This window comes from Balaenoptera physalus (assembly GCF_965194825.1).
Source record: "Balaenoptera physalus genome assembly, chromosome: 2".
NCBI classification, from domain to species: domain Eukaryota; kingdom Metazoa; phylum Chordata; class Mammalia; order Artiodactyla; family Balaenopteridae; genus Balaenoptera; species Balaenoptera physalus.
In genome coordinates this window covers 175,492,715-175,636,893 of record NC_138883.1, presented here as the reverse complement: position 1 = coordinate 175,636,893, position 144,179 = coordinate 175,492,715, and the positions used below count along the sequence as shown (strand labels likewise).

Below are 144,179 nucleotides of genomic sequence, written 5' to 3'. Positions count from 1 at the left end.
GTTGCTCATTAAAATTTACAACTAAATGCTGAGTGATAATAGATCATGATTGTATTTTACACACCTTTAAAGGAAGGTTAAAGGACAAGTTAGGGGAATCTCTTAGGATATCAAGTTAAATTCGAATAAAGACATTTTCGTTTGCCCCTTCCCAACTTCATACATTCCCAAACCAGTCATCCAGTCTGAAATCTGCATATGCATCGAGTCAGAATCCTATCATTTGGGGGAAAATTCCATTATGGGAGTTGATATACAACTGCTCCTTTCTACATAAAACCTTTGTTTTTATTACTCTGTAATTTCTAAAGCTATTATATTTTGCTAAGCCCACCCCCAAAATACAGCCTGGGTACCCCTGATGATTAAAGCAAGAGAGACATGGAGACCAGCATCTTCTGAAATATTTGGAGATCAGGTCACTAGGCAAAGCACCCCCAGTCTTTTCTGCAATGATGGCCCTTTATCTACTGGTTCTCCCAATCTGCTCAGAAAGGGAGCTTTGAACTCTTGCCTTGGGCACACTTCCCAGGAGTTCCAAATATCTTCCCCGGCCATGGGCCAACAAACGACAGCTCAAGGATGAGGTCGGGCTGTGTTTGTTTGAAGTGTTCTGTGAATTCTGGCTCCGCATTCTGGGTTGTCCACCATGAGTTGAGCTCTCTTTCCAGCCAATTAGAGGTCTTTTTCCTGAGAACAGTTTTGGCCAACGAATCAGAGCTCAGGTTCCAAGGCTGTCTTTACCTTCCTTCATATTCAATAGTTACTGAAAGTTCCAGAGAAAGTAACAGCTGGGTTTCCACATTGAATTAAGTGCCTGTGATAAGTTGTCAGGCTCCGTGGTGAAACATTTCCTTTAAAAACAGAACGTATCCTTCAGGCCATGATCAGCAAATGCTACACTTTGAAACTAACAAACAGTCTCAGCCAAAAACAAGGTGGGACTAGGGCCCCCCACTAACAGTATTGGCTTGACAAGAACTGACATGTGAAAAAATATAAAAATGTTTTTAAAAAGGATAAACAACAAGGTCCCACTGTGTAGCACAGGGAACTCTATTCAATATCCTGTGATAAATCGTCATGGAAAAGAATATGAAAAAGAATTTATCTATCTGTATAACTGAGTCACTTTGCTGTACAGCAGAAATTAAACACTACATTGTAAATCAACTATACCTCAATAAAATTAAAAAGATATATAAATGTGCAATGTGAAACTGAATAATATTATTTGAGACATATTGCTATTCAAATCTTAGTCTATCAATGACTTGCCTTCTATGGCATTTTTAAAAACAGTTACTCACTCGTCACGGTTTGACCAACTTGCAAAAGTAAGGCATCTACTTCCTGCCGCTATTTTGTCCCAAAGGAGGTCAAGCTGCCCACGAGATTCTCCCGAGTGAAAAATAGGTTCCCTAGACCCTCTACCACCTCCATATTTGTTTGGCTCAACAAGCTCACCTTTCAAGCTGCAAACAACCTGTGGGGAGAATAAACATAGCAGACGTTTTTGCATGTAGCGTCCACAGAGCTAACACGCTCAGCGAATTCGGTTGCCCTGAGGAAAAGGAGGTGATGATGGGAGGGACTCTTGACACAGAACATCTGGGAGGGGGCTGCCCCCTGAGGCTCTGACTAGTGCAAAGGAATCAGCACACTTCCTCACAAGGAGCTTCTGGGATGGAGAGAGAAAGGCATAAGGAGGCGGAAGGGGGAGGTGGAGCCCTTTCAGGGCAAAGCCTGTCTTCCTTGACGTCTCCCTAGGTCCCTGCTGGCTGCCATCTTTCCCCCTTAACAGCCCCAGGAAGACAGCCTCCCGATTGTTTTCTATAAGCAGAGAAGTTATTCTTTAAGTTTCAGTGGCTGATACAGAGCTTCCCAAAGTTCACCGAGAAGGTAACTCTCAAGCAAAGTAGAGTGAAGGATGTGCCACGTGGCTGCCTGGGGAATGAGCTTTCCAGGCAAGTTGGGTTTTACTAAAGCAACTCAGTGTTCATCTCCAACCAAACACTGCTTTGTGTCTGGTCATAGCGGAAATAGGGTAAACTTGGACTCAGAAGTTGATCTGCCCAAACATTTATCATCCCTGGAGGGAACAAGTGTTCAGACAGGTATGAAGAATGCAGAGGTCGGGTTCGAGAAGGAAGGTCGGACCTTGAAGAGCCCAGGATATGACAGTCAGGGTGTGGGTGTCTACTCCGAGTGAGATGGGAAGTCTTGGAAGGTTTTGAGCAGAGGAGGAGTCTTGCTCTGACATGGACTTCAAGAAGTTCCTCCTGCTGTGTTGATGATAGTCTTTCAGTAAGAACTTGGGAGGAATTGCTTTTACTCTATTAAAACCCAAATCAGCTCACAGTATCCATGCAAGATGTTATTCTTTAGCTACTCCAAGAGCGTGTATCTCAAAAGCACCCAAACTAAGTACAAATCAATGTTATATACTGTGAATATTTGAATATCTACGTTTCTATCAATTGACTAAGTAAGGTATTGGGAATATTAAACCTAGTTTGTCATTATGTAAACCTGGATAATAATCTGGTCTCAGTTTCCTTATTCATCAATGGAGGCATTTGAACTAGTGTATTCATTCTTTCATTTTATCACATGTTTATAGATAAATATAGTGGAAAAAGAACTATGGTGGGAAAAGATCACACTTCTCTTCAAGGAGATCATATTCTACTAGTGAGAGACCAGAACGAGTCCAAAGAAGGAAGGTATGTGCTTTGTTTGGTTTTGATGCATAGAACTGAGGGTTTTTAAAATTCTGTTGGAAAGGAACTATAACATAGGAAGACATGGGAGATTCAGGCGAGAAAGAAGAAAATCTGTAGATTGTACTCGATGAAAAGGAGGGGGCTTGGTCCCCCTGAGGCCAGAGAGAAAGAGGCATTCCTTTGTGATAAAAGGTTTAATAAAAATACATGAAGATCATAGGTTTTCAGGTTGGAAGGTAAGATAATGGTCATTAAAAAAAGCTTCAATTTTCCCTCAGAAGAAGGTAAAGTCACTGGTTAAGAGGGAGGAGGATTCTGTGGGGTAGAAAGATTGAGGAAAACAGGGAAGTCTTGAAATAGCCACTGTGGAGAAAGGACAATGAGAGCCTGGGGGTTAATGCCTAGTTGTGCCAATCTGTACTTTGTGATGTTTTTTTCAGAGGGTAGGAGTGAGTGGAGAACACAAACAATCTAGTTGATTCAAAGTTGAGGAAACTGCTGCCGAGCATGATATGAAGACCGTGGAAGCAGGGGCTGGAGAAAATTGGGAAAGAGTATTTGACATGAAGAAGCATTTGTTCTTGTCTGAATAGGGAGGTAAGAGAGGACCTGAGGAGGTGAAGGTAGCAGTGGCAGTTGGGGTCAGGGAGGTGAAGGAACCAGGTACCTTGACGAGACAGGGGCAGGTGTAGCGGGATCAGGGTGAGGGATCGGGGATGGGGGCCAGGTATAGAGAACACAAAGTTTGATGTTCAGGTTTTATAAAGGAGGCAGATGGAGTGACATGTGATCTGGCGTGTGATGGGGTGGAATGTGACAGAAGGAGGAGGGTACTGGAATTCAGGTGGTACAAGAACCGAGAGCTTAGGGTGTGGGATGTATGGATGCTGATGTGGGGATTGAAGGTCACTGGGATTTCGGCAGGGTTGGGTGAAGAGGTCCTTGTAGCCCTAACATCATATGATTTGGATTTAGTATAAGAGGAAACAACAATTAAGTCAGTGGTGTCTTTTAGTGAAGTTCAGTGAATAATACTGGATAACAATTGGTTAAGAATGTCTTTATTTTATTAAAGCAACTCAATGTTCATCTTCAATCAGATATTGTTGTGTGTCATGTCATAGTGGGAATAGGGTAAACTTTGATTCAGAAATCGATCCGACCAACCATTTATCAGCTGTGTGGCTTAACGTCTCCAAGAATCTTTCCTTATTTGTAAAGTCGGAGTAGTAATATTGTCCGCCTAAGATCGTTGAGATTTTCACATACTGGGACATAGATGAAATGGATGCCTAAGATGACTTGCCTGGTAGAGCCTCGTTCCTCCCCACCCCTGCCTGTCCTGCCCTGGGTCCACGTGGGAGCTACTGCATTGAGACAAAATGCCCCTTTCCCTGGTCCCAGTTGATTAGTTTCAGGTGAAACCAACACGTACCCGCCAACACTTTGTACTCAAACCAGAATGAGTGTGGTCTGTCTTCCTCCCATGGCTGAAATCCTGGGGTGAAAAATACAAAAGGTGTAAGTTTTTGGAGCGAAACGGAGCTGATCTTCAGAGAGGTGCCAGGGAATCTCCTCTTTTGCCTCAATGGCAGAGGTGGATTTTTTTTTGAAAGTGCCAGCAGATACGCTGTGTGGACATCCATGGCGGAGTACCTGACAGAGTTTGCAGGTTCCATAACTGCTTTGATTTTGTTTCAAGGTGCTTTGTGGGATAGAGGTTAGGAGTCAAAAGTAATCTACGTGATTTATGAGACACTGCTCTGGAGTATGTGCATGGGTGCATGAGAGAGAGACAGAGACAGAGACAGAGACAGAAGGGGAGGAATTGGGAGGCTGGCAGAGGAGAGAGGGGAGGATATGAGACATAACCTCTGAGAAGAGTCCCAGCTAAAGAACCAACTTATCTTTAGTCAATAACACCCCCCAAACAACCAGCACCTGCTTCCTGTCTCCACGCTGTACTTCAAGCCCAAGTTGGAAATACTCCTGGGAAGAGGCAACGACAACATCAGATTATCTTAAAACCAGAAGGAAATGAGTGAAGAAACAGCGATCCGGAGGTGGAGCTCAGCCCCAAGGAACCAGAAAGCGGAGGAGGGTGACGGTTCTGCTGCAAAGTGGACTTCTGATCCAAAGAGCTTAGTCACCAGGCTGAGGACAGATAACGAGAGTGGGAGGAAGGACTGGGGAGTGTGGGGAAACATCTCAGAAAGCTCTGCAGTCCTGAGGCGTTGAGCGCAGAGCTCTCGACAAACTCGCAGTCTTCTGGAAGCCTCAGAAAACCAACTCAGGGGATAAAGCAAACAGGCCCATGGGGGATTGCACAGTGTAAAGCTAACTAACACCCATCGGACAGAGGCTCTGAACAGTGGAGATGGTTCAGAAAGCATCTTCTACCACTGGCCATGATTATATTCGATCCTCGAATAATCTGTAAAACGTGGCTCCATTTTGACAATCACCATTTCATGCCTAAATGGCCTGGTTAAAAAATCGGCTCCAACATGGGAAGGGGAAGGGTGAGCTGGGACGAAGTAAGAGAGTGGCGTGGACATATATACACTACCAAATGTCAAATAGATAGCTAGTGGGAAGCAGCCGCATAGCATAGGGAGATCAGCTCGGTGTTTTGTGGCCACCTAGAGGGGTGGGATAGCGAGGGTGGGAGGGAGACACAAGAGGGAGGAGATATGGGGATATATGTATATGTATAGCTGATTCACTTTGTTATACAGCAGAAACTAACACGCCATTGTAAAGCAATTATACTCCAATAAAGATGTTAAAAAAAAAAAAATCAGCTCCACTCTTTCACTCAGTCTAAGGTCCCTTAGAGCTCTAACCACAAGCTTAAGAAAAACGACATTCATTTTTTTAAACGGCTCTGCAGGGGACGAGTAAACACAGAAACTGATGTGGGCGCTCAAACCACCTGTTAACACTAGGTTATAAGCACTCAGGTGAGTCAATTCTTATTTTAACGTTATACCTTATCATCAAAATGAAGATCCAAACTTTTTCAAATGTTTATCGAGAAATGAATAGATCCCTGAGAAGGTGTCACCAAGCCCCTCCAGATCTGTGGACCCCAGTGTTCGGTAGGCGGAGCCATATCAGGCAAGGTGATCTGACCATTGCTTCCTGGCTCTGTGGAGGGTGAACTCGGTGGGTGAGGGGGAGACCGGAGACCACGTCTTCAGTAGCCATGGAAATAGTTGAGGCAGAAGGTGAAAGGACTGAAAGACGGGAAGGGGAGGAAAGAAAAGGAGGGGACAACCTTGAGGGAAGGAAGGGAGGAAGGCTAAATGGATCCTTGTGGTTACTAGAGGGAGAAAACAGAGAGAAGAAGTCCATAGTGTCTCTAACTAGAAAACGCATCCATACTTAGGTTTCAAGTATCCCAATCAGGACTCTCTTCTGTGGAGACAAGCTTCTGCGCACAAGTGATTCAACAAAACTCTACAGAAGGAACACTTAGTCCCATGTCAAGCGGGATTCGCGATTAGAAGCCTTGGGTCCTCTTTTCAACTCTGCTAAGTGTGGAAACTGCAGGGCATGATCCCACAGGCAGCTGTTTCCTGGTCTGCAAAATGGTGGGCGGGTGGGTGAGTGGACAAAATGCTCAAAGAAAATCCCAGAGCAGCCTGACAGAAAGACCCAGAAAAAAAAAAAAAAGGTACCAGACAAAAATTAAGTCTGGAAATCCGTTTGTAAATGGTCTGAGCTCAAACGAACCTAGCCTTGAGCAGAGCAAAAGATGCAGCCACAGATAAGGTTTTGGAAAGTGATTTCCAATAATCGCTCTGTTCTCTGCTGAGGGGAGTAGGCAGCTTGGCTTTGAGAAGAAATGGCCATGTAACCGCCTAACAGGGCCACCTGCACAGGCACCCCAATTGCCCACATACACTCGGGTCTGTTCAAAGACACAGAAAGAATTTTCATACAAAAGAATCTTCTGGCATTAGCAGCAGTTGAGTCAGACTGTGATGGAAGATCAACACATTTATATTACTGCCACACCGAGCTTTGATTTTTCTACTGGCACAAAGTATTCTGAAAACGAATGGAAAATTACCCCTGTTTACTTCAAAGAGCACTGCTGATTTCCTCGAAAGCTGTAGCCCTTCGGTGTTACTCAGGGCAACCGGTTTAATTCGAAGAGAGCCTGCCTGTGATTGACAGCTTAAGAAAAGTCAAGTTTATTTGCAAGAGATTTGAGATCGGATTATAATAGGGGTGTAGAAAGATTTCAAGCAGTTAGGAAAACAAGAGCAGATTTTAGATATGTTTAGCAAGTTACGAAAAGTCTATTACATAAAGCCTGAGTTCTTGTGAGAATTTGCTTGCAAGCTATTGGATGACTTCTAAGAAAAATATTAACCGGAGGCATAGAAATAACTAAACAAATCTGGTGAATGAATTTTCACACAAGGAGCAGATGTCACGCCATAAAATCCAATCCAAAACATTTGATCAAAAGGCTCCTTCTCGGGCTTCCCTGGTGGCGCAGTGGTTGAGAATCTGCCTGCCAATGCAGGGGACACGGGTTCGAGCCCTGGTCTGGGAAGATCCCACATGCCACGGAGCAACTGGGCCCGTGAGCCACAATTACTGAGCCTGCGCGTCTGGAGCCTGTGCTCCGCAACAAGAGAGGCCGCGATGGTGAGAGGCCCACGCACCGCGATGAAGAGTGGTCCCCACTTGCCGCAACTGGAGAAAGCCCTCGCATAGAAACGAAGACTCAACACAGTCATAAATAAATAAATAAATAAATAAAAGAACGTGAATTTCTTTAAAAAAAAAAAAAAAAAAAAGGCTCCTTCTCAGACAAGGTTAGAAGTAAGTCAGACACAGGTGTTTAGAATACATATCCGTTGGTGCAACAGACAGTTGAAGCAGACTTTGGAAATTCCACTGAATCCCTCAAATCCCTAATTTTATATATACTTTTTTACAGTGATATATTACTGGGTATGAGTATAGTCACTATCATTTTGTTGGTTTACTTTCCTTTTGAAGAAAATAAGCAACTGGTAAAACTTTCAAAGACATGCATTTTCAACCCAAGTAACATCTCAAAATGAATTGTTTATTGAACAGAGCTTCCTTCTGGTGAGTTCTCGTTGGCTACATCTGCTGTTTGACAAGAGTCATTACTGAGTCACAGACTGACTCTGATTTCAGATTGTCCTCTGACCTTGTCAGAAGCCATGTATTGTGTTACATGTGTTGCTAGGACAAATTAGATAATTTATCCTCTGGGATTCCTTTTGTATCGTGTACTTATATTATAGTACCTATGGCGTTGTATTTCACTGAATTTTCTTCTATATTTGTCTCCCACTTGCTTGAAAGCCTTCAAGAGCAAAGAGTATGCCTCATCCCTCTATTTTTAGCTCCTGGACAAGTGCCTGGCATACCAGTAGCCCTCAATAAAAATTTATTGAATGAATGAATAAAGGAATGAATCAGAGCTTTCTTCAATTTTTGCTGATCTTTACACATCGAAACCTAATACAGTTTTAGAAAGCCATTGAAGGGAATCAGAATATGCCCTCCCCAAATATGCCACTTTGGCATAAAGATTATTTTGAGCTGGAGACAATTCATAATCAACGGATGCAAGAAGAATTCCCTGACCTTCCCTTCTCTGCCAAAAAGGAGGGCATTAATTTCCATGTGGGAAGGTGTCCCCCTCTCTCTCCCCTACCTTTCTCTGTAGCGTAAAGAGAAGATCAACTCATATCACTGGAGACAGGGGAGTCAACATTCCCCTAAAATAACCCTTACCTTCCATTAGTTCTTCCATATGTTTTTCCTAGTTTCTTCCCCGTGATTTGCCATCCCTTGAAGCCCAGCTCCCTGCCCTTTCTGTTAAAAGGGTATATAAGCCCCTGAGTCTAACCACTTCTTTGAATTTCACTTCTTTTCTATGAACTTTTGTGCACATAAATATTAATGAAAATTGTGTGCCTTTTCTCCTGCTAATCTGCCTTTTGTTAGCTTAATTTGCAGGCCCCCAGGAACTCACTGTAAGAGGATAAAGATTTTCCTACCTGACCTTATTATATTTATTCATATTTCTCTTTATATCTGTCAAAGAAATACTTCTCCTGGCTATATTCACTTTATTTCTTATCTTTTCTCTCCTCTGTTAACATTTCAAAGTATAGTATAAAAGCAAGAAACTTCTACCTTGACCACATGGGACTCTTTTTAAAGGCTTTTCATTCCTGTTAATGTCTCAGCCCCAAAAATAAACTCCAGAGGTTTCCACTTTTCAGCCCCTGCCTTTATTAATTACTCCATTTTCTATACTCAAGGACTGCAAGCACATTTTCATCCTTATATTATTTTTGTCTGTTATTCTGTCAATTTTCACTGTCTTAGAGTATTTTTGATTATAGATTTGGCAAAGTAATTTTCTTCTTTCCAAAGGTTACCCCAAACTCTCATCTTTGTTCAGGGTAACAGAACTCTATCCTTGACCAAACTTTGGTCGGGTTGCTTCGAACACTCTTTTCAAGAAGGACTCAACTCTTGGACTCCTGTGTCTATCTTGGCCTTGCCCAATTTTACCAAAGGCCCTGCTAAGCCAGGTAAGAGAATTCTCCCACCCTCCATATCTGATCACTTTGATATCTGATTAAATTCCTCACCCACCACCATTCCCCAGGTGATGTCTGATCACCCCGGCCTGCCTTCAGCAAGAATGTCAGGTTGGTTTAACCAGAATCCCCTTCATCCTGGATGTTTTCGCTTTGTAATGTTCCATCCGCAGACCCCCACCCTGCTCCTTGTCTATAAATATCCACTTGTTCTTGCTGTCTTCAGAATTGAGCCCAGTTCTAGGCTGTGGTCTCTCGTCCTCTCGTGCAATAGCCCCTGAATAAAATCTGTTCTTACCACTTCACTGGCAGACTCTGATTTTTCTTTCACAAGTTGTATAGGGACCAGTATCTCAAAAAGGACCTCTTGCAAAGGAGCCTCCTTTTATTTGTCACTCGCTTTGCCCTGCCGGAGTGTAATTTAAGAAAAACTAAAAACATGACTCTCAATCCTCTCCATCACCCATCTGGTTAGAATCACTAGAAAGACGATAAAACCAAATCCCTCACTGCTGCAACCAAGTGGAAATGACTTAGAGGCCTTGCATGAACTAGAATCAAAACCAAACATATACACACTAAAAAAATCCCCAAACAGTAGCGAGCATGAAAGAACCTACAGAAGTCGAGAGTCAGCAAAGTTAAAGCTCTACTGCTTTTTGTTATTCACACTGGGAGCCAAGAAAAGACAAGCCTGGGCTTATGTAGCCTATGAGCTTCACGTCTCAAGCAATGCACTGTACCGGGCTTCCAGGTGAGTCCCCAGAAGTGTTGCATGGCAGCCTCCAAAATTTCTAAAGTATAGCTTTTTAATGTTAAAAATATGCATCTCATGCATAAGTCAAAAATGAGCATGTGTCCAAGATTTTAACCAACTTGGTAATTAATGAAGGAACCAGTAAGATACTAAGACTAGTTCAAAAGACACTTTGGATGGATGGATGGATGGATAGATAGATAGATAGATAGATAGATGTAAACAGTTGGTTAAGAATGGTAAAATTTGTTAATAGATGCAAAACAGGTTAATATCTTATGGGGCAATTAAATGTAATCTTTGAGATTATCTTTTATATCTTTATTGTAGAAATAATTATTTCTCTAGTGAAACAAAATTTATTTGCCTTGTTGTGGGCAAGAATCAACTGCATTGCTATCAGTTTTTGCACGATAACTTCTTCTCTTATATCGCTTAGATATAAAATTACCTAGATATAAAAGTCAACCAGAGGTGCACAGCCCTATAGAATTAGATAATCTCCAAAGGGGTTTCCAGCCCTTTGCTGAAAGGACACTCTGTAATCGTTTTCCCCAATTCCAAATCTTGGACAATTTCTCCTGACTTCCTTTGGAATTTTATTTATCTTCCCTCCCTTTCTCTCTCCCTTCATTATTTCTTTCCTTCTTTCCTCTTCAGATATTTATTGATCATTTATTGTATTCTAGATCAGCACTGACCAATAGAACTTTTTTTTTTTCTGATGTGGACCATTTTTAAAGTCTTTATTGAATTTGTTACAATATTGCTTCTGCTTTACGCTTTGGTTTTTTGGCTGCGAGGCATGTGGGATCATAGCTCCCTGACCAGGGATCAAACCCGCACCACCTGCATTGGAAGGCGAAGTCTTAACCACTGGACCGCCAGGGAAGTCCCAGAACTTTCAATGATGACAGAAAGTTCTATGTCCCTGCTTTCCAGTACGGTAGCCACTAACTACGCGTGGCAATTGAATAGTTGAAATTTGGCCAGGAGGACTAAAGAGTTTTTAATTGATTTAATTGACTAGTTAAAATCTAAATAGCCACATGTGACACTGGGGACCATCATGGAAGGCACAGTTCTGACGCTGTGTGTGATTCATCAATACATAAGGTTCCGTGTCCCTCACCTGCCATCCCTCCTGCCCCCTAAGGTTTATGTGCTCACAGAGAGTTTAAGGCAGGTATGAATGCACTGTTCTAGAAGGCATTTGATGCTCTGTGGTCTCGGAGAGGAGACTACATCTCGCTGGGCTGGTCTGTAAAGGCTTTAGACAACAGTGGATGAAACTTCGACTTGCCAAGTTGTCAGAGAAAGACCTTCCAGGAGGAGGGGACAGGATGCCCAAAGTCAGGAGGCAGGTAGATGTTTAGGGACCGAGGAGTCGTCCTGGCAGGCCGCCTCCCGAAGCTCAAGTAGGCAAGCTGGGAAATCTCAAGCTTTCTAGAAAGGAAAGGGGCTTGGAAACAGCCTGTAAAGTCCTCTGAAATCACTGATGATCTCAGGACCTTCTCCTATAAAAGTTCTGGGAAATCACTAAACGCCTGGGGGTGGGGGTGGGCATGGACAGGACCAGATCTTTATTATTAAAAAGCTCCATAAAGACAGCATGGAAGATGGATTGGAAGGCAGGAGCCACCGACGTGCAGGAAACGGGTTGGAAGGCTGTTAAAAATCGACGTGTCATACAGAGTGAAGTAAGTCAGAAAGAGAAAAACAAATACCGTATGCTAACACATACACATGGACTCTAAAAAAAAAAAATGGTTCTAATGAACCTAGGGGCAGGACAGGAATAAAGACGCAGATGTAGACAATGGACTTGAGGATACGGGGAGGGGGAAGGGTAAGCTGGGACGACGTGAGAGAGTGGCATGGACATATATACACTACCAAATGTAAAACAGATAGCTAGTGGGAAGCAGCCGCATAGCACAGGGAGATCAGCTTGGTGCTTTGTGACCACCTAGAGGGGTGGGATAGGGCGGGGGGGAGGGAGACGCAAGAGGGAGGAGATATGGGGATATATGTATACGTATAGCTGATTCACTTTGTTATACAGCAGAAAATAACACACCATTGTAAAGCAGTTATACCCCAATAAAGATGTTAAAAAAAAAATCATCGACGTGAGAGGTAATAGGGTCTGCATCAGAAGGGTGGTAACCAATGAGGTGGGATACATCCATCTGACGTTGCTATAGCCCAGGAAGGGGTTTATTTTTTATAAATATAAATTATATTTATATAAGTATATGTATGTCTCTGTGTGTATATATATATACACACATATATATTTATATATATTTGTATAATATAATATATAGTTACATATAAATATATTTATATATTTGTGTGTATTTATATATTCATGTATATTTATATTTGTATATTTATGTATATAATACATATATTTATATTATAATATATTTATGTATAAATAATATATATTTATGTATACTGATAGACATATAAAGAATGTATTATATATATATATTTGGAATAACACATTTCTTCAAGTGCTTTTTGAACAGAATGACTATTGGGGGTGTACTTAGACATGACAACCCTGGCTCTGATCATAAACAAGTGAGAGGAAGAATTACTTTAGGTTCTAAAGCCAGCTTTGTGAATCTCTCTGAGATTCTCAGAACAGGCTTTTGATGACATATACAGGGTCAACCCTGGACAAAATTGTTACATATTAAACCTTTTAGAGTATTCGGCATTCCTTTTCCCTATCTACCCTGCATAACTAACACGGATTTAATTTATTAACTCATTATGTACCTGGCACTTCTTTAGGGTCTTTAAATATTTTATTAGTTTTCTGTTAGTTTGTGTTCGTTTTCTAGAGCTGGTGTAACAAATTACCACCAGTTCAAAGGCTTTAAAACAACACAAATGTATTATCTTACAGTTATGAAGGTTAGAAATCTGACACAGTTCTCATGGGGCTAAAATCAAGGTATCAGCAGGGCTGTGTCTCTTTCTGGAAGCTCTGCGGGGGATCCATTTCCTTGCCTTTTCCAGCTTCTCGAGGCTGCCGGTATTCCTTGTCTCTTTGCCCCTTCCTTCATTGTAAAGAGAGCAATGGTAGGTCAAGTTCTTCTCCCAATACTTCACATCACTTTGACCTTCTCTTCCGCCTCCTTCTTTCACTTCTAAGGATCCTTCTGAGTACAGTGGACCCACACAGATAATCCCGGATCATCTCCCTATTTCAATAATCTCCCTGATTTGCAACCTTAATTCCATCTGCAACCTAATTCTCCTTTGCCATCTCCCCACCTCAAGGTCCTTAAAGGTAATCAACTGCAAAGTCCCTTTCAACACATAAGGTGACACATTCACAGATTCCTGGGATTAGGATGTGGGCATCTTTGGGGGACATTATTCTGCTTCCTACAAATGTATTTTTCCCTTTGATTCTCCCCACACTGTTAGTAGGATTATCCCCATTCTACAGAATCTCATTGCACTAGTACAGTGATTCTTCTGTGCTATGCATAATGAACCCAATGCGTAGGGAAGTTGAAGGCAGCGACCTGTAGCACACACAGCTTGTACAGTGGCAGTGCTAGGATTGGAACCCATGTCTGTCTCTCATGTTTAACCTCTTCACCACTAAACCACAGTAATTCTCACAAATGTCACTTTCTCCTGATTACTCCTTTTCTCCCTCAGAGTTTTATTCTCTCTAACCTACCCCAGAAAAGCATTACACCCGGAAGGTATGTCAAACTTGTTGCATTTTTAAAGCATCATGCTTCAAATGATACCTTTCTAGGGGTACTTGCTTTTGCCAACATGAAGGTCTAGGAACAAAGGTCAGAAATTGGTGGAGAAACTAGCAAATTCAGAAGGGATACTTTGAGCTTGGGGCTTTCTCAGCACTTCTGGGCTATAGATGATTGTCTGCTTTGCTTCCTGAAAGGAGAACCTGGATCCCATGCAAAGGTTGCTTGAGAAGAAGGGGTGACGAGATTTCAAGAGTGATTTAGAGTAAATTCAGAGGGCGCCTTGCTGCCCTTCTCCTCCTGGGAGCCATCCACTTACAGTATCAAAAGTCAAACTGGCCACATATATTCAACATTAGTTCCCTTTTTTAAAAAAAAATTAAGTTTATTTTTAAAAAAGAGAGAAAAGCTAAAATGCTAGGATGAATCGCATTATCAGACATCTGCACAGAGATTAGATGAGCTCATTATGGAAATTCAAGAGTATCAGGCACATTTGGAAGCTCATTTCTGAAAGGGTATAGTCCTGTTACTAAGGTAAAAATGTATCGTGCTATGGTCCATTTGTTTGTTCTTTTGCCTTGACCTCCTTCATCAGCTAAAAGTACAACCAATCCAGATGGGTTCTGCTGGGCAGCATTTGGTCTTTTGACGTGAAAGCTGGTTGGGCAGGTGTGTTGAACTTGGGAGATTTAATTGAGCTGTACACTTATGATCTGTGTGCTTTCTGTGTGTTGTATGCTAATCAATAAAAAAGACACTAATGACAGAGTGAGAACGAGGGAACAATCTCAATAAAGGAAGCAGGACTGCTGGGGAGCAGAGTCTGATTTATCCTGAAGTTATGAGGCTTAGTTCCTGGGCCCCTCACCACCCCTCTGGGTTCCAATCAATGTCATGGGTAGCTGGGAGCAGTTGAGTTTTCTAGGTGGGAGGGGAAGCCAGATCGCTATTGGAAATTCCTTAAAGAAAGAGATAAGGAATTCATTTTTAAGAATCCAGTGATTTCTTTCTTTATTTAAACACATATTCACTTTTTGATTTTAAAAAGCTAACCAACAGGACTTCCCTGGTGGCGCAGTGGTTAAGAATCTGCCTGCCAATGCAGGGGACACATGTTCGAGCCCTGGTCCAGGAAGATCCCACATGCCACGGAGCAACTAAGCCTGTGCGCCACAACTACTGAGCCTGAGCTCTAGAGCCCGTGAGCCACAACTACTGAGCCTGCATGCCACAACTACTGAAGCCCGTGCGCCTAGAGCCCGTGCTCCGCAACAAGAGAAGCCACCACAATGAGAAGCCCGCGCACCGCAACGAAGAGCAGCCCCCGCTCGCCACAACTAGAGAAAGCCCGCACGCAGCAACAAAGAGCAGCCTCCGCTCGCCACAACTAGAGAAAGCCTGCACGTAGCAACGAAGACCCAAAGCAGCCAAAAATAAATAAATAAATAAATAAATTTATCTATACATTTAAAAAAAGCAAACCAACAAAAACAAATGAACTCACCACTTGCCCTTGTAGAAATCACAATGCTGTGACAGAAGCAGCCCTGCATGGAGGAGGAGGAGGAGGAGAGACTACATTGAAATCCCCGTGAAGCAGGAAAGACAAATAATTTGAACCACTGCTGCACTGATTTCCAAACAGAAAAGTGCCAAAGGTCCTGGGAGGGTCTTGTGGATCGTAATGTCTTTTGAAATCCCTACCCTCATGGAATTTACTTTCTAAAGTCGGGGTGGAGAAAGACTGGCGAAACCAAAAATAAGCACAAATATCTAGCACTTAAAAGGGAACAAGTGCTATGGAGAAAAATAAACCAGGGAACTAGGAAAGGGAGGGCGGTGGTAGTGGTACTAGAAGTGTGGTGTGATTTTTTAAATGAGGTGAACAGGTAAGTCTTCACTGAAAGATGAAATTTAAGCAAACCCCTGAAAAATTAGAGTCCTGTGGTCATCTGTGGGGATGCATCAAGGTAAGGGGAATAGCAGGTGCAAAGGCCCAGAGGCAGGAGTCCAGAGCAGCCAGTAGCTAGAGCAGAGTTGAGGAGGGGTGAGTGGAAGGAAAAGTGTTCACGGAGTGAGCAGATCTTGTAGGTTTCCTAAGCCATTGCGAGGACTTTGGCTTTTACTCTGAGTGGTTTGGGGAGAATTTGATCAGAGGAGTGGTATAATCCAATTGTAACTCATTTAAAAATGGACAAAGGATTTGAATAGACACTGCTCTGAAGAAGATACACAAATGGCCAACAAACACATAGAAAGATGCTCAACATAAATCAGCCATTAAGGAAATGGAAATGAAACCCACTGAATCTTTCTGGTATTGTACATATTGAGAAGAGACAGTCTGAGGGTAGGTGTGGAAGCAGGGAAAAGAGTTAGGAGCCTAAGCAATAAGCCAGGTAAAAGATGATAGTGCTGTTGGTGAGAATGTAAAATGGTGCAGCTATTTTGGAAAACAGCTTGGGATTTTCTCAAAATTTAAGCATGGAGTTACCATATGACCCAGCAATTTGATTCCTAGGTATATAACCGAGAGCACTGAAAACTGTTCATACAGAAACATGTACGTGAATGTTCATGGCAGCATCGTTCAAGATAGTAAAAAGTGGAAACAACGCAAATAGCTATCAACTGACGGATGATAAACAAAATATGGCATATCCATACAAATGGAATATTATTTGGCAACAAAAATACTACATAATATGGTACATACACCAACATGGATGAACCTTGAAAATGTTACGCTAAGTGAGAGAAGCCAGTCATGAAAGATCGCATATTGTATGATTCTATTTAAGTGAAATGTTCAGAATAGGTAAATCCATAGAGACAGAAAGTAGATTAGTAGTTTCCAGGGGTTTGGGGAAGGGGGAAAGGGAGAGTAACTACTAATAAGTACAAAGTTTCTCTTTGGGGGGAATAAAAAGTTTCTGATCAGAGAGCGGTGATGGCTGCAAATATACTAAAAACCACTGAATTATACATTTTAAAAGGGTATGTTTAATGGTATGTGTGAATTGTATCTTAATTTTAAAAAGAAAAAGAAAAAAAAAGAATGAAGGTTCTCAAAAGCTAAGTTATTCTTAAAAGAAGATCTATAAGGGGGACATGTATCAATTATTAAGACTTACCATATAGTCACAGTAATAACAGTATGGCAGCAAAGTAGACCAACAGAACAGAAAAAAGAGGTCAGAGGCAGATTCATGTACAGAGGGGAACTTAATGTATAGTAAAATGGCATCACTAATCAATGGAGAAAGGATCCATTATCTAGCAGCTAGTATTAGGAAGAAAAACAAACCTGAATTAATATCTAGCACTGGATAGGTGGACGCCAAATGGATTAAAGACCTAAAGTTATTAGAAAACACAGAGGAATATTTTTTGTGACTTGAAAGGGGGAAAATTCTTAAAATCTCAGAAGTGTAAAAAATAAAGCTAAAACTTGATGTGTTTGATCACATCAAAATTATGAATTTCTGTTCAGCAAAGAACGTCATGGACAAAACTAATAGACTGACAGAATGGAAAAGTTATCTGTAATGCCTGACACTGACAAAGGATTAATATTCCTGAATACAAGAGACACTTTCATATGAACCAAGAAAAAGATAACAACTCTAATAGAAAAAGTCAACAAAGGGTACAAAGAGGCAGTTTATAGCAGAGGAAAGTCACATGACTATAAGCATATGAAACAAGGTTGAAACGCAGTAGACAGAAAAGCACAAATTAAAACAACAAGGAGGCACTGCCTAATAAATTGATTGGAAAAGTTAGAAAGTTGGAAAATGATAAATGTTAACAGGAATGTAAGGATACCTGAATCCGCATGCACTGCTGGAAAAAAATGTAGACTGATACCATCATTCTGGGGAGTGACCAGGCGCTTATATTCCCTGACCTAGGAATCGCATTCCAGATATATATTCAAAGAAATCCTCATATGAGCCCATAAGGAGAAGTATTTGAGCATATTTATTGCAGGTTTTTTGGGGGGGTATCAGGAAGGTATAGGCAATCTTGCTCTATCTCACTGGGAGAGTAGATAAGTAAAATGTACTCTTTCTAAGATTCACGTGCACCCATGTGCGTACACGCACTTACATACAAGTGTTAAGTGCTCCATAGCCTGAAGAATAAATCTTTCTTTCTGTAAATCTGATTTGTCTAAGCCTATTCCGAATTCTAATCACAGACAATCTCATGTTTTTCTTAGGTCACAGCTCACCTACCCCACATATCACTTATCACACCAGGTACCACATAACCATATAACATGGTTTCTAAAACCTACACTCTCCTAAAACACACAGGTCATAAGAGCTATGCTTTTGCATCTTTCCACATTCTGAATTTGTAACGCAGGAACAAGCTGGTTCCTCTGTTATCCTGAGAGCCCTGAAGTCACACTTGATTCTTACCAGTTTTCCTTCCAAGAGACTAGACCTCCTTTCAAAATCAGAGCCTAAGCAGGAGCTCTTGTTCTATTGACAGACTTCCTGTGATGGCTGCCCACCTAAACTTCAGAGCGTCAGTTTTCTGGATCTTACTTCCTTTCCTTCCAAGTTGAGCCCCTTGTAATTCAGCTCACATACTCACCAGCTCTTGACTTTGATCAGGACAGGAGCCTGCCAAGTTCCCCTAGACCTTGAACTTTGCCTACTGAGATGAAGCCTAACTGGCACCTAGGCACGTTCTTTATTCAGTACCTCGATCTAGATGGCTCACCTGTTGTCAGGTCCCGGCCACCTCTATCCCCGTTTCATTCTTACTTAAAGAGTGGGCCACAGTGCCCAGTGAAGTAGGCTAAAGAATGGCCCCCACGTTAGGTCCTTGACCTATTCCTGGGACCTGGGAATGTTACCTTATATGGCAAAAGGGACTTTGCAGATGTGACTAACTTGGAGATCTTTAGACGAGGGGTGTTGTCTTGGATTATACAATGGGCCCAGTGTAATCACAATGGTCCCCAAAAGAGGGATGAAGGAGAAGTCCGAGGAGGAGGAGATATAATGATGCAGGCAGAGACTGCAGTGAATGCTGTCTGAAGATCAGCGAGGGGCCACAAGCCAAGGGATATAGGCAGCCACTCAAAGATGAAACACCCAGGGAAACAGCAGAGCCCCGGGAGGAACCAGGTCTGTCAACACATTGACTTTAGCCCAGTGACACTGACTGTGGAGTTCTGACCTTCAGAACAGTGAGAGAATTAATTTAAGCCAGTAAGTCTGTGGTAATTTGTTACAGCAGCAATGGGAAACTAATACACCAATAATCACTCTCAGAGTGTTATACTGGAGACTTCCTAATCATAAAACTGAAGGATCTTTTCCTTTTCTCCTTCCTTCCTAACGTCTCTTGGGATTTTAAGGGGAAACACTCAGATCTGGTTCTAATTAGTGTTTCCATGCAAGAATTCTTTCTTGGCATTCCTCAGAAAATTTATGTTTTCCTAAATCCTGAGAAAAATCAGTTGAGAAATTGGGGAAAGGGGGAAAGTATTATCATCCTCTAGCAAGAATTAAAGCTTAACGGTCAACGTCGGAGAGGAGAATTTACGATCTAATCAGTCTTGCTTGTAGCAGTTACCATATTATAAGTGTTTGCTTCTGGCCCTGTCTGCTGATAACAGTGAGTCATTCTGGCACATAAAATAAATATTAATAAGCTTATACATATTGTATGCTTTATTTAAATCCTATGAAGAATGATTCAAGAAATAGCAAGTTTTAGAAGCAAATAAATCCTTAAATTGACAGTTTCTACACAAGATTCTTTGACGTTCTATTAATCTTGCTAAGAGATCCAAACATTACATTATTTGAATATAAGCCAATACCGTTTGCTGGCATTTCCAGTGTTTGAACATTCACTGTATAAATTCTACTAAATTTAATATTTGTTTATTAAACAAAAATTTTTAGATATCCATAATAATGAGTTAAGTATATAAAGAATTTGGAAGTATTTTAAGAATAAGTTATGATTTGGGGGAATTCTTGAGAAATTCTGTAAATTATGGTATCTCATTCCTGAACCCCCCAAATTTGTATCTATCAGGACTTTGGAAGCACTAGTTCAAATCCTTCCTCTATCATTTTACTAGTTGCACAGTCTTGGGCAAATTACATTTTTGAGCTTAAATGTCCTCATCAATCAAAAGGGGACAATATTGCCATATAGGTTTGCTGCAAGAATTAAATAACATTATATATGGAAAGTGCCTGAGACATAAATCTTCAAAAAAAAGTTCAAGAAACCATAGGGGTACATTTTCATAATCTTGGACTTGGCAACAGATTTTTAGATACAGCACCAAAACACAAGCAACTAAAGATAAACTAGATAAACTGAACTTCAGCAAAATTAAAAACTTTGTGCATCAAAAAACATTGCCAAGAAAGTGAAAATACAACTGACAGACTGGGAGAAAATACTTGCAAATTGTATCTCTGGTATACCTGACCATATTTCCAGAATATATAACGAGATTCTAATTTTCAACAATGAAACAACAAACCACCAAACTTTTAAAAGGCAAAAGACTTGAATAGATATTTCTACAAAGAAGATATACAAATGACCAATAAGCACATGAAAAGATGCTCTCAGTGTCCTTCATCATTAGGGAAATGCAAATCAAACCACAATGAGATACCATTTTACACCCACTAGGATGGAAATAATAATAATAATTTTTAAAATGGAGAATAATGTGTTGGTGAGGATGTGGAGAAATTAGAACCCTTCTACACTGCTGGTGGGAACATAAAATGGAGCAACTCTTGTTGAAAACATTTTGTCAATTCCTCAAAAAGCTAAACGTAGTATCACCATATGACCTAGCAATTCCCCTCCTGGGTATATACCCAAAAGAATTGAAAGCAGGGAGCCGAACAGACACTTATATGACAATATTCACTGCATCACTATTCACAAGTGCCAAAATGTGGAAGCAACCCAGGTGTCCATTGATGGGTGAATAGAAAAACAAAATATGGTATATCCAAACAATTGAATTTTATTCAGTCATAGAAAGGAGTGAAGTTCTGATACATGCTACAACTTGGATGAATCTTGAAAGTGTTAAGCTGAGTGAAATAAGCCAGACACAAAAGGACAAATCCTGTATCATTACATTTATATGAAATCTCTAGAATAGACGAATTCAGAGCCAGAGAGTAGATTAGAGTTTAGCCAGGCTGCCAGGACATGGGGAGTTATTGCTCTAGGGTTTCTGTTGGGGTGATGAAAGAAGTTTGAAGTTTAAGTGATGATGGTAGCACAATATTGTAAGTAATGCCACTGAATTATACACTTAGAAATGGTTAAAATGGCAAATTTTATGTTAAATATATTTTATAATAACAACAACAAAAAAGAATTTGGGAAAAAAACCCATAAAACGAAACCCCCTACATGGTTCAACAGGCTAATGAATTTGAAATGTAGTTTAAAACCTTTTTCTCATCCTTGCTCTAGGGCAGAGACACAAGTCCCATGGGTCTTAGCCCAGCTTTCTGAGGAAAAGCAGACCTTGAGACAAGGCATTTCTCAAAGGTATTTATTTTGGGAAGGTATCCCAGGAAATAGGAGGGGAATAGTGCAGAGAATGAAACAGAAAATAAGGGCAGCAGTTCCATAAGTACATTCTGGGCTCAGTCGTGCTGGACACTCCTAGGAGCTGTGGAGACTGCTACCCAGAGGGTAGCATTTATCGTCCACATCCTTCCCCATGGGGGACAGGTTACCGCGCGGGTGAATGTTCTTGCACGTCCAGGCTGGCAGGATGGGGTATCTGCGAGGGGCCTTCCCTCCCATCCTGCTGCAGCGTCAGAGAAGTGCCAGGCCAGAAAATGCAAAAGATAGCTGAAGCCGAAGCAAGTGCCACCAGGTGACATCTGGGGTAACAGTGGGCCATAGAGGGGCCCCAAAGAAGCATGGTGCACCCAGATGTGGGATTATAATCCTTCCCATGCTGCAAAGCCCTTGTCAGGAAAGCTTGAACATATTTAGATCAGAAATCTATAGTAACTCCATCCTATCTGTCAAGTGAAGTTTAAAACTATTAAATGAGATTTCTGAAGCCTCCACAATTTTACCTCAGTTTATCCATCCACAATTCTTTGATGACTCACCTCTATGTATGTCTGTGTTTCAGCCCCACTACTCAGCATTTCCCAAACACGGGACAATTTCCTTCATTTGCACGTTTGCTTGGCTCACTCCTACCATTTAGAAATCCCTTCTATCTTTTAAATACCATCTGCTCTTAGAGGAATAGATCAAATCTCTCCTCTACCAAAAAGTCCTTTCTGAGAACAGGACAGAGGTGAATCAGGGCGTGGCTAACGACTTGGGGCGTGGCTAACAACTTGGGGCGTGGCTAATAAGGGCGTGGCTAATGTATAGGGCATGGCTGGCCAGGCGGGTTTCCTGGAGCTCTGGACAGAGTAGTACAGGATGAATCCTACTGTATATACAGTGTATGGAGTCAGGAGGTCAAGATGTCACCAGGGCAGGCATGAGAAAAACGGTTCAAAGAAAAATAGCTAAGAAGTTTAAATGGAGAGGCAGGAAAGCACAGCATTAAATAAGGTGGAAAACCTAGAGGATGTGATAAGCAAGGAACGAGAGCCGAAAGAATGGGGCTCCAGCCAGTGGACAGATTGATTTAAAGGGGCGGAGCTGGAACTGAGTCTCTGGCCGGAAGTTCCCTCTTCCTACTTTTTAGCCCATCGCAATCCACATCCGTCCTATGTCTCTCGACACACCTTGCATCAAGATGATAGCTATTTGCACATTTGCTTTATCTCCCCTTACAGATGGTAAGTTCCTTGAGAACTAGTATCATGCTTTTTCTACGCTACACAGTAAAAGGCACAGTGTCTTTCCAAGTGGAAGTTCAATAGATATATATTGGACTGGATTAACATTACACACCAAAATAATTCTGGCAAAACAAAATGTAGAGTTAGATTTATAATCCCTTTCCAAATTTCAATTAGTCAGATAGGAAATACTATAAATTATAGCTGTCTGGGGTATTCAGAAGGAAGCAGGGCAGAACTGATATTTTAAGTATTGCCTATATGTCAAACTCTGTGCTACGTGTGTTTATATATCTTATTTAATTTAATCCTAGTGGTTGTACTATTTTACAGATGGGGAAACTGATGGTCTAGACGCTATCCAGAGTTATCCAGGTAGAAAGTGGCTATCTGATCCCAAAGACTCTGATCTCATTAGCACCAAAGATGTTCATGATAAGATGTCAGTGAAAAAATGCATAAACGAATGTCTTCCATCTTTGAGATAATCACGTAGCTGAGATAACTCTGAAACAGAAAAACCAAAAATAATGGCTGCAACGTCAGGGTCATGTGATTGTAGGTGACTTTTGTAAAATAAAAGTTCCAAACAGTCTGCAATCATGTTGCATTTCCGGTAAAATTTAATGCAAAAGAAGAGGCCGAGGGCAATCTTCCTCATCGATAGTAAAATATCTTACTCATGACGTTTTGTTCTATTTTATGAGCCAAGCAGCACCAAGGACAGCAAAATGAGGGACCTTTGAACTTCATTCCTCAAAATTCTGCTTTGCTCTGCTGGTGCTCTGATCAGCTCCACCCCAAGCCCATTTTAAGAGGTATATGGGGCGGTACCCTCAAAGGAGGTTAGAATTAACAGGCATCTTGGCAATCAGCAAACTCAGCCTCCTTGTTTTATAGATGAGGACTCCGGGAACACGTGACCCTCAGTGAGGCAGGAGCCAGGATAAATGACGGCCTGAGGCCAGGGATAATGGCCTCTGATATTCCAGAGACATCAGCCTTGTGAAAGGCTGGGGGGAGGGGCTGTGACATCCCCCACCTTATCTGTGTCCATAGCCTTAGACTCCGGTTCCCTCTCCCAGTTCTTGCAAATCACTGAGACATCAGAGTCCCTAGGACACACAACTGCTTGGTTTTTTTTAATGAAAAGGTAAAAAGAAAAATAAACCAAGTATAGAGGAGGAGAAAATAAGCCACAGAAGACCCCAAAGTGGGAAAAAGACAGGACATGCCTGCAGTTGGCTGATCTGCAATATATGGGGTGGTTGGGTGTTATGGATTGAATGTTTGTGTCCCCCCAAAATTCATATGTTGACATCCTAACCCCTAAGGTGATGGTATTAGGAGATAGGGCTTTGGGGGAGGTAAGTGGGTCATGAGGGTGGAGCCCTCATGAATGAGATTAGTTCCCTTACTAAAGAGACCCCAGGGAGCTCCATCGCCCCTTCTGCCACGTGAGGACACAGCAAGGAGGCTGTGTATTGTCTGCAACTGGGAAGAGAGCCCTCGTCAGAAGCCAGTTGTACTGCTGCCCTGATCTTGGACATCCAGCCTCCAAAGCCGTGAGGAGGAAATTTCTGTTGGTTGTAAACTACCCAGTCCACGGAACGTTGGACCAAGACACTGGGGATGCGAGGAGACCCCAGGTAGAATCTCTTCTCTGGCTGATCCAAAATAACATGGGAGATGAGAGGAGAGGAAGAAAAATAACAGATGGACTTCCAGCTATGACTCTTCTGGACCAACCCCCAACACTCCTCTGCAAACTGAGTCAAGCAGGAGGTGCTGTGTGCCAAAGCACATTGATCACCACACACTGTTCTCACCTGAACGCTCATCGGCAGAGGAGAGAACAGGCCCCCAGGTATGAAATGATTTGCTCGGTACCATTCAAGCTATGGCAGAACTGGAACCGGAACCCGAGGCTGCGTGCTCCCTTTATATCCAGATGCTTCCCTAGCTCTGCTCCTCAAAGCCTCAGGTGTTTCCCAGGGGTGCCATTCATAAGTGTTCCACTCAACACCCTCCTTGAGCCAGAAAACTCCCTGTTAAGGTGGGGCTTCCTCATGAGATTTTGCTTGAAGAAAGGGGTCCGAGCCTGGGACACTCGGAAGCCACTTTCCTACTCGGTCCTGTCCCTGGAGTATTAAGTACCCCCTGGCTCAACAAAGACATATTTTTTCCTGCACCCAGTGAGGTTTCTTTTATTGTTTAATGTTTCTCAGAAGCAAAGAAGACCTGCAAATAGAACATACAGAAAATTTCCACCACTCAGCCCCACAAGCGTCAGGAGCTATCACTCCAGCTGCAGAAGGGAATCAGAGAGCCCTACGCTGCCTGCCCCCCGGTCCCCTGCAAGCCCTGGGTCCTAAATTAAGGCAGGAGGAAGGGGCAGGCTAGACGGCTGAACAGTGTGTGAGATAGGAAGAGTATTCTCAGTCATATTTGAAGGGCAGCCGTTAAGTCTGGCAAAGTGGGAGAATGCTAGAAGAAGATGTAGCCACTCTCTTGGTTTTTCCCTTCCTATTCAGAAGTTCTTCAGGACACCCTGGTTAGGGGAAGGGGGGGGGAAGAAGGGGAGTGGGCTTGAGTTGGCCGTGACAAGGCAAAGGTGTGGGTCCCAGGCCCTGCACCGCACCCCCAGCTGGTTGACCTTCCCCTTAGATGTTCCTCACAAGGGGTTCATTGTCACGGGAGAGCCGGAGCCAGGGGATCTGTCACCATAAAGCACTAACACGAGGCAGGGCCCGCTGCAGAGTTAACCTTATCTGAAAGGCATTATGTGATCAAGGGAGACTTGGCAATCCTCGTGAGGCCTGCTCAGCAGAAAGGGCCCGAGTGCCGGCTGGCTCTGCCCCAGCGCGGTTCGACTCCGCGAAATGAAAGCCTGGCAAACATCCTGTCGGTGTGATGACTGAAGGGACACAGACCAGACCCAGGCTTGCTAAGTTAAGTCCATTCAAAGGAGAAATATTTATATTTTACATTTTAAATAGTCCCCGAGGGATGCACAATATGTTTTTCATCTCGCCTGGGTTTAAGAACTAAGCGTCCTTGAGAAGCAAAGCAGGCCCCGCGAGCGGCGGTTTCAAGTGAGAGTGGTGTTCTTATCGTGGAGATCAAGATCACAGCCTTCCAAGACGCACGAGGCTTTCCGCGCAGACACACGCCACAGCGGTTACGCAGAAGAAAAGGTAAACGATGGCCTAACGAGGGGCGCGCGGCCCATCACACCCCGGGCTGTCTGGAAACAAGCAGCTAAAATGTCACCTGTGTCCCCATGCTTCTTCTGTATGATCATGTAGCACTAATGCCCATTTCCAGGAATGCGTTTCTTGAGACTGTGGGGGAATGATTCACAGATTTGTGCAGAGGGAGGAACATTCTAGGAAAACCCACAAAGAGAGGGCGGAAAGGCAGGTAAACTTCTGATCCGGGTTGACCTGCTACGTACAGCGTGGAAGGAAATTGGGCTGCTTTATACAGGAAGGTTCTTGAGAGAGAAGGGTGACTAGGTCCCTATGGGATCAGAGAGAGACTGGTGTAGCCCAGTTGCTCTGCGGAGAGAGAAAGGACCACCCAAGCGGATGAACAGAGCGAGACCTGGATGTTCCGGCATTGGAAGAAGTCGGTATCTAAAGAAATGAGGGAAAGAGCCAACATGCAGGATGTCTCAGGGGGTGAATCACTCTCCTCCTCTCCATCACGGGTACAGCCTTCAGCTCTGTGAGAAATACCAGGACCGTCTGCCACAAGCTTCACGCGAGGCCTGCAGGAGCCCTGCCAGGGTGTGGGTCCCAGCTTCCTCGCCCTCCAGCTGTGTGACCTTGGCCAAGTCATTTTATCTCTGGGAGTCAGCGTCCCTATCTGAGAAATGGGGGAAAGGACAGTATTTATCTTTTTAAATTTAAATAAGCATGTATATAGCACTTACTAGGTGCCAGAAACTATTCCAGCTACTTATATTTACGCATTGATTCATTACATTTAAATAGGTAGCAAAGGTTGTTGTGAGGGCTAAATGAAATAATAGAGGTAATTATTGATAAAACAGCACCCAAAATATAGAAAGTGCTTGGCAAATGTTGCTAATGTTGTTTTTGAATGGACTCAGTTTAAGCTGGTAACTGGTCTGATAAAAAAATCTTATTAACGGAAGTGACATAATAATAGCTCTCATTTATGGACTGCTCATTACATGCCAGGAACTAAGGTGCGTTGCTTACACAGATCATTGACCTGGCGAGGCAGAAAGCGCTACATCCACGATGAGGATTGAGGCTCAGAGAAGTTAAGGAACTGGTTCAAGTAAACACAGCAAGTAAGTGTCAGAGGCAGGCCTCAAAGCCCAGGCTCTTTCAATACTCCAGGCTATGGAAGGCAGGATAAACACATTTTGTTATTGGTGAACAGACTGCATGAAGAAGTAGACTCGTTTGAACTGCTGAATGATCCCTAGATGTGGGTATGTGTGTTCTGTAATCAGTGTACCCACGTCAGAGTAACTACCCCCAAGTAATGGATACCCTCACAGGGCCTGACGTAGTGCCTGGTATACAGTCGGTGCCTGACAAATGCAGGCGGTGCTCATAATGCTGGCACTGGGTTGGGGGTTCCCTATTTCCATTACGTGATAGATTGCAGACGTGGAACGCTCCCCAACCTCTCATTCTCCCAATTATAGAGTTACACAAGTCATACTGTTAATCCTTTTGCAAGAAAAGTTTTTGCTGAAGAAAGAGACAAATGAGATCCAGGAAAGAAGACCATAGCCAAAGGTAGACTCGACACATCCAGGCAGCGTGGAGGCCGGAGGAGGGGTCGGGAGAGCTGGATTCTGGGCTCAGCTCTGCCAATCACCAATGGCAGCATCTCGGCTGGGCCCATCCTACTGCCTCAGATTCCGATTCCTGCATTCCCAAGTCCTTTGATGAGCCAATAGTACAGTCAGACTTGGGAGTAGCGTTGGAATTCAGACACACTGGTCTAAGCCTGAGATGCAGTGACCCAGCCATCCTCCTGGTCAGAGCCTGGACCCCCAGCCCACCCGACTCTGCTGTCTGGATTCCTTGATGCCATATGGAGGGAAGGCTTCAGGAATTAGGGTTGAGGCTGTGACACTCTTTCCAATATTGTGTCTGGACAGCTTCTTCTCTCTCTCTCAACTCCTTTTCCCCAAAGCAAAGTCAGTTTCTCCAAACCCCTTTCCATAGCTTTCTCTCCTCTGTTACTAACCCTTTGTCATCCAGAACTTGCTTCTGATCTGATCATACATTAAGCCAGCCTCCTGTTGTTTTGAGTTCCACCTTTGGAAAGTAAAGAAATTGAGCTTGAATCCATCAAAGTTTCCTACCAGACCTAGCATCCTATGATTCTGTACATGAAGGTATATATACTCACATCTAATGTCTATTTCGGAGAAGAATTCTGTTTGACAGTTAAGGCTCTGAGTTACCAAGTCAACAATAGTCTTTTTTTCTTTTTAGATTTTTTTTTTGATGTGGACCATTATTAAAGTCTTTATTGAATTTGTTACAATATTGCTCCTGTTTTATGTTTTGGTGTTTTGGCCCTGAGGCATGTGGGATCTTAGCTCCCTGACCAGGGATCAAACCCACACCCCCTGCATTGGAAGGTGAAGTCTTAACCACTGGACCACCGGGGAAGTCCCAACAATAATCTTGATATAGGACATAATTGGATAATCAGACAAACATTATTACATATGCTCAAATTTGAGTGTCTCCTCTTGAAATAAGTTGTCAGGAATAAAACCACCTATTTGTATAGAGATTTACTGTTTGAAAACACTCTCAAATGCATTTTCTCATCCTCCTTATACTAACCCTAAAAGAGGGATGGAATTATCCCTCATCAATATCTTACAAACATCAGTGTACTTATGTAAGAATAGCCACCTCAAACTTGCATTGAGGGTTAAAGGAGAGATACTTATAATGCCAGGAATAGTGTCTGGTACACAGCTGGTGCTTAACAAATGAAGATGCAGTCCTAGTGCCAGCAGTGTTTTGGGGGATAGTTATTCTCATTATGTCATATAATGTAGTGTGGAATGCTCCTCCAAACCTCACTTCTAATATAAAATTACTATCTTCTAAAAAAGACAACTAAACAGAGATCGTATCATATTTTTTACCTATTTTTTCATGTTAGTCATAAAGGAAACACCTGAACAGTGATAAGTCAACAGTTGAGTTCTGGAGCAAGCAGTATACTCTGAATTTGACTAAAGAATTGGTCATTCACTACCAAAAAAGAAAATTACAGGCCAATGTCTTTGATGAATACAGATGCAAAAAAATTCTCAATAAAATACTAGCAAACCAAATCCAACAACATATAAAAAAGAACATACACCATGACCAATTTGGATTCATCCCAGGGTCACAAGGATGGTCCAACATAGGCAAATCAGTCAACGTGATAAACTACATCAACAAAAGAAACTACAAAAACCACATAATCATCTCAGTAGATGTAGAAAAAGCATTTAATAAAAGTCAACATCCATTCATGATAAAAACTCTTACCGAAGTGGGTACAGAGGGAACATATCTCAACATAATAAGTTATTTATGACAAACCCACAGCTAATATAATACTCAACAGTGAAAAACTGAAAGCCTTCCCACTAAAATCTAGAAGAAGACAAGGATGCCCACTCTCACCATTCTTATTTAACATAGTATTGGAAGTCCTAGCCACAGTAATCAGACAAGAAAAAGAAATAAAAAGAAGGGAAAAGGTAAAATCCTCATTATATGCAGCTAACATGATACTATATATAGAAAACACTAAAGACTGCACAAAAACTGCTAGAACTGATAAACGAACTCAGCAAGGTAGCAGGATACAAGACTAACATACAGAAATTGGTTGCATTTCTTTACACTAACAATGAAATATCAGAAAGGGAATGTAAAAAGACAATGCCTTTTACAATCATATAAAAAAAATACTTAGGAATAAACCTGACCAACAAGGTGAAAGACTTATATGATAAGAACTATAAAACATTAATGAAGGAAATTGAGATGATTCAAAGAAATGGAAAGATATCCCATGCTCTTGGACTGGAAGAATTAATGTTGTTAAAATGTCCATACTACCCAAAGCAATCTACAGATTTAATGATCTCTATCAAATTACCCATAACATTTCTTCACAGAACTAGAACAAATATTCCTAAAATTTATATGTCAAAGCAATTCTGAGGAAAAAGAACAAAGCAGGAGGCCTAACTCCCCCAGGCTTCAGACAATATGACAAAGCTACAGTAATCAAAACAGCATGGTATTAACACAAAAACAGACATATGGATCAATGGAACAGAACAGAGAGCCCAGAAATAAACCCAGACACCTATGGTCAATTAATCTTTGACAAAGGAGGTAAGAATATACAACAGAGAAAAGACAGTCTCTTGAGCAAGTGATGTTGGGAAAGTTGGACAGCCACATGTAAATAAATCAATGAAGTTAGAACACACCTTCACACCATACACAAAAATAAACTCAAAATAGCTTAAAGACTTAAATATAAGACATGACACCATAAAACTCTTAGAAGAGAACATAGGCAAAACATTCTCCGACATAAATCGTACCAATGTTTTCTTTGTTCAGTCTCCCAAGGTGATAGAAATAAAAACAAAAATAAACAAATGGGACCTAATCAAACTTACAAGCTTTTGCACAGCAAAGGAAACAATCAACAAAACGAAAAGACAACCTACGGAATGGGAGAAAATATTTGCAAATGATGTGACTGACAAGGGCTTAATTTCCAGAATATACAAACAGCTCATACAACTCAACAACAACAACAACAACAAAAAAAAAACCAATTGAAAAATGGGCATAAGATCTAAATAGACATTTCTCCAAAGAAAACATACAGATGACCAATAGGCTCGTGAAAAGATGCTCAACATTGTTAATTATTAGAGAAATGTAAATCAAAACTATAATGAGGTACCATCTCACACTGGTCAGAATGGCCATTGTTAAAATGTCTACAAATAACAAACGCTGGAGAGGGTGTGGAGAAAAGGGAACCCTCCTACACTGTTGGTAGGAATGTAAATTGGTGCAGGAACTATGGAAAACAGTATGGAGGTTCCTCAAAAACTAAAAATAGAGTTGCCATATGATCCTGCGACCCCACTCCTGGGCATATATCGGACAAAACTATAATTTAAAAAGATGCATGCTCCCCAATGTTCATTGCAGCACTATTTACAATAGCTAAGATATGGAAGTAACCTAAATGTCCATCGACAGATGAATGGATAAAGAAGATGTGGTATATATATATTATATATATATATATTATGTATATATATATAATGGAGATCTACTCAGCTACCAAAAAGAATGAAATAATGTCATGTGCAGCAACATGGATGGACCTAGAGATTATCATATTAAATGAAGTAAGTCAGAAAGAGAAAGACAAATACCATATGATACCATTTATAAGTGGAATCTAAAGTGTGACACAAATGAACCTATCTATGAAACAGAAACAGACCCACAGACATAGAGCACAGACTTGTGGTTGCCAAGGAGGAGGGGGAGGGATGGATTGGGAGTTTGGGATTAGCAGATGCAAACTACTATATATAGAATGGATAAACAACAAGGTCCTACTGTATAGCACAGGGAAATATATTCAATATCATGTGATAAACCATAATGGAAAAGAATATGAAAAACAATATATATGTTTATATATATATATATATGACTGAATTCCTTTAGAAATCCCAATAGAAATTAACACAACATTGTAAATCAACTATATTTCATTAAAATAAATAAATAAATGAAAAGAATCGGTCATTGACTTATCATCACAGCCTTTTTTGAAAAAGCTGTCTTAGTCTGTTAGTGATGTTGTAGCAAAATACCATAAACTGGGTGGCTTATAAACAACACAAATTGATTTCTCACTGTTCTGGAGGTTGGGAAGTCCAAGCCCAAGATGCCGGCAGATTTGGTGTTTGGTGAGGGACCACTTCCTGGTTTGTAGATGGCGCCTTCTCGCTGTGTCCTCACATGGTGGGAGGGGCAAGGGAGCTCTCTGGGGTCTCTTTTATAAGGGCACTAACCCCATTCATGAGGGTTCCACTCTCATGACCTAATCACCTCCCTACCTCCAAATATTATCACTTTGAGGATTGGGATTTCAACATATGAATTTGGAGGGGGGACGCAAACAACATTCAGTCTGTAGCACAAGTCTAATAATCTTTATCCACCTTGTGACATTGTTAGAATATTAACAAAAAGAATTTTTAAATAATTCACAAAAAAAGAGACTCATGCTTGTACACCTATGGGTAAATACTTCAGATGTCTTATTTGTTATCCCATCCGAAAAGTTAGTCTGGCATTTCATTAGATTGGCCTCTTATTTTTTACTCAACAAGGTTTCAGATATGGAGGGAGATTTACAATTTTTGATTGATTCAGTTGCTCATCAAATAGTAGCTCAATGCCTTTTGTAGATCAGGTAAAGATCAAGCTTCTGGAAATATCCAGATGCATGAGAAAATGCAGAGATAGCTCTCTGGTGGGAAATAGGGTGATCTTTACTGTAATAAACCACAGAGCTCCAGGAGCCATGATAGAGGTTTGATGGGAACATAAAAGATGGTGACATCATCCCCCTGGGCTTGGTGAGACCTAGGAGAATGAGGGAAGAACTTGTAGAAGAACTCGTGCCTGAGGCAAGCCAGGCAGAGGGAACTTCCTTGCAGATACACGGAGGTGAGGAAGAGCAAGAGGACGAGGAAAATATGCAAGCAGTCTGATTTGGTTGGTGCCTAAAACACAAAGAAGGAGGAGACAAAAATGCAACAGGAGAAGTAGAAAGAGGACAAATCACAGTCTTTACTCCATGTTAAGTAACTTAGACATTTTCATGGAGGCAATAGGGAGAAACAAAATATTTTTTTCAATTTATTTATTTATTTTTGGCTGTGTTGGGTCTTCGTTGCTGCGCGTGGGGTTCTCTCTAGTTGCGGCGAACGGGGGCCACTCTTTGCTGTGGTGTGTGGGCTTCTCACTGCAGTGGCTTTTCTTGTTGCGGAGCACGGACTGTAGGCGCACGGGCTTCAGTAGTTGTGGCACACGGGCTCAGTAGTTGTGGCTCACAGGCTCTAGAGCGCAGGGTCAGTAGTTGTGGTGCACAGGCCTAGTTGCTCCAAGGCATGTGGGATCTTCCTGGACCAGGGATCGAACCCTCGTTCCCTGCATTGGCAGGCGGATTCTTAACCACTGCGCCACCAGGGAAGTCCCACAGACAAAATATTTTGAATAGAGGAATGACTTGATTTGGCGTTTAGACAGTTCATTTTGACAAATTTTTATTTAGCAGCCTTGGGGCAGTAGGCTAAGTTAGAAGAGTACAAAAGTTAATAAGAGCTAGCATTTTACCCTGAAAGAACGAAAGTTGAGGGGAAAAGATAGACAAGGAAAGACGTCACTTCAAAACACTTGCTGAGGGCTTCCCTGGTGGCGCAGTGGTTGAGAATCTGCCTGCCAATGCAGGGGACACGGGTTCGAGCCCTGGTCTGGGAAGATCCCACATGCCGCGGAGCAACTAGGCCCGTGAGCCACAACTACTGAGACTGCGCGTCTGGAGCCTGTGCTCCGCAACAAGAGAGGCCGCGATAGTGAGAGGCCCGCGCACCGCGATGAGGAGTGGCCCCCACTTGCCACAACTAGAGAAGGCCCTCGCACAGAAACGAAGACCCAACACAGCCATAAATTAATTAATTAATTAATTAATTAAAAAAACAAAAAAACACTTGCTGAATACTCTGATGACCTGGATATTTGCAAAAAGAACACCCTGATACAGTTGGCGAACCCAAAACACCTCCAAAAATAGATGGGAAAATGCTCCTCTTTCCTGAGTTGTACATAGTATGTTTGAGTCTTTGCAACACGAGTACATTGTCTTTCTTTATTCCTTGCAACAAAATGCCCCTGCACAGGCATCAGCTCCCAGACTTGGTGGGGGGCCTTAGCAGTCATCTAGTTTCATATCTCTTTAATAACAGACTTCCTCAGCTGTTATTAAACCACTCAAGTCAGTTTGTTCCACTGTTGGAAGTAGATATGTCAAAAAGGTGATTCCTGCATAATATTTCAGAGTTTCCTCTTCCAGTAATGTCTTTCCTGTTCTTTTAACTCTCGTTTGAGGCAGCGTGTGTAACGAGAAAGACCCCAGACCAGAGAATCACAGTGGCTCTGCCACTTACTAGCTGTGTGGTCTTGGGTAAGTTACTTAAACTTTCTGACTCAAGTTTCTCATCTCTAAAATGGTTTAATATGGGACTTACATGATAAGAGAAATATAGGTAAAGCAATAAGCAAGTCCCTTGTATAATAAAGTTCAGTAAATAACAGCTGTTACTATGATGATTAAAACATCATTTCTGGATATGCCTGTGCCCTCACTTCTTTAAAAAAAAAACAAAAATGAAAAAAAAAGCAAAACTTCCATGAACTCTCTCCAAATGTTGGTCCCAGTATTGAACTCATTACCTGGGTTCATCACAGGTAATACGGTCACAGAATACTGTCTCTCTTGGGCAGAAAAATATATATATTAGGCAATTTCAGACATTTATTTCCAACTATTCTCTACTGTAGAGAGCTGAGCTGGATGACTTAGTCCCTAGAAGAGCTTCATCTCTTCCAGTTTGGCCTGATGACCAGGTAGTTCTCTGTGCATTTTTTTAAGGGTGATGCATTTAAAACTCCAAATGAGACCCATTCCTTACCCATAATAATCACAGTAGGTGACCTTGTGTACCTAACATTTCACAGTTGCTTCCTGGATTGGTCAGAAACTCAAGATGAATAAATAGTTTCTGATTCAAGGTGGTGACGTAGCAGGATCCTGAACTCACCTCCTCCCACAGACACACTGACTCTACAGCTACATAAGGAACGATTTCCTCATGAAAACAAACCCAAAACTAGCTGAGTGACTCCTACACTTTGGACGAACGAGAAGAAAACCCACATGGAAGCGGGTAGGAGGGGCTGAGGCACAATCTCACCATAAACCCCACCAGCCACACGGTGACCACCTACAATCTGGAGGAAACTCAGAAGCCCTAACTTCTCCCCAAGGAGCAAAGCATTTGACCCCCGTATCAGGCACCCAACTCTTCAGACCTGCACCTGAGAGATGAGCCCCCCCAAACATCTAGCTTAGAAGGCCAACAGGGCTTGTTGCATGAGACTCGTAGATGACTGCAAACTGAGAAACAACTCTTAAGGGGCTCACATGCTGGGACTCTCCCCCCAGGGACCAGGCAGAGGCAGAAACTGAGAGGAGCCCAGACTTTCTACAACAGAGGCTTATTGCTTATTCGTTTATCTTAAAGCATCATCCCAATGGGGCAGGTATCCAATTTAACAGACATTTACAGTTGGCTGAAATACTCTCCAGACAGAGGCCAGTGGCTGCCATCTCCGCGCTCTCCCTCTTCCTCACTCCAGGTGGCTGGTGTCACCCCAAAAGGAGCCTCTCACTCGTGTGGCACCCTGAATTGTGCAACTGCTGCCCGGGAGACTCATCTGCATCTCCTGGCTCTGGTGCCCAGCGGCACTTACACTAGTGGGTCCCATAGGATGACAACCAATGGAGAAAGAATTCTTAACCAGCTGGCACTCCAGGGACACAGCAGAAAGGCAGCAGGCTGGTGTACCCAGTGTCTCTGTGAAAGAGGCCTGTGAGCTTCTCTTCAGCGCTGCAGCTGGAGGGTCAGGCTTCTACTCAACACGCCTCTGAGGGCGGATTTTAATCCTCTCCAGAGACCTTGGAGGGTGGATTCTATCTCTGCACTTTCCTTCTGTTGTGCTCCGGAGGGCCAGTCTCTCCCAGAGGGGAGCTTGGACACACAGCTGGTGCCCAGGTTTTCTGGCTACTTCCCAGGGGATTCTCCTTGATCACGTGGTTCTGCCGACCAGCAGGGTTTGCACTCATGGGACTGGAACAGATACAAAGACAGTTCTTGGCCTCCCCCCACCCCAGGGCACAATGCAGACAGCAGACTGAAACACGCCCCCGGTCTTTCAGTGAAGGAAGCCCGTTTACCTGTCTGGGGCCAGGCTTTGGGTCTGGCACACTTACAGGGGCCCGCGAAGGTGCTTTCCAGGGATGGAGGCTGGGCGCCAGCTTTGCACTCTCCCTCTGCCCCACTCCAACTTGCTGGTGTCTCCCATAAAGGAGCTTCTACACTGGTCTGGTGTCCCAATCCTTGCTGCTAATGCCCAGGGGGCACATCTTGATCTCCTGGCTCTGGTGACCAATGGGGCTTACGTTCGTGGGTCCCACAGGACAGTAACAAATACAGAAAGAGTTCTTAACCAGCTCCCACCCCCAGCGCAGGACAAGAGGTAACAGTGAGGCCCCCAGTCTCTCTGTATAAGAATCTTGTTAGCATATATTCATTCCGTGGCCTGACGGGCAGGCTTCTAACTAAACAAGCATCTAGGGCTGACCGCACTCGTCTCCAGAGACCCTGGAGGGTGGGTGCTTTCTTCCACTCTCCCTCTGCTGCACCTCTAGCTCCCAGAGGAAAGTTTGTACGTGATCCTGGTGCCCTGGGTTATGTCTGGTGCCCCAGTTTTTGTGGCTGTTGCCCAGGGATGCCCCTGATCACCTGGCCCTGGTGGCCCACGGGGCTTGTGTTCATGGGTCCCCTTAGACTACGACAAATGCAGAGGCTGTTCTCCGCTGGCTACCGCTGCATCCCAGGATACAGCATGGAGACAGCAGACTGAAACATACCCCCAGTTTTTCTGTGAAAAGGCCTATTTGCTTCTTCTGGAGCTTTGGCCTGAGGGCCAGGTTTCTAATTAAACAGAGGCCTAAGGGCTGACTGCAGTCCTCTGCAGAGACCCTGGAGGGTGGGTGTTTCTGTGCTCTCCCTCTGCTGCACTGGTATCTCCCACAGGGGAGCTTATACATGCTTCTACGGCCCCGGTTTATGTCTGGTGCCCCAGTGTATGTGGCTGCTGCCCAGGGATGCCCCTTGATCTGGTGGCCAGTGGGGCTTGTGTGTGTGGGTCTCCTTGGACGGTAACAAATGGAGAGACAGTTCTTGGCTGGCTACCACCCCAGGGCACAGTGCAGAGAGAGCAGACTGAAACACACCCCCAGTCTTTCTGTGAAAGAGGCCTATTTGCTTGTCTTGGAGCTTTGGCCTGAGTGGAAGGCTTCTGGTTTGGTGCACATCTAGGGGTCTACTGAGGTGCACTCCAGGGATGGAGTCTGGTGGGTACCACCTCTGTGCCCTCCCTCTGCCTCCTTGTCCCTCTGGGTTGCTAGAATCTGTGGAAGAGGACTATTAGTGTATCTTCATTGCTGTGGGCTGAGGGGCAGGGCTCTAATTAAACACAAATCAAGGGGCCAACTACAATCCTCATTAGGGACCAGGGAGGCCAGCAAGTTCCATCCTTGCACCCTCCCTCTGGGCTGCCCCAGATCATTGGTTCTGTGAAAAAGAAGCTCTGTACACATATGGTGCCCTGGCTTTTGTGTCTACTGCCCAGGTGGACACATCCACTGAAAGCCTGGCTCTGGTGACCAGTAGGGCTTGTGTTCATGGGTTCAATAGGACAGTAGCAAAGAGAAAAAGACAGTTCTTAATTGGCTCTCACACCAGTTTTCAGCACACAGGGAGCAGACAGAAACACTCATCTCCCAGTCCTCCTCTGAAAGAGGAATATTTGCATATCTGAAAAGCTGTTGCATGAAGGTCTGGCATCCAATCAGCCTGAATCTAGGTGCTGACTGAGATCTTCCTCTCTGGTACAATGACAGGTCTCAGCACACCCTCAACAACTGGGAGCCCCTAAAAGTAAAGTAGTCTGCTTAGACAATCACAAAGGTTTGAGACACAACCAAGATCTAGGGCAACGTTGAACAATAAGTTTCATTTCCTACATGAGGCCACTCCTTAAGCCTGAGAGAAGTGACTGTTTTATCTAATGCATCTAATGCAAAGCGTTAAAGAAAAAAAATGATGATATGGAGGAATATGTTCCAAATGAAAGAACAAGATACAACCTCAGAAAAAGACCTCAGTGAAATGGAGATATGTGATTTACCTGATCAAAAGTTCACAATAATTGTCACAAAGATACTCACTGAGCTTGGGAGAAGAATGGATGAACAAAGTGAGAATTTCAACAAAGAGACAGAAAATATAAGAAAGTACCAAATAGAAGTCACAGAATTGAAGAACATAATAACTCAACAGAAAAATATAATAGAAGGGTTCAACAACAGACCAGATGAAGCAAAGAAAGGATCAATGAACTCGAAAGCAGGGCATTGGAATTCACCCAGTTAGAACAGCAAAAAGAAGAAGGAATGAAAAAGAGTGAAGACAGCTTACGGGATGTATGGGGCACTATCAAGCAGACCAACATTCACATTATGGGAGTCCCAGGAGAAGAGAGAGAGAAAGTGGCAGAAAAATTATTTGAAGAAATAACGGCTCAAAATGTTTCTAACCTGGGAAAGGAAACAGACATCCAGATCCAGGAAGCCCAGAGAGTTCCAAAACAGATGAACTCAAAGAGACCCACACCATGACACATTATAATTAAGTGTCCAAAGTTAAAGACAAAGAGAGAATCTTAAAAGCAGCAAGAGAAAAACAGCTTGTTATAAACAAGGGAACCCCCATAAGACTATCAGCAGATTTTTGCAGCAGACATCTTGCAGGCCAGAAGGAAGTGGCATGATATATTTAAAGAGCTAAAACAAAACAAAACAAAACAAAACACTGTCAAACAAGACTACTCTACCTGACAAAGTTGTTGTTCAGTGTTGAAGGCAAGATAAAATTTTGCAGCCAAGCAAAAGCTAAAGGAATGCATCACCACTAGACCAGCCTTACAAGAATTGTTAAAGGCACTTCTTTAAGCTGAGCAAAAGGGCACCAATTAGGAACAGGAAAACATATGGAGGTACAAATCTCACTGGTAAAGGTAAATATATAGTAAAATTCAAAATAATCTAACGTAAAGGTGGTGTGTTGATGACTTAAAAACTATATGAAGTTTAAAAGACAAAAGTAGTGAAAAAACATAATTACAATAATTTGTTAATGGATACACAGATGTACACTGTGACATCAAAAACATAAAACATGGGTGGGGGAAGTAAAAATGTAGAGCTTTAGAATGCATTCCAACTTAAGCTGTTATCAACTTAATATGTATTGTTACAAATATAAGTTGTTTTAGGTAAGCCTCATGGTAACCATAAAGCAAAAACCAATTGTAGATACACAAAAGCTCAAAAGAAAGATACCTAAACTTATCACTACAGAAAACCATCAAATCACAAAGGAAAAGGGCAAGGGAAGAAGAAAGAAACAGAGGAATTAAAAACAATCAGAAAAGAATTAACAAAATGTCAATAAGTACAGTTGACCCTTGAACAACGTGGAGATTAGGGGCACTGACCCTCCACGCAGTCAAAACTCTGCATAAAACTTAGAGTCAGCCATCCGTATTTGTGGTTCCTCCACATCCACAGTTCCTCTGTGTCCACAGTTCCACATCCAAGGATTCAACCAACCACAGATCGTGTAGTAGTATAGCTTTTACTACTGAAAAAATTCCACATATAAGTGGACCCATACAGTTGAAACCCACATTTTTCAAGGGTCGAATGTACATACCTGTCAATTACTTTACCTGTAAATGGACTAAAATTCTCTAATCAAAAGACATAGAGTGGCTGAATGGATAAAACAACAAGACCCATCTATATGCAGCCTACAGGAGATTCACTTCAGATGTAAGGACACACACAGACTGAAAGTGAAGGGGTGGAAAAAGATATTTCATGCAAATGGAAAACAAAGGAACGCTCAGGCACCTATACAAATATCAGACAAAATACACTTTAAGACAAAGACAGTAAGAAGAGACAAAGAAGGTCATTATATAATGATAAAGGGGTCAATTCAACAAGAAGATATAACATTTGTAAATATTTACACACTGACTTAGGAGCACATAAATATATAAAGCAAATACTAACAGACCTAAAGGGAGAAACAGACAGCAATACAATAATAGTAGAGGACTTCAACACCCTACTTTCATCAAATGGATAGATCATTCACACAGAAAATCAGGAAGAAATTATCAGCCTTAAATGACACGTTAGACAACATGAATTTATCAAACACATACAGAACATTTCATTGAAAAGCAACAAAATATACATTCTTCTCCAGCATAGATGAAATATTCTCCAGGTTAGACCATGTGTTAGGCCCAAGTCTTAATAAATTTAAGAATAATGAAATCATATCAAGCATTTTTTCCAATTACAATGGTATGAAACTAGAAATCAATTACAAGAAGAAACCTGAAAAATTTACAAATACGTGAAGGTTAAACAACATGCTACTGAACAACAAATAGGTCAAAGAAGAAATCAAAGAAAATTCAAAAAAATACCTTGAAACAAATTAGAATGGAAATACCACATACCAAAACTTATGGGATGCAGAAAAAGCAGTTCTAAGAGGGAAGTTCCTAGTGCCTACATCAAGAAACTAGAAAAACATCAGTTAAACAACCTAACCTCATACCTCAAGGAACTAGAAAAAGAAAGACAAATAAATAAATAAATTCCAAAGTTAGTAGAAGGAAAGAAATAACAAGATCAGAGTGGAAATTTCATAGTAAAACAGACACTAAAAAGACAACAGAAAATATCAGTGAAACTGTAACAGAGAGAAACAAACCTGACTCCATATTGAAGCTACTCCCTTAGCTCTAACTTTTGTGCTCTGTTGCCTGTGCTTAGTCATGCTGGTTCTGTACCTTTCAGAAAAGAATGTTGCTTATAACCTGAAATATACAGTCTAGCTTTCAGCTTCTCAAAGCTCTGACCTTTAAAGGTATAACACTTTTCCATTCATATAGAGATAAAAAGTTGCAGAACAAAGAATAACATTTGTCTTGTTGGAGGTTTATAGAAACATTGTGACCAGACTTACTTGGACAGCTGCAAGAATAAAGGATTCTGGTACCAAGAAGTTTGCAACAAACAGCCACACTCCCTCCCCTTTTAGTATAAAACAAGACTGAATTCTAACTTGGGTAAGATAGCTCTTTGGGACACTAGTCTACCGTCTTTTCGACCTGCTGGCTTTCTGAATAAAGTCACTATTCGTTGCCCCAACAATTCATTTCTTGATTTACTGGCCTGTCGTGGGGTGACAGTAGGAGCTTGGACTCAGTAATAAAACTAAGTGCTGGTTCTTTCAAAAGATAAACACAACTGACAAATCTTTAGCTTGACTCACCAAGAAAAAATGAGAGAAAAATCATATAAATAAAATCAGAAATAAAGAAGATATTACAAGTGTTACCACAGAAAACCAAAGGATCATAAGAGACTACTATGAACAATTATTGGACAACATTGAAGAAGTGGATAAATTGCTAGAAACATATAACATATCAAGACTGAATCATGAAGAACAGAATATCTGAACAGACTGATTCCTAGTAAGGAGATTCAATTAGTAATCAAAAACCTTCCAACAAACAAAAGTCCTGGACCAGATGGTTTCAGTGATGATTCTACCAAACATTTAAAGATGAATTAATACCACTCCTCAAACTCTTCCATAAAATAGAAGAGGAGGGAACAAACTTTTTTCTCAAGACGAGCATTACTCTGATATGAAAGCCAGACAAGGATACCACAAGAAAAGAAAATTACAGGCCAATATCCCTGATGAACATGTACAAGAATCTTCAACAAAATATTAGCAAGCCAAATTCCACAATACATTAAAAGATCATACACCAGCATCAAGTGGGATTAATTCCAGGGATGCAAGGATGGTTAAACAACCACAGATCAATCAATGTGATACATCACATTAACAAAACAAAGAATAAAAACCACACGATCATCCCAACAAATTCAGAAAAAGCACTTGACAAAATTTAACAACCATGTTTTAAAATAAAATCTCTCAACAAAGTGGGTGTAGAGGAAACATACCTAAACATAATTCAGGCCATATATGACAAGCCCAAAACTAACATTATACTCAATGGTGAAAAAGCTAAAAGCTTTTCCTCTAATATTAGGAACAAGACAAGGATGCCTACACTTATCACTTTATTCAACATAATATTGGAGTCCTAGCCAGAGAAATTAGGCAAAAAAAAAAGGAAAGGAATAAAGACAGGAAGGAAGGGAGGAAGGGAGGGAGGGAGGAAGGAAGAAAATGTATCCAAATCAGAAAGGAAGAATTTAAACTGCCACTATTTGCAGACGACATGAGACTACAAAGAGAACACCCTGAAGACTGTTAGAACTAAAAAGTGGATTAAGTACAGTTGCAGGACACAAAATCAACATACAAAAATCAGTTGCATTTCTATACACTAACAACAAGCTATCAGAAAGAGAAATTAAGAAAGCAATCCCATTTACAATAGCATTAAAAATATTTAGGGATAAATATAACCAAGGAGGTGAAAGACTTGTACACTGATAACTATAAAACATTGATGAAAGAAATTGAAGACATAAATAAATGGAAAGATACTCCACGGTCATGGATTAGAAGAATTAATATTGTTACAATGTCCATACTACCCAAAACAATCTACAGATCCAATGCAATCTCTATCAAATCCAATGGCATTTTTCCCCAGAAATAGAAGAAACAGTCCTAAAATTTGTATAGATCCACAAAAGACCCTGGATAGCTAAAGCAATTGTGAGAAAGAATAAAGCTAGAGGCATCACACTTCCTGATTCCAAACTACTTTACAAAGCTGTAGTAATCAAAACAGTATGGTATTGGCATAAAAACAGACACATAGATAAAAGGAACAGAATAGAGAGCCCAGAAATAAACCCATGCATATAGGGTCAATTAATTTATGACAAAGAAGCCAAGAATATACAATGGGGAAAGGACAGTCTCTTGAATAAACAGTCTGGGAAAACTGGACCACCACATGCAAAAGAATGAAACTGGACCACTATCTTACAAAATACACAAAAATTAACTCAAAATGGATTAAAAACTTGAATGTAAGCCCTGAAACCATAAAACTCCTAGAAGAAAATGTAGGCAATAAGCTCTTTGACATCAGTCTTAGTGATGATTTTTTGGATTTGACACAAAAAGCAAAGGCAACAAAAGCAAAAATAAACAAGTGGAACTACATCAAATTAAAAAGCTTCTGCACAGCAAAGGAAACTATCAACAAAATGAAAGTGAACCTACCAAATGAGAGAAAATATTTGCAAATCATATATCTAATAAAGGATATGATTAGACATTTTCCCAAAGAAGACATATAGATGGTCAACAGGTACATGAAAAGGTGCTCAATATCACTATTTATCAGGGAAATGCAAATCAAAACCATAATGAGATATCACCTTACATCTGTTAGAATGGCTATTATTTTTAAAAAATGACAAGTGTTGGTGAGAATGTGGAGAAAAGGGAATCATTGTGCACTGTGGCTGGAAGGTCAATTGGTACAGTCACTGTGGAAAACAGTATGGAGATTCTTCAAATATCACTACCATATGATCCAAGATTCCACTTCTGGTATTTATCTGAAGGCAACAAAAACACTAACTTAAAAAGATGTCTAGGGACTTCCCTGGTGACACAGTGGTTAAGAATCCGCCTGCCAATGCAGGGGACACATGTTCAAGCCCTGGTCCGGGAAGATCCCACATGCTGTGGAGCAACTAAGCCCGTGCACCACAACTGCTGAGCCTGAGCTCTAGAGCCCGTGCTCTGCAACGAGAGAAGCCACTGCAATGAGAAGCCCATGCACTGCAACAAAGAGTAGCCCCCTCTGATGCAACTAGAGAAAGCCTGCGTGCAGCAACGAAGACCCAACGCAGCCAAAATAAATAAATTTATTTTTAGAAAAAGATATCTCTACACTCATGTTCACTGCAGCCCTGTTTACAATAACAAAGATATGGAGGCAACCTAAGTGTCCCTGATGGACGAATGGATAAAGAAGATGTGATATATATGTATATACCTATGTACAATGAAATATATTCAGCCATAAAAAAGAATGAAATATTGCCATTTACAATAAAATGGACTGACCTTGAGGGCAGTACACTAAATGAAAGAGGTCAGACAGAGAAATATAAGTACCATATGATCTCATTTATATGTGAAATCTAAAAACAAAAACAATGAGCTCATAGATACAGAGAACAGATTAGTGGTTGCCAGAGGCGGGGGGTAAGGGGTGGGCAAAATAGGCAAAGGGTGTCAAACTTTTAGTTATAAAATAAATAAGTTATGGGACGTAGTACAGCATGGTGACTATAGTTAATAATACTGTATTGTGTACTTGAAACTTGCTAAGAGAGTAGATCCTACAAGTTCTCATCACAAGAAATTAAGAAGTTGTAACTACTATGGTGATGGGTGCTAACTAGACTTGCTGTGGTGGATTGTTTAGCGATACGCACGAACGTTGAATCATTACGTTGTACACCAGAAACTAATAATGTAATATATCAATTATATTTTAACAAAAAAATCCTTAAGCCTAGAAACCTTTTGGAATTTTAGAACTTAAAGAATTCATTTGTTACATGATGTTAAGTTGTATGAAAATCATAACTTCCATTAACAAAAAAAAACATGCTGCATAGACTGTAGATCCTCATGGGAAGAAATGAACATGAACAAGAATAGGCAAAGCCACCTTAAATGACTGAGACCTTAGAGAGGAGAAGGGTTGACTGGGACCAGAGAGGATGGTAAAAATTGTTAAGATTGCTGGACCAGAAGTCTGAGATCTCGAGCTGAGTCCTTGGTCAACTCCTTTACAGAGATAAGAGCTTGGGCTCTTAACATTTAGACTCTCCAAACCTCAATTTTTTCTCTATAGAGGCTGTGTGTTGCAGGGATTGAGGTCACAGATTCTGGAGCCAGCCTGCCTTAGCTCTGTAACCTTGGGCAAGTTAACTGACCCCTCTGGGCCTCAGTTTCTTCATCTGTAAAAGGGGGATGAAAAGAGTGTTTCACCTATACTTCCAGGGTTCTTAAGAGAATTAAATGAGTCTTATAAAGCACCTTTAATAGTATCTGGCACCTAGTAAGCACTATAAAAATATTTGCTATTACATCACCATTATAAAATCAAAGAGTTGAATTAAATCTCTGAGGTTGGTTCTTGCACCAGCATGATGGGATGTTGTGGGCTTAGTCTAGGGGCACTCTGCATAGCTATTTAAGGGAATTGCTGAGATCGTGAAACAAAACTAATCCATAAACCAGAAATCCTGGATACTTTCCAAACTTTTGTGTAAAGTCAAGGGTAGGGATGGAAATTGGTGAGAGCCTAGGTGGGTCCCAGCTGGCAGCACCTGTCTCTGTGGGCAGGGGAAGAGGAAGATCTTTCTCTTTTTATATTGTTCAATATGACTAGGGAGATGGAGGGATTTATCATACAAAGGAAGAAAGCCTCTGAGAAGCAAGAGGCTTTGCAAAGCGGGTTAAGCAGCGGTGGCGGGATGGGCTGGGAGGTGGGGGGAAGGTCCGTATGGTAAAGTCTGTCTCTGAGACATGAACATTGTGGTAGGGAGAGGGCAGGTGTGCAAGTACATTTCACAGGCCCTTCACATGGGGTAAGATCACTTTGGATTTGGGAAACTCTCTTTGGCTTCTCAAACTTCCTACGATTTCCGGTGGGTTTTGAGATGTGCCTATGGAGGTAAAAGCTTGACCACGGGGGGCTCGTTGCCCCACACACATGGGTGCTAGGGCAGGTAGGAACATCCGCTGGGTGAGTTGGCGCCGCTGTCCATGGTGCCCTCGTTGCCCAGGGCGGCTGTGTGTACCTCCAGCTGGAGGGCATCTGCCCTGTTTGAACAAGCCAGCACTCCCGAGGGTGATGCCCTAGGGACCCCGGGCTCTTTTCAGAGCTGGTCACATTCCTTGAGCAGCAGGTGCAACAGGTACATTGGCAACAGGGGCTGTGGGTTGAACTCCTTTGGGCTCTGAATTGAAATCAAGTTGTGACATAGCCATGGTCTCAGACAGCTTCCTCTCCATCAGCTTCCCTTATTCAACCTCCAGATCCTCAGAAGTGTGATCAGAGTGGAACATAATAGGTTTTGCTTATAGTTAGGGAGTTTGGGATTGACATATACATACTACTATACATAAGGTAGAAAACCAACAAGGACCTGCTGCATAGCACAGGGAACTACTCTGCTCAATGTTATGTAACAACCTAAATGGGAAAAAAATTTGAAAAAGAATGGATACATGTATATGCATAACTGAATCACTTTGCTGTACACCTGAAACTAACACAACTGTGTTAATCGACTAGCTCCATATAAAATAAAAAGTTTAAAACAAAATAAAGGGAGTGCCTCTGGGCAACAGGAATAAATAAATAAATAAGATAAAGAATAAGAGAGAGGGGCTCACGCTGGGTGTAAGCATTATGACACTTGGAGGGAGGCTTCCCAGAGGAGATGGCAGACTGGGGTCAACCAGAGGGCCCCCCCCCCCCACCATCTCTCTGGCTCTGGAAGTGAGTCAAGGTGAAAAAACAGTAAGGAAATATTTGAGTGACTGGTTTGGAGGCTTGAGTAGAAGATTGTAAAGACATACAAAGGTTTGGTCTCCATTCCCTACCAAGAAAAGACATTTGCATGAGCTGAGGTACAGCCCTGAGAGGTAAACTGTGAAAATGTGATAAAAGAAGGGGATCCTGATGATGATGATGGTGGTGATGATGTTGATTTAATATTTATGGAGCCTTCAGTATTCTCCAGGCACTGTGCTTCAGGAACAGTAAGCATCTCATACTGACCCCACCACAATCTCATGAGGTAGGGTCTATTTTTAGCCCTATTTTACAGAAATAAAAATTGCTCAAAGAAGTTGTAAGTTTATTAAGTGGCATTTCTGGGATTTGAACCAAGATTCCAGTTTAGCGCCTGAATTCTTAATGCACACAAGAGCCCCAACCTGACTGGTCCAGTCTACCCTAGCAACCAGCATCGTCACAATCCAACCCTTCCCCTCCAGCTTCGAAGAGGAAAGGAAGTTGTCAAAGTGCAGTATCGTGAGAGGTGCGTCTTACAGAGAGAGGCACAGTCACACCTCCAAAGTCTGGCTTCTGGAAGGGGTGGCGGAGGGGTGGTCACGGCTGTAATTTATGGGCATATTTATATCACACCCTGGTCCTGGTCAGCACACGGCAGTGGAACCACCTTCCCAGGCCCTGAATTCTGCCTCACAGTAACATGATACCAATTCTCCTTTCCCTAAAGAGGGCTCTGTCAGTGGGTGATGGATGCTCAAATAAGAATTCTGTATGCTTGCTCCTTGGTTTTTATGACTCCGGGAGCATTTCTAGTTCAGTGACTAAAAAACAAATCAATCACCGAGTAGAAATACAGTGGAATCCTAAATTTAGGCCTACCAAACAGAAATACTCTAACGTTATTGTGAAATCTGGTTTCAAGGAAAACACCATTACCCCAAAGCTCAGTAAGTAACACATAACTTAGATGACTGAAAGGGATGACCATGGTCGGCCACCCCAAATTTAGACTCTGTCCATATTTAGAAGGCAAAAAGTCGTCATAATATTTTTATCATTACCACTCAATTTTGAGGAAAAGAGAATTTCTATCAATTTTTAAGATTGCTCGAGGCTGGAGGTCCAGCTCAGGCTGTTGGGTTGCTGATAGGGATTAACAAAGAGCCAGGTGTGAGGTAGCATGGGAGGAGGGATGGCCAACCTAGAAAGGTACCCTCAGGAGCCACTACATCCTATTCTTAGGATGACCCTTGCAGATGACCTCTGATGGCCAGGTCTTTGCTTACAACCAGAGCACACTGGTGCTGGGTTGCAAAATACTCACTGAAAACGTCCCTCCAAATCCTTCCAACAGCTGAGTCCTTTTAGTCCCTCTACACCACCTCATCCAACGGTCAAATTAAACCCGCTCTAGATTAGCAGATGCAAACTAGTATATATAGGATGGGTAAACAACAAGGTCCTACTGTACAGCACAGGGAACTATAGTCAATACCCTGTGATAAACCATAATGGAAAAGAATATGAAAAAGAATATATATATGTATAACTGAGTCACTTTGCTGTGCAGCAGAAATGAACACAACATTGTAAATCAACTAGACTTCAATAATATTTAAAAAGAAATTAAACCCACTCTAGATTAGCAGATGCAAACTAGTACATATAGGATGGGTAAACAACAAGGTCCTACTGTCTAGCACAGGGAACTATACTCAATACCCTGTGATAAACCATCATGGGAAAGAATATGAAAAAGAATATATATATATGTATAACTGGGTCACTTTGCTGTGCAGCAGAAATGAACACAACATTGTAAATCAACTAGACTTCAATAAAATTTAAAAAGAAATTAAACCCACTCTAACTTGAAGGTTACAGAGTAGCTCACATCAAGATGTTTAATTTAGCCAAGCCCCAAACCACTCTAAACTTGAACTGGGAACAAATTCATCCATCAGAGCTGTGTTAACTAAACTGCCTTAAGTTAAGGCTTCACGCCAAGATCAGAACGTGCTCGTAGAAACCCAAACACGGTTGGTGCCAGGTGCTTCTTTTGCGTAACCTCCACACCACGTCGACCGGTACAAAGGGGGTTTTGTTCAGCTACATATTATTCTCCAATAAAAGGACGACAAAGCTCTGCGTGTCAGGGCCGCTTACCTTTCAAGGCAAAGATGAATCAAAGTGCTACCTGCGGACTCTTCATCCGGTAACTCCCGCGACTGCACCGACGCTCACAAGCAAGGCGGAAAGAGCAGGGGCTTTCGACCTAGGAACTCGGGTCGAGCGTGAGGCTTGCCGGGCGTTCATCAGCTTAATGGGGCAAGAGCCGTGCGCCTGCGCTCTCCTGACGCCAGGTGTGTCTGATCTCCATCACGCCCGTGAAGCTCGGGCTGGGGGGGGGGGGGGGGGCGGGGCATCCAACCAGCAGCATCAACGTCAGTATCACCTGGAGGCAGTTCCAAATCAAGCCCCGCCGCAGACTTACAGCCTCAGAAACTCTAGCGATGAAGCCCATCGGTCTACCCTGTGATAATCCTCCATCGGTCCTAATGTCTGCCCAAGTCAGAGCACTATTGCATTATGTCGTGATGCTCCCTTAAACGAAGCTCTGAAGACAACTGAAGGAGAAACCCCCTTCGTTCTGAAATCAAAGAAAGGCTGAAGAAGATTGTGTCTGGCTGCACGTGGCAAGGACTATCTACTGGTAAGCGAGTAAGTAGGAGAGACGTATTTGACGCAGTGCCATGAGTCATTTTTGGCAGTAAAATGGGCTTTTTTCCCTTGTCAAGATATCTCATTAAAAAATAAGAAAAATGGTAGGCATCTGTTTTCCAAGAAAAATGACTAAAGCCAGAGTTATTTTCTATTTTAATGATTTTGCTAGGTTATCAGGAATGTTGCTTGTACATTTCATGAACTTACCTACTTAAACAATGTTTAGGGTTCTATATTTCCTCAGAAAGAGCATAAAAATATGCTTCACTTAGTAATATTATTCTCATAAACACACTCTGTTAAATCTGTGACACTTTACGCATTAAATCTACTGCCCGACTCAAGTTTTATGTTAAAATTTTTTGAATTTCATCTTTTGTTTCCAGTTTTCTCTGCTGAGAACAGATTTCCTTTGGTGCTTATAGAGAAGAGTGCTGACACAGTAGCCTTTAAAATTCCCAAGTTTGCTTATTTATGAGCATTTCTGAGCCAGTGGGTCACACTTTCAGGTGAACTATGCTATATTGGTTTTTTTTTTTTTTCAGTGTTGATTTCAGAATCTGACATCCAGTAACAGAAGGTAATACAAACCATCACATTAAAACAAGACTTTATTACATTTGTTTGTAATTTAGTTTGCTTATGGTTTATAATCTCACATACACACAAAAAATATATTATTGACATCAAAGAAGTTACAGCAGATTTTAACCCAACAGACGTCTGTCCACTTCAAATACTACAAACAAACATCCTTTACTAGGGAAAAAATATTTTTTGAAAGTTTACTAGAATTTAGAGCGTATGAGTTACTAAAAAGGTGTGAGTTCCATCACAGTGTTGGAAACTAACAACAAAAATTCAATTAAGTACAACCTGACATTTATACACTATAGAAACAAAATTGCATTATAAAATCAGTAAGTTAATGAACTAAAAGACACACACTTCACCTAAGATAAAAATATTTAATTTATAAATCACTATAGAATACAACAAAAGAAACAAAATGACACCATAGAAATTGATTTTTGAAGGATTTTGAGACTCAACTTATATTTTAATATTTTGTTCATATATAGCCAAGAGTAAGAGGGAAAGCCAACCTAGGGTCAGTCCAAAGTTCTGCAGGAGAAACATGAACCACGGTCGCTGTGTTTGAACATGAGTCATTTCAGGAAGCTAAAAAAAGAATAAAAAACCAGAATAAGATCCAGATATATTCACTGCTGGGAAAAGTTTGGTGGGAAAACATGAGAGACTCTGTTATTCAGAACTTAATAACCTTTCAAATTCCCCAAACAGTTACAAAATGTTTAATACCTACTCTTACCAAAATTCTAAAACATTAGATAAATTAAGCCATTTGATCGTGTTTAGAAGGATCTTAGTGATACCAGAAATCTTAAAATGACAGAGCTATCCACTGAAAGCAAACCCAACTCTTCTTATTTTTATTTTTGGAAAATGCTTAAGTGTGCAATAGATAATAAATGAAAGGTATCACTTTTGATCGTTCTGTTAGGTTTATGAAGTTGCTAAATTCACTGGCTATTACAAAGCATATACTTGTTTCTTTTCAAAATGATGACCAAGGTCTTCCTGACCTTTGCAACAATAAAGGCATCATCTCCTAAGGCTATGTTTTATTCTCAGAGAGAGAAATGGCAACCGCTTTATGTTTGTGAAATGCCGTAACGCCATTTAGAGGGAAACGTTCACTCAAGCATCTGTGTGAAGTGCCTCAATGTATTTGTCTCACATTCTTTCGAATCCCTCACCCTGAGAAGGTCAGAGTGACTATATCTCTCTCGTGACAGTCATTTCTATTGGAGCACAGGCTCAGGTCAACATGGATTGGAGACTGAACTCCGCCTTGGCACTGCTGACATTTGGGGCTGGATAATTCTTCGTTGTGGGAGTTCTCCTGTGTATTGAAGGATGTTTAGCCGCATCATTGATTTCTATCCACTAGATGTCAGTTGTAAGTCTGCCCCTAGTCATGACAGCCAAGAATGTCTCCAGACATTGTCAAATGTCCCCTGGGGGCTAAAAATCACCTCTGATTGAGAACTGCTGGATTCTTTTACCTAGCAAGAGAAAGGTCAAACATATAAAATATGCAAGGGCTTTAGATTTATGGCAGCGGAAAACAGGCTGACATATTTTTTCATGCCTGTATGGGAGCATCCGGTATATACATACCTTTTCAGATTCTTTTCCCTTATAGGTTATTACAAAATATTGAGTAGAGTTCCCTGTGCTATGCAGTAGGCCCTGTTGGTTATCTATTTTATATATAGTAGTGTGTACATGTTAATCCCAAACTCCTCATTTATCCCTCCCGCCACCTCCCTTTCCTGGTTGGTAACCATAAGTTTGTTTTCTATGTCTGTGAGTCTCTTTCTGTTTTGTAAATAAGTTCCTTTGTATCATTTTTTTTAGATTCCACATATAAGTGATATCATATGGTATTTGTCTTTCTCTGTCTGGCTTACTTCACTTCGTATGATAATCTCTAGGTCCATCCATATTGCTGCAAATGGTATCCCTTGCTTTTTTTTTAAATCAAAATAATTGGCTGTGTGATAACTTGCCATCCATTCGGGGGTACCTTCTAGCAGCTCATCTTTCCCTCGAGGTCTTTCAGGATGCTCTGGCAGAAGGTCTTATGTAACATTTACTTTCATTTACATCCATTTTATCATGCCCTTTCTTATATCTTTCCCCCTCTCCTGTTTACTCCTCATAACTCTGTAAGAGGTAAAATTATTAACTCCTTTCAGTTATGAGGAAACACTGGCTCAACGAGGATGATGACTTATCCAAAGGCACACAGACGTGATGTCAGAACCAAGACAAGGAGCCAGGTCATCTCATTATTGTAGAGGATACACAAACACCTACAAAGACCAGCTTTCTATCTGAAATTCACCTCTGTCTACTATGGCCAATACATTTCTAACTAATTAGAAAAAAATAGAAAATGCAAACACTAAAAATGTCCAATTAGGCATAAACTAGCCATTGCATGTGATAAAAATATGTAGTAGAATATACAGATATCACACTGCCTTTGTCATAAAAGACATCACATTACTGATTCTGTTTTTAAGGCAGACAATATGCACTGGAAAAAAAGCTATAACAGGCTAACTTTGTACACCTATAGAAACAGACAAACAATGCAAATCAACATTTCAAAACACTTTAAGGAGATTCTCATCCTGATATGGAAGCTTTGATCTTAATTTGGGTGGCCTGTCTGAACTTCCCATGTCCACGTGGTTTGGTAAGAAAACCCAGCTAAGTTTGCTTTTGAGACAATACTTGGCCCTCTTTTGGATGACTATGGATGATATATGAACCATAATATCTCTTGGGTACACACCAAAATACCAGAGAGTTCTGCAGAAAGTCTTTCCAAAAGATACAAACATAAAATGCCAAAGCTCAGACCACATCTGATCACAGTATTTCACTTGCTCCGAATCTACCCACATTTTAAAAAATGTTTTTATTTATATTTTATTTATTTATTGTTGGCTGCGTTGGGTCTTCGTTGCTGCATGCGGGCTTTCTCTAGTTGCGGCGAGCGGGGACTACTTTTCATTGTGTGTGTGCTTCTCGTTGTGGTGGCTTCTCTTGTTGCGGAGCACAGTCTCTAGGCACGCGGGCTTCAGTAGTTGTGGCGCACGGGCTCAATAGTTGTGGCTCGCAGGCTCTAGAGCTCAGGCTCAGTAGTTGTGGTGCACGGGCTTCATTGCTCCACAACATGTGGGATCTTCCCGGACCAGGGCTTGAACCCGTGTCCCCTGCATTGGCAGGTGGATTCTTAACCACTGCGCCACCAGGGAAGTCCTACTCACATTTTTAAAATAATTTCAGTCAGCAAATTTTGAAGGAAAATAAAGGTCCATGTGAATTAATCTTCAAGAGCATTTATTGTTCTTTTCCTCTTTTTAAAATGCCCAAAAAGAGGTTAAATGCCACCATTTTTCCCGGCTTTCAAATGAGAAAAGTCCCCTTTTCCTCCAGGGCAATTAAATTCTGTTATTGAACAGTTTTACAGATGTTGATTTATACCCTAAGACCAGAGGGGGTGAAATGATGGATAGAGTGTGTTAACACTGAGGTGAAAGGTGGAAAAAAAAGACAAGAAAGGTTAGTAAAACAGCCTTGCCCAGAGATAGCACTAGGAGAAATGTTCGTTAGATTTCTTCCAGATATTCAGAAACCTTGAAGTAGAAAGTCCTTCCTTTTTAACCTCCATGCTTGGCAAGTTCCCCAAGTCAGATCAGTGAATGTCAAGACATGATAGTCAAGGTGTTGTAATCTTCTGGAAAATAATCTTTAACTAAGATGCGACTCTTTAACATATCACTAAGTTCTTTTTTTAAATTTTCAATCAAGCACAGGAAAGAAATTCCCTGAGATGCACAAAGTCCACATATTGACGGTGATTTTTCTACAGATAATGGTCCTTGCAAGTTCTGTTAACTAATTCAGATGTAGTTATGATGGTCAACTGCCGACTAGGATTTCAGAACATTTTAGAAAGTGATAGTAAATAAATGTTTTACACTTGAGTCCATCCCGATAATTGTATCCTTAGTCAAACTGAAGCTTTAAAATGAATGTTCACAGAGAAGTTAGAACACATCAGGAAGGAAAGTGGATAAATACTAATATCATGTACCATGTAGTAATTATATACTAGGGAGGACTTGTCACAAAAAAAGGGTGGTCTGTAAAATATCCTCTGAAACTAAGATTCTGTCTCTCCTTCTTGTACATCTAAGGTTCACACTCCCAGGCCATACAAGGACTTCTCTGTCCATTTCCGTTGGTATTCTGAAAATGGTTTCTTATTGGTGTCATTAAAGATCAATTACTGGATATTGCAACATTTACCTTCATTATGGTTCATAAATGTACATACTAAAAAAGAAATCTCAGTGTCCAATATTTCTATTGATATAATACACTAAAAATTTCAAAGGCCTTTCATTATTAACAATGTACAATTCAAACATAGAAATTCAACATTCATTTGTTGAAGACACTTGGTGATATCTCTTATGAAGGTAAAATTGTAATGCAAATATTTTTCCCCTCTCAGGAATTCATAGCTTTTGGCGTCACCAACTTTCAAGAGAAATGATGTGTTTCTCCATTCATGAAGCACAATTAACAACTGGTTTATGCCATCTTCTTTTCAGAGGGACCTTAAAACCCATCGTGCACACTGAGTCAGGTATATATTTGCCTTTGCTAAGAAGAACCATGCTTATTCCTAACAAATATGATGAGGAAAAAACCCTCAGAAGCCTTTTTGTAGGGTGTCCTAATAATGTTTAAACTCTTTAGGGGCACATATGCAATGGGTTGGTCTAACTGTCACATTTGTAAATGGCCTAATTTTGTCCTTGCAGAAGATTCACATCTAAAAACAAAATGGAAACTTGTTAATGGAAGTCATCATTTGGTTGGCAAATCTGCAATGATCTGTTTGCATGTGCAACTGTATACTTAATAGTTGTGCCACTTACAAATTGGCACTTGCCATCTACCTCTAAGGATTAAATTATGAGCCGCTGCAGCTGCTGACCTTCAACACCTCCTGAAAGGAGTTCAGGGTGGAGATCAGAAATGAGGCACGCTCTGTGCTCTGGAAAAAACTGGCAGAACAGGTCTTCAGATAATTAGATATTTTCAGGAGATGATTTTATGAGCCCAATTCTTGCATCTCCTCATATCTAGAAAAACACTAAAATCCTTCATGCTGACATCTGCTCCTCATGACTAGCTAATCATGAGATTAGCAGAAACCTTCTGCAAAAAATATGTGCTTGATGGAATGTACTCCTCCTTCACTAAAACCACATATATACTGACCTTCCCCCCACATCTTTGAAGCAGTTTCTCAGAGCTATCTGAAATGCTGTCTCCTGGGCTATAGTCCTCATTTTGCCCCAATAAAACTTAATTCACAACTCTCACGTTGTGCATTTTTTTCCCGTTGACAGTTGAACATCGAAGACTTCTGGATTCTGGTATGGCATGTAAGGAGATTACAAGTCACCAATTCAGCCTAACAAGTGAAAAACTGAACAATTCATCCTAACAAGTGAAAAACTGAACAAACTCAAAGATCAACAAGCATTCTTAGATATGTCAGAGAAGTGAGGTCGCAGGGCAAACTGCTGGTCTACATATTGAAAGACAAGAAGACACAGAGAATCACAATTTACTGGAGCAGAAACCACAGGCAGGAACTTTTGTAGGAACCAGTGCCAGGATAGGGAAACTGGAGCTGTAACTGATGGCTCGTTAGAGGCTGAGTGTAGACAAGCCTAAGCATTAAAAGCTTCAGGGGGAACCAGTCTTAGGGAGGCCTCCCACCCACACACTTCTGTGAATTTTACTGTGAGGAGCTCTACCAGATTCTCACAGTGAATATTGGAGAAAAATGCCGTCAAGCTTCCAGCAAGAGGAGGATTAAAAGAGCCATTTTTAAAATATGCCAGAGCTTTTTGTTATTTTTAACAAAGCCTGCCCTCAGGAGAAACTACTTTACCAGAGCCTAACCTACCTGGAGAAGGGAATTACCCAACTTTAGCCCCCTTTTAGCCATTCTGTCCCACCTAAGCAGGGAGAAATCCATGGTCCATGGGCACAGGCTCACCAACAGATGGAGACCTAATCACAGGCCTATAGAACTCTCTCCCTCCCCCCATGCCTCACACTGCATTACTAAAGCCCTATTTACCACCATTCCTTTCCCCAGTACACTATGCCATCCTTTCAACAAAAATAATACGGAATACTATACAGCAAAAAACAGTTTTCTGAAGAGACTGAACAAGCATCAGGCCTAGAGTCAGGTATGGTAAGAAGGTTGGCTTTATCAGTGTAGAAATTTTTAAAAACTATAACTAAAATGCTAAGGGCTTTCTGAAAAGAAGGCAACATATGCAATAGCAGATGGGTAAAATAATCAGAGAGATGAAAATTCCAAGAAAGAATGAAAAAGAAATGTTAGAGATCAAAAACACTCTAACAGAAATGAAGAATGTGTTGGATGGGCTCATTAGTAGACTGCATATGGCTGAGGAAAAACTCTCTGAACTTGAGAATATGACAATAGAAACTTCTGAAACTGAAAAGCAACGTGAAAAAAGACTGGGAAAAGAAACAGAACACAATATCCAAGAACCATGGGGCGACTACAAAAGATGTAACTTATGTGTAACGGGAATACCAGAAAAAGAAAGAGAGAAAGGAACAGAAGTAATATTTGAAGAATAATGACTGAGAATTTCCTCCAAATTAATGTCAGACATCAAACCACAGATCCAGGAAGCTCAGAGAAAATGCCCCCAGGATGACATATAGGCATATCATCTTCAGAAAATTAAAGATAAAAAAAAATCCTGAAAGAATTCAGAGGGAAAAAATATCTTATCTATAGAGGAGCAAGGATAAGAATTACATCTAAATCTTTCTCAGAAACTACGCAAGCAAAAAGAGACTGAAATGAAATGTTTAAACTGTTGAGAGAGAAAAACCACCAATCTAGAATTCTGTACCCCCAAAATTATCCTTTGAAAGTAAAGGGGAAAATAAGGCTTTCACAGACAAACAAAAATTGAGGAAATTTGTTGCCAGTAGATCTGCCTTGCAAGAAGTGTTAAAAGAAGTTCTTCAGAGAGAGGAAAATAATATAGATCGGAAACTGGAATCTACATAAGGAAAGGAAGAGTGTTCAAAAAATTGAGTAAGTAAAGGTAAAATAAAAGCTTTATTTTTTCTTATTCTTAATTGATCTAACAGATAAAAATTTGTTCAAAATAATAATAGCAACAATGTATTTGATTATGCATTCTTGTGTGTGTGTGTCTGTATGTGTGCATGTGCATATGTGTGCTTATGTAATAGTGAAAGGAATGACAGCGTTGACACAAGGGATGGGACAGATGGCTTAGAAATATTTTGTTATTATAAGGTACTTACATTACCCAATAAGCAGTACAGTGTTATCTCAAAGTGGATCTGGATTAGTTATAAACATATATTGAAAATTTTAGGGCAACTGCTTAAAAAACTAAAAAAAGAAGTATAATTAATATGCTAAGAAATGAGTGAAAGTGGAATCAAATAAATTGCTCAAAACCACAAAAGGTAGAAAAGTGTAGAAAACAGAAATAACAACAAAAAATAAGGGTAACAATTAGAAAATGGTAACAAATATGGTAGATATTAATCTAGCTATATCAATAATCACTGTAAATATCGACAGTTAAATATACCCACTAAAAGACAGAGATTATCAGACTGGATCAAAAACCAAGACTCAGCTATATGCTGTCTACAAGAAACCCACTGTAAATACAAAGATACATGTGGATTAAAAACAAAGGGATGGGGGAAGATATACCATGCTAACACTAATCAAAAGAAAGCAAGAGTAGCTATATAAATTTCAAACAGAGCAGACTTCAGAGCAAGGAAAGTAATCAGGGGAAAAGGTGGGCATTAGATAAGGAAAAAAGAGTCAGTGCTCCAAGAAGACATAACAGTCCTTAATGTGTATGCACCTAACAACAGCATGTCAAAATACATGAGGCAAAAACTGATAAAATTGAAAGAAGAACTAGATGGATCCACTATTATAGTTGGAGACTTTAGCACGCCTCTTTCAGAAATGGACAGATCCAGGAGGCAAAATATCAGTAAGATCAAAGTGGAACAAAAGGGCACCATCAATCAGTTGGATAAAATTGATATCTACAGACTGCTCCATCCAATCACAGCAGAACACACATTCTTCTCAAGCTCACATGGAACAGTCACCAAGATAGACCACATTCTGGGCCATAAAGCTTAATAAACTTAAAAGAATAGGAATCATACAATGCCTGATCTCAGATCACAATGGAATTAAACTAGAAATTAATGACAGAAAAATAGCTGGAAAATCCCAAAATACTGAAGATTAAACAACACAGTTCTAAATAACATGAGTCAAGAAGAAATCTCAGGAGAAATTAATATTTTGAACTAGATGAAAATGAAAATCAACTTATCAAAATTAGTGGGATTCAGTGAACAGAGTGAATAGAGGGAAATTTATGACTGAATGTATATGTTAGAAAAAAAGAAAGATCTAAAATCAATAATCTAAGCTTCCAATTTAGGAAACTAGAAGAAGAATAGCAAATTAAATCCAAAGAAAGAAGAAGAAAAGAAATAATAAAAATTAGAGCAGAAATCAATGAAATTGAAAACAGGAAATCAATAGAGAAAAATCGACAAAACCAAAAGTTGATTCCATGAAAAGAGCAATAAAACGGATTAGCCTCTTCCAGGCTAACTAAGAAATAAAGACAGAAGACACAAATTACCAATATCAGAAATGAAAGAGGGGACATCACTAAAAAATCCATGGGCAATAAAAGGATAATAAAGGAATATTATGAATAACTCTATGCCTGCAAATTTGATAACCTAGATGAAATATACAAATTCCTTGAAAGACACAATCTGCTAAAACTAACACAAAAAGAAATAGACCATCTGAATAGGCCTATTTCTATTAAATAAGTTGAATCAATAATTAACAACCTTCCAAAGCACCAGACCCAGATGTATTCACTGGTGAATTCTATCAAATATTTAATGAAGAAGTTGTGTCAATTCTCTACAATCTCTTCCCAAAGAAAGAACCTGAGGAAATACTTTCTAATTCATTCTAAGAGGCCAGCGTTGTCTTAACACCAAAACCAGACACAGATATTACAAGAAAAGAAAAATATAGAGCAATATTTCTCATGAACAGAGTTGTAAAAATCCTCAACAAAATATTAGCAACTCAAATCCAACAATGTATAAGAAGAATTATATACCACAAAAAAGTGGGATTTACCCCAGTCATATACAAGCCTGGTTTAACATTCAAAAATCAATTAATGTAATCTACATTCCAATATCAACAGGCTAAAGAAAAATCACATGATCCTATCTATAGATGCATAAAAAGCATTGACAAAATTCAACACCCATTTATGATAAAAACTCCCAGTAAACTAGGAATAGAGGGAAACTTCCTTAAATTCACTATGAGCATCTGAAAAGCTTGCAGCTAACATCTCACTCAATGGTGAGAAACTCAAAGCTTTCCCATAAGATCAGACACAAAGCAAGGATGTCCCCTCCCACCACTGCTTTTCAACATCGTATTGGAAGTCCTAGCGAATGCAGTAAGAGAAGAAAAGGAAATAAAAGGTACACAGATTGGGAAAGTGAAAATAAGACTGTGTTTATTTGCACTTGACATGACCATCTATGTAGAAAATCCAAAAGAACCAACAGCAAAGCTCCTGGAACTAATACAAGGTTAATATACAAAAGTCAATTGCTTTTCTGTTTACCAGGAATGAACAAGTGGAGTTTGAATTAAAAACATATTGCCATTTATATTAGTACTCAAAATGAAATACTCAGGTATAAATCTAACCAAATATGTGCAAGATCTATATGAGGAAAACTATAAAGCTCAAACAAAAGATGTCAAGGAAAAACTGAATAAATGGAGAGATATTGCATGTTGGTGAATAGGAAGACTCAATATTGTCAAGATGTCAGATCTTCACAACTCGATCTACAGATTCAATGCAATCCAAATCAAAATAAAAATCCCAGGGCTTCCCTGGTGGCGCAGTGGTTGGGAATCTGCCTGCCAGTGCAGGGGACACGGGTTCGAGCCCTGGTCTGGGAAGATCCCACATGCCGCAGAGCAACTAAGCCCGTGAGCCACAAATACTGAGCCTGCGCGTCTGGAGCCTGTGCTCCGCAACAAGAGAGGCCACGACAGTGAGAGGCCCGCGCACTGCGATGAAGAGTGGCCCCCGCTCTCCACAACGGGAGAAAGCCCTCGCACAGAAACGAAGACCCAACACAGCCAAAAATAAATAAATAAATAAATTTAAAAAAAAAAATAAATAAAAAAATAAAAATAAAAATCCCAGCAAGTTATTTTGTGGATATTGACAAACTGATCCTAAAGTTTATATGGAGAGGCAGAAGACACAGAATAGCCTACACAATATTGAAGGAGAAGAATAAAGTTGGAGAAGAACTTCAAGACTTACTATAAAGCTACAGTAATTAAGACAGTGTGGTACTGGCAAAAGAATAGACAAACAGATCAATGGAACAGAGCAGAGAGCTCAGAAATAGACCCACATAAATATAGTCAACTGATCTTTGACAGAAGAGCAAAAGTAATAAAATGGAACAAAGTCTTTTAAACAAATGGTGTTGGAACTATTGGATATGCACATGCAAAAAAAAATTAATCTATACACAGAACTTTCATAAAAATTAAGTCAAGATGAATCACAGATTTAAATGAAAAACACAAAATTATAAAACTACTGGAAGATAATATAGGTGAAACCTAGATGACCTTGGGTTTGGTAATGCCTTTTTAGATACAACGTCAAAAACATGATCCATGCATATATACACTACCAAATGTAAAATAGATAGCTAGTGGGAAGCAGCCGCATAGCACAGGGAGATCAGCTCGGTGTTTTGTGACCACCTAGAGGGGTGGGATAGGGAGGGTGGGAGGGAGGGAGATGCAAGAGGGAAGAGATATGGGAACATATGTATATGTATAACTGATTCACTTTGTTATAAAGCAGAAACTAACACACCATTGTAAAGCAATTATACTCCAATAAAGATGTTTAAAAAAAAAAACATGATCAATGAATGAACTCATTGACAAGCTGAACTTCATTTAAATTAAAAACTTCTCTTGGTAACATCAAGAGAATGAAAAGATAAGCCAGAGACTGGGAGAAAATATTTGTAAAAGACCCATCTAATAAAAGACTGTTTAAAATATACAAAGAACTCTTAAAATTCAACAATAAGAAAACAAACAACCCAATATTTAAAATGGTCAAAAGAGCTGAAAAGACACCTCCCCAAAGGAGGTAGAAGGTATATAGATGGCAAATAATCATATGAAAAGATGTTAAACATCATACGACTTCAGGGAATTTCAGATTAAAATGGCAATGAGATACTACTGCACACCTATTAGAATGGCCCAGATCCAAAAAACTGACAACACCAAATACTGGCAAGGATCTGAAGCAACAGGAACTCTCATTCATTGCTGGTGGAAATGCAAAATGGTACAACCACTTTGGAAGACATTTGGCATATTTTTTGCAGAACTAAATGTTCTCTTATCGTTAAGATCCAGAAGTTGCATTCCTCAGTATTTACCCAAATATTTTGGAAACTTATGTTAACAGAAGAACTTGCACATGGATGTTTACAGCAGTTTTATTCATAATTTCCAAAACTTGGAAGTAACCAAGGCATCCTTCAGTAGGTAGATGGATAGGTAAATGGTGGTATATCCAGACAATTGAATATTATTCAAAGCTAAAAAAAAAAAAAAAAGCTATCAAGACATGGGGAAAATGTAAATGTATATTACTAAGTGAAAGAACAGGCAAAACTATGGAAACAGTAAAAAGATTAGTGGTTGCCAGGAGTTAACGGAAAGGGAGGCATGAATAGGGGATCACAGAGGATTTTTTAGGGCAGGGAAACTATTCTGTCTGATACTACAGTGGTGGAATACATGTCATTTGTCAGAACCCAGAGAATGTACAACACCAAGCACGAATCCTCATGTAAATATTGACTTTGGATGCTAATGATGTATCAGTGTAGTTTCATCAATTGTCACAAACATGTTATTACTGTGTTGTGGGATGTTCATAGTGGCGGAAGGTGTGTGTGTGGGAGTCAGATGTCATGTGGGAATTTTCTGTAGTTTCTACTCAATACTACCATGAATCTAAAACTGCTCTAAACAATAAAGTTTATTAATTTAAAAAAATCCATTTCCTAGTTACACTAACCACATTTCAAGCACTCAGCATAGTCACATGTGGGTGTGGCCACCATCATAGACGATGCAGACAAAAAAAATTTTTTTTTATTAGCTAAGCCCAGTGTAAATTGAAGAAACACTCAGCATGGCCTATAGGCTTACTGGGAGAAACATTATAACGGTTATGGATCACCTGGTATTGATTATGAATCTAATGATATTTCTTCTGTTCCACCTATACATTCCTATTTTCTAAGAGTAAAAATAGAGGAAAAAGAGAAGGAAAAACTAAAGAATATTTTGAGTTACTGGATTGTTTGGTGGCTACGGCCAAACTAGAGAGTGCCATTTCAAAGTCTTTTATTTGTACTCAGGACAGGAAGATTTTTTTCCAAGTATTTTCCATAGTCTCATAACACTAATACACTTAGATTTTTTTTAATCATCACTGCTATGAAGAGCCACTGGAATAGCTCTATGTTGTCTAGCACATGAGAGAAAATTAACTTTTTGAATATTCACCCATTCACATATTTATACCAATGTTAATTTTTCAGTTTTTCTCTTGACTTTTGAAGGGTCATTTGATGATTGGTCATTGGTAACATGTTGTCTAAAAAATGATTACAAAGAGACATGTAGGAGTTCTGTTAAATAGGTAGATAGATTACCGTTTTTAATGACACCCCAAAAGTTTATCCAGTGTTTGCAAAACCTAATAACTCTGTCTGTATAATCTTTTGTCTATGCACTGTCTCCAAGAAAATTTTCTGAAGATGTCATCCATGAGATCACAACTTGCTGAAAAACTGGTAAAGCAGAAAGACTATTTGGCCTTTATGAATCCAAGAAATAGATGTACTGCTTTTGTCTGTCTGTCTTCTCCCATGTGTTGGCTGAACAACTTACTTGTGTTAGTAAGTATTCCGCCATAGACACAATCACATTACCTTTTTGCTTTTCTTTCAGATTGTTGACAACATACATAGGCTGGCTCTTCATAGCAGTGATCATCTCATACATCCAATAAACTTTAGATGAATTGTAACAACCTATGTTACTCCTGATGAGCAAACAAGATTGTATTTGGCATTCACTGTCATAAACTTTATAAAAACACCAGGGAAGTTGCTCTAGTGAATGAAAAAAAATCACACGAGGATCAAATTTGTCATTCAGTCCTCAGCAAGAATTTAGGAATATATCATCATTTCTAACTTTGAAAAGCAATAGAGATTTCTTTTATTTACTTATTGTCATCAACATAGGTTTATCTATTCATACAACTTAAAATTGAGGAAGAAGAGAAAACAGTGGATAGAATTGTAGCAGATTTCTGTTTCAGTGAGCTTAAAAACAAAAGAAGAGAAATGGGCTTATGTGATTAATGATGGAATCCTTTTGACTTGTAAATGTCTTTAACTTACACAATTTTATTCACCATAGAATTACATTAAAAAATTACTGCTTATGAAACATGTCTTTCCATAAGCAAAAATTTGTTACCCAGTACTAATATATATTTTTTTACTCTCAAGATTTTAAAATACAATTGAAAAATTCAGCAAAGTTGTAACACACAAAACCAACACACAAAAATCCATTGTGCTTCTATATCCAAACAATGAACAATCTGAAGAGGAGGGATATTAAGGCAACAACTCCATTTGCAACAGTATTGAAAAGAATAAAATACTTAGAAATAAACATAACCAAGAAGGCACAAATAAAGGGAATGACATCCTATGTTCATGGATTGGAAGACTTAATATTGTTAAGGTATCACTACTAGGTAAAGTAATCTACAGATTTAATGCAATTCCTATGAAAATACTAATGAATTTTTTTTTTTTTTTTTTTTTTTGCAGAAACAGAAAAATCCATCCTAAAATTCATATAAATCTCTAGGGACACCAAATAGTAAAAACAATCTTGAAAAAGAACAAATTTAGAGGTCTTGCACTGCCTGATTTCAAAACTTACTACAAACCTACAATAATCAAAAGAGTGTTGTCTTGGCATGAAGACAGACATATAGGTGAATAAAATACAATAGAGAGCCCAGAAATATATTCTTGCATACACAGCCAATTGATTTTCAACAAGAGTGCCAAGACAGCTTGATGGGGCAAGAACAGTCCTTTCAACGAATGGGGAAAACTGGATATCCACACACAAAAGAATGAAGCCAGACTCCTACCTTACACCATCTACAAAAATTAACCCAAAATGAATCAAAGACCTAAATGTAAGAACTAAAACTATAAAACTCTTAGAAGAAAACATAGGGGGACATCTTTGTAACATTGGATTTGGCAGTGATTTATTGGATATGTCACTAAAAGCTTAGGCAACGCAAGAAAAACATAAGTAAGTTTGACTTCATCAAAATTTAAAACTTTTATGCAACAAAGGACATTACAGAGTGAAAAGGCAATCCATGGAATGGAGAAAATATTTGCAAATCATATATCTGATAAAGGGTTAATATCCAGAACATATAAAGAACTCCTATAACTCACAACCAAAAAACAAACAACCCAATTACAAAATGAGCAAGTGACTTGAATAGACATTTTTCCAAAGAGAAGATATACAAATGGCCAATAAGCACATGAAAAGATGCTTAACATCACTAACCATTAGGGAAATGCAAATGAAAACCACAATGAGATACCACTTCACATCCATTAGGATCACTACTATCAAAATAACAGAAAATAACAAGTGTTGGTGAGGATGTGGAGAAACTGGAACGCTGACTACCGTTGGTAGAAATGTAAAATGGTGCAGATACTATGGAAAACAGTATGGCAGTTTCTAAAATAATTAAAAATAGAATTATCATATGATTTAGCAACTCCATTTCTGGATATATACACAAAAGAATTGAAGCAAGGGCTCAAACAGATATTTATACACCCGTGTTCATAGCAGCATTATCCACTAGAGTCAAAAGGTGAAAGCAAGCCAAGTATCCATTGATAGATAAATGGATAAACAAAATGTGATATACATACAATGGAATATTATTCAACATTAAAAAGGAAGGAAGCTCTGACACATGCTATGACACAGATGAGCCTTGAAGATATTATGTGAGGTGAACTCAGCCAATCACAAAAGGACAAATACTGCTGCATGATTCCACTAATGTGAGGTACCTACAGTAAGTGGTCAAATTCATAGAGAAGAAAGCAGAATGGTGGTTACCAGGGGCTGGGTGTAGGGGGGTATTATTGTTTAATGAGTATGGAGTTTCAGTATGAAAAGATTTTTTTTAAGTTCTGGAGATGGATGGTGATGAAGGTTGCACAGCAATGTGAATGTACTTAATGCCACTGAACTGTACACCTAAAATGGTTAGAATGGCAAATTTTATGTTATGAATATTTTACCACAATGAACACACACATGTTCACTCACTCCAAGGTTTCAAAAACTTTGCTTTGATTAATTCTTTAGCTCTTTAGCTTACTGTAATATTACAATAAGTAGCATCTACATTACATCTAAGAAAATATATGGTAGGAAGAGGTATCATTTACTAAGGATTTATTGCATTCACTTTGTACTGAGAAACATGAAGTTCTGGGTTATGTTTAGATCTCCAAGTCCCAGAGTATAAAATGTCATGTTATGAATGTTTTTGTCCCCTCTCAAAATTCATATGTTGAAACCCTACCGCCAAATGTGATGGTATTAGGAGGTGGGGCCTTTGGGACATAATTAGGATTCGATGAGGTCATGAGAACAGAGCCCACATGAATAGAATTAGTGTCCTCAACACAAATTACTCTGTTGACCCAACAATATCCTGAAATTGGGAGATTTGTTCCCACTGACACAAGTCCTATTTCGAACTTAGGTCTTTTAAAATTAGTAGCTATGTTTGTAAAACAACTTAATACAGTAGTTTTAACTTTCCTTACCAAGCAAGAAAGCAAGGGCCACAGCTCTCAGTGTGTCTGAGATCACCAAACTGGAGGCTTATAAGGTTCTTTTTAAAAATTCAGCATTAGATATTTTATTTGTTAAATATTCAAATACAAGATATTATAGGTTTCTACCTTCTCAATGGTATCCCAAGGGAATTCATGAAGCCATTTGCAACAGAAGATAAATGAAAATTTCTCTTTTGAAAACTGAGTTGTAAGACAAAGACCACATCATTGTCACATATAATTCAGAGAGACAAAGATGTTACCTGTTTTTAACTTGTAGTTAACAATTCACTTCTCCATTTTTTTCCTTAGGGGAAGCAATTAAGTTAGACAAACTCTTAATTGTATAGCTCAGCAAAGAGAGTCATCAGCCAGCTGTAATATTTTCCTAAGAAATGGATTGCTTTGGAAGATGTGTGTGTGTGTGTATGTGTGTACGCATGCACATATGGTTTGAGAAACTAGTTAGAAGAAAAGAAACATGAAGAGCAAAAAATACAAACATTTCTGGTGGCCAATTTTTAAAAATTACAGAGCTCAGCGTTCATCAGAGTTGGGCCTATTGATCATTTTCTCAGTAGAAAATATCTAAGTGTAGGGTTTGACTGATTTTTAGAGAAATCTCTTTTTTTACAGATAGAGAATGGAAATCTTTCAAAATTGTTGGTAAGAATGATTTTCATACTTCTTGCTTTTGTGAAGAAATAATTGTGAATGTTAAATTATATTCATTGTGCTGCCTGAAATGGTTTTTAAATGCTTCTCATTTTTTCACAGCAAGAGAGTGTTTAAACGATGTCAGTTACACACATTGATTTCGAGTACAGTATTTGTTGAAAGCAAATATTCATATCAAGATGATTTTATGTCTTTTCTAACAAAATATCCCTTTTCTATAGATGAATATTGTTTAAAGGTCATTACACCTAGATATTGCCAAACTTCAAAGAAAGGATAGCTTACTAGTTTTTTTGGATAAAGGATTCATTTACCAGAGCCAACTTGGGATTATAGATTATTGATTGAATTGCACTGGAGTTATTTAAAGTTCTCTGAGAAAGAAAGACTCAATCAAATGCAATAAATTGGAAGATAAAGAAAGCATGATGGGAACAGGAAATAGGACCAATATCCTAAACGTGTAGGAATAGCTTAATATTACAGTCACCTGCTTTTCAAAAGATGAGAAACCTAGCTAGGAGGGTGGCCCTTTTGTCAGTCAATTTATGTTCTTTTTACCCAATTCACAATCTTAAAGCTGTTATATTTACTGAACTAAAATAATTGTAGAGAGGCCAATGAATGCCCTTCATCTGGACTGTTGATAATCCTATTTACTGAGTGGGTTTCATAGATAGATCTTATTTTTCTGTGTTTGGGTATATTTTCAAAGCAGAGGATCTAAGTTCAAAAATTCAAAATATTCTTTACCTTGCCTTTCATACAAAGAAAATTATCTGGAAATTGGAAAATGCTCCAGGCAAAAGGGTGGCTGTGATATTACTTGGAGGATATTATTTCCAGAAGAAGGTAGATAAGCAAATTGCTCTAAGTGATTCCTCTTCAATCTTACTGTTTCCTCTCCATTATTATGTCAGTGAAAAGAAGTTTTAAAAGAGCATCAAAACAAAAAAACCAAACACGAACAAACAAAAAACCCAAGTGCAGAGCAGAAGAGGAAGCAACCCAGAGATTTATGTAGTGAGAAAGACTGGTGGAGGGAGAGGGCTGGAAATAAGGTATATTCTCAATTAATTCACTGTGATGTACACGGAGGGGGCATGGGAATTTCTTTTGCTTTGGCATGAATTGGTAGGCACTTCCTTCTTCTGTACCCAATTCTCTGAGTTACAGCTCCTCCACTATCAGCTTGGATGCTATTAACATACTAGATCCTAGGCAGCTGTGCGCTTATCCCCATTCTAGAGACATCTCCAGTCACATCCATCATGATAGCCCCTTGAGATTTCTATGGGCTTGTTGCTATGGAAACAGTTTTGCAGGATTTAAAACCTCAGGAAAAGTGCCTAAAGGTTTGAATCTTGTTTCAGATCCAAAATAAACCTTTCCTTGGCATAACCTACATAATGCTCTTCAAAATGAATTAACTTATTCTTTAAATAATAAATCATATTGTTAAAAATAAAGTCTCTCTTATCCAAACTGCTGAAAAAAACAGTACTTCCAGGACTGGTCTTTTCCTTCTATTTGAGAGATTTTTGTAAACTTTAGAGATGGTGGCTATGAGAAATCTTCCTGATTTTTTTAGTTCTGGGAATTTTCTTAGAAGGAATTTTCAGTTCTCAGACAGAATGAGAAGCTCCTACATAGCTGCCTCTGTTCCCGAGCACATCTAAACCAAGGTTAGTAGCACAGAGACATATTAGTTTTCTATGGCTGCTGTTAACAAATCACTACTAACCTGGTGGTTTAAAACAACACAAATTTATCTTACAGTTCTGTAGGTCAGAAATTTGACTTGGGTCTCACCAGGCTAAAATCAATGTGTTTGGAACCGAGCAGAACCCTGTGGGCCCCCTCCCCCCAAGTAAAAAGGCCCCTCCATGTCCTCTGCCTCTTGTTTGTAGAAAAGCTGACATCTCCCAGGCCTTCCTGGGTCACAGAAGAGCAGGTTCAAGCAGTTAATGATTAGGATAATAGGGTCACAGACAGTGTCTGATGCCCATTCCTGAGTTGTTTTGCAGATACTGTAATTGCCACAAGAGGGAAGAGCTAACTGCATGATGCCCAGACTGCAGTCATGACATAAGCTGCTCCATCTTGAGCAGAACTGAATCTATGGCTCGCACAATTCCAAGCACTGGCCTTAAGAGAACGGGATTAACACTGTTGCTCATAATAATCTGTATCTTTGTAGGCATCAAAATAATTGTAGCTTTTTCTGCTCCTATATGTAAACGGGCCACTGAAGCTGTCAGCCAAGAGATACTTCAAACCCATGTCAATAACTTCAAACCCATGTCAATATCTTCCACACTAAGACCTCGAGGCCCTTTCACAGCATGAAGCAGCTACAGAGGACTGGCCTTCATCCCTAATCCCATAGAAATGGAATGATATCTGAGGGGGGGCGGGATTTGTAAACAGCTCTTTGCAGGAAACGGCCCACAGCAGGAAACCCCCTTTCTTGTCAACTCAGCAAAGCTACACTGTAACTAACTTTTCAATCAGGCACCCCCATGCTCTACTCATCTCCAGCCCTAGCACACCTATCAGATCTTGTGCTCACACAATACCTTGCCTGACTTGTTGGTTCTTTCTGTAGATCAAAGAAGTAGAAATGAAGAATAAGTAATTAACAGGTGACCAGATCTCTTCCCTTGCTTCCCCTTCAGTAAACTCGTGAACAAACAGTGTGGACAAACTGTGTGAACAAGACAGCATCTAAAGAAAGATCACAAGAAGTCAACAAGCCTGCATGCAGCGGGGAATGGTGACGACTCTGACCCCCATCTCAATGATTAACTGAGATTACCTCCGTTTTTCCCTTTAAAAACTTTCATGGCCAAGCAGATGGTTTTTGGGGCACACTGAGTCAATCATCTCCCCAGATCACCAGCATTCTGATTAAAAGCAATTTTCCTTTCTACCAACAACTGCCTCTCGGGTATTGATTTTCCGGCGGTGAGCAGCCAGACTTGAATTTGGTAACATATTTTTCCATTTTGGATTCTTTAGGGGAGAATCTGTTTCTTTGCCTTTTCCAGCTTCCAGAGGCTGCCTGCAATCCTTGGCTCCTCGTCCGCTTCCTCCAATTTCAAATTCAGCAACGTCAAATCTCTCTGACCTTTCTGTCATCACATATCTTTGTCTGACCACAGCTGGGGAAGGTTTTCCACTTTTAAGAACTGGTGATTAGTTTGGGACCACCCAGATAATCCAGGGTAATCTTCCCATTTCTGGGTTCTAAACCTTAATCACACCTACATAGTCTCTTTTCATATGTGAGATAACATATTAACAAGCTTCCAAGACTAGGACATGTATATCTTTCAGGGGCTATTATATCTATAAAGAACAAATCTCATGAAATCTTTGTAGCAAACATGGGAGTATGAAAAAGATCACAAACCAATAGATTTGTTATAAATAAGATTTAGGGAAATAAGATAAACAAGATACATGGATATTAACATATTAATCACACTGCTGATTGTATCAGACATTTCTCCTGTTACGTCACTTCAAATACTCTTTCAAAGCCCTACCACCTACTTTCCATATTCTGTGCAAATAGTAAGCAGGAAAGCAGGTGTGACTATATTAACATCAGGCAAAGGAGACTTAGGACAAGGACTTTTACCAGAGATAAAGAGGAATCGTTCATGGTGATAAAAGTATCAATTCAATTAATAAGACGTAGCAGCCCTATATATGCATGCATCTAATATCAGAGTGTCAAATGCATGAAGCAAAATTGATAGAACTAAGAAAGAAATAGGGAAACCCACAAAGTTAGGTCTGTATTCTAACTCCCTCAATCATTCCCTCAATAATTAACAGAACTAGTGGAGAAAAAAATCATTATGGAACTTGAAAATATGAATAACACTATCAACCAGCCTGACTTAATTGACATTCACAGAACCCCTCACCCAACAGCAGTCGCACTCATGTACTTTTCAAGTGCACATGGGGCCATTCACCAGCATAGACCATATTCTGGGCCATAAAAAAAGTCTCAGAATATTTCAAAGGGCTAAAATAATACAAAGTATGTTCTCTGACTATGCAAGAGTTAAAATAAATAACTAAAAGATATTTTTTAAAGCTATAAATATTGAGAAATTAGGCCACATACTTCCATATAGTACATGGGTCAAATAAGAAAAAATCATGAGGTGTTGTGAATGTTTAAAAACATTTCAAAATGATCATTACTGGAAACAGAACATATTAAAATACATGAGATTCAGCAAAGCAGTGCTTAGAGGGAAATTTACAGCTTTAAATGCTTATACTAGGAAAGGAGAAAACATTTAAAATCAAAGATACATCGTTCCATCTCATGAAGCCAGAAAATGATCAGAAAATTAAATGCAAAGTGAGTAGAAGGAAGAAATAATAGAAATAAGAGCAGAAACAATAAGCAAAATCATGAAGCAATGGTATATAATCATTGCCAGTTTTTCTGCTTTTAGAATTTGTGCTTCCTGTTCCTGCAAACTTTAGCACCATCAGATCACACAGATCCTTGTTCTTGAGGAGAATACACCAGGGAATGTTTCCACTGAACTTGAAGTTATGTCTACCACCTGGTCACTTGAGCATCTCATGCCAATAGATCAACCAATAGAGAAAAAAGTTATTATGCTGATGGGAACAATTGTCAGTGGTTACCATGAGGAGTAGGGTGATTGCTACACAATGGAGTAAGCAAGGACTGTATCTGGAAACCTGAGAATTCCTTGGAGCCTTTCTTGGTGCTTCCGTGCCTGGTGACAATGGTGAACAGGCAACCACAGGAACTATGGCCTGACAAGGACAAAGCGGATCCCTCAGGGAAGATCTGGGTGTCCCTACCAGGAATGAAATCGAGGTCAGCCAAAGTGCTGCCTGAAGGTGGGGAGAATCAAGATTGTCTGCTGGAAGGACATAGATCGTGAATATCAAATAAGACCAGTAGGGTTTAGAGATTGTCTCCACTAACTACGTTGTATTAAGTCTTTGTGGAGTTTTTTGCTGTCTACCGCTCTGCAGGGGCTTTGGCATAGATGGAATTCCAAAGTGCAGACCAGGAGCATATTTGAGTGGTGGAAGGGGCCAACTGTTAATGGCCAGCACGTGTGTGCTATTTCATATTCTTTCAGCCCATCTCTCACCCCAGCTACTGCTGCAGAGACCATCTCCAAGAGGGCGTTAACTAGTCCTGCATGAAGCCTTGTTTCAGGTCTCTACTACATTCCTCTTTCTCTTGCCCTGGGCTCCTCAGTGTGATGGCATGGGACTGCCAGGGAACTCCCTTGGCACTCAGGCATGTATCACCTGAAATGTGGGAGGTGATGCTTATGGGACCAACGAACAATGGGAACAGAAGCCCCCTCAGTAGGTCCCGTGTGGTGGACGCCCCATGGTGGTATTGAACTTAATAAAAACCCATTGTTTTATTGACTTTTTTTGCCTTCTCTGTTTCACTCCACCTGCCCTTCAGTCCTGTTCCCTGGGATCACCTCCCAAGCTGACTGACTTCACACATGCCTTTGTCTGAGACTCTGCTTTGGGGAAACCCAGTCCAGCACATGGGTCTTTATTATAGAGAATGAATTTCCTCTGGCCACCCAGAGCTGCAGTCATTCTTAACTTACTTTAGAAACTATTCAGTGGAACTGAGACGTGGTGTGCTTGGATAAGGCAATGCCACTTTGGAGAATTTCAGGCTGGCAGACTTCCCTAGTGAAGACTTTCTGCTTTGCTGGCATCATTATTAATGGCCCCATTTTTGCCCCCAGTTCTTTTCCTTTTAGGAGTTTGAAATAACACACCCAATTTCTTTGAAACAAATAAGCAAAGCAAAAATCTAGCTAATCTTTTCACATTAACCCTGCTCAGAAGATGCCTGGTAGATTTCCAGAATTTGGTAAATAGCCAGTGAATGAAAGTATTCCCCCTTACCCTTTAGTTGCTGTCATTTATTTTCTTTGCTGTTGTACAGAGTCTTGAAACCTTGTTTTCTTCCCTTGAAATGACAAGAAAAGTATTTTCTTTGGCATGGCCCCAGAGTACAACAGTTAAACTTGCCACTATGTGAAAGAGCTGTATTTGTTTAGAAGTTACTCAAAAGGCCGTGAGAGCAGGTGACCTGGATTATAGCAAGTCGCCCCAGGAAACTCAGAGTATTTTCTTTCCTGTCTTTTTGCCAGGATGCCGATTTTTCTTTGGCCAATAGTAATTTGCAATAAGGTCAGGGTTTCTTCTAGTTAGAATTTCATAGGATGTCAGCCACATTGTTTTCTTACAAGCAATTCTTTATCCTTACAAGACCGGGAGAAGAAACAGTGAGGGGAAAATGATGTCCTTAGCTTAGGGCTCAAATGGTTCTTGATCATCTTTTCAGGTCAATTTTAGGAGACAAAGAGAAAGGACTAACTACGTACATACACATCCGTCATACTTCAAGAGAGACTACACTGTGTTAAAACACAAAAGCAACTTCAAAAGAATATAGCAACTGCCCCCAACGAACTCCTAAAGAAAAAAGGAATAGAAATGCAAAGCTGTTGTGACCACCTAGAGGGGTGGGATAGGGAGGGAGGGTGGGAGGGAGGGAGATGCAAGAGAGAAGAGATATGGGGACATATGTATATGTATAACGGATTCACTTTGTTATAAAGCAGAAACTAACCCACCATTGTAAAGCAATTATACTCCAATAAAGATGTTTAAAAAAAAAAAAAGAAACACAAAGCTGAAAATCAGGAGGCTCCAGAGTGAACTTAAGGACGGATCTACAGACATTTTAAATAAAAGGTAGCTCACGACATTCAGTGATGAGTGGCCGTGTGCTTTCTAAGTCACACAAGGCGAGAAATCCAGATTTCTCAAACTGGAAGGATGGTGGGGTTCTCTAACACTGATTGCGGGTTGGGGACCGGGGTTCAGAGAAGATGGGTAGAATCAGCTGCACCTTTGACTATATTCACTATCAAGATTAGGGAATTCCCCGAGTATCACAGACAATATGTAAGAACATTTCCAAATATGAAAGTACATTTTGGTGTTTACCTCATATACTTGAATCTCATGAGAATTAAGAAAGACCACCAAAAAGTCAGAAGCATTTACAGTGGGTTTTTTTTTTTTTTTTTTTGGCTGTGCCCCGACAGGCATGGGGGATCTTAGTTCCCTGACCAGGAATTGAACCCGTGCCTCCCCACCCAAGCCCCAGCAGTAGAAGCGTGGACTCCTCACCACTGGACTGCCAGGGAAGTCCCTACAGCGCAGTTTAAGATGGTGGTTTTACTTGAAGAGTCCCCTTCTTGAATTCTGCTTATAGAATGCACTGTTCTGGTTGTATAAGCCCAGGTTCCTGCCTTCCAGATTGTTTCCCTTATGAAACAGTCTCTTTACTTACTTCCAGGACAATCGCTGGTTTCTGCCAAATCACTAGTCAACCCCAATGGTCCTGTTCCACATATGACCTTCAAGATTGTGTATTTTACATTTCTGCTCCAGGATGCATGTAATCACATGTTTTATTTCTGATCAGATTGGCTTTCTATTGATTTTAAGTCTTAAATATTTCTTTTGTTGGGACTTCCCTGGCGGTCCAGTGGTTAAGACTTCGCCTTCCAACGCAGGGGGCGTGGGTTCGTTCCCTGGTTGGGGAGCTAAGATCCCACATGCCTCGTGGCCAAAAAACCAAACCATAAAACAGAAGCAATACTGTAACAAATTCAATAAAGACTTCTTTTTAAAAATGGGTGATTTTAAAAATATATATTTCTTTTGTTAATTTATGCCATTTTAATTTGCCTTATTCCCTCCCATGAGACAGGAAAATCATTATGACTTTTATTTTAAGACATGTAAGTTGTAGGGGATTCCCTGGTGGTCCAGTGGTTAGGACTTGGCACTTTCACAGCCGGAGCCCAGGTTCAATCCCTGGTCGGGAACTAAAATCTCCAAGCCCCATGGCGCAGCCAAAAAAAAAAAAAAAAGACATGTAAGTTGTAAACAATCTAATAGAAGGTGACCTTAAAAAACTGGTTTATCTTGCAAAGAACAGAACTTAAGAGGCAAAAAAAAAAGTGAAATTTCCCAGGTTCAATTCAGATTCTAGGGGATGAAACATGATGATTGAATTAACCATTAATGCCAGCAAGGACCTCTTCAGGAAAAATATACTGCAATTTTAGAGACTCAATACTATAATAATCTTTCTCATTTCACCAGCATGATAGCGCTTTGGCAACTTAAAGATGGGTTGGTTCATTAAGCCAAAGAGCTCTTTAATTTAATGACAAATTCAGTTGAAATATTTTCTAACGTATAAACAAAACGACCGGCTGTTTAACAGAACTTTTCATTTTTCAGCTGGAAGTATAGGCATCTTTTATAGATGCAAAGCTGGAGCAGAATGAAATGACAATCACTTTTCGACAATTATAAAGGTTTCAATCATTCCACTTAATTTCAGTTAACAGAATGTCAATATTCTCTGAATCTCAAATTACGTTTCTTCTGCCTACCGCTTACTTTCTTGGATTGCACAGAATACTTCCCTACTCTTTTATACTTTTGTCTATATTCTTCTTCTCTTCTCCCCATCGATCCTTCCGTTCTGCCGCTTTTTCTCTGTTTTGCATTTTTAGTGTTTGGAAAAACAAAATAGAAAAACCACAAAGCTTACCATTTCCACCAAGGACAAATATAAGAACATCCCAGCAGTAATTGTTAAGATCCAGTTCTGAATACATGGATCCGTGGATACCGAGAGGCCAATATACAGTCCTATGAAGGCAGTTAAAGCACTTATAAAATTCATCAGGATGGCAATCTTAATAGGAAGTCCAGAGCTTAAGAGCACAGCAAAGTCTCCTGAAATTTAAGGGAAAAGAAAATAGAATTATCATTTAACTGATGATGGCTTTATTCAACTCGTGTGCTATTCGTTTGTTTCAAATTTCAGCAACTGGGGCCAATTTTATAAGTAAAATTGAATGATCAGTTAGTAAAACACTTTCCTATATTTCTCTAGGATTTAGAGCCTAACTCATTATACTTTAGGAAGTTACATTTCAAGAGTTCTGTTCCTTTTACTGCTCTGGAAGATAGTATATACAGAGAGAACTGTGACATACTCTTTACTTCCTAATGTCCTGTGACATATTCAACTTAGACAAATGCAAAATAAAGTACTTGCTGCCCTGGGATTTCTAAAGCTTTTTACCTGGAAACTTGCCAGGCAAAATCCCAAGGTAGTAAACATTATATGTGCTTTTCTTTTTTTACTTAGGCAGGAACTGCTATGGAGAAAGAGAAAATGACTTAAGGAGATTTTTAAGTCATGGCAAAAGTTGGTTAGGAAAACAGATTTTTCCTGTAGAAAATGTTTTACTGCCTTAATGATGATAGAAAAATGACCTTATTCCCTCTACACTTTTCCTCCAAAAGAAGAATGATCTTGTAATCTGAGGGGCTCTATTTCTTAGTTTTGGGATTGAGAAGAGGCTGAAGTTCAATAAAGAGACATAATGGAAAAGAATATAAAAAAGAATGTCTATATGTGTATAACTGAGTCAGTTTGCTATGCAGCAGAAATTGACACAACATTGTAAATCAACTATACTTCAATAAAAAATTTTAAAAAAGAGACAGCCTGGGGACTCAGTTTCCTAGTTCTCTTGCGTAATTAATACTATGAACAGGTCTTCAGACATTTTTGCTGGCCTGTCGCAGACTGTCACCCACCTCTGTTGGGTTTTATTATAGTAGCTAAAATAGGACCATACAATATGGCCCCCAGACCAGGTATGTCTTAACGGATTCAGGAAGGACCTTGGATAAACTCCTCAGAGAGGAATGGGTCAGTGATGATGAGTGACAGGACTTTGGGCAACAGACACAGAACCCAAGAGGTCAGGGGTGGCCCAAGTGGGCAATGTAAATGTGAAAGTGAGATAAGAAAGAGTGACTGCCAAGAGTCCGCTCTCTAGGGCACGCGTGTGCCTGGGACCAGCCTCTCCTCTTTCTGGACCTGTTTCAGAAATGTCTATTCCGTCTCCTCTTGGTTCCTGGGAGGCAGGATTTGAATTACATGGGTGATTAAGATTATCCAGAAAAAGTGTCTTATATGAATCTGATACCATACGCCTGTCATTTCAATGTTACACTTGGCTTTAGACATTTTGTATAAATCAGGTTGATGAAACCATGGTTTGGCTTTAATTTAAATGTTATTTTATCTCATTGGCCTGTTTGCTGACATAATGGATCAAAAGTTCTCCTATTAATGTTTTGCCCACATTTAATATGCAGATTTTTAAGTTTTTGCTGAAGTTCTTTTTAAAAAAATTTAAAGTATTTTTTATTATGCCAGTATTTTTATTTTTATTTATTTTTAAATTTAATTTTTATTTTGTATTGGGGTATAGTTGATTTACAATGCTGTGTTAGTCTCAGTTGTACAGCAAAGTGGTTCACTTATACATATACACACATCCATTGTTTTTTAGATTCTTTTCCCATATAGGTTATTACAGAGTATTGAGCAGAATTCCCTGTGCTATACAGTAGGTCCTTGTAGATTATCTATTTTATATATAGTAGTGTGTATATCTTAATCCCAACCTCCTAATTTATCCCTTCCCTCCACCTTTAATGACTGCCTCCCATATAGAATTCTCCAGAATCCAAAAAGAGTCACTTCTGGATCCAGGAAATATAATAAAGGGGTCTAATTGAATTCTATCTTGAGGTACAGGAATTTTTTTCTAGTTCTTTGCTTTTGATGGTTTAAATAAATTATGAACAGAAAGTATTCACCTTTCAATCATGTGTTGGAAAAAGAAGCCTAGTAAACCATGGCTAGAAATATATTATGATTTTCTCAGCAAGCAGGAAGAGTGATTCTACCGTCAGACTTACCCATTTCGTGGGGAATTTCATGACACAAGATAGCAATTGTTGTGGTCACTCCTGACTCGGATGAAGATGAGAAGGCCGCTCCTATGACTAGACCATCTGCAAAATTATGCAGGCTGTCCCCAACCAGGATCATTATTGCTAACAAGCTAATGGTTTTGCCTAAAGAACCAAAAACAAGGTGTAAGAAGCATGAACAGAGCACTACATAGTTCATGGAATCCTTCAGTTACAACCAACTTTCCCCTCCAGCCTCGACATCCTTAAATTGCACCAGATTAAGTAACTCCACTTTGTCTCAGCTTTCAAAATAGGTCAGGACCGGAGATGCGAATACGGCAACCGATATGGCACACTTGGATTTATGGTCACCATTTTTCTAATGGGTCTGACTAATTATGAGATAAGTTAGGGCATTCGCTCTTCTGTGCTCCTGTTCAGCTGTGCCAAAAGAAGATAAAAATAACACTGTTAATAACTTTCCAAAATACATTCGATGACCTTTCCACATAATGTCTTTTGTGAAGCATTTTTAAATAATTTAAGACCCTCGGGGCAGAATGCCATTAAAATGGAGTCTATTTTCTGAAACTGTCCCCTGAGTCAGACTGCCCCTCGTGTCGGTCTCCTGGAGTCACCTGTCAACCTCCTGTCACTTTGTGATCGTTCCACTTTCTGGTTGGTGCTAACCACCCTCCCGCACTGCCTCCTTCACTCCCCAAATGTGACCACGGCAGAACCTCTTCCATCCTTTCCGATCTCAAAGTTAGCTTTGGAACATTTACTGAATGTTCTGTCTTTCTGACTAGACCAACTAGATGTTGAATGAAATAAAGAGAAGCTGTCTTCATGTGATTCTATTACATTATATACATTATCTGAGTAGTAGACAGCCAATGAAATAAACTGGACCATAATGGGTTTAATTAATGAAATAATTAGATCACAGATGGGTTCAAGTTTTTGACGGACAGAATTTCTGTTTTCAAAAATCTAAAACTGTGTATTAGTATTATGGGTTGGAACCGTTAACAAATACAAAAAGTATTCCAGGGGTAACACATATTCTGACAGTGAACTACCTAGGTATACCATTTGATAAGAACAGCCAGTAAAATCAATTGCTGTAGTCTAATTACTCAGTTGATGTATGCTGTGTGACAGGTGTTAGGAGTTGCTATTGTTACTATTAGAACTGCCCACAGTATTGTAATAACTGGACACTCAAAAATAGGAAGAGGTTACCTTCTGGCTTCTGTTACCTGGTCTAAGACTGTGGAGGGACTGTATTGTAATATGGTTTACTGGGGAGATATGATTTGACTTATTTCATAGCCCACACTGTGAAATAAGGAACTTCAGTAAACAACAGATCTAGCCCTGACTATCAGCCAGGAGATAAATGTATTGCCTGTGTTGGAAAGACATCCCATGCATTTTACTTCTCAAAATCATGCTTTATTTAGAACCATCACGGTGAGACTCAGTTCTATCGTTCTGGTGGTTTCCTAATTCATTTCATTCTTTAACAAAAATGAGAAGGTTTTAGGCAACAGTCATAAAAATACAGAATAAATATCAAAGTATTGAATTCAGAGAGTTCTTATTGGCATTGCCTGGAAGCTCTCTGAGCCTAAAAATGCAAACAGGTCACTCAGCTGTTCCTGCCGATTTTCAGAAGTAAAGCTCTTCTTTGTGGAAATAAAATCAAATAATTTAAAGTAATCCATGTGACAACATTGCAGCATACAAATAAACTGTGATTTCCAATCCATGCCTGTGTGTATGCCTACGTACAGTTTTGATATTAACAGCATATATTTGGATGGAAAACATTTACCCAATTTATACTTTGCCAAGAAACACTGCAGCCTATTTTTGTTGCCTATTATTTTGTTATCTCTGATGATGGGCTTCTAAATGTCAGATCATGACCATGTAACAAGCCACAAGCCACAAGGCAAATATACATATTTGCATATAAACAACAAGGAGCACATTGTGCACGTTGTTTAAGACAATTGAAACATTACTCAGTGGAAGGTAAGACAAGCGTTCACTGGCAAATCAATGTACTCATTACAGAACTATCAATAATATTTTACCTTTCCTTCGGTACATGGAAGTCATTTTGAGCTCCACATTTTTGACTTATCAGAGGTTTTCCATGGTAATACCCAGGCTGGATCTTGTATCATGTTGCTTTTTGTTTATTTAAATCAGACAATCAAATATTTGAAGCTAATTCAATATGTCCCTGGCAAAAAGGGCAGTTGCGTAATCAAATTTGGATTTGTTCACTAATCATTCTGTATGCCAAGATTGATATCTGAAGTAGAAAGATATGAGGTCTACAAAATATTTGAATAAGACCATCATTATTACTTCCACTTCCATTATGACGACCACTCTCTGCTCCTAATTTGACTAGGTGTAGCCTTCTTTCCACTTCCTTTCTTCTAAAAACAAATACAAAGAAATGTCTCTGATATACCTTCTAGGTGCCAGGCATTCTAAAACTTCTCCTGGAACTAAAGATTTAGAAGGAAAAATATCAGTACGAATGTCCTGAAAAAAGAATTGGACAGACTACGTAATTACATATTTTGAATCATATAAATAAATTACAGGCGTGAAAACATCAAACACATTCAGAACAGTGATTGTTACTACCTTGTTTGTTCTTATTAGCATTTATATCCTCAACCACATTGCAAACTAGGGATAAAGACTATTCCTAATTTTATTCCCCAGTGCAATCACAGCACCTAAAACATGCTCAAACATTTTTTTAAAATTCATTTATTTTATTTATTTATTATTTTTGGCTGCGTTGGGTCTTCGTTGCTGTGTGTGAGCTTTCTCTAGTTGTGGCGAGCGGGCTACTCTTTGTTGTGGTGCACGGGCTTCTCATTGAGGTGGCTTCTCTTGTTGCAGAGCACCGGCTCTAGGTGCGTGGGCTTCAGTAGTTGTGGCTCGCGGGTTCTAGAGCGCAGGCTCAGTAATTGTGGCTCACGGGCCTAGTTGCTCCGTGGCATGTGGGATCTTCCCGGACCAGGGCTCGAACCCGTGCCCCCTGCATTGGCAGGCGGGTTCTTAACCACTGCGCCACCCAAGAAGCCCAAACATTTCTTGAATGAATGAAAGAATGTGAAAAAATACAGGGATGCATGCCTGAATGAATGATCACAAGGAAATTGTTGCTGCATTAGCATTTCTTAGTTCCTCAATGCTAGAGTTTAGTAGCTATGTAGTCCTGGGCAGTGACTTACCCTCTCTAATGACTGGTCTCTTCATTTGTGTAATTTGGATATTGATTATTCTTACTTCAGTAAAGTGTAAGAGGATTAAATGAGATAATCCATGTCATGTGTTTAGCATTGTGCCTGGCATATAATAAGTATTCAATAAATACCTCTTTTTCTCCTAAGGTAACTAACCTATTCTGATAGAATGGGCATAACTAATCATGACTGCTTTACATTAAACTATTGAGAAGTGTGTTTACGAAAGAGTAATACCAGTGAGAAAAATGGGGCAAGGATTCAGGAGCAACTGATGAAAACCAACACAGGCCTTTAAAAAAAAAAAAAGTTCTAATAATTATTCAGAAGCATGAGCAAAAGGGAATAAAGTCCTAACCAAAATTGGTTAATCAAATTCAGAAATAGGGGGGCTTTCCTGGTGGCGCAGTGGTTGAGAATCTGCCTGCCAATGCAGGGCATACGGGTTCGAGCCCTGGTCTGGGAAGATCCCACATGCTGCAGAGCAACTAGGCCCGTGAGCCACAGCTACTGAACCTGCACGTCTGGAGCCTGTGCTCCGCAACAAGAGGGGCTGTGACAGTGAGAGGCACGCGCACCGCGATGGAGAGTGTCCCCCGCTCACCACAGCTAGAGAAAGCCCTCGCGCAGAAACGAAGACCCAACACAGCCAAAAATAAAAATAAATAAATTAATTAATTAATTAATTTAAAAAAATCACACACACAAAAAAATTCAGAAATAGGGAAAATCATAGAAAGAAGAAGACTGGATGCAAATTATACAAACAAATGAGTTATAGCATAAGATGTGAATAATGAGATAGCACTGATTTGAACTCCACCATGTTAACGACAATATCATAAAGGAGATAGACATTTGTGATGAATTATCAGTAGACTGTGATAGAAGACAAAAAAACAGTACTGTCTCCAGACTTCATGGGAAGTAAAAGGCTCAAATCATCATGTAAGCAGGATTTTAAACGAGCCTTGATAACCACGTAAGTATTTACACTAATCGAAGTTTCCAGAGGATAAGTTTTAAGCCATTGGGGAAAACATTTTTAAAGAATGAAGTAACACTGATATTAATGTGTAGTAGGTTTCAAAGACTGATAGGAATGAGCTCTTATTAAAAATTTCATTGCAAAAGTTTTAATAATGAAATACATACCCAATATGAAATTTACATGGTTTTCACATATTTATTTCAAAACAGATATAACCTCTTTCTATGACACTTTCTATATTTAATGTTTGGATTTTTAAAATTGGTACTCACATTTTCTGTTGGGGGTGTTCAGACTGCCTATAGGATTTTCAGCTGCCTGTGCATCTTCTGGGCCTTTCTATTTTAAATTAAAAAATAAAATATGAATGATAAGCAATAGTCATCATTTTATCGAAAAATGAAACATGAAGAGCTATGTTGATTATCAAAAGACATTTTGATCCTCCGGAGTATATTAGAACTTTTCAATTTCATAGACAAACACAGAAGGTAGAGCCAAGAGTCTGCAAGCATGTTTTTCCCACTATCTACATGTAGGTGGAAATAGCACTCTTATGTAGCTCAGAGTCTTCCATAGAGAGCTAGAGGCTACTTAGATAGTCTGTAATTCATTATTAAATTATGGAAGCCTTTATGAAACCCAAAAGCCGTAGGAAAAAAAAATGATTCTTGATCCTTGACCTCAGTTGGCCCTGCTCCTGTACAGTAGACTGTGGATCTAGAATTCTCTTCTGATCTTTAAGTAGATTGTGGAGAAGAAACCATTGCAAACCCAACACTTCATTTCATTCATCGTAGCATAAGATGCTGTTTCTGTTGCGTTTCCAGTTAGGAAAAAAACAAAAACAAAAAAAACCTTGCTGACTAAGAAAGGAGATCAACAAACTTACAAAAGAATACAATTTTAAAAGATTTTTCATCCTTTCACATGACAGGAAGGTGAGATTTTGGAATTGACTTCTACAAGTTGAGATGATATGATTTTATTTCAGAGACTGACTCATGGTTCAATTTCAGAAAAGACACTTTCCCTCCCTAGGCCTAAGATTCTTGTTCTATTGTGTGAAAAGAATACTTCTTATCTGTCTATGGAACATGTCATTTTAGAAGCATATTCCTATCACCCAAAATTGTGGAAACTTTGAGACAAATTTAATGTGAGACATAAGCATCTTTTTTTTAATGTAAACAGAGAAAGTAAACTTAACATTCACATGTTAGAATAACAGCAGTTATTCAAAAGATGTAACGATAGGCTATTTTTGGAGAAGGATGGCTGAGAAGGTAGGATCTGAAGGATACAGGATTAGAAGAGGTAGACAGGCCTCTTGCCTGAAATTGGTGGATCTAGAAACAAAAGAAAAATGTGGGGTTTTTAAAAATTACGTTATATCAAAAGCCTGATTAAGATCAAAAGACTATTAAAAGACAGGAGTTCAGATATTTATTCCAGGATTTTTTTTTTCCCAAAAAGCTATATATTGTCACAGTATGTAAAGGAATTTAGAGGCAAATATCTAAAACTCCTTTGATGACTGGAAAGATTTGTGAGTTCCTCTTCCTTAAAAAATTTCCTTAAAAAACAGGGAATTCAAAATGTATATCTCAGAAATAACAAAAAAAAAAACAAAAACAAAAACAAAACAGGAAATTGGACCCATCAAACAATCCTAAAAGTTCATATTATTTCTATTTCTCTTTAGGTTGATCTTGCAGCTTAAATAACAAAAGAAATGGTGAGTATATTATTAGTGAGCTAGAGAAGTCAAATCGTTCTAAACTCATTGAATTAGCATCCGAGATGTGTTTACATCTTGGGGCTCTGGACCCTTCATTCACACAGAAGAAATGAGGTCAGCATTAAAGTGATTTAAAAACTAATCTCAGCCTGGAGTTATCTTCTTTCAAACCACATGTGATGTATCTAAACAATAAACACAATAAGGTTTTTGTAAAGGAATATTTTTTGTTCACATCCCTGAGTTAGCTCTAGCTCTGCAATCTACTGCCAGACTTGTATTTTGCCAGGTTAATGTGTCAGGAATAGCTTACTTCTCTCTACTCAGGAATCTACTCTTGAACTGTAACCCCCTCCCCCAAGGCCATGGTTATAGGAGGCACGTTTTCTAACTATGTTATATATTTTCATATTTTTCCGGTCCCTTTATTTATGACTTTAAGAATTAAAATGGGAATATTGTTTTGAACCTGATTGGAGGTTGTGTTTTGAGAATTCACACAGAAGATTTTTGTTGTGGAAAACTCAGTGTAACAGAAGGCACTTACTATGAGACATCTCCTTGGACAGAATCACTCTCTCCTACATTACGAAATGAACCCTCCACTCTTAGGTCCTCTAACTAATTCCTTGCTCAACATTTATTTGGCCTCACCTAGTCATGACTAAGGATTTCTCAGACTGGAGAAACCTCAAGGTCGGCTGGTTTATGAAAACTTGTAAACAGAGTGATTAAGGATATGTTTATTATGTCAATCTGATCCACATGTGTTTCAAAGAGGTGCAGAGAGCAGTGACTTGAATCTGTGGAAAATGCATTTTACCCTTGAAAACAGCCTTCAGGTGTTTGGCAAAGTTTTCCAAATAGGATTTATCATGATCAAGAACAGGCAAATCAGGAGTGGATTCTATTAATACTTATCTAGCCTACTGATTCTCATCTATTTATCAAGGAATAAAGGAAAGAAGGTAATCAAATCAGTAGAATACTTCAGGTCAGTAACCTACCAACTGGATAGTTGAAGCAGATTTGCCTCTGCCTGACTGGTCACTTGATTCAGTGTTGAATGCAAGATGACGGGAATGTCCCATATGCCCATTAACCAGTGACATGCCCTGCTGGATGAGGATGGTTTAAAATTAGTGCTGAAGCCAGAAGAACACAGGTGTAGCCTTTGTCAGTACCACAGTTCTATTTAACATTTTGCTTATTGGCCAAAGGGGTGGATGAGGGTACTGGGAGAATTTCATCAGGATAAATACTTGCTAAAATGAATGTTTTAGGGCATAGGACTGCCCTAAAACATCATGCATAGTCTAAATGCTTTAAGAATGCAACCTCAAATTTGGGGTTAGCAGATGCAAACTAATATATATAGTGTGCATAAACAACAAGGTCCTACTGTATAGCACAGGGAACTATATTCAATATCCTGGGATAAACCATAACGGGAAAGAATATGAAAAAGAATACATGTATGTATAACTGAGTCACTTTGCTGTACAGCAGAAATTAATACAACATTGTAAATCAATTATTCTTCAATAAAAAAAAAGAATGCAACCTCAAAAATTCTAGTCATGATTTACAAAGGCATGAACGGTGGTAATTTTATATTGTCTATTAAATTGTGAGTTCTTTCTGATGGAGATACCAAAAGGATGATCATCAAAACTGTATTGTACCCTATAACTACTAAATGAATATCTCCAGAAAGATATTCACCAATTAAAGTACTTGTAGCTTCTAAAGTATTCACATTCCTTTTCTTTTACACAATATCATGAATCTTAAAATTATGTTCTTAAAACTCATTTTAAGTTCCCTGACAAGTCCAAGGACCATCTGAAAAAAATATAATTTTTGAATGTTCAGAATTTATTTCACTCATTTCCATCTGGTTACATTTCTAATTATTATGCATAAGTTGATATGTTGGCTTTCTGAATTAGTTTTTCCAGTCCATGAATGCTAGTCTATTGTGTATAAATGGGGATCTTATTATTGTCTTTAATGCTTAGTTAGATTAGAACTCCTTTTGTGGAGGTTAAGTTCCTAAATTTTTAGAGAAAGTGGGATTCCTAAGTTTTTAAGAAAGCGTTGGGATTGAAACTGGCATTCCTAATTCCTGAATTACTATAGTACCCTAGCTTGGGCCCCAGGCCAAAGGACAGCCCTGATTCATTAAAACAGAAAAAATGTCTACAGATTTTTGTTTAAAATCTATCTACTGTGAAAAGTTTCAAATATACAAAAAAGCTAAACGAACTGTGATGTCAACACTCAGATATTCACTCCCTAGATCCTACCATTGACATTTTATTCCACCTAGTTTATCACCCATCTATCTACCATCCTTCTATCCATCCATAAACCACCTTATTTTTGATGCATGAAATAGAATTTTTGAATAAATTTAGGGAGGATAATAAACAACAAGTGCTGATATTTTAAAAGATAGTAGTCTTTTAAAAGACTTTTAAAAGATAGTATACCAAAAAGTTCATTGCAGCTCTATTTACAATAGCCAGGACATGGAAGCAACCTAAATGCCCATCGACAGATGAATGGATAAAGATGTGGTACATATATAAAATGGAATATTACTCAGCCATAAAAAGAAACGAAATTGAGTTATTTGTAGTGAGGTGGATGGACCTAGAGTCTGTCATACAGAGTGAAGTAAGTCAGAAAGAGAAACACAAATACCATATGCTAACACATATAAATGGAATCTAAAAAAAAAAATGGTCATGAAGAACCTAGGGGCAAGACAGGAATAAAGACACAGACCTACTACAGAATGGACTTGAGGACACAGGGAGGGGGAAGGGTAAGGTGGGACAAAGTGAGAGAGTGGCATGGACATATATACACTACCAAATGTAAAATAGATAGCTAGTGGGAAGCAGCCGCATAGCACAGGGAGATGAGCTCGGTGCTTTGTGACCACCACCTAGAGGGGTGGGATAGGGAAGGTGGGAGGGAGGGAGACGCAAGAGGGAGGGGATATGGGGATATAGGTATATGTATAGCTGATTCACTTTGTTATAAAGCAGAAACTAACACACCATTGTAAAGCAATTATACTCCAATAAAGATGTTTAAAAAAATATATCAATAGCATCAGTTACTCAAGGAAAATGACTATAACATATATTGCTTCTGCTTATACCTACAATACCTAATTAATAGAAATTAATAAAGACTTGTTTTCTGACTAAAAAAAAAAAAAAAACAGATAGTAGTGTTTGCCCTGAGTACAAGCATTTTATAGTATGTGAATGGGAAGAAAGTCAGGGAATAAGTAGAAAACCATGAAGACTGCAGAATCCCAGGACTTTGTAGGGAAAGTTTACTTTAGTCTCCTGGAGTTTTGTTTTGTTTTGTTTTGTTTTACAAGCATTTATGTTTTTAACTATCCCACAAAACTGTTCATCTATTTTCTTATAGGGTAATATATAAGAGCAAAAAGAAACAAAATCTAAAAATAAGCCACACTGCCTTTTACATTTCATCATGTATGTAGAAATTGATCAAATGCAGGCACAATGAAAGCAATTATTCAAGCTGAAAAAAAGATGTGCTGGAATTCCCACTCCTGAGCTTCTTGTTTGTATAATTTTAAATGTCCTTAAGATAGAAAACGATGCATAATTTTTGGAATTTTCAAAGTTTTTGTTTGCTTGGTAATTTGTTGTGGGTTAAGAAAGATACCCAAAACACAGATTGGTAGCTAAGCCTTTAAATCCCTTCATTCTCAGACATGAAATATTCGCCTGTTTCTAAACTAGCCAGGGAGGTCAAATAGGAGGTTGTAATAAGTATAGTAATGGTCCAGCAACAGATGTTCGAAAAATTAATAATCATGCTTATAGGGAAGCGCTCAGTCAGAATAATCTGTGTGTCCTAGAAATAAGAGTCCCATCCCTTAAATAGACAACCTCATGAAGATGTTCATTACTTTTGAACAAGTATTTCTGAAATAAAAGACAAATATCATGAAGCCCTAACATAAAAGATAAACAAAATTTAAAAATACCTCGGCACTTGGTGATACAAGAAGAATAAAACATTTTTCTATTAAGAAGAATCCATGGATGCCTCCAATTAATCCCAACAGTTTCCAAATATGGCCCTTGTTTTCATGGAAATGTCCAAACTCTGAGGCTTCCTGCTTATGTAAACCAAGAACCTAAAAAGAAAAGAGATGGAAAGAAATAACTTTTGATGACTTAAATATTATTTAGTAGGTGCACTGTTGAAAATATATTCAATTTCCATTCTGGGGAACCCCATGACAACACCTGAATTCATTCAAAGCCCAGCTTGCTTTTAGATGTATGAATACTTCCACTATATGATTTAATCAGGGCCAAATAAGATGTGAAAAAAGAAAGGAGAACTTTGAAAAGCTTCTGCTAATGAGTAGACTAAAGCCTAAGCTTATTTCAGCAAGTGGCCTAAATTTTCATACATTCTCAGTCCTTTAGCTGAATTTTTTTCCAGTTCAATCCATCCCAATTTGCACAGCAATGCTTTACAACGAATCAATGTTTTTTATATCCAGAGCAAATATAAAGATACATTTCATCCAGGGTTTATTCTCCCCATGCCCCATAGCAATTAAAGAAAACTTTTAATAAATGTTCAAATAAGTAAGAAATCCACCTGAAGGACTTTTTCCATCGAGTGCATCCTGTATGCCCAGCAATACTGTCAGCTCTCTGGGACACAAAACGATTCTAGAAAAGCATTAGGAATTTTCCTCTAGTTGACTCATCCCACTGGTTGTCTCATCCATTTGTTGACCTCATGATTTCTTGTGAGCTAGTAAATCATAATGTACCACATTCCCTCCCCAGGAGAAGACAGTTTGAGAAATAGCTCCGTGGTTTCCATATTTAGGATATTACTAACCATTACATTTAGAAAAGAAAAAAATTATATGTGTATATGCTCATATAAACAGTGTATAGATATTTACGTACGTATGCATATACATATTGATACATATGTATACACGTGTGAGTATATGTATAGATCCCCATATACACATTGAGTGTATGGACATAACTAAAGACATGTACACATTAGTCCACTTCTTCTTTTGGTAAAGACTTAAAAGGACAGCCAGCTAATATTTGGAATTACCATTACGTCACAAAACAGAGGATGTTGTCGTGTCAGAAAAGAAAACAGAGGAAAACCTCACGATTTCAGAATAAAATGTAGATCTTCAAGTTGAATCAATGTAGCTAGTTAAAAGAGGAAATCGTGACAGTGGGATTTTTCTCATTTCCGTGCAGACCTTTAAACACTTGCCTTGGATCACGTTCAGGAACCACTGATTTTTCTAGCATTCCACCCCACCTGTACGGCATCTATCTTCCTCTTCCCATAACTTATGTCCTCCTCTCTTTCCTCAAGTAAAGCAACTGCCTTCTAAGTGAAACCCAGCTAAGTTCCCCTCTGTAATATGTCTCTGTAGGGCCGGTGGACAGTCCCACTCCCCCCAACGTCCACCCCTGCTGCCTTGGGCTGTGTACTCTCCCGCTCGGGGAGACCCAGGCAGCCTTAAGATCCTGTTGCTATTTCCCAGGATCCTGGGCAATGAACAGCTCTGCAGCCACTGCAGTGACCTAGAAACAGGCTTCGGTCACCGCCTCAAGCCAGTAAGCCCTGAAATATTTCCAGAAAATTAGATTATAAGGGAAATTAAAACTAATAATGGTTTGTTTCATTTCTCCAATGCTCACTTTGCAATTTTCAGAACATGTAATAATTTTTGAGCCTCTAAGCAACAAGAGGGACCCTGCAGGAAATTGCCAGAGGCTTGTGGAAAATTTTAGCATCTCAGACTTTGTGAGAGGTGGGGGAAATCATTTGCTCATCATTATCTACCATAAGAGATTTCAAGAAGGGATACATAACCTCATCTGAAGACCCGCCTCCCTGAACTCTTTTGCATCTCTGGTCCTAATCCTTTCATCTCTGACAAATAAAGAGCCTCCGAAGACTTCAGCAAAGAGCCAGCTTCCTGGAGATTGCATGTTTCTTAAAGGAAATCTAGATGCTAATAGTTGGGCAAGAAAGAGAAATTCATTTTGATGGTTCAAACGAAGAGAGGTTAATGGTGGTGCTATGACAGAGGTGTGGGCAGCTGTCAAGGGTATGAACGAGGGATAATGAGACACCCGGAAACTGGCAACCCCAGGGAACCATTATCACTCTTAGGGCTGAAAGGGCAAAGGGCAAAGGTTGGAAATAACTGAAGCTCAATTACTGAAGCTCAGTGGGAGATGAAGTTAGGGAGGAGGTCTCCTGCAGAAGGTGTATTACTGAGGGTAATCAGCTGCTTCTAGAGCCAGTGCTGGAGGGAGGGAGTGGGGAAGAGATACCCCTGTCACTCTCTCCTCCTGCCCTGGCTTTTCTGTTGTGCACCCACTGGGGGAACTCAAACAACAGTCCAGCCTGCAAGGGAGCTGAGGAGGTGCCATCTTCAGGGGCAGAAAAGACAGCAGAGAAGAGCAGAGCATGGATCTGATGAGGGCTGGGGGCCACCGGAGAAAAACCAGTACATCTTATAGCCCATTCGTTTTTATTTATAGATACGTACACTTCCTGAATTTTTGTTAATAGGAATCCATATCTGATCACATAGTTTTAAATTTCAAAAATAAGAATAACCTGGTGGATCTAATGATTAATCATCTCTTTTCTCCTACCAGGGCTTTGGAGAAATAATACTGATTACCAAGGAAAACACTGGCCACTGTATCTATGCACCCACGCCACTGTGAAATTCTGCATAAACACCTCCAGTGGCGCAAAGTAAAGAGAAATTAGCAACACTCCATCTGAAACGGAAAATAGCCGCTTACCTGAGGAATCAAATGCAGAAGAGCATCCCCAGAAAGTGTCCCAACAGCCAGACCCACAAACAGCTGTAAAATGAGCCTGTAGTTCTCCTCGCAGCAGTGGAAAAGGATCAGGGTCGTCCCAAGCATGGAGCCCAGCGTGAGCAGCGTTACTGCCATGGTGCTGTAGCCGTATTCTGAGCCCAAAAGGAGATTGCAAAACAGTCAGAGCCCCTGTGAGGGCCTCTGCCAGCGAACATGCTAGAAGAACCCAGCCTATACTATAACCGATAGGGATACAAAATCGTTTTGTGAGTGCTATATTGGGTAAAAGGTTTCAAGGCTTTAATTTGCAAGGAAAAGAAAGAAAAGACTTTCTCCAAATTACTCGGTTGCTTTGAAGTTATCCTGACTACCCCTTATGAAAAAAATCTCCATAGCAAGCACTATCCCAATTTGGGATAGGATTACCTCCTACTCCCAAAGAAAATAATTTCTCTCACTTTAAACTACAACCTCCATTGACAGACACTGGTAATATTTGTCATTTCATTTCATTGAAACATTTCGAAGGCAAGGAAGCAATGTTACAGAAGGAGCATATAGTTTGGGCCATTGTAGATCAATATTTGTGGACAAAATGAGTACTTTCTTACAAAAATTCTCAAAATTATTTGTAATGTCAGAAGTGTTTATTATTCTCAGTGACTAAAACGAGCAATTGTATTGGTAAAAACTGATCAATCAATGTGTAATGGATGACAATATAAATTTGGACAGCCTACCTTTTGGATTATTGCAGTAAGTTTTTATAACCCCTAAAATTTATTCTGTATTTCTAAGCTTCTAGATTTTTTAAATGTTCAGAAAGTGCAATTTTTTTACAATTATTCAAACAGAAACAAATATGTAGGAGGGGAGAAGAAATAAAAGGGTAAAGGAAGAAAGGAAAGAGAAAGATTAAGAGAAAGAAATGGCTTTCAGAGTCAAGTATATATGATTTGGGGATAAAGAGTATTCACACACCATTTTCCTTTGGTTGCAGATATTCAGAGCGAATACTCTTTCAACTTAGAAGTTACTAATGTCAGGCCAAATGGTTTGTAAACAATGAAGGTAGGTAATTACAAAATTAAAGTATCATTTCCTTTCGTGACCACAGATCGATAAAAAATCAAACAATTTCAGCTATCATACTATTGCACTTAAAGCCCATTGTGGATTTTAAGAAATTACCATCTTAAAATGTGTTATAATTGAAGATGTTGCATTCTCATCATTCTTATACTTTTCTGGGACATTCGTTCTCCACAGTAGGTCATGTGAATGACACTAGCTGGTAAGATGACAATAGGCTTGTGATGTGAAGAGGACCCTTATCGAATTATAAGCTCTAAATTATACAGAGATCGAACATTAAAATAAAGTTGATAGTGTACTCAGAGGAGGCAAAAAACTTTCACACTTTGATTTTTCCCACTCTCACCGCTACTCCTTTGCTGCTAGGGAAATCTATAAAACGGCTGTTGTTCAACAGATACAGAGTTTCAGTTTTGCAAGATGAGACATTTCTAGTGGAATGATCATACACCTGCCTAGAGGTTTTATTTTGCTCTAATTTAATACCTATGTTGTTAAAAAATCCCTAGAGATATTTAACCAAGTTTCACATCCCATTCTTCCACAAATAGACTCTCAGTGGGAAAGTGATTCTTCTTGACTAACAGATAAATTAAAGACATTTGAAGTTTAACATGAGCACCTGGGTGCCTAATAAAGTTCAAAGTTGCCACATTTTTATGGTGGCTACAAAAGATCAGGAAATGTCAGGAACTCAACAAGGACAAATTAGGGGCTGACATTTCCCAGGCAAAAGGCAAAGTTTCAAGTTCTTCAATTCTTCTACTTTCTCCATTGTCCTGAGGACAGCTACAGTGTGGTTTTGGAAGAGAAAGGATGTCATTCCTTGGGAGCTTGTAAATCTTCCTAGGTCTCCTGTGAGTCAGTTTTACCCGCTCTTGTGTGGCAAGAACAGTCTGAAAACCACAAAATCTCTGACTTTCGTGGCCACCAGACTCGGCTGACTTACTCTAGTTCCCTACAGAGTGTCAGGGCATCTTGATTGGAGTCAGATTTGATATAAATCTTTCCCATCCTTACAACAGAACTGGACCTACCAACTAAATTCTTAACCAATCCTGAGCAGCTCCTTTGAACAGGTCTGAAACGATTTCTACACGGCCATGGCATTCTTTCCTGGAAATTCAGTTGAAGGTGGTGCTTAGGGGTTGAGTTTCAGCGTACCGAACACTGTGTTCTTAATAACGTCTCCCTGTGTCTTCCCCCTCTTTAACATTTTACATTCCTTTAATTTCAAAAGGCCAACAACACAAACCTTTCTGCTTAGTTATATGATGCAACATTTTAAATTGAGGACGGTGGTGTTTTTCTAGGTTCTTTAGTGAGTATGACTTGTTTGGATTTTTCTCAGGAAGACTATTTCCTAGAAGGGTCTAGAAGTTCATTAAAAAGGGAATTAAGCCTTTTTTCATGGATCTTCAGTCCAAAACCCTGTTCCCAATTGGCCTGTATAACCAGACCCCGTGCCAGGGAGGTATCTGGTTATACAGATCCATTTGTGAGCCATCACTGACCACAAGGTATTGAATTATTTAGCTGCTCACTTTGAATGAAGCTTTTTTTCCTCTCAGTGAACGTGGAGTCTTAGATATATAGGCCTGGCATGTTTTTGTTCACAATCTTCAAATGAATCACTCGATGTAGAATCCATTATGAGTTAGAAATAAGTAACTGAACAATTCTGCTATGATGGGCATTGCAGACTACCTCAAAGAGAAAGAAAAGCAGTTCTGAAAACTATGTAAGGCCCTCAGATCAATGGCAATATTTTAAATATAGTTAAATGTCATATTTTTACTATCCATCATAGATGTTCTTAGGCCACCACTTTTTTTCTCTTTTTCTTTTTGCCTTTTAAATGGCAGGTGCTTTGAATTTACAGAATGCATTTTTGTATGCATTAGCCCATTGGAACTTCACTGGCATACTGTGAAGTCTTAACAGCAGTGCTCACCTACTGCAGTGATGTTATGGGTCACAGGTGAGTGTAAATACTGATCCTTTCACTTCCTGACACTGCCAACCACAACCCGGAGGCTGGTACCTCCTTGCACTGGTCACCTCCATCCCAGAACAGACTCTTTGGTTTACCCCAATGTGCCTCCATTTTTACTGTGTGCCATAATGTGGAAATGGATAGGAAGCCCTGTAATATCACTGCTTCCCACTGTGCAGAGAAAGAGACGGGCTTGGGATATAAAGAGATTGCTGAAGATATATGATATATGCCAACAGAGTTGGCTGGGGAAAGAAGGCATGACTCAGCTCTGCCTTTCTGACCCCAACACTGATGTTCTTTCTCATATAACATGCCACATCTCAACTATGGACTTCGAAGCTGGTCCATGCTTGAGTCAAATACAGGGGACAAACTTGATTTATATAAGTTATACACAAAATATAAAATATTCGTTGAAAGGCAGTATAGCATAGGTGGTTAAAAACAGCCTGTCTGGGTTTGAATCCCAGCTCTATCACTTACCAGCTGTGTGTCCGCGGGCAAGTCACTTAACTTCTATGTGCTTCAGTTTCCTCATCTCTAAAGTGAGGATAATAATAATAATTTCTAGCTGGTAGCACCGTGTGAGGACTCAATGAGCTGATCAATGTAAAATGCTTAGAGCGGTGCCCGGTATATGGTACGTATCCTTCACTCACCGTCATCATTGCATACACTGTGTGCATTAGCTTTCCGAGTGAAGAACCAGCACTTACTCTCCGGAGTGGGGGGTGGCAGCTTTGCTTGCTGGTCCCGGGGCAGCTGGCAAGAGCAGCTCAGTAATTGCTGGATGATTCCCGGACTCATTTGCTTAAAGTCCTTCTTAGAGATGGCTGAAAGCTTGTTCTGTAGAAATATCTCCACCAATTGTCCAGCAGAGAAGCAAGTCTGTAGGAGGAAGAACATACACTGCTACCGTCCTCAGCACTGAACCAAATTCCCCATCGACTACCATTCTTGAGGAGTCAGAACCAAGTGGAAGGGTTCAAGTCAACCCTTCCACCCGAAGCCATTACTATGTGTGTCTCCCTGAAGCCTTTTGTCCATAAATGATTCCCCAGGATTATCTTTCATCTCTGATTAAAGCAGCTGTATCTCACTTTCAATCTGAGTATTCTATAGTAGGAGTTTTGCACACTTTTTTCTTTCCTGAAGAGATGCACCGTGTTTTACAATGTGTTGGATAGTGTTCTAACCAGCAGCCTGAGGAAACCTTGAGGGCGGATGGCTTTGTGTTAGTAACAGAGCTAAAACTTCACAGGATAAACAGGAGCTCTGAGGTATGAGGTCATCGTCTTTAAAATTCTCTGATGTAGTAAGCCTTTGTAGGCAACATGCATTTTCAAAAGCAATAAAAGTAAAGGTAATATTTTAAAAAGGGAATGCTGTATCAACTCGCTGGTGTGTAAACACTGAGCGATATGGCTACCCCTGTCCCTTGACAGCCTTCCACCACAAAAACAACCGAAATCACTGCTATTGCCTACTGACTTCACTAATTTTTATCTAGATCTTTGTGATTTTTTTCATATTGTGTAGGGATATTTATGAGATAAGAAGTAGAAGCAAGCAACAAATGAAACGGGTCTCTAAAAATTGCCTCAAAGCATCTGTCCATTTCAGAAGTGTTAAGGGCTGACATTTTGTGCATCAAAAATTACACTGAAAAGTTTTCATATGTGGATGAGAAGGGTGTATAGTTTCACTAGCACAAATGGGTGTCTTCTATTGAAATAAGACCTCAATGCAAGATCAGTGCGCTCTTTAGTTACAGTAAGGTATCTTTAAAAAAGTCAGTGATGTATACAAGGACTGTCTGATCTGACATGCTGTAGAAAGTAGGGATTTTAAACAAAGGCACATGGCTAATGAGAAAATAATGATGACACATTTGCTGGTTTCTCCCACACAAGAAATCCTTTGGGATGATTCCAAGGGTTAAAGAGCTTTATCTTGATTGGGAGATGTTTGGCTGCATGGAAAAGAACCTACTCAAACAAACAGACAGCAAGAGGAGGATGCAAGAAGCTTACAGAGGATGTCTGAGATGGGAAGGACAGACACATTTCAAGAGGAACTGAACCGGAAGCTGGAAAATTAGAACCAATGACTTTTCTCTGTCTTTTTGGGGCTTAGTATTTTCTTATTTCTGTTTCCCTCTGCAGACATCTACTTCCTTCCGAAGTCTGGTCTTCTCTCTTTAATAAACACATGGCCATATAAGCCCTGACCCTAAAGTGACCTTTCCATCCAAGAACCCAAGACTGGATTGAGTCTGCAAATCCTGACAGATCTGATTGGTTCAGCAAAGCTATAGATGGGTTTTCTTGGTCAAATACCCATTTGATTCCTTCAATTTTGCCCCCGAGATAGGAGGTGGGACCATGCTCTTCAAACATGGCTGCTGGACCCAGCACTGTGGGTGAGAAAGCCATTTCTCAGAAGGGGATTGGGCAAGAACTCCAAAAGTTTTCTACTACAAGAAGCAGCAGCAGAAAGCTAAACTTGTGATCTTTTTCCCTTTATCAAAATAATTTACACCAAAGACAATAGTCTCTTTTGCTTCATTTATTAATCATGGAATAGAATTACTTCATCATTAAAAATACTGGCAACAATAAAGGGAAACTAACAACAAACTTCTGATAATGAATCCTTCCTAATAGACATTCTCATTGAAAAATGCCTGCCTGGGAAGTAAGAGAGTGGAAAATAAACATGAAAAGAATGCCATGCATCTTCCTGCAGTTCATTGTCAAGGAATTGAATAGTTTCTAGTTTTAGAATACCTTCTCATAGAGTAAGGTTATTCTATTATAAGCTTCTATGCCCTTGATATTTACTTGCTGTTCCTGTATTATTTAGGTTATTGTTGCATTAAATTTCTTCTGAAATCACTAACACAAATGTCCTTAAAGGGGATTCATTACATCCTATAAAATTTTGGTAGACAAAATGTTCTTAATGAAGAAGAAAATAGAATGGAAATTTAGATTATCCAGTCCCTAACCTTTGAAATAGCTTTATTCCTTCACATAAAACTTCAACATACTTGTACACTTGTGTTGAAATCATCAGATTTCTGTGGAAACTTTACAAACACATTCTGAAGTGTTGCTTCTTGAACTTTAGTTTTGAGAATCCCTTGGAGGGCTTGTTAAAAGACTGGGCGATGAGCTCCACAAATGTAGGGTATAATTCAGTAGATTCTGGGGTGGGACCTGAGAATTTCCATTTCCAACAAGGTCCCAGGTGCAGCCGACACTGCTGGTCCGGGGACAACGCTTTGAGAATCACTGGTCTAAATAATACAGGCAGGATCTCCAGATCTAGCCTCTTACCTTAGGGTCCCCTCAAAAGTCACAAAGAAAGTGACATGTTGGAACAGAGAAGAAGTGAGAAAGAGGTTGTTTTCTTTATCTTGCAGAGTCAGCATAGAAAATGATGATTACTGTTCTTAGAAGATGCACGCCTTAAGTAGGTAACCCCTAAATTTTGAGAAATAACCTTCATTCTTTATGCAAATAGGGTCTCTGTCAGACAAATGGGTTCCCTTCTAAGAGCTGGCCCTGAAGAAATATTTAAAGAGACTTCACAAACAAGGATTAATACAGGCATCAACTCTTGTTACCTTCAGTTGAATACACTAAGTGTGAGTTTGAAAGAATCAGCTTTAATTGATGCCTTTGATATGTGGCCTAATTAATAGAAATTCACTTTTTAAAATATATCGTAGCAAAAATATGTGATAATGCCCAATCATTCATAACTTACAGGAACGGCCTTCACTATTGTTAGGAATATGTAAGGAATTTTGCTCTTTTAAAATACAGATTGTGTTTAATAGCAATACTAACTCATCCAAGATATAAATAACAAAAATAGTTTTATTTCTTTAAATCAACATTTCTCAAACAGCATAGTTGTTCAGAGCACAGAATATGCCATCAGACAAACTATGTATATACCTCAGTTTCTGTGAACTTAAGCAACTACTTATTAGCTCCATGCCTCAATTTCCTAATCTGTAGGATGCAATCATATAACCTAACTTCATACAGCTGTTGTAATAATTACATGAAGAATGCAGGTGAAATTGTGCAGTGTCTAATACATAGTATTAATTTACTCATTAAATGTAAGCCATTATCATGGAATATCAACTTTTCAAGATTTTAAATAATAAGGGCAGGGAAGGTTTCTATGTGTAACAGAGTCTGAAAAATGCTGGATTCAATAAGATTAAAGAATCTTATTTACTAATGGACCTCCCCAGACACATTAATATGCTACAGTGCAATATGCATCTTCAGTATTTCCCAATCAGACTTGACCATAGCACCCCTTTTCAAGAAGTATCTAGGTAGACTAGTGAATGTACTTTGGAACACAACTTTAGGAAATAAGAATATGATCATATTTATAGGCTCATATATCACCTTTTCTCAAAAACCTTCTCAGTGCTACCTACTATACAGATATTTCTCTGTTTCTCACAATCCAAAGTAATCTCTTCATAATCTAATCTAACTTTAACGTGTTCATTCATCATTGTAAGTTTTTATATAATGTCTATATCCTCCCGCTACCCTGTTAGCTCCATAGGAGCCGTGCCTATTTTTGTTCAATTATCTATCCCTGGTGCCCATGATGGTGACTAGCACATAGTAAATGCTCAAAGGTTTGCTGAATTAATTATTCATGCATTCAGTATGGACCCAGCGGAGGAAAGAGTAATATATATCATTCTCCTAAATATCTTGACCTCAAGTTTATGTCTATAGAGACCCACTTGTAAAAAGAAAAAACCCTGCCCACACTGTGGAAATAGAATAATTCTACATTTAAGGAAATCTACATTATCCTTTAACTTTTCAACGACTCTTAGAGAATGTTCACAGCTACTTCCTTTGACAATAGCAAATGATGGTACAAGAGGAATAATGACAATACCTGATCCCAGGAAATTAGACGGTCATCTGATTCTGGGTCCTTGGATACAGATCCATTAGGGTAGGCCCAATCATGGATTGTTAGGTTGTTTTGTTTCCTTTGAAGTTGATGGATTCTATCTTTTCTGATACAGGTATTTTTAGTCCAGAGAGTGTTGAGGAGCTGGTCTAGTTCTAGAAATTTCATACAAAATCTGGTGTCACATAGAATGAAGAGAGGCCAGCTTCAGAATAATCACAATTTCACATGGCCACAGCATAGATATTTACTAAGTAAATTTCTAAGTTCTAATGAAAAGCCAAGGTTTTACTCTGAACAAGAATAGAGAGCATTTAGGGACTTCCCTGGTGGTCCAGTGGTTAAGACTCTGTGCTTCCAATACAAAGGGTACAGGTTCAATCCCTGGTCAGGGAACTAAGATCCCACATGCTGCATGGTATGGCCAAAAAAAAAGAATAAAGAGTATTTATACTTCACATGGTTAATGATTCTCTCACAAGATCTTGAGATCTTAGGGCTGAACCACGATGAAATGAGCAATTCCAAAAATGGAGTGCCTTCTGGTAAGTCAACTAATTCTTTTTCTAGGTGTTCCCTATACAAATGTAAACAAAAGATGAAACTGATTTAATCCTTAGAAAATTTATTCCCTTTAGGCACTATACATCCTTAGTAGATTAACTATAACTTTAATGTAAAGTCAATCTAATCATTTTCCTCTTCAGTGTTTAATGCAGGAGAGAAACAGGAATTGAAAAGCAGCTGAGATTACTGGGACAAATGAGACTTCATTTTCTAATGCTACTGTGGTATGGTTGTCAGTTTACAGACTGCAGTTTAGTTTCCCTTGGTACAGCTGTAGCCTTAAAAAACGATTGACAATTTTCACTGCAAAGTAAGGGAGCTGCTACAGTGGAGGATTACTGGACTGAATGTCAATATTATGACATGGTATGAGTGTGTTTCATGTTTGGTAATTGCAATCATTGTTGCTTTTGTTGTGGTCATCCATGTACAATGCTTGATGCCAGTCTACTTATCTCTTGTAAAAATAAAATACAGTGTGTGTGTGTGGGAAAAAAAAAAAAAACGATTGATACAGAGAACAGTTGAATATTATGGTGAATTTCTTGGGATTTATTTATCTTTCTACTTGTGAAAAAAATACCTCTGGTGTTTTCCTAAATGTTACCGTCAGTAGTAGACTACAAACTAGAATTACTACAATATTTTATTTTAAATGGCCAGTTTCAACAACAACAAAAAAACAAACAAAAAAAGAGAGAGAGAGACCTGCAAAGAAATGCAGAAGTGTGACTCAGAGTCAGGGAAAAAAGCAGTCAATAAATATGTATCCGAGTATCCCAGATGTTGGATTTACCAGGCAAAGACTTCAAAGCAGTCATTATAAGTATGTTCAAGGAACTAAAGAGAATAATATTTGAGAAATTAAAGGAAAGTATGACAATAATAAATTAATAAATCGCAATTTTCAATCAGGAGATCAAAACTATATAAAAGTCTAAATGGAAATTCTGGAGTAGAAGAACAGAATAAATGAAGTGAAGAATTCACTAGAGGAGTGCAACAGCATATTGAGATGGTAGAAGAAAGAATTGCTGAATATGGGGATAAATTAATAGAAATAATCTAATCTGAAGAACAAAGAGAAAAAGAAAGAACAAGTCTCAGAGACCTGTGGGAAACAGCAAATATACTGACCCATGTGTAGTGGCAGTCACTTGGAGAGAAGAAAGAGAAAGAAATAGAAAAAGATATTGGAGAAAATAATGGCTAAAAACTTTCTGAATTTGATGTAAAGCCTTAATCTACAATGTTCAAGAAATTCATCAGAGGGAATTCCCTAGTGGTCCAGTGGCTAGGACTCCATGCTCTCACTGTCAAGATCCCAGGTTGGGGAAATAATATGGGGTGTGGTCAAAAAACAAACAAACAAAACAAAACAAAACAAAAAGAAGCTCATCAGACATCAAGTAGGATAAATATAAAAGATCCAAACCCAGACAAAGTCAAACAGTTGAAAGTCAAAGACAAAGATATATCTTGAAAGCAGTGATGGAAAAATGACTCATCACATACCAGGGAGCATTGATACAATCAATAGCTGACTTCCCATCTGAAATATAGAGGCCAGAAAGTAGTGGAATAAGATGTTCAAAATGCTGAAAGAAAAAACGGTCAATTAAGGATTTAATATCCAGCAAAACAACCCTTCAAAATGAAGGTGAGGAAGCAACCTAGGTGTCCATCGACAGACGAATGGATAAAGATGTGGCACATATATACAATGGAATATTACTCAGCCATAAAAAGAAATTAAATTGAGTTATTTGTAGTGAGGTGGATGGACCTAGAGTCTGTCATACAGAGTGAAGTAAGTCAGAAAGAGAAAAACAAATACCGTATGCTAACACATATATATGGAATTTAAAAAAAAAAAAGGTCCTGAAGAACCTAGGAGCAGGACAGGAATAAAGATGCAGACGTAGAGAATAGACTTGAGGACACGGGGAGGGGGAAGGGTAAGCTGGGATGAAGTGAAAGAGTGGCATGGACATATATACACTACTAAATGTAAAACAGATAGCTAGTGGGAAGCAGCCGCATAGCACAGGGAGATCAGCTCGGTGCTTTGTGACCACCTAGAGGTGTGGGATAGGGAGGGTGGGAGGGAGACACAAGAGGGAGGGGATATGGGGATTTATGTATACATATAGCTGATTTATTTTGTTATACAGCAGAAACTAACGCACCATTGTAAAGCAATTATACTCCAATAAAGATGTTAAAAAAATAATATAAAGAATAAATGAATTTAAAAAATGAAGGTGAAATAAAATTATTCCCAGATAAACAATGAATGGAGAATTCATTGGTAGCAGAACTGTCTTACAAGAAACACTAGATAAAGTTATTTAAGCTGAAAAGAAATGATCTGAATAGTAAGTCAAGTCCACAGGAAGAAATGAAGAGTACTAGAAATGTAAATATGTGGGTTAATATAAAAGACTATAAATATATTTCTTTATCATTGTTCTCTCAACTCAATGAGGAAACAAACTTTTCTTTCAAAGTCTAAAACATGATAAGGGTACAGACCATTCTCAAAATATTTACCATTATATTGGGGTTATTAAGCAATGTAATTAGATGACAAAGAAAAGAGACACACAAATTGAAAAAGAAGAGGCAAAACTGTCTGAAAATGCTAAAAAATTAGGGCAAAATAAAATGAAAGATTTAATCATGGAACAGGTTATAAAATTTATCTAAAAAAAATCACTAACCTTCACATAGATAAAGACCAGTTAGAAGCTGTAATGAAAGAGAGGACCCCAGGTAAGAGAGACAAAAGGAAAATTAAATGCCTAGGTATAAATGTACCAGGAAATGTCTAAAACCTACGTGAGGGAAATAACAAAACACTCCACAAAAGCACACATGTAGATATGCACAAATAGAAATACTATGGGATATAAAAATGTAACATCTTATAAATATCATTTCTAAGTTATTTTATAATTATTTTGCAATTATAATAAAATTATCACAGGGTTGTTTTTTCCCAGAGCTTGACAGTTAGGTGATATTTGTTAGGAAGAGTGAACAAGCCAGGAAGACCCTGAAAAGAAGAGCAATGAAGAAGGCTAGCTCTATCAGAAATTAAAATGTACTATAAAGCCACTATAAGTAAAACAGGACAGTACTGGCACATGGATAGACAAGTGGGCCAATAGAACACAGTGGAAAACAGAAATAGACCTGATTGCATTTATCATTTTATTATATAAAAGCAGCATCTCAAACCAGTGGAGGAAATAATTTCCACTTCATTTTAAATAAAAGGTATACAGAAAACTGCATAGTCATATAGAGAAAATAAACTGGATCTAATCCTCACAACATGCACCAGAATTAATCCTAAATGGATCAGAAATGCAAACATACAAGTACTAGAAGAAAACACGAGTAACTTCTTCTATAACCTGGGAATGTGGGAAACTTTCTCAACTCTAACTCAAAATCCGAAAGCAATAAGAGAAAAGTTTGATTAATTGGTTTATATAAAGATAAAAAATATTTGGAGAAACAATTATCCCAGGTTAGGCAGAAAATGTACAAGATGAACCTGGAATGTTTTATACTGGAGAGCAAGGGAGATATAAAATGTATTAAGGGTTTTGACAAAAGGACTTACAGCCACCTTGAATAAGATTCCACTTGTCAAAGAGGGAACGATCTGAGTACCAAAAGGATAATAATGACAATAGATTGAGAGATAAGAAATCATAATGATATAAAAAGAAAAGCTCATTGTTCCTTGAAGGATGCAAGGAAACTATGTTATTATTTTGTAAAGTGGTAAATTAAAGAATCAAGAGTTTATCCTTACTTTCCTTTAAGAACCTCAATAAAATGAAATTGTGGTGAGGGAAAGATTTTCCACTATAGAATTATTACACTGAAACATGAAGAAGAACTGAGAGAATTAGAAGATCACCACTGTGTAAGCCCCAACACTTGATCAATCTAGGCAATGACCATCAATAGCTTATAACTTCTCAGAAAGAGACAACCAGATGTTATGTGCTGCCGATGGAAGATACCAACAATCAGACTGTAGCCCCAAATAAATAAACAACCTAAAGCTAATCAAACCTCTACGTATAAAAATCAATATACATGAAACACGGTGCATAGAAACACATGTAAGGGACTTCCCTGGTGGCGCAGTGGTTAAGAATCTGCCTGCCAATGCAGGGGACAAGGGTTCGTGCCCTGGTCCGGGAAGATCCCACATGCCATGGAGCAACTAAGCCCGTGTGCCACGACTACTGAGCCTGCGCTCTAGAGACCACGAGCCACAACTACTGAGCCCATGCGCCACAACTACTGAAGCCCGCGTGCCTAGAGTCCATGCTCCTCAACAAGAGAAGCCACCAAAATGAGAAGCCCGTGCACAGCAACGAAGACCCAGGGCAGCCAAAAATAAATAAATTAATTAATTAAAAAAAAAAGAAACACATGTAAAATGAGTAGGAATGCAATCAGCAAAATCCAGATGGGATCAATGATCCCTTTTCTTTTTTTCAACAAAAAATTTACAACAAAATAGAATGGAGGGGAAGGGCATGACACCTATCAAAAGTAAAACGTCAGAGACATACCAATGATTCACATTTATGGACCTTATTTAGATCCTGGTTCAATAAAAACTAAAAATATTTTTTAAAAAGCAGAAAAATGTGAACATGAAGGAAAATTTTATGATATTAAGGAATCATTCATTTTTTTTAGCTGTGATATTTGTAATAGATGCTTTTTAAAAAATCCTCCTCTTTTAGAGATTCATACAGAAATATGTACAGGTTGATTATTTGCTTCAAAATAATCAAGTGATTGGGAGAGGATGGAGGCAAATATAAGATTATCCAGTTGCTGTTAATTGTTAAGGCTGGGGACTGCGTACCTGGGGGTACATTATTTTATTGTTTCTACTTTTATTTTTAACAATCTCTGTAATAAAAACATTTAAAAAAATTTTTTTAAATACCATACTTTCTCCCCCCTACCCCAAAATACAGTTAGTATCAGTAGAGCCCTAGCTCAGAGGCAGTTGTTAGAAAAAAATGCCTTGGGGCCTCTGGAATAAGCATCTAATTGCACTGGAATGGGATGGAATTCTGATTTCTCAAATGCAAAAGTGGCTGCTTTGTGCTCAAGTGGGTGATACTGAACACCTTTCACAAACAATTATTTTAGTTTTTTTATCCAGGGTCCATGATGGTCAATATCTAGACAACTTGTCTTGATCTTACAGTACAGCTTGCCTCTAACTGTATTCTGTATTCCGGTCTGATGGCTCTTCCTATTTCTTAGAGTGATTGAGCCTTCAAGTGGCATACATTTTTATTTGAAAAGGGAAATCATTGCATTCCTTTGGTTGATATGGAAACTGTCCTGCTAAAACTCAATCACTCAAAATCTGAATTTAGCAATTCCTGTTTCCTACATCAAAATCATTCTCAGCGTAGCATGTTTTTCCCCGGCCTATTTCCTAGTGATGACATCTACGTAACACGATTGATTTATACTTCAACTTTCATCTTAATAAAGATTTCTTTCTCTCATTTCTTAAAGCAAATACAAACGAATTGCAGAAAAACACACCTGTCGTTCAGTGAGTTAGACAAACAAGTCAGTTCTGCATGGAACTGTATGATTCCTAGCTCTTGATCCCTTTCAGAGTTGGAAGATTTATCTAGATCATGAGGGTGTTGTTGGTACCTTGGAAAATTTGTATTTCTCTTCTATGTTGTGACTTCCCAAGAGGAAGTATGTGGCCTTGGTGTGTGTGCAAAGCAGGGCATTCTGATGCAGATGAAAAAATACGTCATTTCACTCTTAATGTCTTGTCAAGTACAAAGAAATGTGTGAAACAAACATTCTGATTCCTTTCGTGATGTCTTATTTTACCTCAGATCCTTAAAATGCTGGCAGTCACGAATGTAGCCAGGATGTGTATTTTACAGTACTTTTATTTAACATTAAATGACTTACTTTTATGGTTCCAAGCAAACTGCTACCAAGCCTCTTGCACCCTTTAGAATACTATTTTATCCTTCTACATGATACTCTGTCCCCCCGGGCCCAGCACTTTGTACCAAACAGGAAAGTGTTCAGTTAGTACTAGTAGCAGATCATAAAAATCTCTCCCTTTGGCTCTCCATCCACAATTTTATCATCCCTGCTCAAATGAGCTGAGTGCATATTTTTGCCTTATCACCACATACATATCATAGCATGTCTGCCTTGAAAAGGCCCCCTGGGCTGTCTCACTACATGCTGAGATTAAAAGGGTGTTTAAAACATACCTGGACAAATTCAGTCATCGCAATGATTCTGCTTTTGTTTTTGGCACAGTTTATATTTAGTAGGTGTGACTGGGAAGTGAAATTCATGAAAAGCATCCTTACCTGATAGATGGAGAGTATTTGTACTATTCAAGGAACTGAAAATATATTCTGTAAAATAGTCTGGGGACGGCAAGTTTCTTTGTCCCAGACAAACACCTTGGAGGGACAAAGCAATGATTGTCTCCGCCAACTGAGGAAGTGTATTTTCATCGGCACCATCACTGCTTGAGATACCAGATTTTTTCTGCAGCACTTTGGTTTCCATACACTGAAATCAGACACAAAGTAAAAAGAAAATTTTAATTACTGAAATTATTCTGATTAGAACATCTCTAGGATTTCCCAAAAAGACAAGGAATCATTCTTCTAAAAGAGGACTGAATTGTTTGTGGGAATGTGCCTACCATCATTCTCTAGTCTCAGATAGAGCTCTATCTGGAAAATACTTGTTTCTTTCATTTGCCATGATACTGAATTTTCTAACTCCCATCCCATTGATTCTTATTTGTCTAATCTTTCTCACTGTCCTACTGTACAGCACAGGGAACTATATTCAACATCTATGATAAAACATAATGGAAAAGAATATGAAAATGAATACACACATATATATGTATAACTGAGTCACTTTGCTGTACAGCAGAAATTAACACCACATTGTAAATCAACTACACTTCAATAAAATCTAAAAAATAAATTTCCCCTTAAGGCCCCAGAGAACCCACTGAATATTATAAACAAGAGAATCGTACAATAAGGTAGGTTACAGAAATGTCACTCAGGTGGCAAAGTAGTAAATGGATTGACAGAGTTAGAACTTGAGGGCAAGAAGCCTAGTTAAGAAGTTATTGATGAATCCAAAATATCTCGTGACCTAAGATGGTAGCACTAGACATGGAAAGAAGCAGATGCATTTGAAGAATATTAAGAAGTTAGCCTTGGAAGGACTTGGAAGAAAATGTGAAGGAGTGCAGAGTCAAAAATGACTCAGGTTTCTGAATTGACAACTGTATAATGGTAATACCTCCCACTATCCCACAAATTCTCCCCCCAAATACCCAGTATATATCTGGTGCTTCCCTAGGTACTGGAAGTGCAGTGGTGACCAAAACCAAAAGCAATCCCTGCCTGCCCTAGAGCTTAAAGTTCACTATTGTTAATAAAACAATAATGTAATCAAATGTAAGTTGATAACTTTGGCAACTGCTTTGAAGGAGAGGTACATGGTACAATGATGTAAAAATAGACAGCTATTTGACCCAGTCAGGCAGATCCAAGAAGGCTTCCTTGGGATTGTGGCGCACACACACACACACACACACACACACACACACACACACACACACACACTGATCTGAAGGAGTGGGAGAAAGGAATAGCCCAGGCAGGAGACACAGCATATGCAAAGTTTCTGTGGCAAGAAGAAGGATGGCAGATATGCACAGCTGGAAGGAGGGCAGTCACTGGAGTGGGTGAAGTAAGGGGAGCATGGTGAAAGTTGAAGGTCTATTGGCACTTAGCGGAGTTTGCCCTTTATCCTAAAATCAACTGGAAGCCAAAGGGGAATTTTGAGCAAGGTTTGGGAATGGGGGTTATGGGACTGGATGTGCGTTTTGACAAATTCGCTCTGGCTACCTGGTGGAGCACAAATAGACTGGAAAGAGAGTCAGTGCTTCCTAGTAGCACAGTAAGAAGGCTAGTACTGTAGTCCAGGTACAAGACAGTGATGATGATAATGGACTAAGTCTACAGGTTAGGGATCTCTTCAGGAGGTAATAGCAGTAGGACTTGGATTAGATATAAAGGGGGAAGAAATTTGGAAAATAAAATTTCTAGTTGGGCATTTGACTGGATAATGATGTTATTTGCTGACCTATGAAGTGATACATGAAGACTGGATCTCGTTGGGTTGATTTATGACCTTGATTTTGGATATTTTAAGTGTAAGGTACCTTTACCATATCCTTAAAGAAAAGATGTTGTATAGTCTATGTGGGTCTGGAGTGCAGGGAAGAGGTCTGGGATGGAGATACACTCTGGTGAGTCATCTTTAAGTATCGATGTGCTACCCCAGAGAAAGCATATAGAATGATGGGGGCTAAGACCATGCCTGAAAGAGCACTAATGCTTAAAATCTACACAGAGAAAGAGCCTGCAAAGGTGAAAATGGGGGTCAGAGAGAAAAAAAAACAGGAATGTGCAGCATATACAAGCCAAAGTAGAGACTATTTCAAGAGCTACATAAGCAACATCAAAGAAAGAACATGTTCAGGAATAGAAATATGACTTTTGATTTTAATATTGAGTTTCAAGTGCCGAGGAAATATACACATGGAGATTTTTAAAGATGGGTGTATATATGAGTCAAAGGAGAAATCTGGGCTGGCTTGCAACAGAATTGAAAGTCATCGGTGTTTAGGAGTACTTGACGTTGTGAGAGCATCTCACTCAACAAGAATATGTAGGGTGAGGAGAGGGAAAACCACAGTTGGGGCCAAGGAGGATGCCATGATTTAAGGGATGGCAGGTCAAGTGGATCCTTCAAAGGAACTTGACACAGAATAGCTGGACAAGTGAGAAGAAACCAGGAGATGGGGGTGATGAGAATGGGAAAAAAGCATGACGTATAGGCTGACAGAAATCAAAGAGCAAAAGAGAGCTTCATGGAGGCAAGACTTGACAAAAGTGAGAGAGCAAAGAGAAGGACAGAGATGGTTGAGAAATACAATGTACAGGAGTGTGGGAAGGAGGAAGTATGTTCATCCAATGAGGACTCAAGGGAAGGTTGCTATGTCAATGTTGCCTTCTTGTGACATAGGACAAGGTGGGAAAAGTGCGGATCAGATTTATTTATTTATCTATCTATCTATCTACCTACCTACCTATCTATCTATCTATTTATCTTATTGAAGTATAATTGACTTACAATGTTGTATTTAATTTCTGCTGTACAGCAAAGTCACTCAGCTATACATACGTGTATATATATACATATATATATATATGTATATATATATTCTGTTTCATACTCTTTTCCATTATGGTTTAGGGAGCTATATTCAATATCCTGGATTTATTTCTTTTTTAAGTTTGTAATGGGTGAGCTTGGCAAGAGCCTATTCATAGCTATGGTGGGGAGCAGCGGGGAAGGCAGAGAGGCAGTTACCAAAATTTTAACAAATTTGGAGAACTAGCCAGAAGATTCATGGATGACAATAACAAGTTAAAATAACAGAGACTGTGAACCTCATAGAAGTGTGAGTTTTTCATGGAGGGCGTGAAAGAGTAACGTCTCAATGTGCCACTGAGGACAAAGGAGGATTCTAACCATTGTTTCCAATCCCAAAGTCCTTAGGATGTGGTCACGAATACCCGTTCTCCATATAAGAGGCGGGACTAGTAGAGCACCATGTACATTTACCATGGAAACAGCAAAAGAGTGGAAAGAATGGAGAGAGGTGGTTGCATTAAGAGATTGAGTCAGGAAGATAAAACAGAGTAGGAAGAGAAGGAAAGAATAGAGGGATATTTAGATTCTGGACCATTAGGGAGGGTCGCTAGATCAGAATATGATGGTGTAAGGTTGTTTCTCTTAGTGAGCTGGTTAAGGCCCGCCTGGAGTTGCTGTTAGTGGCTTGACCTATGGAGGTTGAGTCCCATGAAAGCAAGACCTAGAAATGCTAGTCGTGGTGGGCCTGGACCGCCAGCATCTTCTGTGACCTTACACCCTCTAGTCAGAGACAGCAGCAGCCTGCAGTGAGGTGCCAAGAGGCCTCCTGCAAAAGTCTAGAATGACTGACTTCCTAGTGGAAGCCTACCCCAAGGGCATGGGCCACAGGACCCTTCCCAGGAACTGGTGACAGCGGTATCCTCCAGGAGATAGTTGTTCTAAGGCCTAGCACAGGGTTATGACTCATCAGTAGCTCACTTCTTCTTGACTGAATAGATGAATAAAGTGGGTCTACACATAATATTGAATTAGTTTATTCTGTTCTAGGAACGTTTAATCTCACATACTTTTGGAAGCCCAGGTATTTGCAGTATATGTTGGATAACCATAAATCTACATTAAATATATATACTCCATCTGCCTTTAAGTGCTGGATTTGCATTTGTATTTAACCTGTATCAAGACAGTAACACATAGGATGACTAAAATCCTAGTGGCTAGTTTGAACCGATCTTACATCACGCAGACGTTGAACTGAGGAAATTCTAGGTAGGCACGCCTCCCTATTTAAGCAGAAAACTGAATTCTATAAAGGAACCCCATTTTATCCCTTGGAAATAGAAAGAAAAAATATAACCAAAGTTTGAGAGCCACAAGATTAGAGTTACTGAAGTGATATCCACAAAGTCCTTAGTAAACAGTCTTTCCATTTGTTCTGCCAATTACAAGAGAAATTGAACCTATTTACAGCAAACTGGAGGATATGTCTGCTGGCATTAAGTTGCAGCATGATTGCACAGATACCTTTGAACTCCTAGAAACCAGAATTGGGCCAAGAATCAAATTTATCACTATATGTTGTTATAGAATGAATGTTTGTGTCACCCCCCAAAATTTGCATGTTGAAATCCTAATTATTAATGTGATGGTATTAGGAGGTGGGGCTTTTAGGAGGTGATTAGGTCATGAGGGTGGAGCTCTCATGAATGGAATTAGTGCCCTTGTATAAGGATCCCAAGAGCTCCCTTGCTCCTTCCACCAGGTGAGGACACAACAAAAAGATGACCATCTGTTAACCAAAAAGTAGCCTCTCACCAGACACCAAATCTGCCCAGCACCTTGATCTTGGACTTCCCAGCCTCCAGAACTATGAGAATAAATTTCTGTTGTTTATAAACCACCCAGTTTATGGCATTTATATCAGCCCAAACAGACTAAGACACATGTCAATGAACAATTCAAGAGAAAAAAAAAAACACGTTCTGCCACACTCTTCAAAATGTGCTGGTGACTCCTCAATTCATTCTTTAAGAAAATATAGCTTAAAAAAACCCATGTTCAGAGAACGTTATCAGCTCAAACTTCCCAACGCAAAGCAGAAAGCAAAAAGGTAATTGAAAGGCCAGCTTTTGCTGGAATAGTAATGAAGGCAACAAGACGCTCATTTCCTAAGAGTGGGAACTGTGAGAAAAGAAAAGCACTTGGGACCCCTGAACACATGCAGCACCACTTACAAGCCACAAAAGAGATAATGTCTGTGCCGTCATGAATAATGCTTTTTGCAAGCTGCATCCTCAGGGAACTAACTAATGATTAATTCATCTCTCGCCAACTCTTACTGCGTAATCCTTCCCTGGCCAGAAGGCAAGGCAAATAGACACACTGCTCTCACCGCTATAGTTCAGTCCTTGGAGACTGATCAAAAGCCATGAGTCACACTCACTTTAGTGCTCAGGGGGACTCGGAACAGAGCTGCCCTGTCACCTGGTCTGCCTGCCCGCCCACCCACCCACCCAGCTTCCGCCTAAAACTCATCTGACAACTGATTAGTCATTACATCCACCCCCCTTTCTTTTTTCTTTAAAAACAAAACAGCTTTGTTGAGGTTTATTCTGAATTATTTTAAACAAAATAAAAAATAAAGAAATATTTTTGTACAATCATGTGATTAGTCGTTACATTTCCCCCTTCAGACTCAGAATTTTAAATTACATCACTTAACATCCCATCACTAAAAACCACAATTACTTACCTCTCAGAAGTTTTTGAGTATCCTAGAAATGAATTAGTGACAAAAAATCATGCTTTGAGACTGTATCTTAGCAGCAGAGCTAGTTAGCAATTCTGACTTTCTTACCTGGCTTCTGGAAGTGCCAAAGTACTGCCTGGTGAAAGCCAGGATATCTTCTGTCTCATTCTGTGAAAGGAAATAGGAGTCTTCATCCTGCCTGAGGCTGAGAAGGCTGTGTAGGTAAAATGTATACTCCTTATTACTCATGTTGAGCTTGGAAGAGCAGATCTCTTCCTGATGAATGATGTAATAGAGGAGGAGAAGAGAAACTCTCTGGACCACTTCCTCTCTGAGCTGATCCTCGATATCTCCTCCAGCTATTAGTAACAGGGCATCTGGATCGAAGCACTGTGCAAAAAAACCCCACAAAATAATAATAAAAATTAAAAAACAGAAACAAAGCTTGACAAATAGTCCCAGAACATTAACAACCACAGAGTCTCGGTTGCTTATTATTTTATGAATAGGAGGGGAAAGTGGGCAGCCTCAATAGCCCAATTCAAGTAAGACAATCACGGTTGGACTTTTATATAAAAAGGATGTCCTCCCAGAAGCCCTTATTCCCTAAATGCAACCCTTCTATCTCCAACTATAGTAACGCAAGCTGTCACTTTGCTGCCTTGATTAATACCAGCTGACTCTGGTTTTTAAAGTGATGCCTCATTGCATTTAGAATGAAATCCAAGCTCCTTATAATGTTCTCCTCAGTCTGGCTTCTGCCCATCTTACCTCTCCTACCTTATCTTAGCCTCCCTCCACCTCTCTCACTCAACTTCTGCCCCTGTGATTTTCTGTCAGTTCCACCAGGCTCTTTCCCACCTGATTTCTCAGGTCTCAGTTTCAAGTGCCACTTCCTCAGGGATGCCTTCCCAGATACCATTTCCAAAGTCCAAAGTCCCCATCCCTGCCCCGTGTTCTCCGGCACAGCGCCGTTCAACGAAAATATCACACAGGCTACAAATGTGAGGCACATTTTAAATTCTCTAGTAGCCACATTTTAAACCGTAAAAAGAAACAGGTGAAATTAACGTGAATAATATATTTTCTTGAAATACATATGCACGATATGATCATTTCAACACATGATCAAAACTCTAAAAAAGTATTAATGAGCTATTTGATGTTCTTTTTGTCACACTAAGTCTTTGAAATCTGCTGTGCGTTTTATGCTTATCAGCATTTCTCAACTGGGATGAGCCACATATTAAGTGCCTAACAGCCACAGGCAGCTCTAGCATTATCATTTTTCCTTTTTTTCATAGAACTAGGATTCTAAGATTACTATGTCTCCTTGTTTCTTTTCTATTTCCTCTTGAAGACAACTGGCTCATTAAGGCTGGATTTTGTCTGCTTTGCGCACAGGTCTGTCCTCAGCCTCTAGCACCATGCCTGGCACTTAAGAAGAGTAAAAATGGAATGAACGAGTACCATCTGCTTCTCTCTTAGCCTACCTAAGAGAATTGATGTCAGCCCTTTCTGAGACGCAATCAGTTACCACATCCTGCTATTAACAGAAATGTTGGTGGTTCGAGAATTACTAAAAATGCTTCCATGATGCTTTGTTTCACAACCCACAGATAGACAGCTGGCTTGTCTAATCTGGGAAGTTTACATGGCAGAGGAAGGTGTTTGGGGTAATGTGTTGGGACAGTGAGAAAAAGAGAGACACAGGGGTTGTGGAAGAGAAGCTCTCCCAGCAAGATAAGAGCTGTGTTTCTTCAAAGACAGTTGGGTAGCTTCTGGGAATGCTCCCAGGATCTGAGAAGCAGCTCATGACATGGTACCAGCCTCAGAGTGAAGGTATCAAGAGATGCCTATCTGAAGGACTTCCCTGGCGGTCCTGTGGTTAAGAGTCTGCTCTTCCAATGCAGGGGACGCAGATTTGATCCCTGGTTGGGGAACTAGGATCCCACATGCTGCGTGGTCTGGCCAGTAAATAAATACATACATACATACATACATACATACATACATACATACATAAAATATGCCTGTCTTGAGCCCCAGGGGAGTTGTCTCACTGTGGGATAATCTACTATGAAATCTTTTCATCTGTTCTCTGAGGTGGAAGTTTCAGGGGTCCTAATTCCATGTCTGCTGTGTGTCCCACTGGGTAACATCTGGAAAATACCATCTGAGCCAGAAAGAAACATGTCATCCGTCTGTAAAGCAAAGCATTAATCACATTCTTCACAAGCCACACAGATTCCAGTTTCTCCCCAACTCAACTGCGAGAGGCCAAAAACTCAGCAAACAGATGCAGGCTTCCCAACAAGATCAGCTCTGAGTGTCAATATTAAACTCAACCACCAAAACCACAGCAGCCCTTTTCTGTTCCCTACTCAGCCCTAGAGAAAAGTCCATGGGTTGGTAGCTGTTAGATGGGACTGACAGCAGGACCCAGGGAGGTGAATCAGCTGAGTCAAGCTTTGTGCCAGATAACCTCCTGAAACTAAAGTATCGGGAAAACTATTGGTCATATCAGCTACCATTTATCGGAAGCCATGTGTCCAAGACAGTGTTAAGTATCTTCCGTATCAAGGCATCCCTCAGAGTATAAATCTAATTGGGTCTGGAAAAGGTGTCGGATGATCAATTTTTCAATGGGGGGAAACTTACTGCATTATTTTAAATGGAAAAACAAAAGCCCATATCATAATCCACCAAGTATTTCTGCACAATCAAAAGCATTCAGAATACCAATTACCCAATTACTTAATGCATAATGAATTAATTAATAGGTACATATATATGCAGTATGCAAAGATCCTGCACAGAATTAAGTATGAAGTATGTTTTCCTTCTATGAGGAAAATATACCCTGAGTATATGTGTAAGCCAAGTTTAAGAGAGGGTGAGTAACGTACCTAAAGCCACACAGTTAATAGTGGTTGCCCAGCCTTAATTCCTGCTCTGCCATTGATAGACTTTGTACTTGCTGTGCAGCCCCTCACCAGGTAACCTTCTCTCCCTCCTGTTTGCTAGGAAGAGATCTGGTCAATTAGGAGGCTAGGGGATTGGTAAGGTTATAATATCCATCAGTGAGGACATGATACAGCCAGCGGGTTGAGCAAGTTCACCTTCAGAGATTTCCAAGTGCTATTCAGGTCGTCTGATGGCGCCGGGTACGTGGGAATAAGAGCGCCAAGAACACGTAGGACCTCCGTGAGGCCACTAGACCACGTTTATGTGGCCCAGGTGTGGTTGTGTGCTGGTTGCGCACAGCAGTGTCTGTGGCCACCCTGTATCCCATCCAAGCAGCCCGAGACCCTTGTCCACTCGTAGCTCCTTCTCCAGGCTTTTGCTCTGTGCCTTTCTAGGGGTGAGGCAGGAGGTAGCAGAGAAGAGGGTAAGATAGAGTCCCCCCTCCTATCAGGCTAGATAGAATACCCTGAATACAATCAGGCAGATGTTCACTCCAGAATTTTTTTGTAAAATGCTTACACCTTGGAAGGTAAATCAGTTTCTGACTTGGAAAAGTTTAAATAAGTTGTGGAAGCAGCTCATTTTATCTCGCTAGAGATTTCGGTCATCTGGAATGAACAGAGGTAGCCTACCCCTTGCTGAAGTTTTTTGAGGCCTGCTGAAATGAAACTTAATGGTGAATCAGAGGAGCCTGTGGTGAAAACTCTGTGCTCTGATATTTGAGTCTTTGACAAGTTACCTTACTGCAGAAGGTGGTGGCTTGAGGACAGAGCGCTGCAGGGAGAATCGCAAGCGCTAACATAAGGTAAATTCTCTTCTGGGCGTGGACGTGTCAAAAATTGCTATGGGGGTTGGTGGGGGGACTTGGATTTTCAGTTCGTCACCACTAGATTTGTTTCAGTTGTTACAGTTTTCCGAAGGGGCTCAGTTGTGGTTTGGGAGAGGATGTTTAGCAAAATTTTGCAAATACTGGCGCCCCATAGGCATCAGATCGGTCCCGGGCTCTGACTCCAGTAAAGTGATTCTTTGTTGAAGAAGAATGGACGCATTCAGAAATAATCCTTTGACTTCCTGTGAATCTTGTCAGGTGGAGGCATAAGGTTTAAGAGGAAAAGAAAAACACAGATCCTGGGAATTAGTTTTTCAACTTCATAAGGAAATAAACTTTGGTAAAAAGACTAGTCAAGTTGTGAGAAGTCCTCTCTACTAAGCTAAATGGACTACTCAGATGTTTGGTAGTAATTTTCTATGACACCCTGGAGTCAAATCAGATCGCCTTTTCCCAGCTGCGTAATTCAGCTTTGTTTACTGCTTGTGTATTTCAGGCGAGAGCCTCAGCGACAGAGAGCTATATGAAATCTTCTGTGTTAATAAGGCAGTTGTCAGAACCCGCAGGATAAGCTTTAGGAAATTTAGACCAAGAGATGTTTAGAATTTGATTTTGGGTTATGGGTAAATCAACTGCCTTCTTCTAAGTTCTTAGATTTTTTAAGTTCTGTTTTAGGAGGGGGCAGGGTTGCTAACGATTGACTGTACGACACAAGAGGGAAATTATATTTCTTCCTTTTCCTCCCAAACAAAGACCTGGAAAGATGTCAGCTGATGACGGGCGCTAGCTTTCTGTGGGTCTGTACTAGACTTAGTGGCATTTCTAAGGGACAGAAAGGAAAGTCTTAACTGAGAAGAGTTCAGATAAACTTTCTCGATAAACAAGTTAAGATAAAGCTTGATGGTTTTCACACTTTATCCCATGACCATTATGACAACTCGGGGAAGGGGAGGGAATTAAATGCAGGACCTTAAAGCGTTGATTCTGAATGTGTCTGAGAATCGCCTGGAGATCTTGGTTAAAAACCCCAAACCTCTGGGGACAGTTGAGGTGGGCGGGGCCGGGGCACCAGCAGGAGGGGGCTGCAGAGGAAAGTCTTGTTTTCTCAGCAGCACTGAAGGTCCTTCACAAAAGCTGCTCCAGCGACCTGGAAAAGGGGAGACTGGACATTTCCGCTAACATAAGCAGGGGAAGAGAGCTTGAGCTCGTATGCATTCATAGATGGTCGTGTGACCTCACAGGGAGCCCCCTGAGAAGGGAATCAGCATCTCGGCATCCTAACAGCTAGACGGTGCCAGAACAAGGATACGGACCCAGTGCCGACTGACTCCAAACCAGATTCTTTTCCCTTCACCACGCCTGGAACCCATGCAGGCTCATGGTTCTCATCATTACTGAAGTGGAATTTATTCTTTTGGAGTTAATTAATCCCTCATTAAATGTATTAAAACCCCCTTCTCACCCTTCTCATTAAAAAAGAAAAAAAAGAAAAAGGAAAGCCATGATCAGGCAAGAGTATCCATATTCAAAGGCGGCAGCTTGAATGGATTTATTTTTAAACGTGCAGTGCTCTTAAAAACTTCAGATCAGTTGTTCTGAAAATTCAGTTTTTACCTAGATCCGAAATAAAATTGGGAACTTTTTTTTTCCTCCCCCCAAATTCAGGATACACACTGATCCCTTTTTTCAGACATTTTAAGGACCTGAACTCACTCCCTTGCCCTCTTTTTATCACAGAACTTCTGATAGGTACCCTGCCTCCTAGTGGACAAAGTCCCTAAGAAGACAAAAAAGGATTCAAGAACATGGTGAAGACTTCTGGTTTGCACCAGAATGTGGGTGTTTGTAAAACCAGGGTGTTTCTCCCTGGTTGTTGTGAATTGACACTGAGAGATTCCGTGGACTCCTTGCTTAGATTGTAGTGATTCGGGTAAATTGGAGACTTCTGAGCAGGTGAAGCTGAGATTAGCCTTTTTTTTAAACCTTAGTCTCTTAGAGAAAAAGAAACAGCAGCAGCAGGAGGGTGAAGTTATTACAGACAGTGTTTCACTTCCTAGGAATGGAACAGAAACTAAACTGGCCAAATACTTGTTAATGTCATAGAAATCAAAAAAAATGTACAAAACAACCCATTCCCCCCCAAAAAACGGAGAATAATCTTGCCTGTTTACACCCCCCTCCAAGCTAAACTAATATTCAACCAGCCTTAATAAGGCACTTCATGTCATTAGAGAACATTTCTCTGAAGCAAATTCTCAGAGGACATTAAAAAGATATGACTCCTAGTTATTTCCGGTGGGAAGTCTTCTGTTGCTATATATATAAATTAATGTCATCACAGATGAGTTGCCTTTACAACACATGTTTTCTCTGGGAACCCTTGGGAGTTTTACTAATTACTGAATTATTTACTGTTTGCACAGAGCAGAGAAAAATTCTGTTAGCAAGACCCTTCTGTGAAGAAAACAAAAACAAAAAACAAAACATTTGGCCAAGAAATGTTTCCCCCAGAACAAAGCGTGATTGAGAAGATCTGCTAAAATTTATTTTGGGGAGAAATGATTCGCTTCTCTTATTTAGTTAGTTATGTCTTCATTTATTTACTTATTTATTTGTGAGTGAGTTCATTCTGAAAAATCTCATCTCAGGAAAGGGATGTTCAGAGTGTTTTGGTCTGTTTTTTGTCTGAAGTCATTTTAAGACATGGGCTCTTACCTCTGGGGCTGCTCTGGTCATTACCCATCCCCCCACCCAATGGAGACATTCTGATTTTACATTAAATGTTGATTTTACAGTAATGCTGATTTTTACATTAAAGCGGCCCGCAGAGATTTTTAAAAATACCATCCAGGGCAAGTGAAATCTCAATCTCTGGAGAAGGAAGCTCCAGCCTGGGTATTTTGTGAAACCTGGCCAGGTGATGCTGATGGATAGCCAGGATTTGAGAGTCACTTGATAGACTAGGAAATGCCTGGAAAATGGGTTTCTGGGGCCCATTTCAGCCCCACTGGTAGCACTTCCCTTCCCCAGCTTAGATTCCTCATTTTTAAGAAGACGATAATCCAATTCCTTAACTCCCCACGATGCAAAATATTAGAACACACCTACCAATATCCGGGAGAAAGTATTTAAAAATTCAACATTAGACAAATATCAGGTTGTTATTATTATGCCTCAGAAAACAAATGGCATCTATCTAACCAATCATGTTCAAGGTCATTGCAAGCTCATAAAAAGGATTAGTCAATCAGAAAGAAAAGGGAAGTAGAAGTGCATACTTGCAAATAAATACCTCTAAACCTGCAGAAGCGTTGTAGAAAGACTTACAGAAGCATTACCATTTTAATAAAAACAAGTTCTCCCTGTCTCTAAATGCCATATGCAGAATGCTGTATGATGTGTCATATCCCAAATATGGGAGTTATTACACCATAATGCATTGCCCACTCGGATATTGGAAGGTTTGCAATGGATTTTCCTTTCCTAAAGTAAGCGGCTAAGGAATGCATGGGTCTCTTTGGAAAATGCCCTTGTCCCTGATCCCATTCTATGGCACTAACCAGATTGCAATCTCCTTGCCTTCCGTCTGTCCTCCGTGGGCACCCGGTTTTCTCTAGCAGAGTTCTGATGAGGCTTCTCGAGTGGTTCAGGGGGGTGGGCTCTTGTGCAGAGAGAACATGTAGAATTTCCGTCAGTTGCCCTGGACTCCAAGTGCCGCTGCTGTCTGGAGTTGAGGGTTTTTCTGTCTCAGTCAAGGGAATCAGGCTGAGTAGAAGGAACAATGGCACCCAGAATACAGAAAGCTTTCTCCAGAAGCACATTTCCACTCTTCCTTCAGCCCAAGTCTGCCTCTGATGGAGCTGGGTGGGTTGGTGTTCACGGTGTCAACTCGTAACTGGAGGAATGTCTGTGGAAAGAGGAAAAATAAAGCCCTTAATTACTGTGCCTGCAACAGGTTTGCAAGGATTCATTAATTGGGTGGCTAAGCTGATTGGCAATGACAAGCTGTTTCTGAACAACAGGGGGTCTATAGCTCGTTTATAACTCCCACCGGCAGGAAATTATGGTGGGTGTAGACTTTCAAACTGTACAACAGCCAAGAAGTGTGTTATATTGTCTGTCTCTGAAATAGAGTCAAAAATTAGGAAGAATGCATTTCACTGTTTATCCTGAAGGTGCTACAGGTCATAAGACCCGGGGCAGGAAACACCCTCATTTATCTTTTTTATTGAAGTAGAGTTGATTTACAATGTTGTGTTAGTTTCAAGTGTACAGCAAAGTGATTCGGTTATACATACATATATTTTTTTTTTCAGATTCTTTTCTATTATATAGTTTATTACAAGATATTGAGTATAGTTCCCTGTGCTATACCGTAGGTCCTTGCTGTTTACCTATTTTATGTATAGTGGTGTGTATACATTAAGCCCAAACTCCTAATTTATCTCTCCACACCCGCCAACAGGAAACGCCCTCATTTTATCCCATTGATTTATGGGCCTCATCAGTGAAGTAAGTAAATAAAAGTAAACAGAAAATAAATTTGAGTAAATTACAGCTATCATGTTGAGTTAGAAGATTTTTTGATAAGGAAGGGACTAAAAGAAAATAGTAACATCCAGAACATACTGGTTAGTTTTTAGTTTTCAGTTGATTAAAAGTATGAACTATCTTGGAAAAACAAGAGAGTTTCAAGGCCGCACAAGCCATGATAAATCCACATATTCAGGCCTCAGGAAAGAAGTGAAAGGACAGCTTGAGAACCAATCAGCTTTCTGGAAAAAAATTAATATCTTCAACCGATTGCTTAAGGAATGCAAAATGTTAACAGCATCTCATGGCAGATCTTGGCCCAGAGATGAGCTAATAATGACTGTGGGGTAGTTAGAAAAATACTAGGATTACTTTCATGGTTTAAAAAAAAAAGAGAGAGAGAGTTTAAGATTCTTATGTTAGCATCTAAAAAATGACAGACGATGATACAAACATTTCTAAACCCAGTGCTTACCTTCAGACGAAAGACAAATGATTATTTATCTGGAGCTCTGTGGCCTTTTAAATCTCAGAGAGTATTTCATGGTTACAAAGTCCTCTGTTTTTAAAATTCCTTGACTGTGCGCTGGGAGCTAGAGAGGATTATTTCAGCCCAGAACAGTTTTCAGTTGCTATGGAGAGTAACAATGAAGGTGGATAAAAGTGAGAACTTTCTGTCTGGCCGATTTTCAGGAAAACCAAATTAGTGTCGCTAATGAACCTGACTTTTTATATCACTATTGACCAATTGTCTTAGAATTCTGAGAAAAACCTTAGAATTTCTTACAGCCACTTGCCCTTTAAAGGACAGAGCTAGGTCAAACGAGTTCCCCTTGTAGAATGGAAAGGCTTTCCTGTTAGATCAAGACTTTTTTTTTCCCCAGAGGATTCTGTGATAATTGTTTTATCCACATCTCAAACCAACGATTTGTTGAAAAGATAGGCTCATTAGAATTTTATTTTATAAGGTGCAGAGGTTTAAACGATTTCAGGCATTCGTAAATTCATAAATAGATTTTTCAAACAAAAAGTGTTTGCTGGAGGAATAAAGTTCTTACCTGGGAGGCAAGTGGGAAACTTTAAGCAGCTGTATATATTCTGATCCCAGAGCCTGTGGTAGAGGTCATTGCATAAGGCCCTCGGGTCCTGTGAAAAGAGCTCTCACTAAGTTATTGGGGAATAAATGACTGAAAGAACAAATGAAGTGGTGAGTTTTATAGGAGGTAAGAGACGTCGAGACCCAAGATTTCAAAGTGGACAGTGTACGTGGAAACAGCACACAGGCTATAGACACACCAAGTGAATCCGAAGAGTGTAGGAAATGGGGAGAGGCTTGAGTCTGCTGCTAAGGTGGTAGCTGGGTAAGGAGGGAAAGGAAATACAGAGAGAATGAAGGCGGCATCATGAGTCTCCTCTGTTGCTCACTGGATATGAAAATTGGGAACAACAGGGTGAGACCATCCTAGGCCCACGCTGATAACCCTGTCAGAACTACGGAAGGCTGACACTCCCAGAAGATGCCCGGCTGCTCTGGATTACACAGCACGGAGCACTCGCGTTTACCTAAACCGTCAAGGGAAGGGCCTTGGCCCGTTTCTCACGAGCTCTGTGGGGAGATTACCTGGAGCTCGAGTCCAGAACCAGCAGCCCAACAGGAGAGCGAGGAGGCGGTCAAGCCCTTCCAGCCGTGGGTCCAGTGGACGTAGAGAAGCAAGCGGACTCAGGACCAGAGGGGGCACTGGCGACGCTCCCTGCAGGCTCCTGCTCCCGGCCTGTTGCCATCCCCCCCGCGGGGCCCACCTGAGCGTCATTCCAGGCGCCACCCTAGCTCAGTCTCGGGCACTTGGTTAGGAGGTAACTAAGGGAACGTAGCCCAAGACCCATTGCGCAAATTATCCAGTCCTGCCATCACCTGCTACTATTAAGAACCTCAGCTTTGCCTTATTTCTGGAACTAAGCCCTTGCTTCCTGGCCCACCTCCAATTAGCAGGTCCCCAAATGGGCCCTCCCTGCCCAAGTCCCACTACATAACCTTCTCGGTTTCGGCACAACTGGATCTTGATTGGCTGTGACCAGTGGTCGCAGGACAGCGCCCTCTGCTGGGACTTTGGTATCCTTTTCCTGATTCCCTGATGGACGTCCAGGCTGGAAGTCCCGTATTTCCTAGTCCTAGATGCCCTGTGCCTAGAGAGCCCCGCCTCCTAGGGCCCCAGCAAGTTATCTCCTGCAGAAATTCTTAAACACCCATAACTAGTGTCAGCTGATCCCAGCACCTCCGCCAGCCCAGCCACAAGCCAGGCGGCCCCCAACTACGCGAACTTCCCCCCCAGGGCACAGCCTGTATCATTTGCCCCCCAAGGCTTGCTCTCCCCTCACAGTCATACCTAAGTCAGCTAACAATCAGGTTCCTCGTCCTGTCCCAGGGTGAGACAGCCATTAGGAGCGGGTAAGGAGAAGCCTGGAAGGCAGGCAGATCCCAGGGAAGAAGGAGGAGGCACTTGGCTGAACACGGGGGTGTGGCTTCCTTGCCTGGTGTGGGTGGTAGCCGTAACTCTACATCCCCAGCCTGCCTGCTTCCCCAGCAAGCCTGAAATCAGCCTTCCTTAAACACCATTATACTTGCAATCCAAACCGACCTCTAGGGGTAATGAGCTTCATGTGTGAACTAACCCACTGTACAAAGAAGGAGCTCATTGACTCCTGATTGACATTTACAAGGATTTAACCCGCATTTGGGACCAGTCTCATCTGATGCAGTATCTCCTGATATACAGACCGTTTTTTTGTGCTAACGCAGGAAGATGTAGTGGATGGGAGGTGGGAGGGAAGCAGGAAGACTGATTAATCCATCCTTCCTTCAGCTCCGATTCTTTGCCTTTTGGGGTGGCCTGAGTTTCAAACTTCTACCTCATGTCAATATAATGTATTTACATGTGTACTCTGCCTTGACCTGGAAAGAATTTAAAGGGGCCCACCAGGTAGAAAGAAATACAAGATGGCAACTGCTTAAGAAGAGACTGAAACAAGAGTAGAACCATCGTGGATCGTTCAGGGCCGCCATGTACAGTTTTGCAGGTTGCGTACTGTACAACTCTAGGGCTCATCATTCACTTCTGTAATCGCCACAGATTTATTACAACACTTTTCCAGCAAATGTTCTGAGGAAAGGAGGCTCTGAGCTTGTGGTAGGACTGCGTGTGTTCCTCTTCCTCAGCATCCAGCCTACCGCTGGTGGGGCCATCTCTGGCTGTAAGATGAGGTCCTACAATCTGAGCTACCTCTGGGCCTTGCTTCTCCCCATGTCCTCCCTTTATGCTGTCTTCTTTCCTCTTTTCCAAGACTCTAACCTCTCTAAGTCATAATTATAATAATGTTTATTAACATTTTTGGAGTGTCTTTAATGCCTAGGCACTGGGCTAAGTAACCTTACATGTATTTTCTCATGTAATTTCAACTGAACCTAAAGAACTTCTCACTGTACATTTCAGAAATCCCCGGGGTCACACAGCTAGTAGATGCCACCAGAAATCCAGGCCTGTCCACATCAAACTTGGTGCTTATACCACCAGGCAACTGTCTGTTGCGATGTGATCCCATGTTTTTATTTGTAAGTCCAAGCTTCTTTTTACAATGAAACCTGGGATACACAAAAGAAGCAGGCAAGAGTTCATCATAAAGAAAAGAATCCTTTTCCATATACGTCATTACATAGTATTGAGTAGAGTTTTAAAAATTTTTTAATTAAAAAATTAAAATTTTTTATTTAAAAAAATTTTTTAATTAAAAAATTTTTTAAATAAAAAATTCATGTGATACAGATAGATTAGAAAAAATAATAATAATCTGCTACATTATGATTTTTGCATTCTCCCCAAACCCCCTTCAGCCCAAAAGTTCTCAGGAAAAAAATTTTTCAGAAAAAAAGTAGAACTTTAAAATAAATAGATCCTCAGGTTCTCCTTTTCTGTAATACTTCTTAACAGGACTACCCACTAGGCATTTGAAACAAATGCTACTCCTTCTTAAACTGTTTTCTCAGAGGAAAAACAGAATATTCAATTAACAAGGCAGCATCTACAGGGTAAATACTAGTTTTGTTCATGTCCTGATTCTACGACATCACTGTATTTCCAACAATTAGAAAATGTCAATTGTTTTAAATGTAGACATTTAGATTATCTTTGATTTGGAAACTGATAGTAAACATGATTTTTTAAAAAACACACATTTTATGTGCAACTCTCAAACAACATTTTTTTCTCCTTATGAAAACCATGTATGATTACTAATAAAAAAAAAACTGTATAAAATACCTAAGAGCATAAAAAAAAAGAGGGTGGCCTCTCCACCAGAGATAACAGATGGATTATGTTATATGAATGATTTTAAAGCTCATTGTTTGTATTCATTATACAGTGTCGGTCCTGCTAGAAATGGATTTATTAGTCATTTCAAAAACTCACCTTTCAGTTTGGTTTTGATGATCCTCATTATAGCTGGCTTTCCACATCATTAATTTCCACTCTTCTTATTTCCTCTCTTCTTTTTTTCCTGTCTTTCCATAGTTCTTTCTGTGGGAAAGGAGCTTTGAGTGCAGACGTTGCTAGAGGTCTACCCAATATCCATTCCTCCTGCTTTCATTTGTTGGGCAGCAAAGTGCCCAGCTAAAAACTCTCGCTTCTCCAGACTCTTTAGAAGAAGACACATGACACAGCTTGGAGATGATGTGAGTGGCAGGCTGCTGGGGGCGTCAGAGAGGCCCTCCTGCCTGAGATGCAGAAGTGACATCACACGTGGCCCCGGGTGAGGTAAGGAGCAGGAGAACAAGAGCCTCCCCCTTCAAGTTGAAGCAGGAGGACAGAAGAAGGCGAGCCTGGGCCCTAGAAGTATCACCCAGGTCACCCCAGGAGCCCTGGTTGCCTATCCTTGGGGTGTTGGTTGAGTGAGATCCATCAGCCCCTATCTGTGAAATCCTTTTTGTCCAATTCTCTGTTGATTTGCACCAAATGCAAACACTGGTACCCCTTGAGACAACAATGATATGTCTTGCCATCTTTTTCTGCTTCTGGAAATGACATTTGCAGACATGGAGAAAGCTCATGGAAATGGAGAGTTGGAATGAGGGGGCCTGGTGGCCGATTAATTTCCCAGCTACTTCCTGAGTCACTCTGGGTGAATCGGTGTGTGAACAGGTATATGAGGCATCGATTACCGCAGGTAACCACAAGCTTGGGCCATGAACAGGACACGCTTATTATCCCACAGTTGCTGCGGGTCAGGAGTCCAGGCGTGGTGCACGTGGGTCGTCCACTCCCAGCCTGGTTTCATCCGGCTGCAATCCAGGTGGCAGCCAGGGCTGGGGTTTCTTTTGAAGATCGGACTGCAGAGGATCCCCTTTCAAGCTCACGTGGTCCTTGGCAATCTAATGAATTCTAATCACAGGGTGACACCCCCCCATTGAACTGGTCAGAAGTAAATTACAGGTTCAGCCCATACTCGAGGGGAGGGGATACCCTAAGGGTGTGAATACCAAGAGGTGGGGATGACTGGGGGCCATGAAGTATCAAAGGGAGCAGAGTAGAATCACTGTGCTGTACGCCTGAAACTAACACAACATTGTAAATCAACTCTACTTCCATTTACAAAGCGAGAAGTTTGGGAGATGATGTGGGTGAATATGATAACTAACATTCCAGAAGCTGTGGTTTGCATCCGTATTCTTTTCTGAGGGGGTAGGGAAGATGGAACTTCTGACATCTTTCTTCATCTCCTAATCACTCTCCAACTGGTTTCAAAGTCCTCCTGGAGTTAGCTACAGATATTACCAATCAAAGGCTGTATTTAACATGTCATATTTACTCAGAATCTTGAGTACCAGTCTAAATCACTGGGAATTGTGTTGGTTTTATTTTAAATTTAACTTCACGTTTGTTTGATCCTAAAATTGAGAACTTATCCTTTGTCATTTGAGAAAGGATATTCGATAAAGTATATAACCATCAAACATATTTTTTTACTCCACACACTAAAAACATTGCAGTTTCTAGAATATTTTTAGGAAAACAGCAGAATCCTTATTGAACACGTTATTCTGCTTTTAAGATTGAGACTTTGGCATTCATTGTTAAATAGGTCAAATTATGTGACTTGGGCTGAAATTTCTATCTTTTGAATATCCTTTAACATGATGACTTTTAAAAAAAATTTCAACTCAAATATTGCCAAGAAAAAATGATTCAACATTTATGTTGATTAAACTCATGCCATTCAAGAGCATTTTGTAAACTAAATTGTTCAGTGCTTATTATTCAATGGATTTTAGTCTCAGCATGAAAAATATCTCATATTTCTAATATTTGTGCAATCTTTAGGCACATGATATAATTTTTAAAGTTATTATTTAAGCATTTATGTACAATATTATATAGATCACAACTATGTCAAATATATTCATGGCAAAAATATTGACTATAAAGTATTAATAGTAGTTCCCCACTGGTGGTAGGAATATAGGTGATTTTTCTTTCCATTTTCAATATTTTCCAAAGTTTCTATAATAAACATGTATAATTTTGCACAACAGGGAAAAAAAGAGTCATTTTTAACAGAGAGAATTTGACTAAATCCATGGTTTTCCTTTTTAAATTATTTGTTTTAGCAGCAAAACTCTTCTTTTAAAAGAAATTCTTAGAAGTAACCACATATGTAAATCTGAGAAGAGTGATGATTGTGTTTTGGAGGTGTTCTTTCTTGTTTCTGGAACTCCACAACATCCAAGGGTTCTTCAGAACACATTTTTAAAACCACTAGACCAGACAGTTTCTAGAATTCCTTAGAGCGGGCTGCAGTGGTAATAGGAGCCTGACAGACCTGGGGGAAAGGATACTGGCCCCAAGTAGGACTTCTTATGGGATCTCTGAGCCTTTTTCTCTTCATTTTTAAGATGGGCGTATCATCTGCCCTCAGGGCATTGGGTACATGGCACGTTTATGAGCTCAGTAAATAGACTATCATCGCACTGCAATCATTATATAAGCCCTCTGGTGTAATTCCATGAAAAGTCACTCTCCGGTCCCTGTCTCTTTGGCTCCTTCTCCAGGCCACTGAATTTCCCCAGGTTCTACTATTCATGATATTCTCTCAGGCTGAAATGGTCCTTTCTCCCCTCAGCTGATGAATCTGTAGTTAGTTTTGTTTTAAGACCCAACTCAAATACCACTGCTTTTGAAAAGCCTTCCATGGGTCCCATGTGTGGTAGAATGCCCATCATCTGTGCCTTGGGATACTCTTTTATCCTACTTGTCCAATGGCGTGTTAATTCACACGTCTATATCTTGTTTATGCCTTAGCTCACCCATTAATGGGGCTCAGGTCTTCACCATTTTTATATTGCTAGCATTACACACTGTATTTGATAAGTAGTGAGGACCTGTCAATAGAAAATAGTGGCCACAAGCAGTGAACAGTAATACAGCCATTTTACTCCACCAGATGTAAGATTATTAGCAGTTGAAAACAAAGAGAGCAATCTACTGATCAATGTAGTATCAGAGTATGTCTGTCTATGATTGAACGGACTTCTTACTGTCAGGGACAGGGCAGGAACTGGCAGTGGAAGATGCCAGGGTAGGCAAGATACAAAAGTACAGAAGTGCACTTGCGTCCTGAAGGTGGGCAAAAGTCCCAGCCTTTGGAAATACACCTCAAATCAATCCAGCGAGCAATTTTCCCCACAAGGTGTTAAAATGTAAGCCATCGAGGAATGAGAACATACTGTCCAGTTAATTTGTTAAGCTTACCTATCCAATATTGAGGAAAACCATTACTTTTCCAAATGGTTTAAATTGTTCAGTCGCTAATTACTCACAAAGCTATTGAAAGCCCGAGTAGTATACGTGCGTGTGAGAAATATGGCTTTTCTTTATCTTCTTATGTCAAATTCAGTCTGACTCTGAGCCTCCAGGTCGACTGGCTGCAGAGAAATTCTATCCTAAGCTGGGGCAAAAGTCCCAGGTCAAACACCCGGGAAACCCTCTAATCAGTGGTACACACTGGTAATTGTTAAGAATCTTCTCATCCTAATTCCTGTGGTCTGCTTTTGTTTACTGCCTCTCCTGTTTCCATTCTGCATCTGGGGCTCAGAATCTTTGCTGAGACTGAAACCTCTCTGTCTCAGTTTGACGCACTCCTCTGATGTCTTGTCACCCCAAGAGAGCAAATTCTCCCTTCCTTTGCCTTTTTGTCAACAGATTGAACGATGATCCCTACCCGCATTAAGGAGGGCAACCTGCTTAACTCAGCCTACTGATTCAAACGCTGATCTCATCCAGAAACATCTTCGCAGACACACCCAGAATAACGTTGAACCGATTATCTGGGTACCCTGCGGCCCTGTCAAGTTGAGGCATAATATAATAGTAACTACCATATCGACATCTGATAGTTTATTATTGAAACCCAGTTTCCTATTACGTTAGAACTTCTGGAAACTCAGCTTCTCTTGGGGGCTATGTAGCATTTCCCATGTGAACTTCTTTATACTTTAGAGTTTAAGAGAGTGTAAATCTCAATCTATTGAGGGCCTGAATAAAACGAAAAGGCAAAGGAAGGGAGAATTTGCTCTCTCTATGTGACAATCTCTGAGCTGGGCCATTGGCTCTTTGATATCCTGAGGCTTGGCACCGTGGAATACGCTTGGTTGAAGACAGTCCAAAAGAACACAGTGGCTTGGATTCTCTGAAGATCAGCTTCAGGAAAGGCTACCTGATACTGTCTGGCCTCCCCAGACTTGTATTCCTTGCTCCTCTCTGCCCGCATGGAAACCCCAGAGGATCGAGATTTTTGCTGCTTGTCAAGGAAGAGACGTGGCTTTGAAACATGAGCCAGGAGGAAGCAAAACAAGCCCAGTGACTCTACACATCTTGAAGATGAGCTCCGAGGCAAACAGCAGCTTCACAGGTTCCAGTTGGCCAAGGCCTCTCGGAGGCTGTCCCAGATTCTCTGTCGTCTGGCAGTGGAGTACGCATCAGCTGCTCAGGCTGAGGTCCCGAACTGGGTCTGCTTCCTTCATGCTCTGCAAGTCTGGCTTGGGTGTCCTCATTGGGTGGGGAGTGGCCCTGTGGATAGTCAAAGCAGGAGTCTCGGTTCCTGCTTTGTGATACATCCACCGTAGGTTCTTGAGACCAGAACAGGTGTATCTGGCCGGGCTGCAGTCCATATGGGGAGGTGGCTCACAGCACAGGTAGGGGGCTGGCGAGGTACCTAGGATATGGAAAAAGACTCCCGACAAAAGCAATTCTTACGTAATCCATCTCTAGTTACAGCCTACCGACACATGGCAGCAAAGGCCCAGACAGAAGCCCGGACATGCCCAGAGAAAATTGCAACTTTTTATTATAAGACCCAAGATCAATAACACAAACACAGAGAGACTGTAGAGGTTTAGCCCATCTTGCAAGCTGGTGTTTCCTGGATGGAGTCAAACCTTGCCAGGTAAAGGGAACACCATATGCAGAGAAGTAGGTCCCTGGAGACTATCAATCCCACACCCTCCTTTCTTCTTCATTGGATACTTCAAATTCCCCTCCTGTGTCCCCACCAGTTCAAGAGCCAGGGCCTTTGAGTTTTGGAATTAAGCCCCAGGGTGGCACATGGCAGTCAGCAGAACACATTCCAGGACAAGCTGGAATTCATTTGATTACCTGTCTCTGTGCCTGGCATTTGATAGGTACTTAATCAGTTTCCCTATTAGAGCCTTATTATTATTATTATTATTATTATTATTATTATTATTATTTCCTTTAGAGCCAAGTGTTACTCTGATTTCCAGAAAACTTGGGCAAAATAAGAGACAAAATCCTCTTTGAAAGATTTATGGCAATTTTTCTCAAAGAAGCAGATGAAGTTTCTTTCGCTCTTTCACTTCTCAAGAGAACAAAGCTGGATTACAGAGTTAAGATGGTCATGAGCATGAGAAGTTTCCCATTTACTTCCTTTCAGAAGTTGAGCAAACTCTGACCCAAGGAAACTGACATTTCCATGAGGTGAGAGTCTCTATGGTGAGAAAGAGTTTTCTGTTATCGCCAACAGTGTAGAGAAATGGTTCTTTCCACAAAGATCTAGGTTCTGCCCAGGACAACATAATGTCTGGCCTTTCCCTTCCTTGAGTTTATGTGCTAAGACTGGATAAGAGGGACAAATTGTCAACTCACACATATTCATTCATGGTGATTGTGAAGGGAATGTATAAACACTACAGCACTGGGAGAATGTCTTAACCCATTTGGGCTTCTATAACAAGATATATGGTGGTTTATAAACAACAGAAATTTATTTCTCACCATTCTGGAGGCTGGGAAGTCCAAGATCAAGGCACCAGCAGATTCAGTGTCTGCTGACAACCTGCTTCCTGGTTCATAGATGGCCATCTTCTCTCTGTGTCCGCACATGATGGAAGGGGCAGGAAGCTCTGTGGGGTCTCTTTTATTTTATTTTATTTTTAAATATTTATTTATTTATTTTGGCTGCTTTGGGTCTTTGTTGCTGCATGCAGGCTTTCTCTAGTTGAGGCGAGCAGGGGCTACTCTTCCTTGCAGAGCGCAGGCTTCTCCTTGCGGTGGCTTCTCTTGTTGCGGAGCACGGGCTCTAGGTGCACAGGCTTCAGTAGTTGCAGCACACAGGCTCAATAGTTGCAGCACGCAGGCCCTAGAGCACACGAGCTTCAGTAGTTGTGGCTCGCGGGCTTAGTTGCTCCATGGCATGTGGGATCTTCCTGCACCAGGGATCAAACCTGTGTCCCCTGCATTGGCAGGCGGATTCTTAACCACTGCACTACCAGGGAAGTCCCTGTGGGGTCTCTTTTACAAGGGCACTAATCCCATTCATGGGGGTTCCACTCTCATGACCTAATCACCTCCCAAAGACCTCACCCATACCATCACCTTGGGGGTTAGGTCTCACATATGGATTTTGGGGGAAACAAACATTCAGACAATAGCAGAGGATATAAGGGAGTTCAGAAAAGAAGTGAAGAAGTGGATTTTAGCTCCTACAGTTCCTGATTAAGTAACAGAAAGAATAGAAAAACTGCAGCTTTCGTTAACTCCCATGCTGTTTGGCTATAAGGCTTTGACCTCACAGATTATGTGAGATTTCTAATAGCTTTGGGGAAAATGAAACCTCAATGTAAAGTGATTCCAGAATAGAGGGCTCCTCAAAATCACAGCCTGAGGGCATCAGAATCCCTTGGGATGCTTGTTGAAATGCAGATTCCAGGATTGGACCCAGGTCTACTTAATCAGAATGGCAAGCATGGGCCCAGAGGAACTGGTACTTTGAATAAGCTCTCCGTGTGACTCTTATCCCCATCAAAGTTTGAGAACCCTGCCAAAACCCCAAATCAGGACCAAGCCCAGGCAGTCTTGAACTTTCTTGCCCTTAAAGAAAACAAATTAAGTCAACAGAAAAGAGAACATGGTAGCTTCGTAGGGTTCTTGAAAACGAGAGAACTGTATGTACCTGAGCTGTAACCAGACCCACAGGAGAAAGGTTTTCTCAACCCGCAGAGCGAGTTGAATGAGATCAGTAGTTTTTGCCAAAACCTAATCCTGCAGACCTGCCATGAATAACTTTAGTATTTTAAAGCCCTCACAGCACAGCCAGGATCCCCAACCAATTCGGAAAGCCTTTCCAATGTTAGTATCACCTTTTGCTGAAAGAAGTTGCCTGTCAGGGGTCCCTTCTAAATGAAAAACATTATTTACAGAATGCTAAAGAAATTCTAATACCAAAATATGTGCTCCTGGTATGTTGTTGAGAGGTTTGGGCAACGTTTCCAGTAGAAGAAGTCTTCTAAAACATTTTTATGATAACATTTAAAATCCAAAACAATGTTTTAAGGAAATTGTCTTATTTGATAGTTGGAGACAATAAGAAAAACCAGAAGTATGAAGAAACAAATTATAATGTTACTATTTGGGGTCATATCTTCTCTTTGGTAGCAAATTAAAAAGTAAATTAAAAAAATAAAATTATATTAAGGGTAGCTTTTCTACATCAGAAAATTCACCAACTGCTCTCCCAGAACTGTGAGTCATATTACTGTATTCATGGTCTCAAGAATTTTGACCTAATAAGGAATCCTGAATAATTAACCTTCTCAATAGTACTATTTAACATCATTTCTTCATCACCAAATTCATGGGAAGTTCTTATCTGTTTGCTCTGTTCTGTTTTGTTAGTCAAGCCAATGCCTGAGTACCACACCTAGATTCTAGTTTCATGGGTCTGGGGTGAGGTTCAGGTGATTACAATGTATAATCAATGTTGAGACACCCATTTATAGCCAATGCAATAGGTTTTCCTTAAGTTATTAGAAGACAAATTCTCAGCAATATAGGTGATTTACATTCCCAATAATACAAAGGTTTCTAAATTCAGATAGGACTCTCCACCTCCAATTTTGTTATGATGGAGACAAGCCAATAATTGTTCTATGCATCCCACAGTTATATGACCTAAGTCTCGGGGAGAGGTGGGTCTCTGAGCCTAATTCTTACCAAGTTTACCAGAGTAACTTAAAAGCTCCAAATTTGAGTGTCTCGGTAAAAAAGAGTGTTATTTCTGAGGGCCTCTCTAAATGAAGCCAAGTCACACATGCAGCTTTGATTTTGTGTGTTTTAAGGCAAAGAAGTAGTTAGACATGTCGTCAGGTCAAGTGGGCAGAGCCTGACGTGACATCAGGATGCTGTGAATGCAGGTCAAGCAGAGGCAGGACCAAACAGAAGATGACTTCCTGTCAGTAGTTGAGCCCGTTCCTAAACTCCAGCCCCTGCCCACATGCACCTCACTTTCCTCCCTAATGACAATGAGCTGTTTCTCATCTCAGTGGCTTTGCTCAAGTTTTTCCTCTCTCTGGCATCCATTCCTACCTTCCCTCCTTACCCCTCGAGATACTTTCTATCATCCCGTCAGACTCTGCTCAGTCTCTACTCAGATGCCACCTCTCAGCAGCTGTTCCTGACACTCAGAGTGGTTCCATAGGGAAGCGAATAAAACTTAAGCTTTGGGGCCCCTCACTCGCATGGGTCCCTTCCAAACCCCTGGGAGGGGCCCCAGAAGTGTTTTCATGTGGTCATGTTTCTTAAATAAAATCTGCAGAAGTAAGACATTTTAACCATAATTGTTTCAGACTCTCCACTTCAACTACACTTCTGTCAAACTTCCTCTTGTGTTAAGTCCTGTTAGAGTGACCATGAGAATTTTGAGACTCAGGGTAACCCCAAACTCCTACTCCATGCCTCTCCCATCTGGGGTTAGCAGATGCAAATTGTTACATATAGAATGGATAAACAACAAGGTCCTACTGTATAGCACAGCGAACTGTATTCAATATTCTGTGATAAACCATAATGGAAAAGAATATAAAAAAAGAATGTAGATATTCGTATAACTGAATCACTTTGCTGTATGGTAGAAATTAACACAACATTGTAAATCAACTATATTTCAATTAAAAAAATAATTTAAAAAAGAGAGAATCATGGTAAATGGACATTGAATTTGGAATACATGCAGTTTAGGTTTAGTGGAATAATATGTTTACTAATAATATAACTAGTGGTATCAGTATAAGAATGGCATGTCAGTCAGGATTCAGAGAAATAGAACCAGTAGAAAATATTAACACAGATAGATTGATGATACGTAATTGATAGATAGATAGATAGATAGATAGATAGATAGATAGATAGATAGAAAGATAGATAGTTAGAGGCAGGAAGATGTATATAGAGAAACTATAAGAAATTGCTTTATGCAATTGTGCCAGACTGGCCCAGCAAGTTCAGAGGGCAGGCCATCAGAAAGGGAAGGTCAGGAGCAAGCTGAAACCTCATGGGCCAAAGCTGTTAGCTACAGCAGTAGTCTCCCCCGCCAAAAAAAAAAAAAAAAGAAAAAGCTTAAGCCCAATTTTAAGACCATTTAACTAATTAAGTCGGGCCCACCCAGAATAATCTTCCTAATTTAAAGTCAGTTGATTAGGGATTTTAATTCCTTCTGCAAAATCCTTTCCCAGAGCTCCTCGATTCAGGTTTGATTAACTGAGTACTGTAGTTCAGCCTAGTGAAATTGACACACCAAAAAGTCACCTCACAAATAGCTTCTAGTAATATACCTAATCCACTGTACCAAATTATCCAGCCTTGACTGAAAGGTTGAGGACCAGGGTTTACACAGCAATATAAGTGCATTGTAATGTACACGGGACCAAAGTAAGTTGCAATTAGAGGAGAAACAATGAAGTACATGAAACCAGAAGCTAGTCTATAGAAATTCTTTCAATTTCCAGAGTGTAAAAAATGTAAGTAGAAATTTCAGTTATCATCAATGCCTAGTCAAAATGGAAGATCTAAGTAACATAGTATATACAATGATAAAAGAACTACACTTATTTTCTTTTTTGATAGAAATGTGGTATTGGAGCTTTACCAAATATACGACTTGGAATATGTAACTGGGAAAACATTTTTGGAACATTTCAATGAAACAGTTGACAAATTCTTCCATAGATACTGGTAGACTGCAGATTTGGATGTATAGAAAATATACTTTATTTTGTCATTTTAAAATTTATTTATTAAATAATTAGGAGAAAATGCAAGTTAATTAAAGGTAATATGAAATAAAGCAAAAATCTAGCCACAAAGCCAATAGAAATTATTCTGAGATCAGGATAGAAACAGGAACAAGAGAATTTTCAGATAACTCCAGAACAATAATTTATAAACAGGAAGAGCTAAATTTCAAATTGAAGTAGGGAAGAGACTCATAGGTTTTATGGCAACTTAGTTAATGAAGTGAACGAAGAAAAGTGAATCATATGAACATATTAGAAAAAGATTTCAATTTTTACTGATTTGACACAAAATACCAACCTCACCAAAACAATCAAAATATGCCATTAGAAAAATAATATCAACAAACTGATCAGTGAGTATCATCAAATTCAAAGGTATTTGAGATTACTCATTGCACAAAAAAGAAAAAAAAACTCAAAATGAGTGCCCTGAAATTTAGCATATGAATATTTAGAAATATTAGAAGATGTATATGTATATGAATGAAATTTAATAGAAATGTTCCCATATTTGACCATAATCCTAAAAATTTATGTCATGTTACCAATAGCAAGTTGTATGGTTAAAAGAACCTTTCTAAACTATCAAAGAGTTTTTAAAATTCTGATCGATTGTACTAAAGACTGCATCATCTTTCTTTTCCCTTTATAAAAAAAAATTACAAAACCATTGCCATATAAAGTGGTGTGATGGTTAATTTTATGTGTCACCTTGGCTGGGCCCTGGTGCCCAGATATTTGGTCAAGCATTATTCTGGTTGTTTCTGTGAGGGTGTGTGTTTGGATGAGATTCACATTTAAATAGGTGGACTTTTAGTAAAGCAGATTACCTTCCATAGTGTGGATGAGCCTCATCTAATCAGCTGAAGGCCTGAAGAGAATGAAGAGCCAGACGAATTCTGCTACCAGACTGCCTTTGGGCTCAAACTGTAACTCTTCCCTGGGTCTTCAACCTGCTGGCCTCTCCTGTATATTTGGGACTTAGCAAGCTCCACAGTTGCATGAGCCAATTCTTTAAATAAATCTATAGAGTATATAGGTAAGTAGATAAAAAGATGATAGATGATAGATAGATAGATAGATAGATAGATAGATAGATAGATAGATAGATAGATGATAGATAGATAGATGACAGATAGACACAGATAATTGATGGATAGATGTATAGATAGACCCTTTGGTTCCACTTCTCTGGAGAACCCTACAAATACAAGGGACAATCAAAAAAAGCACTATAGAAGTATGTTATGGGCTGAATTGTGTCCCCCCCAAAATTCATATGTTGAAGCCCTAACACATAGAACCTCAGAATGTGACTGTATTCAGAGATAGTGTCTTTAAAGACTACATTACATTAAAAATGAGGTTTTGGAAGCTCATATAACTCAACATCCAAAAAACAAACAACCTGATTAAAAAATGGGCAAAAGGCCTGAATAGACATTTTTCCAAAGAGGAAATACAGATGGCCAACAGGCATATGAAAAGATGTTCAATGTTGCTAATCATCAGGGAAATGCAAATCAAAACCACAATGAGCTATCACCTCACACCTGTCAGAATGGCCATGATCAAAAAGAACACAAATAGCAAATGTTGGTGAGGATGTGGAGAAAAGGGAATCCTTATACACTGTTGTTGGGAATGTAAACTGGTGCAGCCAGTGTGGAAAACAGTATGGAGGTTTCTCAAAAAACTGAAACAGAACTACCATATGACCCAGCAATTCCACTCCTGGGTATATATCCCAAAAAAGAGAGAAAACACTAATTCTGAAAGATACCTGCACCCCAATGTTCAAACCAGCATTATTTACAATTGCCAAGATACAGAAGCAACCTAAGTGCCTGTCAACAGATGAATTCATAAAGAAGATGTGGTATAAATACACAATGGAATATTATTCAGCCTTAAAAAAGAATGAAATTTTGCCATCTGCAACAATACAGATGGACTTGGAGAGCATTATTCTAAGTAATAAGTCAGATAGAGAATGAAAAATATTGTACGGTATTACTTACCAGTGGAATCTAAAATATACAACAAACTAGTGAACATAACAAAAAAGAAGCAGACTCACAGATATCGAGAACAAACTAGTGGTTACAGGCTGGGGGGCAATATAAGGGTAGGGGATTAAGAGGTACAAACAATTAGGTATAAAATAAGCTACAGGGATATACTGTACAACATTGGGAATATAGCCAACATTTTATAATAACTATAAATGGAGTATAATCTTTAAAAATTGTGAATCACTATATTGAACACCTGTAATTTATATAATAGTGTACATCAAGTATACATCAATAAAAAATCCCCCCAAAATGATCTTTTGTGTCTGGACCTGCACTAGACTGTGCACTTCTTGTGGACAAGCACTGCTTCTCACCCATATTTGAATCTCCAGGACCTAGTTCAACGCCTGGCATATGTACTAGATGCTCATGGAATACTTGATGAACTAATGGGTAAATGTACAAACAGATGGCTGAGTGAACACTGAAAATGGATGAAGCAAGAGATTACCAGTCTCTCGAGATATCATCTTTAATTTTAGAGTTCAAGTTACAGACTATTCACATTGTTTTGAGTTCACCTGGGAAAAAAATATCCTCAAGAATTTTCTGGCTGCGGAATTCTGATGAAAACAAGTGCAAAGCCACTGAGGAGAGCACTTAAACATTTAATCCCCAGAAAGAATTTCCGGTTAAAAAACAAAAACAGGGGCTTCCCTGGTGGCGCAGTGGTTAAGAATCCACCTGCCAATGTAGGGGACACGGGTTTGAGCCCTGGTCTGGGAAGATCCCACATGCTGCGAAGCAACTAAGCTCGTGCTCCGCAACTACTGAGCCTGCGCTCTACAGCCTGCGAGCCACAACTACTGAGCCCGTGTGCCACAACTACTGAAGCCTACGCACCTAGAGCCCGTGCTCCACAACAAGAGAAGCCACTGCAAAGAGAAGCCCGCGCACCCCAACAAAGAGTAGCTCCCGCTCGCCTCAACTAGAGAAAGCCCGCGTGCAGCAATGAAGACCCAACGCAGCCAAAAATAAATAAATAAAATAAATAAATTTATTTAAACAGAAACAAAAACAAATCAACTACAACAACCAAAACCAAAAAGAAATGCAAAAAAGCAAACAAAACAAAAACTGCTCTTCTCTGCTTTACAAAACTTCCCCCCCTCCAAAAAAAAATGCTTATTAATATGTTACTACTGAATTTGGGTACATATATAGATACAGATGACTTATCTATTTGATTGTATGTTTGAGTGGATAACGTGAGGGTGTGAAGCATAAAACTCAGCACCCTGCCGAATACAGTTTCTTGAAAGGATAAGACATTTAAGTCTGAGATATATGTTGCTTGAAGTCCAAAATATTTTCTGCAAAAACGCAGCTCTGAGTTATGATGAAAATGACTTGTGTAAAGAACTTGTAAATCGTGCCCACTCATACACTCCTCTTTCACAGTTCTAATTCTCTTCTGTATCTTTCTCTTGTATCTTAAAAGAAAAAAATATGTATATATGAAGATTTTTTTCAGTATAATTAACCACATTCTCCTTTGACACCATAGCCATTGTTTCCACTGGAACTTCCTCTAATGGAATATGTTGTGTTCTTACCAGGAAAATAAAAGCAATTTGTTTTCTATTGTCTGAAGCATGAGAGCTGTTTGTTCTCAGCAAGCTTTCCCACAATTGCCCACCTCTCTCATCCTGTTTCTTTCTACCTGTCACCTATCTAAGGTGGGGTATTGCAAACCTCACCTTACCTCCTACACAGTACACTACTTCTTAGTCCTTTCTGAATTACAGACTCTCTTGAAAATCTAGCTATTTTCTTCCCAGAAAGAAAAAAAAAAAAAAGCATAAACACAAATAGAGACATTTCGCATATAATTTGGGGGGCCTTCATAGACCCCTTAATGCCATCTAAGGAGTCCTGTTTAGGGACCTCAGGTAAGGAATTTCTGCCCGTGAGCAACCCCTTGGGAAAGGCAAGAATGAGCTGGGAGCATGGTACCTGTGTGAGATGTGACACCTCCAATGTATTTCACAATGTACATAAAGCTTTATCCAAGGCAAAACTTTTTAAGCAAAAAGGAATTGTTAAAGTGAGAAAATGATATTAGAGACCTAATTCCCAATAACAGTGCCTTTGATTGTTGAATTCTGAAATAAGTCAGTGTTACAGGGGAAAGATCCAGGGAAATTGGCCAAGTCATTATGGTAAAAAATTCATTTTATGCACAGTGTTTTAACAATCTTTTTTTTCCAAACAGATGAAGAGTTTAAAGAATTCCTCTACTAATAATATCATTTATTTTCAGAGTACAGTGAAGTGTAAAGTAAATGGATAAATAAATCTCAGTTAAAAGAAAATTTACACTTACCAAGATCACCAAAATACAAATCCATTAAAAATAGACCTTGTTTTTGATGTCTATTTCACATTATCTAAATACATCCAGTTATGCAAATTTACATTTTTATTTCACATCTTTGCATTCTTGATATACATAAAACAGGACAAAGAACACATATGCAGTATTCAGCCTGGAAAATCCTGCTTGGGGCAAACAAGATTCTCAGCTGCCTTATTCCTTCCGCACATGTAAAAATATAATTCTAAATCACTGGAGTAAAAATCAAGATCGGTATAAGAAAAAAAGTGACTAAATTTTTGTGTCACCTGTGGTTATTTGTACTTGGCTTTTAAAATGGTCGTCTAATTACTGAATAACTATTCAATGGGTAACAATTCTTTGGGCGCTCCTTAAATGATTTCAAGAAGCTTAGCTGGTTGTTTCTGGGGTTCTTGTAATCTGTATGCAGTTGACACTAGCTACACACCAATGCTGTATATTCACCGAAGATCTTTTTAAACATAGTAGTCAATGTTACTATCCCTCTTTTGTGAAAATATCTTGCCAGGCTAGAAAACGAACAATTATTTTTTCCATGAGGCAAAGGAAAAGGACAGACCAGTGTAATACGGTACTAATTTGAAAGGAAATAATCACATTGAATGAAAGACTTTACCATTTTAGTTATAATCTTATGAAATTCAGATATACCTAAATCACACCATGATTCTAGACGACTGCGTGTTCATTCTGTTCAATGTTGCCCATGAGATCTTTTGTATCACTAGTTCCTGGACTCGATCCACTGTTAAAATAGAGAGTGTTCTCAAAAGTGTCCTCTCGAGGGAAATGCACACGTCTTTTCTTATAAAAGAAATACGCAGCGAAGCCAGCACCCGTTATGATCAGGAGGATCACGATGACTACCGCTCCTGCCACGCTGGAAGATGGTTTGGAAGGGCCCATCTTCCTCGGGTCAGCTATGAATAAATAAACATATTAGGAAACGAGTCAAGGGGAGGCAGAGAGTAGAATGCTATGGAAACAATACAACTTTCTTCTTAGGAAAACTAAAATCCATAAATTTTCTTTCCAGTGACATTTGCCAAACAGAATGCAGGACATGAAAACAGAAGTCCATGTGACACAGAAGATTATTTTACAGATTATGTTAAGATGATTATGCAATTGCAAGAATATTTCATGTATCTATGTAGCCCTGAACTAGTATAATGTTTTATTTTATTTTATTTATTTTTTGTGTGTGTGTTCATGTGACCCTTATTTTATTTAATAATGGCCCCAAAGCCCAAGAGTAGTGACGCTGGCAACTCCAATATGCCTAAGAGAAGCCATAAAGTGTTTCCTTTAAGTGAAAAGGTAAAAGTTCTCAACTTAATAAGGAAAGAAAAAAAAGTTTGCTGAGGTTGCTGAGATCTACAGTGGGAATGAATCTTCCATCTACGAAATTGTGAAACAGTAAGAAAGTTGTGCTAGTTTTACAGTTGTGCCTCAAACTGCAAAAGCTACGACCACGGTGCAATATTTTAAAATTTTAAAATATTTACATCTGTTTCAAAATAATTCGGGAAAAAAGAAAGTGAGTGGTGGAAATTTGAACACATGAGTATTAGTTCACAAACAGCACTTATGAAGTTAATAAGGGGGCTTTAGGCAAGCTATAAATCTCACTCTGAGTTTTTTTAGCAGCAAACAACATGAGTGAAAGAGGATCAGTTCCTTATTCAAGCTGTCCATAAAATTAAAATTTAAAACATTGCTTAAAAAAAAAAAAGAAAAGAAAAAAATCACAGGATTCCTAAGAGAAATTTCCTCCATGGGTTCTCATAGGGCACCCCTTTGTAACAGAGCAATCAATGTCCTCAGTAAGATCTATAAAAACACCCACCTGCCTCCAAGGCCTGCTTTTCTAGGGCATCATTTAAGGAAGGTCGATGTCACAATGACAAAGGCTAGTATAGCTCAAGAAATGCGACTGAGCGTGCAGGGCGGGTAGGAAGGGATTATTGTGGTTTTTAAAACAAACAAATTTGATTGATATATTACTAATATGGAAATTAAAATTTCAAAATGGTTTTACCTTTTGTTGTAATTAATGTATGAGTAGGTTCAGCATCAACAACTGTTTGTAAAATAAGAAAATAATTAAATACTGTTTGTAAAATAAGAAAATAATTAAATACTTATTAAAAACCCATAATAATTGCATGTAGATAGTGAGCATTATTTGGTTTACAAATACATCAAATCATCCATGTTGGATTTATGGTGATATATGATATAGACAGACAATAAATAGATGATAGATAGATAGATAGATAGATGACGGATGATTGACTGATAGATAAAATCTGCTTATTTGCATAGATAGATTGATCTATCTATCTATCCTATAACAGCATCCTATAGCTGCATGATGAGTTTGAATACATTGGAAGATCTGAAAATATGATCTCCCCAGTTGCATTTGAGCCACTGATACTCACCCTCAAAATCTACCCAATCTACCCATAAATAATATATCGTAGGCTAGCAGTTTTGAAAATGGCTCACTGAAGCATAAGGTATTACAAGGCATTTGAATGAAAAATAAAATAAGATTCCAACATTGCACCAAAGGGTGTGGTATCTTAGAACAGACCTTTCAAAGAATGAAGAACTATGCAATTCTAAAATAAAATAAAATCTACTGGGGATGGAGTGTTAATTTATCCAACTCATTTATTTAAATCTCTTATCTAATTTATAATTTTGTCTCTTGGGAAAGATATTACATGAAGTAGAATGGCATAAAACATTATGGATGTCCAGAGAGTATCACAGCATGGGCATATAATATTATTAATTCCCCCAGCCCCTGTCCTGACATGGTCTGTCATTCAATCTCAGAAGGAAACTTAATTGGTCTTACGTGATTTATTCCTTAATAAATTCTCATTCCTCCCCACCGTCCACTCTGGTTTGGCCAGGGTAAGTATTTCACCCCTTTTTCTCTCACGCCATAGGGCTGGCTCTCCAAACTGCTCACAACTTCGCAAATCCATATGCATGGATATCCCATTATAAATGTATTGATATACCAAAATCATTATGTCAGTTAAGCAGAAAGAGAGTGCTTTGTGCTCACTCAAAACTGCAGACAGCAACTGATCACCACGGCAGATTGGATTTCTCACTTATAAGGAGGGAGAGGTTGCAAGGAACCTGTAATCGCATTATATTGATAATTACACACCTGATATCTTAATATTTGAAAGAGATGGGAGCCTGGAAACACACATACCATAGGACAAATTCTAACTCACATTTTGGCCTTTTACAAATGTATCCTTTGTAGGAAGAACAGTGAATATTACTCCAAAATCCAGAAGATGCATATAAAGCGACACAATCATTTCTTTCACCAGAGGGATCTCCTGTTTTCCAGTTGACAAAGGAGAGTGGGTTGTTGTTTATCCATAGCCACATTCCTGATTATCAGAGAAAGTCAATAAAAATAGAAGTTAAAAATAACTTGCCTTAAAATAAATTCAACTTATTCATGTAAAATTTCTAAGCATGTTATTTTATACCGCAATCAACAGTTGTTTACAACCAAACTTTTCACAGGCAAGATAATAGTAACTAGTTGTTACAAGGAAACTGAGAATGTGTTTCTCATGTAGTTTTAGTTGAAAATTTATTCCTAATTAGTATAAATATGTAAACTTATCTTCCCCTGATTGTTTTTTTCCTGGCAAAAGATAGAAAATATGTTTTAAAACTTCTTCAACTTAGCTACAGTAGATATTCTTTAATTAACAACTTTCAAGACAGCCTAATATGTGAGTCATTTAAATTTTCACTTCTTACCTCAAATGAAAATATGAGTCTGAATTTTCAAACTCTTCACAAATTAATCATTACTTAAGGCAAGACTTTCTAGGACTGAAAACTTCTTTTACCTACAACATTTTGAAATGTTTGTGATTCAATAATCATGCTGCAAAAATTACCTTCAACATTTCTATACAATCCTATCCAAAAGTTGGCTTTGCTTTGAAGTGGCTCAACTCGATATGACAGGAAACTCGATTCAGCAGCACTTTCAATGGTAACCAGAGAGGAACCTGCAGAGTACAAAAGAATAAATATGATGGCAGTATATTTAAGTAGTTGAAAATATTTTTATAATGATGATAGTATTGATATTAAGAGCAATAAAAATCATCCCACTATCTCCACTTAAGGAGAAGAATTTCAAAGAGTGGCCATTTGGCTTCTAAGAATTTGTTTCCATTCTGAAAATATTATTTTTTAAGCATCATTTGTGTACAAGCACTTAATGACTCACTGCAGGATATACAAAGATGAGTAGGACAGAATGTTTAAGAAGGTTATGGTTCAGTGGGTAGTAATGAGTTGAGAGTATAAAGAAATGTATTAGGAGAATATTTGTTTTAGGGGAAGCAACTAAACGGGAGCATGGAGGACACAGAATTTAAGATACATCTTAAATTCTGTGTCCTCCATGCTCCCGTTTAGTTGCTTGGATGTTGCTTGGATGGACAAATAAGGATGTTTTATAATGATTAAAGTTTTAATTCATCAAGAAGATATGACAAATATAGACATATATGCACCGAACAATAAAGCCTCGAAATACATGAAGCAAAAACTGACAAAGTAGACTTCTCCTGACTCAGAATTTAAAGTAAAAACTCATAGGGAGTTTTAAAACTCCCTGTGGCAACATAGAAGCCTCCTGAAATTCCCTTCTCCCACATACACACCAGTGAACACCTACACCTGGAGCAATTCTCTCAGTAAAATCCAGAAACTCAGTGACTCCTACATATAGGGCAACTGAGAAAACACAAACATCTAAATGAGTAGGAAAGGCTGAGACACACTCTCTTCATAAACCCCACCCATGGCACAGTGCCGTATAATCAGGAGGGAGCCCCTAATTGCCAGCTTCTCCCTGAATAGAGAAGGGTTTCAACCATACATCTAGCACCCCAAATTTTTAGGCTCCTGTTCCTCTATTTGAAGGAATAGGCGCCCCAAATGCCTAACTCTGGAAGCTAATGGGGTTTGAAGCCACGAGACCCACAGGACCACAGAAAACAAAGCAGCAGTTCTTAATGGACACCAAACACTTGGCATGGCTATTCTCCCAGGGCTCAGCTAAGAGGGAACAGATAAAAATGCCCATCTCTCAGTCTTTCCCTAGAAGGGGACTGACTGCATACTTTACAACCTGCTGCCTGGGGGGTCCAGCTGCTAATTTGCATGCAGCAAGGGGCTAGCTGTGAACCTCCTGGGGGAGCTGGTGGGCCCTTCTGCCACCTTCTTCCTCCGACTTGCTGCAATGATAAAATCAGGTCACCAACAGGTCTCTGGAAGGAGCTTAGACACACACCTGGCTTATATACTCTCCCAGGTGCTGCCTGAGGGGCCAGCTTCTAATCAGTCTGCTTTTATGTGTTAACTGTGATCCTCTCCTTTGGGATGTCATCAGGTATTGGCACACCCTCAACCACTGGGAGCCACTAAAAACAAAGACGACAGCTTGTATAACCACAAAGTTTTGAGTGACAAACAGGAACTTGGGCTGGATTGACTGATGAGGTTCATCTCCCACACAAGACCACTCTCAAGACTGGGAGAGGTGTCTC

General features: G+C 39.7%; 2 protein-coding genes across 12 annotated transcripts in view; both read right to left on the bottom strand.

The window, feature by feature from the left end:
• Nucleotides 1-49,672: 49,672 nt before the first annotated feature.
• SLC39A12 (solute carrier family 39 member 12) lies at nt 49,673-123,216 on the bottom strand. Of its 9 annotated transcripts, none has more exons than XM_082452850.1 (14): nt 121,108-123,215; nt 120,545-120,632; nt 118,514-118,860; nt 111,266-111,547; nt 105,519-105,726; nt 98,521-98,693; nt 94,284-94,455; nt 90,453-90,625; nt 87,611-87,763; nt 84,576-84,686; nt 82,100-82,166; nt 77,556-77,714; nt 75,319-75,506; nt 49,673-50,261 (listed from the first exon to the last, which is right to left on the bottom strand). In XM_082452850.1, the coding sequence occupies exons 3-14, from the start codon at nt 118,772-118,774 to the stop codon at nt 50,133-50,135; spliced, it is 2,076 nt and encodes a 691-aa protein (XP_082308976.1). In that variant the 5' UTR covers nt 118,775-118,860; nt 120,545-120,632; nt 121,108-123,215; the 3' UTR covers nt 49,673-50,132. The 9 variants fall into 9 exon arrangements, with proteins under 9 accessions (XP_082308976.1, XP_082308969.1, XP_082308968.1 ...); XM_082452843.1 differs by lacking the exon at nt 84,576-84,686 and adding an exon at nt 119,962-120,118 and having other exon boundaries at nt 121,108-123,212; XM_082452847.1 differs by lacking the exon at nt 84,576-84,686 and adding an exon at nt 72,582-72,645 and having other exon boundaries at nt 50,119-50,261; nt 121,108-123,216.
• A 13,958-nt stretch (nt 123,217-137,174) lies between these two features.
• Nucleotides 137,175-144,179, bottom strand: part of MRC1 (mannose receptor C-type 1) — a 172,453-nt gene continuing 165,448 nt past the window's right edge. For all 3 annotated transcript variants that reach the window (XM_082452741.1, XM_082452742.1, XM_082452743.1), the window contains 4 exons: nt 142,515-142,628; nt 141,825-141,989; nt 140,600-140,641; nt 137,175-139,478 (listed from right to left, as the gene is read on the bottom strand). In XM_082452741.1, coding sequence (XP_082308867.1) covers nt 139,228-139,478; nt 140,600-140,641; nt 141,825-141,989; nt 142,515-142,628 — 572 coding nt within the window. In that variant the 3' untranslated portion in view covers nt 137,175-139,227. The remainder of the gene's footprint in view (nt 139,479-140,599; nt 140,642-141,824; nt 141,990-142,514; nt 142,629-144,179) is intronic.

Bases quoted from the DNA above. Each gene is read 5' to 3' on its own strand.
- SLC39A12 (XM_082452850.1), bottom strand. From the start codon at position 118,774: ATGTGCTTCTGGAGAAAGCTTTCTGTATTCTGGGTGCCATTGTTCCTT. The intron at 98,694-105,518 runs GTAAGGATGCTT...TGAAATTTCTAG, and splicing joins AAATACTCTCCATCTATCAG to AACTAGACCAGCTCCTCAAC. The intron at 77,715-82,099 runs GTGAGTACCAAT...TTGGTTCTTTAG, and splicing joins GAACACCCCCAACAGAAAAT to GCAAAACCATTAGCTTGTTA.